Consider the following 144,179-nt stretch of genomic DNA (forward strand, 5'->3'; position numbering starts at 1 on the left):
TGAGATGAGTAATAGCCAGAGTAATGATGCCTACGATGGGAATGGGATCTGCTCCTTGATCGATGTCTGTCTCTTGAACGGTGCTGGCGTGGTGGTGATGATTTCTTTGTAGCCTTCCTTCCTTCTGTTTGTGGAGGGGGTCGTTCTAAAAAAATAATAGTCATATTATGACTAATCTGAATATTTACTCCCCACACAACACTCAAATACTTATGTGAACTGCACCTACCTATCAACAGTATACTGGTCTTTATTGAGCGCAGCAGTGTCCATAGGCATAGAAGATAGATCAGGTAAGGCAGGTAAGGTAGGACTGCAAGAAAGAACATTAGGATAGGAAAGTTTAAATAAAGTAAAAACAGACTAGAGCGAAGGGCAGAGAAAGATACAAAGTGATACAGCTACTCTATTACTTGAATGCTGTCTGACTCCATTCCCTCTGAATAGGGACCATCTGAGGCAGAGAGGCAGCTGCATCTGAGTCAGGAGAGCCTGACATAGCGGCGGAGCAAGAGCATGCTACAGAAGCCTTGAAGCATACCTCGGCACTATGGGCTTTAAAAACCCGCCCCCTCCCTGCTGTCGCCGCAGTGACCAATGGGAAGGCAGCCGGGTGCCGCACCAATGGACGGACGAGGTCCTCCCCCCACCTTGCCCAATAGCGCCTTCCGTTCCGGTGGCCGCCAATCAGCTGCTCCATGCAGCCGAAAGTACGCCTCTTGCGCCGCCTCCTGACGTCATTGCGCTCCACCACCGAGCCAATCCTGGAGCGCACGCCGTGAACGAGGAAGAAGGAAAGAAGAAAACAAGGACACTGTGCAGTAAGAAAGACTCGTTTAGAGTCCAAACAGAGATAGGACATAAAGTTGCATAATTCAGCACACTATTAGTGCGCCCACCGCATACCCCTAAAAAAACCCCAAGACCAGCAGACAGGGTGCCCCTCTTGGACCCAATTTATAGGTCAGACAGGAGGCCTTCACACAAGGGAGTACGTGTGTGGGGACTGTAAGAAGACAGTCAGGTAGGTGCAAAAATGTAAAAAAAAATTCTGAGCTTAAACCCAGAACGCTGATCCTATGAGTTGAGGACAAAAAACAAAGACAGCGAGCACCTCCTCTCAGACTCATTTAAATATCTACTGGTCCTATGAGGTAGTGGGAGCAGAACCACTACCTCATGTGCTGCCATGGTGGCATAAGGAAATCACTTTGCATTTTAAAGTAATGGTCCAAGCATAAAATAAAATCAAAATCCACTTACCTGGAGCTTCCTCCAGCCCCTGGCAGCCATCCTGTGCCCTCGCCCGCAGCTCCGGTGGCTCCCGGTGTCCTTCGCTGCAGAAGCCGACCTCGCTAGGTCGGATTACCGGGTCGACTCCTTGTGCGCTCCACGGCGCAGGTCACGTGGTCCCGCCAACGTCATCAGGTCTGTACTGCACAGACGCAGTAGTTCTGCGCCTGTGCAGTACAGAACTGATGACGTCGGCGGGACCACGTGACTCATGCCGTGGAGCCCACAAGAAGCCGACTCGGAGGCCGACCTGGCAAGGTCAGCTTCTGCAACAAAGGACACCGGGAGACACCAGACCTGGGGCGAGGGTACAGGATGGCTGCCAGGGGCTGGAGGAAGCCCCAGGTAATTTTTTTTTTTTTTTTGCTTTGATGTTTCCTTTAAGGACAATTGAAGTGAGAAAAATGTGGAAGCTGCCATATTTATTTCCTTTTAAACAACATCAGTTGCCTGGCAGCCCTGATGATCTATTTGACTGCAGTAGTGTCTGAATAACAACAGAAACAATCATGCAGCTAATCTTATATGATCTGACAATAATGTCAGAGTCACCTGATCTGCCTATGCTTGTTCAGGGTCTATGGCTAGAAGTATTAAAAGCAGAGGATCAGCAGGACAGCCAGGCAACTGGTATTGCTTAAAGAAGACCTGAACTGAAAATTAAAAGTCAAAATAAACATACACAAGTCATACTTACTTCCCGTGTAGTCTACGCATCAATCTTTTTCCCCTCTCCCGCATCCTGTTTGTCCACTGTGATCGACGGAAATTTTGAAAATGGCCATTACCCATAACAGCTTTCTGGTCAGCACACTGTTAAACTGTAACATCGCCCACTTGTGCCATAGGGAAACATGGACATTACCTGGTACATCAGTTTTCCTCTCAGCTATAACTGACAGCAACTGACATATAACTGACAGCAACTGATATATTTCAGTTCTGACAAAATGTTGTCAGAACTGGAAGGGATTATTGTCAGAAGAAAATGGTGAGCTTCTGAGAGGGACTGATGGCAAGGTAACTATTTAATGTTCATTTGAAGTTACCTCATGTGTTTATTTTAAATAATTTTACTCAGTACAAGTTCTCTTTAAAAGGAAATAAATCTGGCAGCCTCCATATCCCTCTCACTTTAGTTGTCTTACTCTTTTAAGGCTTGATTCACACAAACGGTTAAGTGACAGTTAAACGAGGGCCACGGTGCTCCTCATTTAAATGCTGTCCATTCAGATGAATGAAGAGACAATGGTACGATAGTTTACCGAGGTTTACAGTCATTTGTGCAAATGCTGTGTTTTGATCTAAATTTTTGCCCTCATCTGACTGTCGCTTAGCTGATATGGTAACAACAGCGAGCTGTGCAAATGTGAGAACAGGGTGTATGAAACAAACAACCCATCCTCTGTTGAAGCCTTTATTGTTTTCTACTTTCAGGGCTTGTTCACATCTAGGGCGTTTTCAGCCTTTTTTCAAGTGCAGGCGATTTTCAAAATCGCCCACAAAACGCTTGTGCAATGATTCTCTATGAGAAGGTTCATATTAGTGCGTTTCGTCCGCGGTGCCTGTACCATTTTTGGGGCAATTTTGCTCTAATGGAAGGTATAGAAAGAGCGCTAAATGCTCACAAAATCGCTTTATGCGGCGATTGCTTTCGAGTTTTTAAGAATAAATACATTGGGCTTGATTCACAAAGCGGTGCTAACCTACTTAACACGCCTAAAGACTTTTGGGCTTGATAACCATTGCACTAAGTAGGTTAGCACCGTTTTTAGGAATAAACTCGCGCATGCAAAGTCCAGTGCACGCGGAAAATCGCATAGGGTTTAATGGGCGCATAAAATGCGCACTAAACTTTACGCGCGCAAACTCTTACGCGATTTAGCGCGCGAAGAGGAAGTTTGCACTTGTTAAGCTGCTTTTCACTGGCGTGCTAACACTTAGCACGCTTTTGTGAATCAAGCCCATTGTATTTATTATTTTCCGGGTCAAAGAGTTCACTTCTGACTGAAGTCAGAAATTGACAAAAGGGAATCGTTCTGCAAAAGCGCTTTACACAAAATCATAGCATGCAGTGGCGCGATGGGAGGGGGGAAAAACGGCAGCTATTTCGATTTTAGATGTGAACAAGGCCTGAGAGTGCAGAACATTTTTTGACAATCTTTATACCGTAGTAGCCTTCAGCTTATTTCCCCTAAAAAAAATCTAGCAATAAACACAATGATGGTGACCACCATGCAAAAAGCAACGATTCCTTGGAAAAGTCACCATTATTTAAAGCAAACCTGATGTGAGAAATTCACTTCACTTTTGATACTTACCTAAAAAGTGGGAAGGCTCTGAATAGTATAGGACCTGTCTGTTGTTCATCCGCTGTCAGTTGGGAAAGATGTTCGACCAAATAGCGCTTCAAAACTACTCGTGTCCTAGAGTAATTCCGAAGTCACTGGTGTATCACTGCTGTGCATGCCAAGTCCGGACTCACACATGTGGTATTATTTTAAAAGAAACGTTATTCTTCTAGCAGTCAGGTGACTGACATATTTATAACAGTGACGAGAAGCATAATTGATCTCCACTTTTACAAAGTTTTGCCTGTCACTTCTGATCACCACATAAGCCTGAAACCCACTACAAATCGCTAGCGTTTTTAAGTAGCATTTTGTAAGCGATTTCATGAGCATTTTCCGACGCTTTTGGAAGCGATTTTAAAAAGTGTAAGATTTTTACCAGCGATTGTGTAGCGATTTGCAAATAGCGATTTTAATTCTGATTGGTCCTTTCAATGTATTATAATTTTTTTTTCAGTTTGCATTAATTTAAAATCGCAATCAAATCGCTATGTGTAGCAATTCATGAGTGAATTGCCAGCGCTTATATACTTTACATTGAAGGGCAAACGCTCCCAAAATGCTGCATGTCCTGAGATTGCGATTTCGCTCATTGCAATTGCTACTGTGGAATTTGTTACATTTATTTACATTGGCAGAGCATTTAGGGAAATCGCTAGCGATTTAAAGCACTAGCAATTTTAAACACTAATGAGATAGAGTGGTTAATAAAGCGTTTTGTTTCTAAAATACCCATTTATAAAGGACAACTGCACCAGAAGTGCATTTCTTATAGGACGGAAAACTAACTGAGGGCCAGTGCTGCGTCTGATTGTGCTGCCCAACAGCATAAGCACACGCACAGTACGGACATCTTCTCTCAGGAAGGGAACCATCCCCCGAGCAACTTCTGTACCAAATTGCAAACCACTGGTTCTTAGATATGATATACAAACATGTTATGAATCAGCAAAGTTGGGAGGCTGCAATTTAGCACATGGCTCCAAAATGTTGTGGCTATACGAGGCATGTGTGCAGAGATCCTGTACTTCAAAATTTTATATATTGGGAGTGCATCTATTGAAAGGGGGAAACGAGCAGCACAAGCTAACAAAAATTTCCCTACTGTGCCTGTCTCTGAAGAAGAATCATTCTGAGCACGTGTGATGAAGCACAAGTCAGTAACGTAAAGCAGCGTGATTAAACATAGCACCGGTTTTACATCTGGAATAAGCCCTCCATTTATCCTTGGTGGCCTGATGTGTTCAAGGTTTCGGGGGCATTACAACAAATTCTGCATCCCCTACCCAAATAAAATCTTTGATGGCCCACTTCAAATTTCGCATCCCCTTGGTAACCCCATGACCTGGGGTACCATCTGCCAGGGGTTTTATGTTAAATGTAGCTCCCATGATCTTCCCCAACACCATAACAAAGTAGCACCAGCAACATTTTCTCTGGTGCAAATCAATAAGTGCGCTCTTGACACATAATTCAGGCATCCATCTCGCCCCCCTTCATGAAGTCACTCACCGGATGTTGCGGTCTATGATAGACCTGTCAGCACCTTCGGGGTGTACGGCCCCCGTCGCCTCCTGGGCTCACTGCCTCCTCCTTAATCCGGTGCCGGTCTGGACCCTTAATTCCTCTCAGGCTGGGAAGGTGGTAGCATGAAAAAAAGCACACAGGAAGACCCGCTTCCAATAGTGTGACTCTGCATTTATTTTATTTAAAAAAAAGTAAAAAAATATTAAAATCGCTCAAATGAGCGCTGGTGATACACTGTAGTGTGGGTGGAGTGAACTCCCATGTGGCCACCAGGGACCCGTTATCTCCCCCTGTATAATCACTGCCAAGCGCTCTGCATATGAGAAGCCCGCTAGTTCGCTAAGCCGATCAAGCGGCTAGCATCTATGCGTCAATACGTACTACGTCACTCCGTTGGCTCTGCCCTACGCGTTTCGTTGCGTAGCAACTCATCAGGGGCCATAACGGAGTGATGCGTGTGCCCTCATTTATTGCCTGTCAGGCCGCTATACGGGAAATGACTCCTCCCTTACTTAGTCCATACACAATCAATCGATTCCGGACTCAACCCTTGCACGAATAATCTTCAGAATTTATTGTAATAATGTATGCGGTTATACAGCAGACAAAAAAGCACAACGTTTCGGGCTACATGCCCTTTCTCAAGTGCTTAACCATCTGAAGAAACTTAGACCTTCATATGAACACACACATATTGACACACCCCTCCAAAGCATTAAGGGGCGGGCACAAAACTTTTTCAGAACATTAACCCTTACTCCTGAAAGGACAACCATTTATCATAAGAAGCACTTTAAACTGAAGTCCTCGTTAAGGCCACTGGGGGACTGCGTCCCCAAACTGTCCATCCACCAAGCCTCCCGCCGCAACAGCGCACTCCTAAATTCTCTACCTTCTTGGCGCTGAACCACTTCGAGTACCTGCCATCGAAGCTGGCTCACGCCATGATTGAATTCCGCGAAATGGCGTGCGAGGGGATATTCCCGTTTTTTCTCCTCCTCCTTTTTCTTTTTACATGCTTCGGGGTGGCGAATGTTGCTCTGATGCTCGGTAAGTCTAGTTTTAATGTCCCTTGAGGTCTGGCCAACATAGGACAGACCGCAAGGGCATTTGATTAAGTAAACAACACCCGTCGAATCGCAAGTGGCGAAATCTCTAATAGGAACCGGCTTAACCGATCTAGTACTTTGTACGTTGGGCCCCCTTATGATGCCATTGCAATGCTGGCAATTGAGACATGGCAAGGTCCCTTTCCTAGGGGTACCCAGAAACACCTTACTTAGACATGGGAAATTACATTGCACGATCTACCCCCTACTACAATAATATTATAATAGGCTATTATTTATTAACCCCCTTGGCGGTATGAAAAATACCGCCAGGGGGCAGCGCAGCAGTTTTTAAATTTTTTTTTTTTTTTAAATCATGTAGCGAGCCCAGGGCTCGCTACATGATAGCCTCTGCTCAGCGGCATCCCACCGCCCGCTTCGATCGCCTTCAGCGATCTCCGATCAGGAAGGGCTTCCCCCGTCGCCATGGCGACGGGGCGGGATGACGTCACCGACGTCGGCGACGTCGGGACGTCATTGGGAGACCCGATCCACCCCTTGGCGCTGCCTGGCACTGATTGGCCAGGCAGCGCAGGGGTCTGGGGGGGGGGGGGGCGCGCGCCGCACCGGATAGCGGCGATCGGGCGCGCGGCGGCGGCGATCGGGGTGCTGGCGCAGCTAGCAAAGTGCTAGCTGCGTCCAGCAAAAAAAAAATTATTAAAATCGGCCCAGCAGGGCCTGAGCGGCAACCTCCGGCGGCTTACCCCGTGTCACACACGGGGTTACCTCTAAGGAGGTTAATAAGCCATCTTACCTTATAGCTCTATTTAATATTTTATCATAGCATAAAAATAAAATTAAATAAAAATAAAGAATAAAAATAAAGACCCAATTGCCAATATTCACTTCAGTAAATGAATGCACAATAATAAAAAAAAACCACAACCGTGTGATCAAAGCAAAGCTACTTAGACCATGAGTATGCTAATGTAATACAAAGTCAAGCAATCTTTAAACTCGGATGTCCATTACAATGGAACTGATGTGAATTATTCATATGGGTACCTTATCCGCGATATCCGCACGAATCAACGTTTAAAGGACACATCTACAGCATGCACATCTAAATAATTCTTATGATGTAAAGAATATTGTCCCCCTGGCCTATCAGTGCTATAGATCTATCTGCACGTCATCCAACCAGGTGTAGCTACTCCAGGAGATCACGTACATAGTTGTAAACAGTATATTATCACGAATTATTCAAAAAGCAATTTAAATGTATTTCTACGTTAAGTCCAGCTGGTTCAAGTGTATCCATTTCCTAGATGTTCTTAGTTTCTAGTCTGGAGAGTTCATGAATTTTGTTACTGCCCCGCCAAGAAGGCTGCAATTTTTCTAGGCCTGCCATTCTCATATTCTTCAATTTACAGGAATGTTATAGTAGTGTTCACCCAACCTTTGCTTGAGTTCTCTACTAGTTCTACCTATATACAGTGTTGCCAACTCATCCCTTTAATTACTGACACATCTAAGTTATACAGGTTCTGGGGCTATTTGCACATAATCAGTGCCTTAACTGCATCTACTTAGCCACAAAACCTGTATAATTCATGTGTGTCAGTAATTAAAGGGATGAGTTGGCAACACTGCCTATAAAATAAATAGAGTCACACTATTGGAAGCGGGTCTTCCTGTGTGCTTTTTTTCATGCTACCACCTTTCCAGCCTGAGAGGAATTAAGGGTCCAGACCGGCACCGGATTAAGGAGGAGGCAGTGAGCCCAGGAGGCGACGGGGGGCCATACACCCCGAAGGTGCTGACAGGTCTATCATAGATCGCAACATCCGGTAAGTGACTTCATGAAGGGGGGCGAGATGGATGCCTGAATTATGTGTCAAGAGCGCACTTATTGATTTGCATTATACTGAACTGCTGGCCACAACCCAGAGACTGAGTTGCAGCACTTGACATTTTATGCTTAGTCCATATAAGTGTGGCAACTACTGTGGACATTAATAGATCTTGGTTTATATGAATTGAATTAGTTTAATCACTTGAGGAGCGAGCGCTTATTTCTTATTTTTCAACATTTTCTCTGGTGTAGGGCGCTTTTATGAAAGGAAAATACTGTAGTTTTCACCCTCCAAATTCCTGGGCCCCACCTTAAGTTACACCTCTGGGAAAGATCAGTGAAAGGAGCTGCGGATTGACACTTATAGGTGCCCACTAATAACACAAACTTATTTTGTCCAATCTTGGCACTTCTACGTAATATGAGGGGCTAATTAAAATATACATTCAAAGTATATTAACTCAGTTTACCCTTTTACTATATAGGTTTGTTAAGGCTGGACAAAAAAAATTTGTATCATTGGTGGGCACCTTTATAGTTATTATGGTAGGCAACCAAAGCTCTAGTTCAGTGTTCTGTAAACTTGAAATACATATATCCAGGCACATCACCTCTAGTTAGGACATTAAATAAATTATTAGGGAAAGGGAGGTGCTGAAGGGTGTGTGGCTAGAAAACAGCAAAAATCTATTAACCCTTTGCACACTCACATGCAAATGTTCAAACAAATGCATTCACAGATTCACTCATCCAGGCACAACTGTTATCCCTACAGCTAAATTAAAAGCCAGGGTTTTAGTTCACAGAAGAATGCATTCTTATGCTTAGTCACCTATACTGCGCAGAAGTACCCAGGTAAACATAGGTGTCCTAACTCTGGCCCTGTAACATGCATAGTGCAGACATGCAAACACATTCATTGCATCAAACCTATCAATGGATTAGAAGCACACATCCTAACTTCCTCTCCTGGGAAAGACGGTGCATCTTACCAATCGCACAAGGGAGCTAACGTTATGTGTCCATGTGCACCATGCGCATACACCAGCATAAGCTGTGTGCATGCTGACAAATACATACAGGGGAAGGAGGGAGTGCACTGAATTGGACCCTAGCCACAGGGGTCAGTAGTAAAATGGAAATACATATATCCAGGCACATCACCTCTAGTTAGGACATTAAATAAATTATTAGGGAAAGGGAGGTGCTGAAGGGGGTGTGGCTAGAAAACAGCAAAAATCTATTAACCCTTCGCACACTCACATGCAAATGTTCAAACAAATGCATTCACAGATTCACTCATCCAGGCACAACTGTTACCCCTACAGCTAAATTAAAAGCCAGGGTTTTAGTTCACAGAAGAATGCATTCTTATGCTTAGTCACCTATACTGCGCAGAAGTACCCAGGTAAACATAGGTGTCCTAACTCTGGCCCTGTAACATGCATAGTGCAGACATGCAAACACATTCATTGCATCAAACCTATCAATGGATTAGGAGCACACATCCTAACTTCCTCTCCTGGGAAAGACGGTGCATCTTACCAATCGCACAAGGGAGCTAACGTTATGTGTCCATGTGCACCATGCGCATACACCAGCATAAGCTGTGTGCATGCTGACAAATACATACAGGGGAAGGAGGGAGTGCACTGAATTGGACCCTAGCCACAGGGGTCAGTAGTAAAATGGAAATACATATATCCAGGCACATCACCTCTAGTTAGGACATTAAATAAATTATTAGGGAAAGGGAGGTGCTGAAGGGGGTGTGGCTAGAAAACAGCAAAAATCTATTAACCCTTCGCACACTCACATGCAAATGTTCAAACAAATGCATTCACAGATTCACTCATCCAGGCACAACTGTTATCCCTACAGCTAAATTAAAAGCCAGGGTTTTAGTTCACAGAAGAATGCATTCTTATGCTTAGTCACCTATACTGCACAGAAGTACCCAGGTTCTTCTGTGAACTAAAACCCTGGCTTTTAATTTAGCTGTAGGGATAACAGTTGTGCCTGGATGAGTGAATCTGTGAATGCATTTGTTTGAACATTTGCATGTGAGTGTGCGAAGGGTTAATAGATTTTTGCTGTTTTCTAGCCACACCCCCTTCAGCACCTCCCTTTCCCTAATAATTTATTTAATGTCCTAACTAGAGGTGATGTGCCTGGATATATGTATTTCCATTTTACTACTGACCCCTGTGGCTAGGGTCCAATTCAGTGCACTCCCTCCTTCCCCTGTATGTATTTGTCAGCATGCACACAGCTTATGCTGGTGTATGCGCATGGTGCACATGGACACATAACGTTAGCTCCCTTGTGCGATTGGTAAGATGCACCGTCTTTCCCAGGAGAGGAAGTTAGGATGTGTGCTCCTAATCCATTGATAGGTTTGATGCAATGAATGTGTTTGCATGTCTGCACTATGCATGTTACAGGGCCAGAGTTAGGACACCTATGTTTACCTGGGTACTTCTGCGCAGTATAGGTGACTAAGCATAAGAATGCATTCTTCTGTGAACTAAAACCCTGGCTTTTAATTTAGCTGTAGGGGTAACAGTTGTGCCTGGATGAGTGAATCTGTGAATGCATTTGTTTGAACATTTGCATGTGAGTGTGCGAAGGGTTAATAGATTTTTGCTGTTTTCTAGCCACACCCCCTTCAGCACCTCCCTTTCCCTAATAATTTATTTAATGTCCTAACTAGAGGTGATGTGCCTGGATATATGTATTTCCATTTTACTACTGACCCCTGTGGCTAGGGTCCAATTCAGTGCACTCCCTCCTTCCCCTGTATGTATTTGTCAGCATGCACACAGCTTATGCTGGTGTATGCGCATGGTGCACATGGACACATAACGTTAGCTCCCTTGTGCGATTGGTAAGATGCACCGTCTTTCCCAGGAGAGGAAGTTAGGATGTGTGCTTCTAATCCATTGATAGGTTTGATGCAATGAATGTGTTTGCATGTCTGCACTATGCATGTTACAGGGCCAGAGTTAGGACACCTATGTTTACCTGGGTACTTCTGCGCAGTATAGGTGACTAAGCATAAGAATGCATTCTTCTGTGAACTAAAACCCTGGCTTTTAATTTAGCTGTAGGGATAACAGTTGTGCCTGGATGAGTGAATCTGTGAATGCATTTGTTTGAACATTTGCATGTGAGTGTGCGAAGGGTTAATAGATTTTTGCTGTTTTCTAGCCACACCCCCTTCAGCACCTCCCTTTCCCTAATAATTTATTTAATGTCCTAACTAGAGGTGATGTGCCTGGATATATGTATTTCCATTTTACTACTGACCCCTGTGGCTAGGGTCCAATTCAGTGCACTCCCTCCTTCCCCTGTATGTATTTGTCAGCATGCACACAGCTTATGCTGGTGTATGCGCATGGTGCACATGGACACATAACGTTAGCTCCCTTGTGCGATTGGTAAGATGCACCGTCTTTCCCAGGAGAGGAAGTTAGGATGTGTGCTCCTAATCCATTGATAGGTTTGATGCAATGAATGTGTTTGCATGTCTGCACTATGCATGTTACAGGGCCAGAGTTAGGACACCTATGTTTACCTGGGTACTTCTGCGCAGTATAGGTGACTAAGCATAAGAATGCATTCTTCTGTGAACTAAAACCCTGGCTTTTAATTTAGCTGTAGGGATAACAGTTGTGCCTGGATGAGTGAATCTGTGAATGCATTTGTTTGAACATTTGCATGTGAGTGTGCGAAGGGTTAATAGATTTTTGCTGTTCTGTAAACTTGGCTCTCCAGCTGTTAAGGAACTACAAGTCCCACAATGCATTGCGGAATTTGCAGGAGTCTGACAACCACAGTCATGATTCATAAAGGCAAATGCATTGTGGGACTTGTAGCTGGAGTGCCAATTTTGCAGATCACTGCTCTAGTTAATCAAATTTCCCCCTTATGAATAAGGTAAACAGTTTTTTTTTATTAAAAAGGAAAACAAAAAAAGTAATTAAATCACAACTTCATTATAAATACAGTGTTGTCTTATTGCAAATTCTGGTCTGCCACTGCAGGTCACAAATAGTACTAAGGTACCACTGCATATTTCCATTTCCACTTTTATATTACAAATAGCCTTCACAGCTTGGAGGTGTGTAGCAGCACAGGAAAACCAGCACCGAATAGCATTATTTAACAACTAAACAAACACAGAACATTTATATTGCGCTTTTCTCCAGGCAGACTCAAAGCGCCAGCGCTGCAGCTACTAGGACGCGCTCTATAGGCAGTAGCAGTGCTAGGGAGACTTGCCCAAGGTCTCCTACTGAACAGGCAAAGCCAAGATTTGAACCCAGGTTTCCTATGCCAGAGGCAAAGCCCTTAACCATTACACTATCCAGCCTAGTAGACCTAAGCACATTTAAAAACAGGCTCTTGGTCTCTCTCACTGCCGCCACATGTCAGCGCATGCGGACCCGCCCGCCACCCTCCCCCACTGGCCCCGTCCTCCTGTCCCAATGGCTACACATGCGCAGTAGCCAAAACACACGGGACACAGGGATAGGAGGATGACGCAGGCACAGTAATGGCCCATTTACACTTAATCAGTTGGTATGCGTTAGTACGCGTTGGTACGTGTACTAACCCAAACGCAGCGGATTAAGTGTAAAAGGAGCCTAATAAGTGTGAACCGTGCCATAGGAATACATGGGCATTACTTTGAAAATCAGTTTTCTTTCAGTTATAACTTAGAGCAACATATTAAGTGTAAAAGGGGCCTTATGCCTAATACACACAGTACGATTTTCCGTGCGATAGATGGATCCGATTGATAAAATCCGTCATGTCCGATATTGCTCCCGATCATTTCTGCGCTCAATTTCTCATCGCAGTGAATGGAAAAAGATAAGAAAAATAAATGCAGATAAAATAATCGAGCGCAGAATCGTGCAGAAAAAACGATCTGGTCAGAAAATCGTACTGTGTGTACACAGCATTAGGGTTTTATTACATAGGATAGGATGCTCTCATTCTAAAGTTTAAACGATATGCAATAGGTATATAAGCAAAACGTTTCCAGCGGAAATACAAAACAAAAGCAGCTTATCCAAACATGTCACAGGCTGGATCGGGCACAAAAGGTCTGTAGGTTGCGATCATATTTAGTTGTGGAGACTCCTACCCCCTATTTCAATAGCAAAGTGTGCAACCAGTCAGCTCCAATTAAACGGGTAACCCTGCCTTCCATAGTGCGGCACAATTGTGTACAATATGTATGTGTGCAGTACGGACGGTGTTGTGTCTGATTTACGCTGCCTGCTGATTTGCGCTGCCCCGCATGCGCAGTAGGAGACTGTGCGGCCACATTTCCTATTGAATGATGCTGCTGGTGGTAAAATACTAAATATCCCACACCTCTTAGTGGTCAGGCTGGCTGTCTGTGTCTCTGACCACGGCGGCAGTGGCACTCTGCTGGCTGCGGCTGCCTCTAGGCCTAGTTGCCTCTCAGAGAGAGGCTCTCTGTCTGTCTGGGCAGTGGGCTGGCTGTGTCTGTGTGCGTGGCGGCACTCACTCACTCACACTGTGCTGGCGCGGGCTTCGTAGTAATTGCTGCGGCTGGCGAGACCACGGGTCGGGCAGGCGGGTGAGCTGCGCGGCGGCACTCACAGTCTCACACACTGAGCTGGCTGCGTATTATTGGCTGCACGTCGTTGGCTCCTCCCCCCGCCAAGCGTCAGGTCAGATGGGCTGCCTGGTTGTTTCCCAACGGGGCTGCACGGGCCGTGGCGGTGCGCCGACGTCTACATGTGACGTCAGGCACAGTGGGCTCTATTCATAAAAAAATTGTGCCGAAAAAACTCCTGGAGGGAAAATACTGCAGCGGTATTTTAGACTTCTGGGTGGTCATTCATAAAAATGTTGGCAGCTGCGATGCAAGTGCGGAGATCTGAAAGCTGGCGGTACGCTGTCGGAAGGCGTGCGGAAACACTTACGCCGGCAGAGTCCCTCCGTGCACTGCTCTCTCTGGGAGGTCTGTCCCATTCACTTGTATGTAATCCACAGGCTTCTCGCTACATCCGAGGAAGCGGTATTTCCCGTCCACATACCGCTTCCTCTAATCTTTATGAATGGCCATTTTGTTACTTTTTTCTAGATAAATCTAGAAAAACACTGCAGAAGGCGGAAATTTCTCACTCTGCTGGGGGATTGTAGATTTTCATGGGGGAACAGCTTTTATGAATGCCCACTTTGCTAAATGGTCGGGAAAGTCCGCTGTTTTGAGCGGAAAACTTGCGGTAACGTTTTATGAATAGAGCCCATTGTGTTGCTGTGGAGACGAGATCGGGCCAAAAAGGAGGACATCTGGCTGTTCGTCCTTGCCTTGCGCCGCACAAATGACCAGAGGTCCAAAATCCGGACTGTCCGGCGCAAATCCGGACGGATGGCCACCCTACCTCTTACACTCCCGAAATTTTCAGGGTAGGGAGGGAACCCCCAGAACGACCTCTATGCCAAATTGCAGCCCTCGAGACCCACTGGTTCCCGAGATAGGTTTCTGTAATCTATCTCCTGAACCAGCGGGGCTCGGGGGCTGCAATTTGGTATAGAGGTAGTTCTGGGGGTCCTCTCCCTACCCTGAAAATTTGGGGAGTGTAAGAGGTGTGCAAGTGAAGAAATTTAGTATTTTACCTCCAGCAGCATCCTTAACTTCACACTGAGCATGCGTACTACTCAGTGTGGAAGGGAGCTTCCGGGCAGCGCAATCAGACATTACAACGCCTGACAGCAGGAAGTAGTTCCGTCAGGAAGAGGAGGAGAAATGCTGAGTAAACCTACAGCCAGGGTTGTTAAGGGTGATTCTACTGTCAGGGTCATCGCATTTTAATGGAGAGCGCCGCTAGTCCTGGACAGAAGGTGGAGAGAAAGTATGAAGTGCCCGAGTATGAGCACCTAACAGAGCCAGCGGTGACGCGAGATGACAAGTTACTGCTGATCAAAGGTGCAGTTTTCAGCTAAATCCTATATAGGATTCGCAATGTCAGTATGTAACAGAATACTAGGATAGAGGGTAAACGAGATTCATTGGCACGCAGCGTGTGCTAGATATGTTCTTTTGACTACTGTAGTTAAAGGTGGTGGTTAATAAACTATTATCTGCCCCCTTTCATACACTGTAAAACACAATGCTTTAAAATGTTGAAATAGAAAAACTATGGTTAAAAAACATTATACTGCGTGTCCACATCAGATTTTCCCAAAAGTAAATAATGTATCCACATATACCAGTACACACTGGTGGTCTACTTACAGGTCCACTCTGGTAGGTTGATAATAATTTGTTGGAAGTTGAGTTATACATACGGGAATGCTTGGATAAATGATTTACAACTCTGTACATAATTTTTCGAGGGTAGGGGGGGTGGGGGGGGGGGGGTTAAATTTGCTTTAAACGTTTTACAGCAGTTGCAACAACAAAATGAGAACTTCATATGTATAGGACAGTGATGGCTAACCTTTCAGAGGCCGAGTGCCCACACCGACTTCTTTATCTCCGAGTGCCAATGGGGGGTGGTGGCGCCGCGCCGAAAAATGGGCCTGGCCATGATATTGTATGGCCGGAGCTAGCGTAATGATGTAACAGCGAGGCATAAGAAAGCAGTGTTTCCGCCATGATGTGGTGAAACGAGGATTCGCATCATGGGTGTGCAGAAACTGTATGATGCTATTTATACCTGCCGTAACCCCAAAGCAGCAAATATAGCCAACTATGACCATTAAGGGCTCATTCACACTATGTGCTGCGCTGTCAGTTTTGACGCAACACACATAATGTAAGATTCATATGGTAACATGAAAGTCAATAGACTTCCATGTACCATTCACACTACAGATGTGCGTTCCCATGCGTTACGTTGTAACGCATCTGGGAACATTTTAACGCACAACGCATACGTTTCCCCCGATGGGTACAGCTGCCGACGTCCACGCTTTAGCGCACCACAACGTGCATTCCGTGCGATCCCTGTGCGTTGGCAGCGCATGCATGAAATCGCATTCGTGCATACGTTCTGTAGTGTGAATGAGTCCTTAATAATAAAAGCAGCAACAGTTACTCCAGACACCAGAAAATAAACGCAATGTGCGCAGCAGGCAGCATTTCACCAGAAAACAAACGCAGCGGGCAGCATTTCACCAGAAAATAAACGCAGTGGGCCACATTTCCCCAGAAAACAAACGCAGTGGGCCACATTTCCCCAGAAAACAAACGCAGCGGGCAGCATTTCCCCAGAAAACAAACGCAGCGGGCAGCATTTCCCCAGAAAACAAACGCAGCGGGCAGCATTTCCCCAGAAAACAAACGCAGCGGGCAGCATTTCCCCAGAAAACAAACGCAGCGGGCAGCATTTCCCCAGAAAACAAACGCAGCGGGCAGCATTTCCCCAGAAAACAAACGCAGCGGGCAGCATTTCCCCAGAAAACAAACGCAGCGGGCAGCATTTCCCCAGAAAACAAAGGCAGCGGGCAGCATTTCCCCAGAAAACAAAGGCAGCGGGCAGCATTTCCCCAGAAAACAAAGGCAGCGGGCAGCATTTCCCCAGAAAACAAAGGCAGCGGGCAGCATTTCACCAGAAAACAAAGGCAGCGGGCAGCATTTCACCAGAAAACAAAGGCAGCGGGCAGCATTTCACCAGAAAACAAAGGCAGCGGGCAGCATTTCACCAGAAAACAAAGGCAGCGGGCAGCATTTCACCAGAAAACAGACGCAGTGGGCCACATTTCACCAGAAAACAAACGCAGTGGGCCACATTTCACCAGAAAACAAACGCAGTGGGCCACAATTCACCAGAAAACAAACGCAGTGGGCCACAATTCACCAGAAAACAAACGCAGTGGGCCACAATTCACCAGAAAACAAACGCAGTGGGCCACAATTCACCAGAAAACAAACGCAGTGGGCCACAATTCACCAGAAAACAAACGCAGTGGGCCACAATTCACCAGAAAACAAACGCAGTGGGCCACAATTCACCAGAAAACAAACGCAGTGGGCCACAATTCACCAGAAAACAAACGCAGTGGGCCACAATTCACCAGAAAACAAACGCAGTGGGCCACAATTCACCAGAAAACAAACGCAGTGGGCCACAATTCACCAGAAAACAAACGCAGTGGGCCACAATTCCCCAGAAAACAAACGCAGTGGGCCACAATTCCCCAGAAAACAAACGCAGTGGGCCACAATTCCCCAGAAAACAAACGCAGTGGGCCACAATTCCCCAGAAAACAAACGCAGTGGGCCACAATTCCCCAGAAAACAAACGCAGTGGGCCACAATTCCCCAGAAAACAAACGCAGTGGGCCACAATTCCCCAGAAAACAAACGCAGTGGGCCACAATTCCCCAGAAAACAAACGCAGTGGGCCACAATTCACCAGAAAACAAACCCAGTGGGCCGCATTTCACAGTAAATAAACACAATGTGGGAAACATAGCATTTAGCAGAAAATAACACAGTGGGCCGCATTTCACCTGCAAAAAAAAGTAATGTACTCACCTGACAGAAGTCTTCTCTCTCTGCTGGGCTCTGGCGCGCATCTCCCCCGGACATTCCTTCTGCAGCTGAGTCTCCCGCGCTGCCACTGACAGGCAGAGTGCAGGGCTACGGGAAGATGGCGCCCGAAGCCCTGTACTGGAGACAAATAGTCTCCAGTACAGGGCTTCGGCGGCCATCTTGCCGTAGCCCTGGTCTGCCTCCCGGGAGACTGCGGGGCTGCAGGCTATGAACTGGCACGGCGGCGTCTAGTAGACGCTGCGGCCAGTTCATAAGCAGCGATGGCGTGCAAGCGGATTAGGCTACGCGTGCCGGGCCCGGCACGCGTGCCATAGGTTCGCCACCGCTGGTATAGGACATTTGTAATGTGAGTCAGTTTCTAATTAAGAAACTATATGTACATGACTTAACTTACAAACAACCTCTGAAATGCACCCTGTTTGTAAGTAGTGGACTGTCTGTACCTGACTGTTGTTTACATCAAAAGATGTACAGGGATAAAGAAGGTCAGGAAATTACTGAAAAACTGTACATAAAGGACAACTGAAGTGTGAAGAATATGGAGGCTGCCATATTTATTTCCTTTTAAATAATACTAGTTGCCTGGCTGGCCTGCTGCTCTGTTTGGCTGCAGTAGTGTCTGAATAAAGCATGCAGCTTATAGTGACAGATCTGACAATTTCAGAAATACGGGTTCTGCTGTATGCTTGTTCATGGTCTATAGCAAAAAATATTAGAGGCAGAGGATCCGCAGGACTGCCATGCAATTGGTATTGCTTAAAGAGAACCCGAGGTGGCTTGTAGGAATCATGTTAGCGCACAGAGACTGGGTCTGCATATAATGCCCAGCCTCTGTTGCTATACTGTTTCCCTGCAGGTCCCCACTGTGGTCTGCTGGCCCCATAAATCAAATGCCGTGCAGGCGACATTGCTAGCAGGCTGTTTACATCTGCTCTTTCACTCTCGCTGCTCCCCCGCCTCCTCTGTCGCCGCTCCCCGCCTCCTCTGTCGCCACTCCCCGCCTACGTCTCTTCCCTCTCCGCTGATTGGAGGGAAGGGACGCAGGTGGGGAGCGGCGATTATAGAGGAGGCGGGGGAGCGGCGAGAGTGACAGTGCAGAGGTAAACAGCCTTTTATCGACACGTTGCTTGTCGCTAGCATGGCGTTTAATTTATGGGGGACAGCAGAGCGCAGTGGGGGCCTGAGGGGAAACAGTAGGGGCAACAGAGGCTGGGCATTATATGCAGACCCAGCCTCTGTGTGCTAATAGGATTCTTACAAGCCACCTCGGGTTCTCTTTAAAGGACTCACGAGGTGAAGTACTCAAAGTTAAAGCGGATCCGAGATGAAAAACTAACTATAACAAGTAACTTGTCTATATATCTTATCTAAAGATTAGATAGTTTACACAGCAAATATACTGCAAACAGCTTTAATAGAAAATTATTTCTTCCTGTGATACGACAGCAGCCATGTTGTTTGCAAACATTACACAGAGGCAGGCTTATCTGTATATTGATCACTAAGCCTGTGAAAAAAAAACAATCCCCCCCCCCCCCCCCTCCTCCCCTCTGCCTCTGAAATCAATGGCTAGTAACACCTCCTCCTCCTCCTGCCCAGACTGAGCTCCCATGAGCCCTTGCTACTGCCAAGGCTCTCTGAAAACCTATAGGCGTGGTTTATTTAGTTTATAGGGAATTAGAGTATAAAAACAAAAAAGTATTTGGCTTGAGGAATGCCCTATAAACAATAGGAAACGAACACAATTATGCAATGAGTAAAAGTTCACCGCGGATCCACTTTAAATACCTGCATGAAATTTTAATGCACGGAGGACGCCATCCGCGCCTTCCGTGCCGATCCGCCTGGTCCCCGCTGCTCAATAGCTCCCCGGCCGGCTCCCGAACCCGGGCTCTCCTGCCTCCACTAAAATGGCCGCTTGAGCTGGCCGCGGCTACGCAGTCCGCAGAGACGCAAGTGCGGCTTCGCAGCTATAGGGACCCCCCCCGATCCACGCTACAGGCTGTCTCCTGTAGGGTGGATCGGGGTGACGGAGCAGTGCTTTTCAGCGCTGCTATATTTGGGCACAGCCAGGGCCGCCATAGACTATAATGGGAATCAGTCTATAGCGGCGCTCAGTGAGTAATGTCGGCGCCGTCAGAAGACGGAGCCGAGGTTGCTTAAAAAATCACAATTCGGCCTCCAGCAATAGCTGGAAGCCGAATTATTTCATTCCCTACCATCCATGGTGGCCTGGAGGGGGAATAGTGATTAAAATGGCCCAGACTTGTGCAGAAGCAGTATCAGCCATATACCAGCTGTATCCTGCATCCAAGTCTACCGGCGCCGATTTCAAATGTACTCCGGGGGGAGGCCCTAGAGCTGCTATTGAGCAGCGGGGACCCGGCGGAACGGCGCAGATGGCGTCCTCCGTGCATTAAAATTTCATGCAGGTATTTAACTTTTTTGAGTATTTCACCTCGTGAGTCCTTTTAAAAGGAAAAATATACCTTTCCCTATAGTTGTCCTTTAAAGAAAGTGAGAGAAGGTTGTGGGATCATCCATTAGTATTCAGAAACCAATCACATTTGGACTACCACAGAGCTGCGAGTATCACTGTAGACTAGAGGGTTCCTGTGCAATCTTTTCGGTATAATTAGAGTAAGAAAATATCTTGTTAAAGAGGAGCTTATGGCCATACTATGCCAGGAAAAAAACACATATGTAAGTAGATAGCAGACAGACTCACCTACTCGTGGTTCCAGGCGGTGCCGGTGGTAGTGCAGAGTATAGATGGGAACTCCAGCACCTGGAACCATGAGTAGGTGAGTCTGTGTGTGCTGCCTTTATTCCTCCCCGCTTCGCTCTAATACTGTGAAGAGAAGAGGGGGTGCAGTAAGGGGGCGGACGATGGCACTGTACAGGAGGAGGCTGAGGACAGTGACAGGGGACTCAATTGGCCTCAATTCACTAAGATCATGCTAGAGATAAGGCAAGAGATAACTTGCCACCACACAGTAAAGTTATCTTATCTCTTCATTCTTAAATTACCTCCTCTGTAGTTATTGTCACACGCAGTTAATTAACAGCCTGTCTTTAACTTGAGAATTCTGGCGTTATTTTAAGGATTGAAGAGTTAACTTAAAGACAGAATAATTAACTTTAGTTTTGCCTGAGGTAAAATGTTTCCTGAATACTACATGCCTTAGCACCATGGTGATCAATCTAGAAACGTTATTAAAGACAGGAGATAAGCTTAGTGAATTGAGGCCAATGTCTGTCTAGAGTGTAATCCTCACTGATAAGGAATTAGGCCTAGTGCACACCAGAGCGGTTCTGCTGCGGTTTGCGATCCGCTTGCGGGTGCGGATCCGCTAGGGTAATGTATTTCAATGGGCTGGTGCACACCAGAGCGGGAGGCGTTTTGCAGATACGCATACTCCCGGGGTGAGGCATTTTTTGGATTGTGGATGCGTTTCTGCCTCAATGTTAAGTATAGGAAAAACGCAAACCGCTCTGAAAAACGGCACTTCAGAGCGGTTTGCCAGGCGTTTTTGTTACAGTAGCTGTTCAGTAACAGCTTTACTGTAACAATACATGAAATCTACTACACCAAAAACGCTTCACAAAACCGCAAAATACTAGCTGAAACGCTACAGAAAAAGAAGAAAAAGCGTTTCAAAATCTGCTAGCATTTTGCGTATCTGCTAGCGGTTTTTGGTGTGCACCAGGCCTTAGAGCTATTAAACTCTTGCCTGGCAGAAAACAGCTTCTGAGTGCAGGAGATGGATTAAAAATGGTCATATATTTTAGCTCTGTGATACTCAAACTGTATAATTCATCTGAAACAATACAAATTAATCCTTTTTTTTTTTTTAAATTTATTTTTTTAAGCTTTCCCACAAAATAAAACTGGGATTCTAAAAAGAAAAAAAAATTTAAGAGTAGAAGGATAAATACAATTGTTTATCTCATCAGTTTATTTTCACCTCTGGTTTCTTTTAGGCACCTTTCACAGTGGGGCGTTGCTCTCCCCCACCACTCCCACGTGGCTATTCATTTCTATAAGACTTGCCACAGTACTCACGATGCAACGGAAGTGCTTCAAACAACACGGAGGGGATGCAGACTCTGCAGTGCGTTGCTGAGTGGTACTGCTCAATACACCATTGCATTAGAGTAAATGGCACTGCAATAATCAACCGATTGGTTGGAAACTGCTAATTGGGAGTCCAGTGCTGGAACGCAGGCACCGTGAGGAGAACAGGAATACTCTATAAAATATTTTTAAATTTGCTTCAGACTTGCTATAAACAACCAAGAAATAGGAAAATACAGTCACGTTTAAAATAGAATACAGGCGCAGCTCCAACTCAATAAATCCTCTGTGTGTCTTTCACCAGCTGCTCAGGAGAAAACCATATCCACAATAGGTGTCATAAATTCCAAAATATAGCTCCACGTAGAAGGTGAAGGCTGCCAGGAGATAAAAAATAAGTCATCTGGGCAAACGAAACGAATACCGTGAGATTAATGATTGTGTATTGGTATACACTATATCAGTGTTCTCCCCAGAATTTTTTTTCAGCCGGGTGGCATGAAAAAGTAGCCGGGTGGGGAAGTAAGGGTCCTTTTCCACAAGGAAGCGCGATCGCAACCACAATCGGGATGCGATCACACAACCTACAATTTCCTCTGCGTACATTGCAACGTACAGCTGCCGGGAACGGAGCATGATCGTGTGACGATTGCGATGCTGAAAAAAAATGATGCATGCTAGTGGGAAATGAGCACTGCGATAAGTGTTTCGCTGTCCCCTCCGTAAGATCCCATCTCTAGTCAAGCACGTTGGCACCTCTTAATCATGCTCCAGTGGCTAGGATGATTCTGTGCTTGTGCAGTTCAGAATGCTCCAGACTAGAGGAGCATGAGCAAGAGAGGTGCACAGATGAGTCCTTGCATGCACAGTAGCCTGCAACCGGCTGTGGTTGGGGATCTTTTGGAGGGAAAAGCAGCAGCCTGGAGCGTAGCAACCACAGAAAAATACCAGATAAGACTGCTAGGGGCTGGAAGAAGCCCCAGCTAAGTAAATCTAATCCCTCCCCTCCCCCCAAGCTCAGATGTTTATGAGTATGTCAGTTTTAGAGAACAATTAATATGTAGGAACTTTGACATTCTTGACTCTTTATGCACGGATACACAGTTCTCCACATTCAGGTCCAACATTCCTACAGTGACCTCTCTTTGCATTACTGAGAAGTGATTTATACTGTGCTCCTTGTTTGTTTGCTGGAAGTCAATTACCTGTGTTAATTAGAGGTCCTCTGCAGTACGGGGCGTGCTGGAGTGACTTGTAATTAGTGACTGAGTTGTCACTGTGTAATGTCACGCTGTCGTGCACACTCAGCCCGTGAATTCAGCGTGTGGAGCATGGAAGGATGATCTCTCTCCTCTCTGTTGTGACGGCTGCTGCTGCTATAGGCTGAGGCTGGACGGATTTGTGAGGGGGCGGGGAGCACTCGGCTGCCTCTCTGTTCTGACTGGTTGGAGGGAGGCACCAATGGGTAAACCACACGGACTGGCTGATTGGAGGGAGGGAACGAAAGAGAGCCTTCAGAGTACCGTGCAGGCGCATTACAATAAAATGTCTCTGAACAGACGCCTGGCTAATCATGCCATTCAAGCAGCGCAGTTGTACCCGGGCGGCCGCCGATCTTACCCGGGCGGCGCGCCCTGCTAATATGCTCTGGGGAGAACACTGCTATATGCTTGTTGTTACTAAGGGTCCCTGTCAAAAGGACCCCTAAAGTAAGCTATTGTACATGTGTTACTCTTTTGATTTTTATTAAAATTGTATTGCTTTCAAGGACAGTGAGTGACCTTCTGATGATTTTTCCTTTGGTGATGGTCACTGTCTGAAAAAATACACTGTGGTGCATCTGCAGATATCGTGGTGTTTACCTAGCGCTGTGGAGCTATATTTTGGAAAATAAGAAAATACTCCAAATTATTTTGACAGCAGTTTTTTCAATTACAGAGTGCTGAAGTTATTTTAAACAGAGGGTGAAAAATGATCTAGGAGAAAACTCAGGAGAAAAAAGTTAATTGCATATGGGCCAGTGTGTGAAATTACAGTGATGTGAAAAACTATTTGCCCCCTTCCTGATTTCTTATTCTTTTGCATGTTTGTCACACTTAAATGTTTCTGCTCATCAAAAACCGTTAACTATTAGTCAAAGATAGCATAATTGAACACAAAATGCAGTTTTAAATGATGGTTTTTATTATTTAGTGAGAAAAAAACCTCAATCTACATGGCCCTGTGTGAAAAAGTGATTGCCCCCCTTGTTAAAAAATAACTTAACTGTGGTTTATCACACCTGAGTTCAATTTCTGTAGTCACCCCCAGGCCTGATTACTTCCACACCTGTTTCAATCAAGAAATCACTTAAATAGGAGCTATCTGACACAGAGAAGTAGACCAAAAGCACCTCAAAAGCTAGACATCATGCCAAGGTCCAAAGAAATTTAGGAACAAATGAGAACAAAAGTAATTGAGATCTATCAGTCTGGTAAAGGTTATAAAGCCATTTCTAAAGCTTTGGGACTCCAGCGAACCACAGTGAGAGCCATTATCCACAAATGGCAAAAACATGGAACAGTGATGAACCTTCCCAGGAGTGGCCGGCCGACCAAAATTACCCCAAGAGCGCAGAGAAAACTCATCCGAGAGGCTACAGAAGACCCGAGGACAACATCTAAAGAACTGCAGGCCTCACTTGCCTCAATTAAGGTCATTGTTCACGACTCCACCATAAGAAAGAGACTGGGCAAAAACGGGCTGCATGGCAGATATCCAAGGCGCAAACCACTTTTAAGCAAAAAGAACATTAAGGCTTGTCTCAATTTTGCTAAAAAAAATCTCAATGATTGCCAAGACTTTTGGGAAATTACCTTGTGACCGACGAGACAAAAGTTGAACTTTTTGAAAGGTGCGTGTCCCGTTACATCTGGCGTAGAAGTAACGCAGCATTTCAGCAAAAGAACATCATACCAACAGTAAAATATGGTGGTGGTAGTGTGATGGTCTGGGGTTGTTTTGCTGCTTCAGGACCTGGAAGGCTTGCTGTCATAGATGGAACCATGAATTCTACTGTCTACCAATAAATCCTGAAGGAGAATGTCCGGCCATCTGTTTGTCAACTCAAGCTGAAGCAATCTTGGGTGCTGTAGCAGGACAATGACCCAAAACACCAGCAAATCCACCTCTGAATGGCTGAAGAAAAACAAAATGAAGACTTTGGAGTGGCCTAGTCAAAGTCCTGACCCGAATCCTATTGAGATGTTGTGGCATGACCTTAAAAAGGCGGTTCATGCTAGAAAACACTCAAGGCTGAATTACAACAATTCTGCAAAGATGAGTGGGCCAAAATTCCTCCAGAGCGCTGTAAAAGACTCGTTGCAAGTTATCGCAAATGCTTGATTGCAGTTATTGCTGCTAAGGGTGGCCCAACCAGTTATTACTGTAGGTTCAGGGGGCAATTTCTTTTTCACACAGGGCCATGTAGGTTTTGAGTTTTTTCTCACTAAATAATAAAAACCATCATTTAAAACTGCATTTTGTGTTCAATTATGTTATCTTTGACTAATAGTTATGTTTTTTGATGAGCAGAAACATTTAAGTGTGACAAACATGCAAAAGAATAAAAAATCAGGAAGGGGGCAAATAGTTTTTCACATCACTGTAGCCTGAAATAAGCTGAGGGTGGTGGTAAAGGGATGTGATCAAGTCAAGCAGCATGTATGTGTATTGCCAATGGAACACTCAAATTTGTACATACAACTTTAAAGTAAACCAGAGCTGGATTAAATTAAAGCGGTATTGTCACCATAAAAATCAAATTTCAACAGCAACTGGTCTGAGTGTATTAAGGGCCCTTTTCCACTTAGCGTTCACGCTGAACGCTAGCGATTGCTGAATCGAAAAAGCTAAAAAATTACCGGCGATTTCCCGACGTTTGCGGCCGCGATTTTGCTATGCTATGCACTGCATAGCAAAATCGCGGCAAATATCGCTCCGCTGCGCGTTCGCGTTCCTGTAAAACAGGAATCGCGTTAGTGGAAATGACCTACCGCGATTCCTATGTTAAAAAGCAAACCGTAGCGATTGTAAAACCGCTAGCGGTTTGCGACTTTCCGATTCAGCCAGCGCAAACGCGCTAGTGGAAAAGGGCCCTAAGTGATACAGATGCTAATCCTGCATTCAAAACTTGCAAAACTTTTTCTGCTGTTATGGTTTGTAGTTATCACATACTTTAGGAGCACTGGCCCTAGTGCCAAACAGTGCCAAGGAGTTGAATTCGGGGAGTTCTTTTTATCTATAAAATATTCCTCTTTCATTTATTTCCCTGCCTAGCTGCTTATCAGAAACACCCTCTGATTACTTGTGTTTACAAGCAAGGCTGAGGTGACTCAGTGATTGGATGTGTAAATAAAAGACAGTGCAGTTGTTAGTATACACCTCAGTGAAGACTCTGGGTGGAGGGCAGCTATTGAATACACAATGAGCAAGAGAAGGGAGGGGGGAAAACAAAACTCGGAGGATATGATGTCAGCATTAGCTTGGCAAGATGGCCACTGCCTAGAATAGGCTTTTCTGCTTTTCCTTTATAAAATTCACAGGAATCATTACGTGGATAGCGCAATACATCTGTTATGTAAGTAGAAGTAGTATTATCTACTTATATATGTGTTTTTTATTTCTAGGTTAGCATGGGTGTTGCTTGTTCTTTAAGTTTTATACATACTTGAGGCTCTCTCCAGCCCCATCCGAACGGATCGCTCTCACGCCACCGTCCTCAGTCTTCTCCCTCTTCGGTACCGCGTCCCGTCATTTCTGTCAGTTGCGGCCAGTCTGATGTAAGAGAAGTGCACTCTTTGCGTATCTCTCCAGCAGCTGCTGGAGAGATATGTAGAGGGTGCACTTCTCCTGCGTAAACTGGCTCCGACTGGAGGAAGTAACAGGACCCGGTACAGAAGACTGGGGACAGCAGAGTGGAATCGATCCATGCGGATGGGGCTGGAGGAAGCCGCAGGTATGTATAAAAACCTTTACTTTATTACAGCTCTGGTGCACTTTAACAGTAAATAAAGTGCTGCTAGCATTTTTTTTCTATTAGAGATATTAAGTACAGAAAAGACTGCAGGAAACGTCCTACTTTTGCATTACAACTGATCAACCCTGCTCTAAACATGCTCATTAACTGTACAATTTTTTTCATCAGATACGATCTTTTGACCCGATTTGAACGATCGTAAAGAAGGCAATTATCAATTGTTCACAATTACTGAACGATTCTTTCTTCAAATTCGGTCATAAAATCCTACTTTCGAATCCATTATATCCTATTTACCAATTGACCAAAAATCGTTCCTTAGCGGTTGCATTCATAAACGGCAAATTTTCTATACAATTTGATCATTAAAATCGCACTGAAAGATCGCATTTGGTGAAAAAATTGTACCATTAATGGGCACCTTCAGGTGCCTTAGTAGATAAGACCATTATGTGTGACTACTTTTTTGCTGTAGTATTTTCAATACAGAAACTTTTTTTTTTTTTTTTGTTAACAGGAGGAATTTTTCTTGGGACAGTTGCAACAGCGGGAATGCTTGCAGGCTTCGGTACAACACTGTCTCTTGCAAAGAAAAAAAGCCCTCATTGGTTCTCTAAGGTATGGTATGTTTTGGTTTTACAAATTCTAACATTTTAGGGAATATTATCTTTTTATTTCTCGCAGTAGAGCTCACAATGTCTCTGCCACAATCTGGGAATATTTTCTGGGAGAAGTCAATTGACCTGCTAGATTTTTTAGTGGGGCGGGGGAATTATAATATATGGAAGAACCCTACACCATATTAATTTAGTATTTGTATATAGTATCTCACAAAAGGGAGTACCACATCTTTGTTACTATTTGATTATATGTGGAGGAGTACAAGGCATCCACCAGCTTTGTGATTTTTTTTTTTTGTCATGGAGGAGTGGAAGAGAATTCCAGTGGCTGCATGAAGTGAACTGCATGCCCAAGAGAGAGCTAAAGGGTACCTTGGTGTTAAAAATATTTCAAAAATAACACTGTGTGCTCTATTCATAAAACATTTGTGGTAAAAAAAAATCTTGGAGGGAAAACACCGCATTGGTATTTTACACTTTTGTGTGCTAATTCATATCAATGTTTACACTTGCGATAATAGGTCGGGGAATTCCCGCACTAAACTGGCCGTGCTGCTGAGTTGTTACATTTGCTGGCTGAGTTGATACATTTTCTCTTGCAGAGACAGCCATAGTATAAGGGCCCGTTTCCACTATCACGAATTCGCATAGCCAGTGCAAGTGGATGGGACTGTTTCCACTTGTGCGTTTTCCTGCACGTTTTTCTGTGCAGAAAAAATCTGCAGGGTAGGGCCCTCAGAATTCGCCTGCGTGTGGAATGCAGGCGAATCGCACGCAATGTATTTAATAGGGAAAACGCATGCGTTTTCCCCATGCGTTTTTGCTGCGATTTCGCATGCGATTTCGCATAGGTACCCATGTTAATTCACACAGGCAGTGACATGGTTAAAATCGCATCACCCTTACCTATGCGAAATCGTGGCAAAAAACGCATGCGGAATCGCACCCGCATGCGATTTTCCTGCGGTGATTCGCCGGCGATTCCGCAACGCTATAGTGGAAACGGGCCCTAAAGGAGGCAGCCCCAGCATCCATTTACATGTGCATTTTCTGCCTCTCCTTCTCCTGAATCTGCACTGAATCTGTCTATTAGTCTTCCTAAACAATCTATTTAATTGCTGCAGCTTAGAAGAACTTCAAGAAATGTTACACATGCAGGCTTTCTGATGTGAAATTTATCTAAAAACAGGTACCCAAGGGGTTAAAAAAAACACAGCCTTGGTATTCCAGAATGCCTTGTCTGCTCTCCTCTCACTGCAGCTGCCTGGGAGGTCTTTCTCATTCACTTGCTGTTATCTTGACTGTTCCCCTGGCTTATCGCCTTATCTAAACAGCCGGGTTTCTCCGCACACATTCTGCCTGCTCTAATCTTTATGAATTATCCTTCAGTGACATGGGTTGTGATAATCTCCGCACAAGGCGGTAATTTCCCCGCACTGCACAGGAATGTCAGATTTTCATGCGGAAACAGCCTTATGAATGCCCACTTCGCTAAATGGTCGGAAAAGTCAGCTGTTTTGAGCGGAAAACTTGCGGTAAAGCTTTATGAATAGAGCCCTGTGTGTAGCAGCAGCAGCAGAGCTTACCGCACCTCCCTTGCCTGTCAGCCTCCGTTTTGCTGCAAAGCGGCCCATTCCTAAGTCCTGGTCAGTGCCCTCTGACCTGGACATACTACACTGTACATGCGCAGTATGTCTGCTTAGGCAATTTGCTATCGAGCTCTTCACCGGCCTTAAGTCCAGTCCAAGCGTGCCGGGTATGTCTCCCTGTGGGAGTGCGTGCTTACTTCCGGGGACATACTGCGCATGCGCCGACTGACCAGGACTTCAAAACCGAGGCGGACACTGGGGCAAGGGAGGTGCGGTAAGCTTTTGCACCACTCCCCACACACACAGAGTGGGCATCATTTTTGCAATATTTTTAGCAATAAGGTATCGGCTAAGGCAGTGCTGGAAAATAACGGTGGGCACACAAAATATTGACAATTTGGCATAACTTCACTTAGGGGAGTATTCAGTTTTACTACCTGCAGTTTAGACATTAATGGCTGTGTTAATTTGGTGGGACAGCAAATTTACACTTAGACTGTAAAAGCTGCACACTGACTACTTTGCTGTTTCAACGTTTCCTATGTTCAACATTTATTTGTTCACTTTTGTGAGCTACTGTAATTCCGACATCTTTCACAGTGCTTTATGGAATCTATAGTCATGTTTATTTGTGCATCAGAAAGGCTCATAATCTACTCCCCCATGATAATCATCTGTCCATTTCCTCCATCTTTTGTTTTTTGCGCGGGTGATTTTACCGCTACTGCAGTAAAATTACTGTACAAATCAACGTTTGAGCGATTGCGATTAGCGCTTTTATAGCATGCTAATTGCGATAGCTCTCTAATTGCCAGAAAAAGCGATATGTAACGCGTTTGCCGCTAGCACTTTGTCGATTAGCGGTAAATGTGTGAATGGGCCCTCAGGGCTGGGTTTCAATTTGAACCAGGGACTCAAACTGCAAGGAGAAAGTTCTATCTGCTATGCCACCTGGTGAGGAAAGGTGCCTATTTTATATTCTATAGATTTTAAAATAGCAACGCAGTGCAGCCATGCTCTTTTACAGACAGTGGCACGGCCTGCAAACTTAGAGGGTTCTGGCAAGAAGCAGTGGTCTAACAGAGGCTTCCCTCTGCCAAGGTAAGTATCTGAATAGTCAGATTTTCCTTAAAGGGGCACTATTGCTAAATTCTTCTTTTTTTGATCCTTAAGTGTACATATGAGTTGTTGTAGGATTGATTTTTTACATTACTTAGTCTTTTACCAATGTATTTGGTTACTGGCAATAAAACTGTTAAGCTTGGGGGTGTAATCTCCACAGTCAGCATACAACACATAAGCTGACGTGAAGGAGGTACACACACCAGCACAAGGGATCAGGATATCCCCAGTTTAGTGGAGGAGAGGACTGACTCCAATAGGAGATTGTGGTGCACAGAGCCGGTGCAGATCTGAACAGCCACAAACACTTTCGTAATAACGTCTCAGCGCAAGGTAGCGCTGAGCGCATAAACCAGGACTGAGGAGACCAGGACAGGTAGATAGAATGAACGCTTGCTAGCTAGCGATTACTTAGCGACAGCAAGCGTCCAAAACCAGACAGACTGGAATGAGGCAGCCAATGCGTTGCGGCGATGGCGTGCCTCACAAAGACAGGACAGGAGAGACAGGAAATAGCAGGATCGAGATAGATGAACGTAACACAGATAAATATACAATGAGTATGTTTTCCTAGCGTATTACAATTACAGCTATCAATGAAACTATTCGTAACGTCTGACTAACATATGTATATATTGGCAATGAACCGATATATGACATAAGCAGGAACTCTGACTAAGACTGAAGTAATACAGGGAACAGGACTCAGAAGGATTCGCTATCTCTTCGCAGAGATGAACGCAATCCACAAACAGGACCAGGAACAGGATTCAGAAGGATTCGTTATCTCTTCGCAGAGATGAACGCAATCCACAAACAGGACCAGGAACAGGATAACTAGCTCAGCACGGGTGTTCACGATACGCGCAAACTACCAAAACGTGCTGGAAAACTGACTAACTGAACACAGGAAATAAACAGTTCGTGTACGTATATATCAGCGACACTGATATATTAACGTAACACGAATACAAGGAAAATAACAAAATGCGCAAGTATGCGTATATATTGGCGATGAACCAATATATGACACAAGACAAGCAAGTAGCAACTTCTAGAACAAGAGCAGAACTAGGAGGACTCGCTGACCCCTTCGCAGGAGTCAGCGCAGTCCACACGGACCAGGAACGAGGTGGGGCACGAGCAGAGTAACAGATAGAGTCTGAAACTATGATAGCCCATGAGGCATTGCAGGAAGCAGTTCTTTATACTGAGGTCATCCAATGGGAGCAGACCTGCAGATTCCCACACAAGTGAATGGTAATTAATCACAGGCTGATAGCAGGAAAAGGCAGACAATGATATGCAGCCTGCAGGAAAGGGACCGCCCCTCCACTGCAGCAGACAATGTTTGTTTACACAAAAGCATATTAAACTGTCATAAACTTCAGAGCGACTGCAGATGGAATCAGCAACTAGTTTAAGTGCAAACCAAACTATGCAAGCAAATGCATGTAATGACATTAGAACTGCTTGGTTTGCAATACCAGTGCAGTCAGCAGTAAACGCTGCAGAAGCGATCATAACAGTACCCCCTCCCTTAAACGCGGCCTCTGGACGCCTATGAAAACTGACATATTTCTCCTGAACCACCCAAACCAAAAAATCAGAAGTGGGAAATCCAGCAAACTGATCTGACTGAAAATTCATGAAGGTCGGATCCGTCCGACAAAACCAAATTCCCGAATCAGTCTCACCAAAACTAGACCAATTGGAACCAGAACCTACCGAACCATGCCCGTCAGCACTACAAGCCTCAGTGTGACACCCATCAGAACCACGACTTCCAGAAAACAACCCCAAGAAACTCTCTGCGCGATACCCACCGCCTTCCAAGGACTGTCCAAAAACGCCAAAGCCTTTGCAATGCCCACCGGAACTGTCCCTACCAACACAAAACCCACCGTTGAACCAGTCCAAGGTACCAGGACAAGTTTCCTCAGAGATCTCCCAGAACACTTGGAAGCTCCAAAGAGATCCCCACAGCTCAGAACGCCCCTTAGGCTCACATGGAGAACTATCAAGAACCCCTATGGAACCCAGGGCAACTCCAGAGTCAGGGTCACAAGGACAAACATCAAGATCAGGGCTTTTAGGGACCAGAACCATCTCCGGGCATGCAGGCCAACCGGCAACATCAGAACATGTCTCCACTAGGGAAGCACGTGAGCACGCTAACACAGACACATCTGGGCAGTCTGGCATACGAAGCACATCTGGGCACACCGGCACAAGAGAAACCTCTGGGCATGTCAAGGAACTGCGAACCTCAAAGTCAGTCAAGACAGGACCGAAACCAGAACTGGGCAAAAAAAATTCATCATGACTAGACTTCATAGTTACTGGATTCTCACTAAAAACTGCAGGATCAGACTTAGATGTCGCTGATTCCAGCAGGGTTATTAACAAATCATGTTCAGGGGCATTTACAAGACAGGGCAAATCTTCTGATGTATGCACTGAACTAGACAGGGTTCCCATAGCTTCTTCTGGACTAGACAGAGACTCATCAAATACACTGGACTGGAGCTCATGAAGGGCAGCAAAACAAGTCAATATTGCAGCAATCCCCACTGAACTAGGCAAAACTGAGTAACTCACTGGACAGGAAGGGGGCTCTGGAACTTCTGCCACACCGGCCAGAGAACCAGAATTTTCCAGGATACAGGGCTGGGTTTCAGAAACACTCATTAACCCGGACTGAAATTCTGAGATTTCTATTATTTTTTCCAGCGAGTCAGAATTATCCATGTTACAGGGCAAGACTTTTGAAACATTCAGAGGACAGGGCTGGAGTTCCTCGGCTGTTACAACACTGGAGAGGGACTCAACAACATTGGTTAAATCAGACTGTGTACAGGGCAAGGTATCTAACACACTTGCTGACAAGGACAATATTTCAATGACCTCTGCTTCGCTGGGCAGAAATTCATCAAGTTTTATTAGAGCAGACTGTAATTCCAAAACAGCTGCTAGACAAGTGAATATTACTGCAACACCAACTGAGGTAAGCAGTGCCTCAGACTGTTCTGCTAGAGGGTTTGAAGTATCCAAAGTACTGGGTGAAGCATAAGACTCTGTGACCACAGCTTCACTGGACAGGATCACCGAACAGTCCACACTGCAGGGCAAAACCATGGAAGCACCTGCTGGACAGCATAATGATTCTGTGACCTGAGTTTCATTGGAGAGATCTACTGCACAATTCATGGTACAGGGCAAGTTCACTGGAACATTTTCTGAACACGGTAATAATTCTGCGATTTCGGACTCACATAGCAGACGCTCTGAGTTATTCATGAAACTAGAGTGAGGTGTAGAAACAGGAAGATCAAAACACAATGTTTGCGCATCTAAATCACCATTCAATTGTGAAATTGGAAAATTCAGATGCTGGGGTTCTGAGATTTCTGGACAGGATTGTTGGGACTCAGAAACTGATGTAGTGCATCTATTGGCATCTGCTGGATCAGACAGGAGTTGAACTTTATCAACACAGGTAATTTCTGCAGAAGTGTTTGCAGAGACAGGTAAGATTTTTCTGGTGTCTGTTTCACTGAACAAAGATTCATGAGTACTGGCTAGGCTGGACTCAGAAGTCAGCAGGACCTCTGGGTCCTCTGCTGAGAAATTTGTGCAGGGCAAGATTAAGGAAGTATTAGTAATTTCTGTTTTACTGGGAAGTAACACTGAGTTATCCATGGTACAGGGTGGAATTACAGGAACTTCGATTTCACACAAAAGGAGCTCTGAATCACTCGCTGAGTCAGCCAAAGGTGCTGAAGCAGGCGAGTCCTCAGGAACTGAGGAAGTGGAACAATCTCCACTTGACAGTGTGTCTTCCCTGGTATCAACTGATTGAATCGCATAAAAATCGTCCAGAATCATTCTCCACACATCGATCAATGGAGCCACAAAGTCATACCCACACACACCAGTTTTTATTAGGTTATAGGCAGACTTAATGCATGCATTCAATACTAATTCACTTTTTGCACTGTAAAACTGACAAAATGAACTTGCATCTTTCTTCCATTCATAGACCAGAGCTTCCATCTCTCCTTTCTCAAATGGAGGATCCCATGCATATTTAACAGCTGAGCATTCCGGCTGATCATAGTTTGCAAATGTGTTAGTGGCAGAAACATACATTGGGTTATTTAGCAGGTGATTGGCCGATTTCTTATTCCTAAGGATCTCCAATACCTGTAGCAAGTATTGAACTGTAGTGTATGCAAATTTCCCTTGCTGCACGAATAAATTGATCTGTTCAATACTCTGTAATATATCTTCATAATCATATTCAGATAATTCATTTAAACAAGAACTTTTATTTTCCCTGGCTAGCAATGAAAGTTCATTAGTAGTTTCATAGGTCCATTTGACTCCCCTGAATGGTGACTGAATTTCATTATCTACTACTGGCGGAGTCTCATTACAGATCTGATGCGCAGTCGCCAAGGGCAACGACTCCGCTGATTGTAACGCTTTTCTTTTGGAGCGTTTACGTTTGGCTTTAGACCCTGCTGCCTTAGCAGAAGAAAAGTTATCAGAACAATTATCTGCTTGCTGATTATTTTTGTAGGCAGTAGAAGGAGCAGCTGATTGACAAGCTGCCAGGAGCTTATCAAAAGGGCTAGGCAAATCGGTTTTGCGCAGCCAGTTATGGATCACAAACGCTAGAAATTCCAGTGGTCTTCCTTTTAAATTGGTATGATCCAAGACATCGTAGGCCCACTGAAACAATCTTCCCTTAAATAAAACATAAACTAGCTGGGGGGCCCACGTTGAAACAGGAGTAGCCTGGAGCTCAGGATTGGCCAGGAACCTGGCACATTCAGAAAAAAACTCATTTTCTGTTTCAGAATTGAGCTTCTCAAATTTCTTAAAGGAACAGGAACCATAACAAACAGTGTCATTTTTGCTGGGAACCCCCCCCACAATGGGGATTGGTAATGGGGCTATCATAATGTTAAGCTTGGGGGTGTAATCTCCACAGTCAGCATACAACACATAAGCTGACGTGAAGGAGGTACACACACCAGCACAAGGGATCAGGATATCCCCAGTTTAGTGGAGGAGAGGACTGACTCCAATAGGAGATTGTGGTGCACAGAGCCGGTGCAGATCTGAACAGCCACAAACACTTTCGTAATAACGTCTCAGCGCAAGGTAGCGCTGAGCGCATAAACCAGGACTGAGGAGACCAGGACAGGTAGATAGAATGAACGCTTGCTAGCTAGCGATTACTTAGCGACAGCAAGCGTCCAAAACCAGACAGACTGGAATGAGGCAGCCAATGCGTTGCGGCGATGGCGTGCCTCACAAAGACAGGACAGGAGAGACAGGAAATAGCAGGATCGAGATAGATGAACGTAACACAGATAAATATACAATGAGTATGTTTTCCTAGCGTATTACAATTACAGCTATCAATGAAACTATTCGTAACGTCTGACTAACATATGTATATATTGGCAATGAACCGATATATGACATAAGCAGGAACTCTGACTAAGACTGAAGTAATACAGGGAACAGGACTCAGAAGGATTCGCTATCTCTTCGCAGAGATGAACGCAATCCACAAACAGGACCAGGAACAGGATTCAGAAGGATTCGTTATCTCTTCGCAGAGATGAACGCAATCCACAAACAGGACCAGGAACAGGATAACTAGCTCAGCACGGGTGTTCACGATACGCGCAAACTACCAAAACGTGCTGGAAAACTGACTAACTGAACACAGGAAATAAACAGTTCGTGTACGTATATATCAGCGACACTGATATATTAACGTAACACGAATACAAGGAAAATAACAAAATGCGCAAGTATGCGTATATATTGGCGATGAACCAATATATGACACAAGACAAGCAAGTAGCAACTTCTAGAACAAGAGCAGAACTAGGAGGACTCGCTGACCCCTTCGCAGGAGTCAGCGCAGTCCACACGGACCAGGAACGAGGTGGGGCACGAGCAGAGTAACAGATAGAGTCTGAAACTATGATAGCCCATGAGGCATTGCAGGAAGCAGTTCTTTATACTGAGGTCATCCAATGGGAGCAGACCTGCAGATTCCCACACAAGTGAATGGTAATTAATCACAGGCTGATAGCAGGAAAAGGCAGACAATGATATGCAGCCTGCAGGAAAGGGACCGCCCCTCCACTGCAGCAGACAATGTTTGTTTACACAAAAGCATATTAAACTGTCATAAACTTCAGAGCGACTGCAGATGGAATCAGCAACTAGTTTAAGTGCAAACCAAACTATGCAAGCAAATGCATGTAATGACATTAGAACTGCTTGGTTTGCAATACCAGTGCAGTCAGCAGTAAACGCTGCAGAAGCGATCATAACAAAAACATATTGAGGCATGCATTGACGTCAGTACTTTTACCTTTCCGACGCCAATGCAGCCTAAACCATTCTGTAGTAGGGAGGCATCTTTTACTGGCAAGTGTGAATTCCTTATCTTACACCCCTCTGGCCATTTCAGTTATTATTCCCCACCTTGTAACTGTACTAACGAACAGTTACTGTACTCACAGCAGCCACCGTAAAGTGAAGAACGCTGCCTCTCCTCCGTGCAGCGTAAGTTGTTGCTGTGTGCGGATGCGTGGGAAAACATAGGCTGCCCGGGCCCCCAAGGACCCCCTTTCCCTAAGCTGGCAGTGGAACGGACACCTATTGTTGTCCGTTTCCACGGTAACCTGACCGGCTTTCCGATCTGCGCAATGTAGCGGCGGCATCAAACAGCACTGCACCGAACAGAGCAACACACAGCTGCAGCGCTTTTGTGTGTGCTCTTTGATGCCGCCGCTACATTGCGCAGATCGGAAAGCCGGTCAGGTTACCGTGGAAACGGACAACAATAGGTGTCCGTTCCACTGCCAGCTTAGGGAAAGGGGGTCCTTGGCGGCCCGGGCAGCCTATGTTTTCCCACGCATCCGCACACAGCAACAACTTACGCTGCACGGAGGAGAGGCAGCGTTCTTCACTTTACGGTGGCTGCTGTGAGTACAGTAACTGTTCGTTAGTACAGTTACAAGGTGGGGAATAATAACTGAAATGGCCAGAGGGGTGTAAGATAAGGAATTCACACTTGCCAGTAAAAGATGCCTCCCTACTACAGAATGGTTTAGGCTGCATTGGCGTCGGAAAGGTAAAAGTACTGACGTCAATGCATGCCTCAATATGTTTTATTGCCAGTAACCAAATACATTGGTAAAAGACTAAGTAATGTAAAAAATCATTCCTACAACAACTCATATGTACACTTAAGGATCAAAAAAAGAAGAATTTAGCATTAGTGCCCCTTTAATAAAATTCCATGACAAATCTGTGCTTTTATGACTGGATGCTAGATGTACTCCCGATTCGCATCTGGGCTAGTTTACCCCACTACTTCATGCGAATGTGCCGTAGGATAACAGTGCTTCCAAGGAAGAGATGCACACCTCTTGAAACCTGTCGGCTTTGATTTGCCAGAATAACAAGTGATGTCACTCCATCTACTGGGCAGAAGTGTCCCCCTAAAATGACAATGTACAATCGATATGTAAGTAGCTGTGTAAACATTTTCCTACTTTTCATGTTAAATATCAGAGGCAAAAGCATTCATTGGGTGTAGATTTTAGCTACGTTTGGAATGTCTCATTTGCAAAGGTATGAATTTCTGCAGTCTGAATTGCTAAGAACAGTGTAATATTGAAGCAGAGTTATATTAAAAGCCTGTCAGATTTCACACACACAATTACAAATGTTTATGTTGCACATAAGATGCATTCCGTCTGCTCTCTATGAGAGAAAGCTCTGCCTGTCTCGAGGTGGCCACACACCATACAATTTTTAAAATATCTTTTCAGTTCAAGAATTGCAATACATTTTTTGGACTGATTGTAACATTTAAAAAATCTGACCAATGTACCACACACATGTTAAATTTTTACCCAATTATGAAAAAAATGATTGAAAACTATGAGAAAATTGCTTGGAAGTATATATAAACTGACAATCAACCCTACACCATTCAATTCTCATAAAAATTGATCAGAAAAATTCAGTACTCCTGATAGACTTTTATCGAATAAAAACAGGAAATCCGATTGGATTTTTTGCTCAAATAATTTAATAAAAAAAAAAAAAAAAAAAAAAAAAGCTTTACATTTTATTTATTTTGTCAGAAAATATGATCGTTTTTATCAAATTGCCTTAAAATCGGATCATTTTATTGCAATGTGTGTGTGTGTGTGGCCACATTCAGACTGAGCTCTCTGCACACATAGTTAACAGAAGCACTGTGAGGAGATTCCCCCTCCCCTCATGGCTCACTCTGGCGTCAGATTAGAGAAGACTACCATCAGAAAGGAATAAGATAACCGTAACCAAAGAGATAAGGATTCAAATGTATACACCAGTGTGTAGCAGCACTTCCCAAACATTTACTATCTCAATTGAAAAACATGTGAATCGGTGTCCCTTTAATTATATTTAACATTGTTAGCACCGTGGATTATATGAAATAGATTTTTTTCTTCATCCTGTTAATTCCTCATCACCTGCAACATTTGAGGGAAAAAATTCAACACCAAGTGTGTGTGTCTGTTTTTTCGTGTAGGGATCTGTTGCTACAGCTTCCCTGCCAGAAAGTGGATCCTCTCTTGCCCTGAGAGCTTTAGGATGGGGATCTCTTTATGCCTGGTGTGGTGTGGGACTAATTAGTTTTGCTGTATGGAAAGCTCTTGGAGTACACACAGTGAGTATTTCAATTTTGCAAATATCGTGACATCTCACAGATACTGGTTATGCAGCTTTTTCTTTGTTATTGAGTTGTATATCTGACAGTTCAAGTTAGACCAGGCATGAGCAAACTTGGCCCTCCAGCTGTTAAGGAACTACCAGTCCCACAATGCATTGCAGGAGTCTGACAGCCACAGTCATGACTTATAAAGGCAAATGCATCGTGGGACTTGTATTTCCATTACAGCTGGAGGGCCGAGTTTGCCCATGCCTGAGTTAGACAAACATATTTACGTACACTGACAGTTCCCAAATCTATTGCAGCACAAGAAAAACTGTAGCTTTCAACAAAAATGACGAGATATTACGGGATATTGTATTATACAATTATTTGGTCCTGGGGCCCCCCTTACATTAAATAATATGCCCCCACCCCCCACCCCAGTAGTATGTGGCCGCAGCATAGGTAGCCAGGGATAGGTGTAGCCAGTAGTAGGTGGCCGCAGCATAGGTAGCCAAGGATAGGTGTAGCCAGAATTAGGTAGCCAGGGATAGGTGTAGCCAGTAGTAGGTGGCCGCAGTTTAGGTAGACAGGGATAGGTGTAGCCAGTAGTAGGTGGCTGCAGCATAGGTAACCAAGGATAGGTGTAGCCAGTAGTAGGTGGCCGCAGTATAGATAGCCGGGGATAGGTGTAGCCAGAATTAGGTGGCTGCAGCATAGGTAGCCAGGATAGGAGCCTGTAGCATATGTAGCCAGGGATAGGTGTAGCCAGAATTAGGTGGCCGCAGCATAGGTAGCCAAGGATAGGTGTAGCCAGAATTAGGTAGCCAGGGATAGGTGTAGCCAGTAGTAGGTGGCCGCAGTTTAGGTAGACAGGGATAGGTGTAGCCAGTAGTAGGTGGCTGCAGCATAGGTAACCAAGGATAGGTGTAGCCAGTAGTAGGTGGCCGCAGTATAGATAGCCGGGGATAGGTGTAGCCAGAATTAGGTGGCTGCAGCATAGGTAGCCAGGATAGGAGCCTGTAGCATATGTAGCCAGGGATAGGTGTAGCCAGAATTAGGTGGCCGCAGCATAGGTAGCCAGGGATAGGTGTAGCCAGAATTAGGTGGCCGCAGCATAGGTAGCTAGGGATAGGTGTAGCCAGGATTGGTGCCCATAGTATAGAGAGCCAGGAAGTACGCAGCAGCAGGGGGTACAAATACTCACTTGCCGGCAGCCAGGTCCTCTAGTCTACGCTCTACTCGCTTCATTCTACTTCCTGTTCTTGCATCATCTCCTTGTAATAGCGCCCAGGGAGCGCTGTTTCAGGGAAATAGGACAAGAACAGGAAGTAGAATGAAGATAGTACAGTGCGGAGGACCCGGCTGCCGGCAACTGAGTATTTTCTTATCCTCGCCGCTGTTCGATCACCTGCCGCTACTTCGCTCCGCCCCTCGGTAGCCCTGCCCCGGAAAACCGGTAAAACGAGATTGTGCATGGTATAAACTGGGCAACTTGAAGATGGGCAGGAGCCGAAACAGTGGACTGTCTTGCAATACAGTTCTTTTTAACTTTGTATGTTATGTTATTTATTAAATAAATGAAGATACATCTCTGAAGGTGGTGTGGATCATTACATCCTTTTCTGGTATGATTATCATGCACAAACAGCGGTATACCGTCATACCAGTATACCGCGGCAACCCTAATGTGTATATTGGTGTGTGTGCGTGCATGCGTGCGCGCTTGTGTATATCTTATTTTTGGATGTATGTACATTAGCTATGCAATGTGTGTTGGTATTGTGTGGAGAGGTGTACATCAAAAACGGGTGCCTGGTAATTGTGGATGCCCAGGAAACACCAATAGTAGAATATTGAAACCCAATAGTAGAATATCGGTAAAGTATATCGATATAGTAGAATTTCGGTAAATTTACAAATAGTCTACTATTAACCTCCTTAGCAGTATGCCCGACACTGGGGGGGTTCGGGGTTGGGGCACAGATAATGCAAAACCTCCTGAGCATCGTAGCAGTGTAAAAAAAATCATATAATACCGGTATTAAAGGGGTTCTGTGGGCCTTTTAAAAAACAAAAATAACCTCTTTAATCCTCCGTTCCCCGCTGACGGTTACCGTCCAATTATTCATCTAACTAGACGAATGCAACTGCGCATGTGCGTCCTAGCTCCTGCCTCCGGGAGCTTACTGCGCAGGCGCAGTACGAGAAAATTTCGTACTGCGCCTGCGTGTAAGGCTCCCGGAGACTGGAGTGAGGCACAGTTGCATTCGTCCAGTTAGACAAATAATTGGACGGTAACCGATGGCGAGGAGTGGAGGATTGTAGAGGATGGCGCGAGACAGGACAGCTGCAAGGGGATGGTAGAAGCCCAAGGTGTCAATTTTTCAATTAAAAGAACCTCTTTAAGTACCGATATTTTACTGTAGCTAAGTTTACTCCTACGCTGAACCCTCCCACTACCGATATTAAACCTAAACTACTCCTCATGCCTAACTTTAATTGTCCTCACTGGCGCAAACCCCCCCCCCCCCCCCCAGCTTACCTTTACCCTACCTACCCCAGGCCTAACATTAAGGCGTCTTTCCCACCAGGATGTTGCGTTTTAGGGGACGTTATAGGTCGCATAACGTGCCCCTAACGCAACGCCTGGTGGTGCTGGAGGAGGATACTACCAAGAGCTGCGCCTTTTTTGTGCTGTGCGATGCGGAGACCACGTGATCTGCATCACATGGTCCCGCCAGCCAATCGCCGTACACAGCGGCCGCTCCAGGAAGTAAACACTGCACGTCACAGTATATAAGAGAAAAAACCGAGAGCTCAATATGGTGCAGTATGTTAAGATAATTGGTCAAATAGTTAAGTGAGAGAAATTATACTCACAAACATGGGTTACCATTCAGGCAACCACTAAAAAAGGCAGGTGAGGAGATTAGGCCTGTCCTCACTCAGGGCTAAGAAGTCGCTGTCTGTAGAAAAGAACCAAGATGGGTAACACTCCCCTCCACCAGGAGTGGACACAGTGTATTTGAATATGGAACAGAGGCGCCAGCAGGATAAAAATTCATAAAACCTTTAAAAGTGCTTGAGAATTATCACATTTATTATTATACGGTACCCCAAACAAAATGCACCGCGTTTCGCAGGATAAGCCCGCTTCATCAGGCAAAAATGGGGACAACTGTAGACCAAGACAAAAACAATAAGCAATAATGACCATAATTCCATGTTCATGCAAATGAGGCTGCCAAATGCGGTAGCAGCAACTCTCCTCCAAAGTGTGTGTGTATATGTATGTATATATGTGTATGTGTATATATGTACTATTATCTAGCTGTGCAATTAATTATGAAAAAGAAACAAAATTTTGGGCACAAAGTGTGTGTTTTAGGGATTTGCTTATCTGCAAGACACGCACGCACACGCTTCTAAGAATACCATTTTGGATAAAGTGCATTATTCTTTTTTTGAGGTAGGGTTCAAAATCTGTGACTTGGCAGACGTCAGTATTTTGTTCCTGAGGTAAAATAAAGCTTTCAGTCTGAAGAAATGTGTTTTAAAGTCCCAAGGTGATTAATCCAGCCTTAACAGACATAAAATGTCTAGAAAACGCCATGAAAACCTAGAAGATATATTTTTATTTTCTCTATTGCTGGAGGCCAGGAAGTTTTGTTACTCTGCAGTACAGATCTTTCTCTGACTTGAACAGTAGGATTGCACCGTTACTGTGTCCTATTTAGCCTGGGTCTGTTATACTGCAGCTGAAAATATCTCATTACAGAATACTTGAGGCATGAAAACAAATGTCCCAAGAGAACTATGTTTATCAAAGGCTCTAGGCAGAAGTGTTTATCTTAGTGCCATGGTTACTACTAGGAACAAAATGTGACATTTTATTTTGTTGTTTTTTTATATATACCAAACACCATTTATTCTGGTTCTAGTCATCAGCTGTCAACGTAACTTGGTTGGTGGATACAGACAGACTGTACCTTCAAAGGAACACAGAAACAACGGGAGCCCAGATGGTGTAGTATTATAAGAGTATAATTGAATAGAAGAGCTTTGAGAATGATGCTCACAAGAGGTTCCAGTTCTGGGCAACCAACCAATTAGGCAGGTGGAGAATATAACTGTCTCCACTTGGGTATCCGGCTCTTTCTATGTGTGGTTGTATTCTTGCAAAAAATGAGAAAAACCCTATATATGGCACTGAAGTGTCCAATGGAGGTGAGACACAGCAGGGGGAAAGATGCACCCAAGGATGAAAAAAATAATTTAAAAACAATGAAAATAACAAGTAGGAGGTGGCTTACATCAGTGGTGCTCAACCTTTTTTGGCCCGAGGGCCGAACTTCAAATCAAGAAAAATCTCGAGGGCCGGAACACATGCATACAAAATTTCGATGTAAAACTTTTAACGTTTTTCTAGTAACAGTTAACATGGTGTTGGAAATGGAAAGAAAACGACAATATAAGAATTGTTGTACTCACCATTTGATGAACATTTTCTTAAGAAGTTTGCGGCAGATTAATGCAGCAGTGGTATCAGAGTCCAGTATGGTACCTGGGTGTATGCACAGGGCAGATTAATGCAGCAATGGTATCAGAGTGGCCTTTAGTGTGCTGGCTGAGGAGGCTGTCAGCTCTGCTGAGGAGGAACAGAGGCCTAATTACCCACATGTGGCCTGTAGTGTGCTGGCTGAGGAGGCTGTCAGCTCTGTGTGGGGCTGAGGAGCCTGTCGGCTCTGTGTGGGGCTGAGGAGCCTGTCGGCTCTGTGTGGGGCTGAGGAGCCTGTCGGCTCTGTGTGGGGCTGAGGAGCCTGTCGGCTCTGTGTGGGGCTGAGGAGGCTGTCGGCTCTGTGTGGGGCTGAGGAGGCTGTCGGCTCTGTGTGGGGCTGAGGAGGCTGTCGGCTCTGTGTGGGGCTGAGGGGGCTGTCGGCTCTGTGTGGGGCTGAGGGGGCTGTCGGCTCTGTGTGGGGCTGAGGGGGCTGTCGGCTCTGTGTGGGGCTGACACAGCGTGTGTCCCGTTGTCTGCCCACGGTGTCTGCCTGCGGAGGAGAGGATCGGGTGGTATTGCATAGTATGGCACTCGGCGGGACGCGCATACACCAGCGTGCACTCGTATTCAGCCCTGGGTAGCGCTGGGATAGTTAGAAAGCCTCGCTCATTGGTTACTGCAGGAACCTTCCTCCAATAGGAATTAGGCTGATTCCTATTGGAGGAAGGTTCCTGCAGTAACCAATGAGCGAGGCTTTCTGACTATCCCAGCGGTACCCGGGGCTGAATACGAGTGCACGCTGGTGTATGCGCAATACCACCCGATCCTCTCCCCTTCCGCAGGCAGACACCGCGCGGGCCACAGAAACTGGCTTCGCGGGCCACAGGTTGGGCACGGCTGGCTTACATCAAAGATTAAATAACTGACACAATAAGGTGAGGACCCCTCTGATTAATATATCAATAGAGAGCAAGAAAATGAGGTTTTTCAGGTCCACAATGAGCAAATACAGGGATTATAAAGCATAACTTTTAATTGCAGTCACGGAGTAATAAATATGACAAAATTGTTAAAAATCCATGTTACATCGATATGCAGCGATTGGCCTGATGCAAATTTTGCAGGCTATACAAGATTCTTACATAGTTATTTGGGTTGAAAAAAGACATACGTCCATCAAATTCAACCAGAGAACAACAAAAATAAAAAACAAAAATTTGCTTTCCTGAAACAGAAAGAATTTGCGATAATTCAGGTTGGAGTGAGCTCGAGATGTCTCCCAGGCACCACTGCTGAATATATGCAAATTAACCATTGTACCCTTAGAAGCTAAACACACCTCCAGAACCGCTGGAATGCAATGATGTGTCAGCTTGTTAAATTGTACAGAGCCATAATAATCCAACATGCATACAGACTGTTTCGGATTGTTTGATCCTCATCAGTGCATGGCATGGATTAATTTGGCTCTATGGAGTAGGGCTTGTAAACCGAGAGGTACAGACTAACCAGCAAGCTCATGGTGACCCAGAACTCATTGGAGTGTGTAAGGGACTACAATGGTCCTAAAAGCCCCCTTACTAAGATGTTAAGAAAAACAAAAATTTGCTTTCCTAAAACAGAATTTGCGATAATTCAGGTTGGAGTGAGCTCGAGATGTCTCCCAGGCACCACTGCTGAATATATGCAAATTAACCATTGTACCCTTAGAAGCTAAACACACCTCCAGAACCACTGGAATGCAATGATGTGTCAGCTTGCAATGATGTGTCAGAGAACAAAGTACAACACCAACCTGCTCCCTCACATATCCCTGTTGATCCAGAGGAAGGCAAAAAACCCTTACAATGCATGGTCCAATTAGCCCCAGAAGGGAAAAAAATTCCTTCCCGACTCCAGATGGCAATCAGATAAAATCCCTAGATCAACATCATTAGGCATTACCTAGTAATTGTAGCCATGGATGTCTTTCAACACAAGGAAAGCATCTAAGCCCCCTTTAAATGCAGGTATAGAGTTTGCTGTAACTACTCCCTGTGGCAATGCATTCCACATCTTAATCACTCTTACTGTAAAGAACCCTTTCCTAAATAAATGGCTGAAACATGTTTCCTCCATGCGCAGATCATGTCCTCTAGTCCTTTGAGAAGGCCTATGGACAAAAAGCTCATCCGCCAAGCTATTATATTGCCCTCTGTTGTATTTATACATGTTAAATTAGATCCCCTCTAAGGCGATCGGCGGTGTTATATGTGCTTGCATCACAACCAGGCGTCGCTATGGCAAGGATCGGGACTGCACATGACGTCGATGGCGTCGTCCAATCGTCGCCATAGCGACGACCGAAGCTGAAAGAAGTTGCGGCTCTCGCAGGATCCCGGAGCGGTAAATATAGCCAGCAGAGATCGGAGGCGGGACACAGCACTGGGGCGATCGGGGGATACATGTAGCTAGCCTAGTGCTAGCTACATGATATAAAACAAGTTTTCCAAATTACACATCTATCTTTGAGGCAAGCCACCGCACACTTGTTATTTTTATTGTTTTAAATATATTTTATCATCCTTGGGTGCCTCTTTCCCTTGTTAGCTGTTAAAGTAAGTCTATTATAAGTAAAACCTAAACCATAAACTCTGGTGGTGCAAATAAAGGAGTGGGTGTTAGCTACAGGCATGCATAAGTCAACAACTCTGGAATGAAAAGCGGCAGATTTTCACAAGAGAGCTTGTAATTTCAGCTTGGTTTGTGGCTGGCCAAACCTTTAAGAAAACCTGAACTGAAAATTTAAAAGTCAAAATAAACATACACTCCTTAATCTTTTTCTCCTTTCCTGCATCCTGTTTGTACACTGTGATCTAAATCTCCGTACTCCATTTTGAAAATGGCCATTACCCCATAACATCTTCCTGGTCAGCACACTGTTAAACTGTAATATTGCCCACTTGAGCCATAGGGAAACATGGACATTACCTGGCACGTCAGCTATAACTGATAGCAACTGATATATAACTGACAGCAACTGATATATTTCAGTTCTGACAAAATGTTTTCAGAACTGGAAAGGACCGTTGTCAGGAGAAAAATGGTGAGCTTATGGGAGGAACTGATGGCAAGGCAACTATGTAATGTTCATTTGAAGTTACCTCATGTGTTTGTTGTAAATAATTTTACTCAGTTCAGGTTCCCTTTAAGATACTATAGAATAAGTCTAAGGCCCCATTCACACTTAGAAGCACAAAACACAGGCGATTTTTGCTGACGTTTTGTGGGAGTGATTTTTCCACGATTTCAAGTGGAAAAATCACTGGACAGTGCAGCGATTTCTCCGCGATCGCGTTTAGCGCTTCTATAGCACTGAAACTTGATCGCCAGGAAATCTCCTGAAAATGGTGCAGGCTACGCGTTTGCATTTCACGGTTTTGGGTGATTTGCGGCTATTACCGCAAATCACCCAAGTAAGAACGGGCCCATAGGGTTTTATTACACTAGCGCTTTCAAAAGCGCTAGTGTTTGAGCGTTTTGCCGAAAATTTGCGTTTTGGCAAAACGCTCAAGTGTGAATGGGCCCTTCTTAGTAGAGTTGGTCTGAATTTTCCAACATGTCGAATCTCAGAAATCAAGAAAATAAGAAATTCAATCATATTTCTCGATCGAAAACAAAAAAAGTAACGTGTGTTGCCACTTTTACTGTATATGTTTTCAGAAAGCAACCACTAATATAAATAAAACAAAAAAAGGTTTTACCTTAATAAATGGAACCACAATAAAAGTAAAGCTTGTTGGAGATGGGGATACAGGTTGATGTAAAATACCTTCTGTCGTCCTCTCCGTTTGGGTAAAAGTTGCAGATTCTATAAGGGTCTTTAGCAAACAAAATGTGTATTCAAAGCTGAAGAGGCATTACCAAAGAAGGTATTTTACCCAGCCTCTATAATTCCTACATAGATGAAAAAAAAACAATAGGATAATATATGTACAGTACTATAGTTATTGGCATATTAATAATCGATTGCTTGAGTAAATTGGAAATGCCCTTCCCGGACATGGAATGTTGATCAGGTGCAGGGATCTTGCCTATAAGAAGCTTAATAGAAGTGCAATCTAGGTGGAAAGAAATTGACATAGCAATAGATCTCTAGGTCAATATACTGTATGTGGTCCATTAAAAAAAAAAGTTTTACTTTTTGAAGTGTTATTTTCCCTCTTGGTATTAGACCAATGGTTATCATTTGTCATGTCTACCTTGGAGGGGACGGTTCATATCAAATGTACGTGTGTCACAACATTTGGATAATCACTTTACAAACCAGATAAAGAAAATGTTGTGTATTTATTTCTAGAGCTATTTTTGTCCCAGTGAGCCTTCAGAGATGGAGAAGAAAAACAGGAAAATGCCTGTTTCTGTTCGACTCCCTCCACAGCTAATCCGTGTAATTCATTACCAGCGAGTCGGTATCCTATTCCCTGCAGTCATACATGAAAGACATGGCCAAGATAGAAATTAATCCCCAATGGCCCTCATGACGCTGATGCCACTCAGTGTTCTACTTCAAAGAGATAATCACCAGTTCCCACATGAGCAGCGTGAAAGCATTTCCACCAGTTACAAGACTAAAATAGCAATCTAATGGAATCTAGGTCTGGAATCTTTCCTTCCCAACCCCCCTCCCAGTTCTATAAAAAAATAAATAAATCTGGAAGCAGACTAATTTTGTCTCTTTTGTGTATGCCAATTGTTTTCATTGCAAGCTAGCTGTGTGTATGTGAGTGTTTTTAAATAATTTCTGTCATCATGTGAAAGTGTGCATACTAAAGCCTGCATACACTACTAGACTTTCTCCAGACGTGTCCAAAAGATAGACCCTTCTCTGATCAAGATCTGATCAGAGAGGGATCTATTCCGGCCACACACTGCAAATTGATTTTTAATAATTTTAACATAAAATCTGTTCAGTAGTACTGCTGCTCCTCGTGTCCACCCTATTAATACTGCTCCCCAGGGCCCCGGCACAATATTGGCACATCACTTCCATGTGCTTCCCTCATCTCCTGATGCTGTGACCTGGTGGCATGTACATATTCCACCTGGTCACATTTCCACAACAGAATTAGCCAGCATTTCCCTTGCAAAATTAGGGCTTGTCTACGCTTATGCGTTGCTGATTCAGCATCACAACACATGTGCAATATACATAGACATCAGACAGTGCATGGATGGTGCTGTCTGATGTATCTAATCATGCACAGCACTGCATCCCAGCGATGCACTGCTGTGCGTTGGGTAGAGCGATCCCATTCAGTGTAAGTGAATGTGGTCAGCACTACAATAGCCCTCTGCACTGCTAGCAAGCGCACAAGCCTTAAAAGCCTGTCTACACTACTGTGTTGGCTACCAATGCAGGGCGTCCATATTGTCCTGGCGTCCATCTGGGTGTGGGCAGAAGCTGAGAGATGACTCTCCCTGTGCGCAACAATGTAGGGTATAACAAATATATTCGCATACTGATTACCTAGCTTCCCCCCACCCCACCCCCCAGTGGCGTAATTTGGGGTCCCTCTATTGCCGGCATCAGAATTACATGTACTTGGAAACTATAGCATTATCGTTGTAGTGGTGCACATATCTGGTGCTGTGTGGCCAACAAGCACTGAATAAAAACTGCTTCGCAATGCAGGGGGCTGTACTGCTCCTCCATCGTTAGCGGCACTGTTGCAATATGCATATATTATACATATATATATATATATATTCTAGTGGGCCCTAAGCCCATTTAAAAACGGGCTAGGTCTGTCACTGCGCATGCGCCCGATGCGCAAGCACATTTCTGCCGCGGACGCCCGTCTGCCCCTTCGCCCGTCATCCCTAGCCACACGTCACTCTCCCTCAGTGTCTCTGCATCCCTGCACATGCGCAGAGCGCAAATGGGACACACACAGGGACATGGGACGCAGAGACATTAGGGTTTTATATAGAGGATGAGACACACACTCACAGCGAATACCATGAGACATAAACACACACGCGCACACACAGTATTTTAGATACCATGAGACGCACACATTGATACCATGAGCCACAGCCACACACGCACTGCATACCATGAGACACGGACACGCTGTGGATACTATGAGACACGCTAGATACCAGGGCCCATATGCAATTCACTTTTTCTGACTTTTCTCCTAGAAAATCATTTTTTATCTCCTATTTAAAATGACTTTCAAGCACTTGTACTGAAAAGTATGTGTAAAAGTACTATCACAATTATTTTTAGTATTTTCTTGCTTTCTGGTGGCTTAAAAGGCACTTTGTTGACAAGTTTAAAAATATCACGTAGGAAGAAAGTTAATTGCACATGTCACACACACACACACACACACACACACACACACACACACACACACACACACACACACACACACACACACACACACACACACACACACACACACACACACACACACACACACACACACACACACACACACACACACACACACACACACACACACACACACACACACACACACACACACACACTAGTTGCCATGACACAGACACGCACAGTGGATACCCTCCCCCTCCCCCTAAGCATTTTTAATCCCTCATCCACACACAGTATGTTATTGGGCAGAAAGATTGGGCTGAAGAGTGTTTGGCTCCCCGAGCAAGAATGTTGCTGAGTAGCATTGAATATGGTTGCTTAGGTTATAATCTATTTGGACTTCATGTCCTCAAATTTCAATATTCCTATTGGAATCCCATTTTGTTTATATGGCTCTAGGTCATTGTTGATTATGCCACAAGATAAGTATGATCTTGTGATAAGCATGATGCAATAAGTACCCCTTCTTTATCTTGGTATTCTCAAATCGTCCATTTATTTTGTTATTCTGACCGCAGTAACCATAATTTTGTACAAATACTGGTTGTCACGGACGGTTGCGGGGCCGCAGGCGCGTCCTGTAACCGCCCGTGAAGAAAATCGATCGCACTCGATTCTCTGCATCGATTGCGCTTCAAATCGATACAATCTGGGTTGAGTGTAGGGGCAGCTGAAGTTTTTTTTTCCTCAGAGAGATAGCACCAGCCCATCTGCTGGATGGCTCTTTTGATATGCTAATGAGCCTGGGCCCAGAGAGTCCCTGGCTTCAAGCTGTGCTGATGGCCCATCCATCAGGTATAGACCATGACAGAAGCAATCTAGTTGGGAGAAAAGCCAGACCCTCTGGCTCCCTCCCAGCAGGGGAGCTGACACCTAGCTAGCTGCCCCAAACTTCAAAGAGCCTTTGCCTGGGAATGACCTGCTATCAATCCCAGGGGTATCTCATATTCCATAAACTGCTATATGTATCATATTTTCTGTGTTGCCAGGCTGGCAGACCCTCCAAACTAACAGAGCATGCTTGGCCCTATCTGGCGCTGGTTCTGAAGAAACTTCAGACCATTCTGAGGGAAAGACTGCCAGTTAGGCAGTTCGAAAGTGCCCTGTCCCACCCCTCATGTTTGGTATCAGGCTGCTGGGTACATCGAGGCAGACCTGAAAATATTAGTAAATCTGCCCTGACCTGTACGGTTCTGTGAGATAGAGCCCATATATGGTTAAGGTATGATTTCTGGTTCCCAGGACAAGGGGAGGACTCATCTCATGTCCTAAGGGGGTGTGTGGACCCGCCCTCACTCCCTCCTACTGAATCAGGGGCATAAGAATGGCAGAGGAGCCAAACTCAGTGTCCTCCACCCTGAAACATCTTGAACTCATCTGTGCCAGCTTGAAGATATGCTGGCATCCACTTGGTCTGAACTTTGATTGAAATCAAGAACTTTACAAGTTTTCCCACTAAAGGACATCTTTCCAGGAACTAAGTATTTTTCTCCCTCCTTTTATTTTTTTATACTGGCTATTACTGTTTTAATAATTGTTGATTTTAATAATTGTCTGTATATATTAATTATTTATATTGCTGTGAATAAAAGACTTCCTCCAAATCATTCACTGTTCCGCTACCCTGCTTATCAGCACACACAGAACTGATCCCGGGTCTCTGAAGATACGCTACTGTTTGTTTGTTGTTGGCTAGACAGAATACCGTGTTTTTAACCGTTTTATTCGCAGGACTAGTCAGTCAGTAAATCGGGTCCACTGGCCCATACCAGTGGTGGTGGCAGATACCGTGGAATCGTGTGTACGTTGTAATTACCCGTGTCTCACAGGCTCCCTTCTGGGCTGTCTGCGGCTAATTCTTAACGGTTCCTGCGCATTGACTGCGACCAGAGTTCGCACGATCTGTGCGCTGGCACCGTTTAGAAGGCTAAGTGCGGTCAGACCACTAGGGCTCCTGTGACACTGGTCAACGTTGATCTTATTGTTCTGAAATCTTACTAGCAAAGTAGACCGGCACTGTCCGATTTCTTCAAAGCTATTTTTATTTTTCAAATGCCATATACAGCCATATCCGCAATGTTTCAAACCGTATAGACCTAAAGCTAGGCTGTATAGGTTCTTATACAGCCTAGCTTGAGGAAGGAGCTATACGCTTTGAAATGTTGCTGACATGGCTGTATATGGCATTTGAAAAATAAAAAGGCTTTGAATATATCTGACAGTGCCGGTCTACTTTGCTACTTCTGATTTGTCTTGAGTGCTGACAGACACACCGTGGCATGTCACAGATAACGGAGGTATGCGTCCACTACATCTACAATTTGTACAGAGATCTTAAAAAAATGTTTGCATAAAATCTTGATGTGAAAGGGGCACAAACTGTATTGGTGTCTGCGTACCTTTAATGTGTACATATGGTCATGAAGAGTAAGGGTCAACTAAACGAATGAGGAGATACCTTTGACCTGTTGTTTTAACCACTTGCCGACCGCCTTAAGCCGATGGGCGGCGGCAAGGGCTGGGCCCAAACGACCGCAATACGCCCATCGGCGGCGGCGGGCATGGTTATGCGTCGATCGCGTCATTCGTGACGCGATCAGCCGCTGGCGACTGGCTCCGTCCCCCCCCGCTGTAACCCGCCGGCCGTTCGGAAGCGCCGGCGGGTTACTAGCACCCGGATCGCCGCACGGATAATGTATAATAGGCTTTGTAATGTATACAAAGCCTATTATACTGGCTGCCTCCTGCCCTGGTGGTCCCAGTGTCCGAGGGACCACCAGGGCAGGCTCCCTGTCACTATCTAAAAACGCTATTTTTTTTAACCCTAAACTGCCCCCTGCTCCCTCCTGATCACCCTCCACCCCTCAGATTCTCCCCAGACCCCCCCCCCCCCCCCTGTGTACTGTATGCATCTATCCCCCCTGATCACCTGCCAATCACCTGTCAATCACCCATCAATCACCCCCTGTCACTGCCACCCATCAATCAGCCCCTAACCTGCCCCTTGCGGGCAATCTGATCACCCACCCACACCAATAGATCGCCCACAGATCCAACATCAGATCACCTCCCAAGTGCAGTGTTTACATCTGTTCTCTCCTCTAAACACCCACTAATTACCCATCAATCACCCCCTATCACCACCTGTCACTGTTACCCATCAGATCAGACCCTAATCTGCTCCTGGCGGGCACCCAATCACCCGCCTACATGCTCAGATTGCCCTCAGACCCCCCCCCCCCCCCTTATCAATTCGCCAGTGCAATATTTACATCTGTTCTTCCCTGTAATAACCCACTGATCACCTGTCAATCACCCATCAATCACCCCGTCACTGCCACTCATCAATCACCCCCTGTCACTGCCACCCATCAATCAGCCCCTAACCTGCCCCTTGCGGGCAATCTGATCACCCACCCACACCAATAGATCGCCCGCAGATCCGATGTCAGATCACCTCCCAAGTGCAGTGTTTACATCTGTTCTCTACCCTAAACACCCACTAATTACCCATCAATCACCCCCTGTCACTGATACCCATCAGATTACACCCTAATCTGCCCCTAGGGCACCCAATCACCCGCCCACTCCCTCAGAACGCACTTAGACCCCAGCCCTGATCACCTCGCCAGGGCATTGCTTGCATCTATTCCCCCCCCTCTAATCACACCTTGAGACACCCATCAATCACCTCCTGTCACCACCTGTCACCCCGTAGCACACCTACCCATCAGATCAGGCCCTAATTTTCCCCGTGTGGGCTCTTGATCACTCGGCCAAACCCTCAGACCCCCTTCCGATCACCTCCCCAGTGCATTGATTGTATCTATTTTCCCCTCTAACCACCCCCTGAGACACCCATCAATCACCTCCTGTCACCCCCCCCCCCCCCCCCCCCAGCACTCCAGATCAGGCCCAATACAACCTGTCATCTAAGAGGCCACCCTGCTTATGACCGGTTCCACAAAATTTGCCCCTTAATAGACCACCTGTCATCAAAATTTGCAGATGCTTATACCCCTGAACAGACATTTTGAGAAATTTGGTTTCCCGACTACTCACGGTTTTGGGCCCATAAAATGCCAGGGCGGTATAGGAACCCCACAAGTGACCCCATTTTAGAAAAAAAGACACCCCAAGGTATTCTGGTAGGTGTATGACTAGTTCATAGAAGATTTTATTTTTTGTCAACAGTTAGCGGAAATTGATTTTTATTGTTTTTTTCACAAAGTTCATTTTTCACTAACTTGTGACAAAAAATAAAATCTTCTATGAACTCACCATACACCTAACGAATTACCTTGGGGTGTCTTATTTCCAAAATGGGGTCACTTGTGGGGTTCCTATACTGCCCTGGCATTTTAGGGGCCCTAAACCGTGAGGAGTAGTCTAGAAAACAAATGCCTCAAAATGACCTGTGAATAGGACGTTGGGCCCCTTAGCGCACCTAGGCTGCAAAAAAGTGTCACACATGTGGTATCGCCGTACTCAGAAGTAGTATAATGTGTTTTGTGGTGTATTTTTACACATACCCATGCTGGGTGGGAGAAATCTCTCTGTAAATGGACAATTGTGTTTAAAAAAAAAATCAAAAATGTGTCATTTACAGAGATATTTCTCCCACCCAGCATGGTTATATGTAAAAATACACCACAAAACACATTATACTACTTCTCCTGAGTACGGCGATACCACATGTGTGACACCTTTTTTTTTGCACCCTAACTGCGCTAAGGGGCCCAAAGTCCAATGAGTACCTTTAGGATTTCATGGGTCATTTTGCGGCATTTGGTTTCCAGACTACTCCTCATGGTTTAGGGCCCCTAAAATGCCAGGGCAGTTTGGGAACCCCACAAGTGACCCCATTTTAGAAAGAAGACACCCCAAGGTATTCTGTTAGGTGTATGATGAGTTCATAGAAGATTTTATTTTTTGTCACAAGTTAGCGGAAATTGATTTGTATTTTTTTTTTCACAAAGTGTCATTTCCCGCTAACTTGTGACAAAAAAAAAAATCTTCTATGAACTCACCATACTCCTAACAGAATACCTTGGGGTGTCTTCTTTCTAAAATGGGGTCACTTGTAGGGTTCCTATACTGCCCTGGCATTTTAGAGGCCCTAAACCGTGAGGAGTAGTCTAGAATCCAAATGCCTCAAAATGACCTGTGAATAGGACGTTAGGCCCCTTAGCGCACCTAGGTTGCAAAAAAAGTGTCATGTGGTATCGTCGTACTCAGAAGAAGTAGTAGTGCGCTAAGGGGCCCAAAGTCCAATAAGTACCTTTAGGATTTCACAGGTCATTGTGCGACATTTGGTTTCAAGACTACTCTTCACGGTTTAGGGCCCCTAAAATGCCAGGGCAGTATAGGAACCCCACAAATGACCCCATTTTATTTTTTTTCACAAGTTAGCGGAAATTGATTTTAATTGTGTTTTTTCACAAACTTGTGACAAAAAATAAAATCTTCTATGAACTCACCATACTCCTAACGGGATACCTTGGGGTGTCTTCTTTCTAAAATGGGGTCATTTGTGGGGTTCCTATACTGCCCTGGCATTTTAGGGGCCCTAAACCATGAGGAGTAGTCTTGAAACCAAATGTCGCAAAATGACCTGTGAAATCCTAAAGGTACTTATTGGACTTTGGGCCCCTTAGCGCAGTTAGGGTGCAAAAAAGTGCCACACATGTGGTATCGCCGTACTCAGGAGAAGTAGTATAATGTGTTTTGGGGTGTATTTTTACACATACCCATGCTGAGTGGGAGAAATATCTCTGTAAATAGACAATTGTGTGTAAAAAAAAAAAAAAAAAAAAAATCAAAGAATTGTCATTTACGGAGATATTTCTCCCACCCAGCATGGGTATGTGTAAAAATACACCCCAAAACACATAATACTACTTCTCCGAGTACGGCAATACCACGTGTGGCACTTTTTTGCAGCCTAACTGCGCTAAGGGGCCCAAAGTCCAATGAGCATCTTTAGGCTTTACAGGGGTGCTTACAATTAGGCACCCCCCAAAATGCCAGGACAGTGAACACACCCCACAAATGACCCCATTTTGGAAAGTAGACACTTCAAGGTATTCAGAGAGGAGCATAGTGAGTCAGTGGCAGATTTCATTTTTTTTTTGTCGCAAGTTAGAAGAAATGGAAACTTTTTTTTTTTTTGGCACAAAGTGTCATTTTCCGCTAACTTGTGACAAAAAATAAAATCTTCTATGAACTCACCATGCCTCTCACTGAATACTTTGGGATGTCCTCTTTCTAAAATGGGGTCATTTGGGGGGTATTTATACTATCCTGGAATTTTAGCACCTCATGAAACCTGACAGGTGGTCAGAATAGTCAGAGATGCTTGAAAATAGGAAAATTCACTTTTGGCACTATAGTTTGTAAACGCTATAACTTTTACCCAATCCAATAAATATACACTGAATGGTTGTTTTTTTTTTTTTAATCAGACATGTAGCAGAATAACTTTCGCGCTCAAATGTATAGGAAATTTTACTTTATTTGAAAAATGTCAGCACAGAAAGCTAAAAAAGTCATTTTTTTGTCAAAATTCATGTCTTTTTTGATGAATATAATAAAAACTAAAACTCGCAGCAGCAATCAAATAGCACTAAAAGAAAGTTGTATTAGTGACAAGAAAAGGAGGTAAAATTTATTTAGGTGGTAGGTTGTATGGCCAGCAATAAACCGTGAAAGCTGCAGTGGTCTGAATGGAAAAAAAGACTCTGGTCCTTCAGGGGCGAAAAGACTGTGGTCCTCAAGTGGTTAAACAGTTTATAACATACTTCTGTTTTCTGCAGCTTAAAGAATTTAAGGAAAAAATGCAGTCCTTATTTCCTGCTGTGCCTAAGAGCAAAAACCAGTCATCTGAACCTTTTAGCTTCGAAGACCTTCTGAAACCTAAGTGATGTAAAGGTCCGTGTTTGAAATATCTTCACATATCTCACTGGCTGAGCATCTTCAAGAATGATGTGGCTCCATTCAACAATAGATAAATGTCTTTGCACGTGGTGAGCCAGTGAAAATATTCATGTGCATAAACTATATGCAAGAAGATTGCTGGACATTAATGCATATCTAATACATACTTTAATTCCATAATGGAAATTCACTACTACTTCTTTTAGAAGGTTATTTTATAAATAGACAAATGTATTTTTTCCTCTGGGTTATTGTACACTGTTCTTGTAAAATACATCTCTGAACAGGACATATAGTAATCAACAAAAGCATTGATCTCTATAAATGTACCGGTAATCTGTTTTTCATTGCATATATCTGTTTGTTAGTATTCTGTATTGTTGTAAGAAAACTTTCAGTGCCTTACATGTACAGACACAAACTGGATAATAAATTGTCTTATGGTTTTATTTATTGCCGGTAATTTGCTGGTAAAAGTGCAAAATATTTTTTATACATTAATAACAAGAAACCACTGACATGTTTTAATGTGGCACATTAGACTTGTTCATAATCAAGTTAACATGAGTAAGATCATTAAATGTGAACAGCTTTTTCTACGTTTACTGAATTCTACCCTTAGCAAAAGGTGTAAAACATGCAAGTACTGTGTCATAGTTGTCGTCATTTATCTGCTTATTCTACTCTGTAACTGTCAATTGAAGCAAGATTTTGCCTAATAAATGAAGTTGTCTTTAAAATATATACAGGTCGTGTGTGTGTATATTAAAATGTGTATATAGATAGATAGATAGCAATTAAAGAGATGGCACAGTTGCATAGATACCGTTGACTGATGCAGGTTGCTGGACCTCAGTGAGAATCAATTGGGAAACCTCACAAGTGACAGTCAGGGTTTCTGTGCCCACAATTAATATTCATAAAGCCTGAAACTTCATCTCTTTGAAGTTCAAGACATGCCTTATGAGTGATTAATAGAGTAACTTTTTAGACACAGTTACAACTGTAGACTAAGGCCTGGTTTCCATTAGTGTTCGCTGTCCGGATTCGCCTGATCGGATCCGGACCGTATACTGTACAAACGGAACGTACGTTCCGCATAGCAATGCAAAGTCTATGCGGACGTTCACATGCGTCCGTTCCGTACAGAACGGAGCCGGATCGGATCCGGACTCTGGACAATTTTCCAACATGCGCTATTTTTCGGGTCCAGATCATCCGGCCCACGCACCCGGACCGTAGCCTGACTGCACCATCAGGAAATAGAAACCAATAGGAAACGGAAAGCACAGAACACGGGCTACAAACACCTGATGTTCTACCCCACTTCCTATTCGTATTCTAGCGGCCATTTTGGATGGAGACACATGGGCCAAGCATTTCTGGAGTGGAGCAGCAGTAACTAACGTGCTGGAGCTGTTTGGCAGTATGTCGGAGGTGGAGTTGAGGCCTAAACAGCGGAGGACCTGATTCTACAGGTGCACCTTCTGCTGACCTCCCAGACCCCAACAATTATATAGTTTTATTTATAACTTTTACCAAACGGATCCGGATCGCAGCCGTATACATACCTGATGCAACCGGATCCGATCCGGTCCGTTTGGCACAGAAACGCAAGTGTGAACGGGGCCTAAAGGAGGCCACTACTGATCCAATCTTTTTCATCCAATCTTACCATTTCTATGTAATATAAGGTAACTGCCTGAAGTATCCATTTAGTATATTCACTCAATTTACCCTTATACTACATAGATTTGGTAAGATTGGATGAAAAATATTGGATCATTAGTGGCCACTGTGACGCCGTCGATATGACATATCGAATGCGTCATGGAGTTACCAACGCTAGTTCTTCGCAAACCACCCAAACTGACAGTTTTTGGTTTAAATACACTTTTTTTTTCCCTTCGCCAAAGGGCTGGAGAAATCTTTTCATGGTCAGTTAATTAGCCTCCTGTTGAAAAGATTCTCTGCCAGCACAGGGGACCCCCTGAGGTGTTTATGACCTCATCCATCAGGTGAAGGGTAGATATCAGTTGACAGAAGCTCATAAATTGTAGCTTTCTCCAGCCTGATCGGCACCGACCCACCAGGAGTCCGACACCTAGCTGCCTTGTGGCCTGAGTTGAAAGGAGACAGGAATGATCCTTATCACGCCATCTGGGCACCCAAAGATTCAACCAAACTGTAGAAACTGTATTTAATAAATAGGCACAATTTGGTAATATTTCTGGTGTTCCCAAGATCGCAGTTCCCTCAAATTCACGGAGTTTATTAGATTCCACATGACACTGGTCCTGAGAGATTTTCAGCCCTCTGGATCTTTCGGAACCAGTGCCAGTAAGGTGAAAGTGAGGGACGGTGCTATTAGCGATCCAGACTCCTCGTGTTTGGTATTAGCAGATTCCCCCACTTGTGCTGATTATGAATATTTATTTGGGTTCCTGATATTACCCACGGGCATGCCGAGAGCGGGCAAAATATGAATTGGCCCAAAACCTCTCCCTGCCTAAGGGGGCATTGCCTTATTCAAATTGCAAGGCTGGACTTGTATGTGTCATAACTCCTCCCACCTACAGTGAGGAACAAAACTGACATGACCCAAAAGTCCAGCGTCCTTTACCTTCAATCTGATGCCTAGTAACATCCTGGCAGCCCGCAGGGACACGGGCCAACCTCCATCTTTGAACTTTCTAACAAAAGGCCTGTTGGCCGCATGGAAACCGCCATTTTGGGACTTTCGCCAAAGACTTGCGATTGCCGCATGGACTACCAATAACGGTATTTGAACTGTATATAATCAGACATTCTGTTCTCTTTTCCTCTCTTCTCTCTGTCATTCAATCTGTTCTAAAATAAGCTGTGTGTATGTAGTTTAGAAATAAACTAACGATTTTATCGTTCAGTCTTGTGCCTTTTCTGGTCATCTGATTGCTGCTATAACGAATCTGCCCTCTGAAGAGTCAGTCATACTACCGCATTGTTTTATGATTTGCTTATAAATTGTTGATTTGCTAGCTAGGTTGTAAATAACCGTTTCTTCCTTCTAGGATTAGCTAGTACCAGATTTTCTGTGCGAAATCGATAACTTCGTTTCTCGATTATAAATACAATTCGAGATTGCATCATATAGGGACCCAGTAACCTTTCTTTAACGTCGCATTGCTCACAGTCTTTAAGCCGTCGGAAGTGATTATTCCCCGAACGGTGACTTGAGCGTGTTGAACGTGATTGGGCTGGCTACCGTATTATGATAGCGGGAGTCTCTTTCCTCCCTGAACTTAAGAGAGTGGTGGCAGTTTACTTTATTTACCCGATTTCCAGCGCGAAATCGATATTTTTAGTTTACCGATTGTATATACAATCAAAATTATACATGTATGGGCACCTCCAACCAATCTTAACCGTTTACTACGCACACAGTGAATTTGCCTCCAGCAGTCTCTAGTGCATGAGACCTGCATGGCAACAGTGGCCTAGTAATACGGGATTGGTGGATGTTTGTCCCATTACATATTGTCGGCAGCTGTGCGACCAATCTTTGTCAGTCTTTTCCCTGTACTTCCTGCGTATGCTAACGGGAGCAGATTAGACGGGATTGGCACGCTCTGTCGCCCTCCTTTATCTTCCCTCTGACGATCCAGCAACCGGTCTCGTTGTCCGTCTGCGCCCGTACTTCCTGCGTACGCTAACGGGAGCAGATCTCGACGGGATCGCGGGGCTGGATTGTCACAGCCACCATTAGAATAAACATCACCATTTACTGCAGTCATGTATATAATATACCATGATCAACTTTGTTATTGTTAAAAATAACCAGTGTAATTACGATACCCGATTTTGTCTGACATCAGCTTGTTATTCTTAGTAATAACACCCAGAACTAAACTGAATATTCATGAGGTACAGATCTTTTAAATGTAGGAAGCTGCACACATCACTATTGGAGACTTAAGGTACCCATACACTGCAACGAGTTCCCGTTGAAATACAGCAGATTTGATTACTGTGATGGAATCTGCTGTGAAATCGTTAATGCACATGTTGACCGATCGATTTCCACCTGAAATCGATTGATTCAGTCAACCTGCCCAGGCAGAAAATGTAACTCTATCCCCGGCGGGTCGGGAGAGTGTCGTTCGGTACGGCGATGACCGACGCAGCAATACATAACCTTTCCGGCCTGCACAATCCCCGGGTCCCCGCTGTCTCTTACTTCTTCTGACATCTTCTCCATCTTCTCTTCGCTTCCTGTTCTATCCTGGGAGAAAACGAAGTTCAAACAGTAGAGGGTGCACTACTGTTTGAACTTTCTGCTTGTCACAGGACATAACAGAAAGTGAAGATGGAGGCGTATGCTGGAAGAAATGACTGCAAGGACCAGGGGGCTTGCGCCGGTGGACAGGTAATGTGTTGCGGCTGGCCAGGGGAGCAGCGGCACGAAGCAGCGGCAGTTCCACAGGGTGTGAATAGATTTCATGCTGAAATCGATTCAAAATCTGTGTGCAGTGTATGGGCAGCGATTAGATTGGTCGATCTGGTGGCAATCGAACAGTGGATGGCAGCCCTTAGGCATCCGAAGGAATATGTACTAGCCTAGAGCGGGATTAAGACCATACCGGGCTGCAGGCAGGGCATTGAATTCGGGTCTCCCAGTTGATCAGGCAGGTTGCAAGACACCACAATTCATTATACTGCCGCAGAGGCAACCTGGCTTTTACAGTATGCAGATCACACTACTGTTAAGATGCCCATACATCAGGTGATTTTTGCGGGTCCATCAACCTTCCGCTTCAATCATTGTATCATATCTGCAATGTATGGGCAGGCAACAGATCCCTCTCTGATCAGATTCAGATAAAATAATGTAGTCACATGCATCCAAAGTTAAGTTTAAAAAAAAAAAGAAAAAGATAAATAGTTAATCAACCCCAAACTGGTGCTGCAAAGAAATTGACAGCTCCTAGGCTAAGACCTGTCTGACTGTACATAGAATCAAACACCAGCAGAACTCCACTGTAGTATTTCGTTGTACAATCACATCAGTGCATTAATCTCCCTGGCACTCGCACATCTTCCAGATGAAGTCCGCATGTGTTACTGGCCTGTCACTGCGCTGCTTGTGGAAGATGTAGGCATTCCACAAGCTTTGCTCCAGGAGATGGCAAAATATCTTTTTAAAGCGGTATTGTCACCATAAAAATCAAATTTCAACAGCAACTGGTCTGAGTGTATTAAGTGATAAAGATGCTAATCCTGCACTCAAAACTTTTTCTGCTGTTATGGTTTGGAGTTATCACATACTTTAGGAGCACTGGCCCTAGTGCCAAAAAGTGCCAAAACGTTGAATGCTGGGAGTTCTTTTTATCTATAATATATTCCTTCTCTTCCATTTATTTCCCAGCCTAGCTGATCACTTGTGTTTACAAGCAAGGCTGAGGTGACTCAGTGATTGGATGTGTAAATAAATAAATAAAAAGACTCTGGGAGGAGGGCAGCTAATGAATACACAATGAGCAAGAAAAGGGAGGGGGGAAAACAAGAGTCAGGGAGGATATGATGTCAGCATTAGCTTGGCAAAATGGCCACTGCCTGCAATAGGATTTTCTGCTTTTCCTTTATAAAATTCACAGGAATCATTACGTGGATAGCACAATACATCTGTTTATATAAGTAGAAGTAGTATTTATCTACTTATATATGTGTTTTTTTTATTACTAGGTTAGCATGGTTGTCGCTTGTTCTTTAGAGTATTTCTTTTGCTGCTTCCTTAATGCAGGGTAAAAAGTAACCGCCTGGTCTGCTCTGTCCACACCACCCATTGAGCAATTGTAGTTCACCACAACCTGGGGCTTTGGAATGGCTTTACCTCCTTTTGTCCTGGTGGTGACAGTTGAGGTGTCATGGACTGTGCTCAGGAGACAGACATCCTTTTTGTCATGCCAGCAGAGAGCCAGCATTTTCCCCTTTTGCCAAGCCACAATGTCCCCAGTTTTCAGCTTCTGTTTGGCAAGCGCCGATGGCATTTCCCGCCTGTTAGGCCTAACGGTGCCGTAGGCATCAGTCTTATTTTTTAGGAGAAACTCAAAGTTCAGGGGAACTGTAAAAGTTGTCGCTGGTAACACAATAGCCTTTGTTCAGTAAAGGCTCAACCAGTGAAAGTACAGAGGATTAGAGATGGGCCCGAACGGTTCCCGGCGAACTTCCAGGGTTCACGATCGTGGAGAACCGCGAACTTTTCCGGAAGTTCGATTCGCTCCCATAGTGCATCATGAGGGTCAACTTTGACCCTCTACATCACAGTCAGCAGGCACATTGTGGCCAATCAGGCTACACTCCCTCCTGGAGCCACTACCCACCCTTATAAAAGACAGGCAGCGTCAGGCATTGGACTCACTCGTGTGCCTGCAGTAATTAGAGAAGGGAGAGCTGCTGTGCAGAGCCTTATAGGGAAAGCTTAGTTAGGCTCTTGTAGGCTTCTTAGCTTGCTCCTTGCTGATTCTTATTGCTAAAAAAAGCACCCCTCAACAGCTCTTTTGAGAGCTAATCTTGTGATGTATTTTTTTTAATTTTGTGTGTGTGTATACCACAGACACTTGTGTTGCATAGACAGCCTTGATAATTCCTACTGTGTGTGCTACTGCCAGGCCCAGCACATTCAGTGACTGTGTGTGTGACAGGTGCACATTGTAATACCCATCACTGCATATACCTGCTACCTGTTGTTCACTTCAGTGCACCCACTTACCTACGTGAGGGCACGCAGTGTCACTGTGCCTGTCCGGTACCTGTCCGTGTGTGACAGGTGCACATTGTAATACTTGTCACTGCAAATACCTACCTGTTGTTCACAGTGCACCCACCTACCTACGCGAGTGCACGCAGTGTGATATACCACTCCGTGCATACCTGTAAACTGTACCTGTGTAACTGCACATTGTATTAGTCAAGTCAGTGCATACCTTTCACTTCATCCCCCCCGAAATGGACAAAACAGGTAGAGGCAGAACCAGAGGAAGGCCACCCGGCAGATTTGTGCGAGGTCGTGCTGATGTAATTTCATGCTGCCCTGGACCAAAGTACAGTGCTCACAAGAAGGAAACTCCCAAGATTGTCAGGACGTGGTTGACTATTTAGCACAGAACACCTCATCTTCTGCAGCCACCAGTGCTACTACAAGCACCACATCCGTATTTGGTGGGGAAATCACTGATGCACAGCCATTATTGTTACAACCAGATGGAGGCGCTAAGCAAGTTACACCACCACCTCATATGTCTGAGTTAGACGACACTATGGACGTAACGTGTGAGGAGGAGGATGATGAAGTAACTGCTGTTGGTGCAGTTTTGGAGGTGTCTGAGATAAGCGAAGCTGGGCAGGATGATTATGATGATGACGATGATACAGATGCCACGTATGTTCCGAGATGAACAGGGGGACAGTTCAGAGGGGGAGTCAGAGAGGAGTAGGAGGAGACGAGTTCCTGAAAGAAGCAGGGGGAGCTTGTCGTCAGAAACAGCTAGTGGCAGTGTCCGGCGCCATGTATCGCCACCTATGGACAGCCAGCCAACATGCCCTTCAACGTCAGCTGCTGATGCCACCATAGTGCCATCACCTCAGGGGGGCTCAGCGGTTTGGAAATTTTTTAAAGTGTCTGCCGTAGATCAGAGCAATGCCATCTGTTCTCTCTGCCTCCAAAAATTGAGCCGTGGAAAGGCCAACACCCAAATAGGGACAACTGCCTTATGAAGGCACATGGAGAAAAGGCACAAACTGCAATGGGAAGAGCACCAGAGGAAAAACGGCACACAAAAGAAAAGCCACCCTCCTTCTCCTCTTCCTCCTTCAGGTGCAGCATCTTCAGCCGCTTTCTCCCTTGCACCTTCACAGCCACCCTCCTCCACTCCGCCTCTGACCTTGAGCGGTTCCTGCTCCTCTGCCCACAGCAGCCAGGTGTCTGTGAAGGAAATCTTTAAACGGAAGAAGCCAATTTCTGCCAGTCACCCCCTTGCCCGGCGTCTGACAGCTGGCTTGGCGGAACTGTTAGCTCGGCAGCTGTTACCATACCAGCTGGTGGACTCTGAGGCCTTCCGTAAATTTTTGGCCATTGGGACACCGCAGTGGAAGATACCAGGCTGCAATTATTTCTCTAAAAAGGCGATACCCAAACTACCGTGAATTTGAAAGGCAAGTGGTGTCATCTCTGGCACACAGCGTTGAGTCAAGGGTCCACCTGACAATGGATGCCTGGTCTGCCAAGCACGGTCAGGGCAGGTACATTACTTACACAGCCCATTGGGTCAACCTGGTGACCGCTGGCAAGCCTTGAGTACGTGGCTGTGCAGCGGACCAACTTGTGACACCTCCACGGCTTGCAGGCAGGCCTGCTGCCACCTCCTCTCCTCCTGCTACATCCTCTTCACTGTCGTCATCCTCCTCCTCCTTGGCTGAGTGGCAGTTCAACTCTACTGGTGCTGCAATCTCCTCTCCAGCTACACAGCCCCAACTCCCCAGGGCCTATGCGGCATGCCAGGTACGACGGTGTCACGCCATCTTAGACATGTCTTGCCTCAAAGCGGAGAGACACACTGGAGCAGCTCTCCTGGCTGCTCTGAACAAAACATATGGATCAGTGGCTGACCCCGCACCAGCTGGAGATCAGCAACGTGGTTTGTGACAACGGCAGCAATCCCATTTCCGCTTTGAAGTTGGGAAAGCTGACACATGTACCCTGCATGGCACATGTGCTGAATCTAGTCATTCAAAGATTTGTGTCTAAGTACCCAGGCTTAGAGGACATCCTGAAGCAGACCAGAAAGTTTTGTGGGCATTTCAGGCGATCTTACACGGCCATGGCACACTTTGCCAATATTCAGCGGAGAAACAAGTTGCCGGTGAGACGCCTGATTTGCGATAGCCCGACTCGCTGGAATTCGACCCTCCTTATGTTCTCTCGCCTGCTAGAACAGGAGAAAGCTGTCACCCAGTACCTCTACAACTACAGTAGAAGGACACCGTCTGGGGAGATGGGGATGTTCTGGCCCAACAACTGTACACTCATGCGAAATGCATGCAGGCTCATGCGGCCGTTTGAGGAGGTGACCAACCTGGTGAGTCACAGTGAAGGCACCATCAGCGACTTGATCCTGTACGCTTACTTCCTGGAGCGTGCCGTGCGTAGTGGTGGATCAAGCTGTGGAGGAGCGTGAACAGGAACAGTTACGGGAGGAAGCGTTGTGAGATCAATTCTCATTAGAACCAGATGTTTCCTCAACACCTGCGGCAGCACAGAGGGGGGAGGAGGAAGAGTCATGTGGGGAAGAGGAGTTACTCGGATGATGAGGAAGGTGTTTCTTTGGAGGAGGAGGAGGCAGCGGCAGAAGAACAACCACAGCAGGCGTCGCAGGGGGCTTGTGCTGCTCAACGTTCCCGTGGTATTGTTCGTGGCTGTGGGGAGGAGGACTTACCTGACGCCACTGAGGAAAGAGCAAGAGGAGATTGATAGTACGTCTGGATCCAACTTTGTGCAGATGGCGTCTTTCATGCTTTCCAGCCTGTTGAGGGACCCCCGTATAATTTTTTTTTTTAAGGGGAATGACAATTACTGGGTGGCCACGCTACTAGACCCTCGGTATAGGCACAAAGTGGCGGACATGTTACCAACTCACCTAAAGGCAGAAAGGATGCAGCACTTGCAGAACAAGCTGGCAACTATGCTTTACAATGCGTTTAAGGGTGATGTGACAGCACAACGCAATAAAGGTACCACTGCCAGTAATCCTTCTCCCATGTCCACGCAGGCAAGGACAGGATGCTCCAGCGATCTCATGGTGATCTTGGACATGCGGACATTCTTTAGTCAAACGCCTCACCTTAGCCCTTCCGGATCCACCCTCCACCAATGCCTGGACCGGCAGGTAGTCGACTATCTGGCCTTAAGTGTGGATGTAGAAACCGTGAGCAGCGATGAACCCTTGGACTACTGGGTGTGCAGGCTTGACCTGTGGCCAGAGCTGTCCCAATTTGCCATCTAACTTCTGTCTTGCCCTGCCTCAAGCGTCCTGTCAGAAAGGACCTTCAGCGCAGCTGGAGGCATTGTCACTGAGAAGAGAAGTCGCCTAAGTCACAAGTGTTCAGTACCTCACCTTTATCAAAATGAATGAGGCATGCATCCTGGAGGGTTACTGCCCGCCCCAAGACTAATGGCCCGTACTCACGGGCTGCAAAACTCGCCTGTCGCCAGCACACGTGAGCGTGTGGGCGACAGGCCGGCGACAGCTTCTCGCCAGGTCCCTCCGCGTACACATGCGGAAGAGGGACCAGCGGCAAGGCGGAAGCTGTCGCTGACGTTCCTCCTCCCCCCGCCGGAAGGTCTGTGAACCTCAATGGAGGTTGCTGTCGCTAGTCCGCGTACTCACGCGGACTAGCGACAGTTGTGGCGGGGGGGCAGCGGCGACTGTCGCCATGCGATTGAAAGTTTCAATCGCATGGCGACATAGCGACGGGCGACAGTTCGGGGGCGCGCGGGCGTGCGACGGCCCATACTCACGGGCGACCTGTCGCCGCAACACGCGCGCGCCGCGTGTTGAGGCGACAAAAGTCCCTCGTGAGTATGGGCCATAAGTCAGTCCCCACACGCAGCATCTCTGCCTGCACGCCGTGTAACTGCCTGCCCCGAGACTAAGTCGCTCCCCACACAGCACCTCTGCCCGCAGACCGCTTGACTGCCTTCTCCACCACCACCAACAGGGTCCAGGACTCCAGGTGGATTCCTGAATTTTTAAGGCCGCTGCATGCACTCTCGCCATGGTGCGCATCAGTCCAGCATGGCCGTCACAACACAAACAGCTGTTTGCGCTGCGTTACACAGTGAGTTTGGTGTGTCAGTGTGAAGCAGTACTCTAATTGCACTCCCTGATTGATGTATACACACGCTAGATGTTTTAAAGCACTTTAGGCCTGCAATTTAGCATTCAGTGTGGATTTGACGCAAAGCAGCGTTTTAAGGGCAGAAATCAGATTTTTCCCTGGGACTTTTTGGCGTGTATCCCACTCCTTCATGCAAAAACTCAGATGTTAGACCCCTTGAAACATCATTTCCATCACTTTTGTGGCCAGCATAAGTGTTTCTAGTTTTCAAAGTTCGCCTCCCCATTGAAGTCTATTGCGTTTCATGGAAGTTTGCGCGAACCGAACTTTTGCGGAAGTTGCGAACCCGGTTCGCAAACCGAAAATTGGAGGTTCGGGCCATCTCTACAGGGGATGTTGCTACTCCGTAGTTGCTGAACCTGGGGTTGAACTTAGTGCCTTTGCCGATGTACAGTATAGTGTTCCAGATGTAACCGGTTGCCAACTCACATAGCATGTATGATTTTATGCCAAAGCGGGCCCGCTTGGATGCTATATACTGTATCCAACTCAGCCTCCCCTTATAAGCCTTCAGACTCATCTATGCTTTTGGCTCTCTGTGGTACGTAAGTGCTCCAGAAGTTGTCAACCACCATCTGATACACGTCCCAGTTTTGGCGCAGGGTGTGTGAACTCCTCAAAGGTGTCATTGTTGAAGAAATGCAAAAACTTCATAAACTGAAGCAATATTCGGACATCACTGTTCCAAAAAAAAAGGGATCGATTTATTGATAGACCAATACCATTTCTGCAGGGGCTTCCCCACCACCCCCTGCAGAATAATTAGGCCGAAAAAAAGCCAAATGTCCTGTTTGGTGACCGGCTCTCATGTCCTGCTCCTGGAAAAGTGGAGCAGCCAGTTTGGGGCATAGCGGTTTGTCTCTTCCACTATTTTGTCAATGACCGTGTCAGTAAAAAAGAGCTGCTGGTAGGCCAGATTGTGTTCGCGGTTTACTTTCAGGCCAGGCTCCCCAGTAAAAGGGAAACATGGGGACGGTGGCAGAGCCTGACTAGTGTCAATGGCGCACCAAATGTGGACATCACTGACCTCGGTGGTGATGGAATCCGAGTCGCTCTCGCTACCTGGGTCAGATGACAGATCAGCTGGTATGTTGCTGTCACTCAAGCCCGCCAGTGACTGACAATCGCTGTCCTCAAACTCCACCAGCGCTTCCGGTGTGAGATGCCTTCTGGAGGCTGACACCATAGCAGATGACAGGCAGGCATAGGTCAGTGCAGACGGCAGGCAGAGAGTAGTCAAATCCAGGCAGAGGTCGGTACAGGCAGCTGGCAGAGAGTAGTCAAAATCCAGACAAAAATCGGCTACAGTAAAGCAAGCAAAGTCCAGGCAAAAATAAGTGTAGGCAGAAGGCAGAGAGAATAGTCAAAATCCAGGCATAAATCGGTAACAGGTAAGCAAAAAAGTAATCAGGTTAGCAGATCACATAGATCACACAAGCACTTAGTTGAGACGCAGCTGGGACCCAAATGGCTACATTGCATTGTATACAAATCCCCTTGTATCCAATACAATGGATTTTCGTGGGCCAATCAGCGGTTAATAATTCCTTTCCTCACCTCCCCATAACTTCACGCTGCCCCCCGATGTCATACCACACACCAATGATCAGCCATCCCGATTGGCCGCCGGGATTCCAGAGCAAGAGCGAGGTAAAGCTCCTCTGACTCAGCCAGTGCTTAACTCGGGAATACCGCTAGGGGGGTTAAAGGGAATCTAAAATGAAAATAAACTTATGATATACTAAATTGTATGTGTAGTACAGCAAAGAAATAGAACATTTGTAGCAAAAATATGAGTCTCAAATTGTTTCTAGTACATGAAGAGTTAAGAAACTTCACTAGTTATCTATGCAAAAGAGCTTCTCGGAGCTCGCCGACTAATTTCAGTCAGAGAGCAATGCTATTCCTTGAAGCACTTATACATCAAAGAAACAATGAAAGGCAACTTCAGATAAGATTTTACTGCAGAGAAGTTCAAAGGGTCATTAGCTCTGCTCTTTTTTATAGTTTAAAATGCAGAGTGTAGTTTGTAAACTGCAAAAACTAGAGAATGATGCAATGTTCTAAAAAAAAAAAAACGCTGTATAACTGAAAATAAAAATATTAGACTCTTTTCTTTGCTAATTAGGTATGTTCTATCAATTACCCGTACTACACATACAATTCATTATATCATAAGTGTTTTTTTTGCTTCAGTGTCACTTTAACAAAATAGGTGACCCACACCAGAAATGAAGGGAGGCTAAGGAAGATAAGAAGACTGAAGGCCATCAATCGTCTTTTTCTCTTCACGATGGGTACCACTCTGCAGAGTAGTGTATCAAATAAATAGAAAGGATCTAAATGCAGAATGTGTTTTTTCAGGCTTCTTTCATATTACGTTTGTTGCATTGGTGCTCAACGCACAATATAATCACTTCTAAACGTGGTGCAATTATAGTTCAATGGGGGGTTTTACACTTTAATTTTTGTGGTGCAACAATTTCTGACGGGACAGCGGACAGCATGCGGTGCGTTACCTGGCGACGTGTGTGGTACAAGCATTAAGCCTGGACTGTATGCTGCATTGTACGGGCTGCATCGCAACAGTAGGCTGCTATGAAACTTTACATCATTGCATTGCAATCCTATTTTTCAGGATCTAGCGCAACTTTACTCAGGGCCCATTTCCACTATCGCGAATTCGCATGCGTTTTTCGCATGCAAATTCGCATAGCAATACAAGTGAATGGGACTGTTTCCACTTGTCAGGATTCCTTTGCGTTTTTCTGTGCAGAAAAAATTCGCATGGCAGAGCCATCAGAATTCGCATACCGCTATGCGAATCGCATACAATGTATTTAATACGAAATTCGCATGAGGTTTGGGTATGCGAATTCGCATGAAAATTCGCATAGAAACAATGGAAAAAGCACACCAGCACTGCCATGGTTAAATTCGCATACATCGTCATCCATGCGAATTTTCAATTCGCATGAAAATTCGCATAGGCTCGCGAATTTTTACCGCGGCGATTCGCATCACACAAGTGGAAATGCAGCCTAAGAGTCGCTGGCCCCAATGCAATTTACACTGGCCAGACCAGGGGACAGAGAGCTTTACTTCACGGGCAGTGAGTGAGTATAACCAAGTATTCGTGGGTAGGCTTAAATGCATAACCACGTGCTGTGCTCAGGGTCCCTTTAAAGCAGAGTTCCCCAACCCTGTCCTCAAGGCCCACCAGCAGTACATGTTTTGCAGGAAACCACAAACTTGCACAGGTGCGGTAATTAGTGTTTCAGCAGATATGATTAACTACCTGTGTGGATATCCACAAAACATGCACTGATGGTGGGCCTTGAGGACAGGTTTGGGGAACTCTGCTCTAAAGCATCCAAACACCTCCCCCCATAGTAGATTGAACCTCAAGTCCCCACACACACCAATTATAGATGACTCAAGGTACCCAATTAATTAATTTCAAGCATTAGCCTCTGTCGGCTCTACTATTCACTTGCCGCTGAGTTACCAAAAAAAAGTCAATAGAGTTTGCGTTATCCACTGTACTGCTCCACAATGTACACTTTTCAAATCCTTACCGTACTGTACTTGTAGGCTTCCAGTTCAGCAGTATGTCACAATCTCACCAATCCTAAAGAGAAACTGTAGTGAAAATAACATTTTTCGGAATATTGGGGGGGTAAAAGGTCCATAAGGCACCATGGAGGAGGCTCCATGGTGCCTTATGGACCTTTTACCCCCCAAAACTGTCTCTAAGCTACTCTATCTACTCAACACTGCCCAGCTACACTAAACTTATCCTTGTCGCCAGGGGAGTTGCTAGGATCCGGGGCACTTTTGGACACTCCAGCTAAACAATAGGTGGGGCCATGCACCAGAATGTGGGTGTGGTCATGGGTGGAGCCACATTTACATTAACTTAACAGCAGACTAAGTAGGCCTGCCCAGCAAAATTTTGGATGAAGCCCCCTCTCCATTAATACAAAAAATAAATAAATGCAGCATATCACATAAATAAGCAGTGCCACTTAAACATAACTAGGTTAAGTTACCTGGCTCCTGTGCTGGCTTTCATCTGAGCTAGCCTGCTGCCAGTTCCCTTATAGCATTCTCTGACCTTCTAGTTGACCCCCTCACATGCATCCAAGGGCTTCCCATTGAGGCACAACTACTCCCAGCATGCCACCATAGAGTAACTACAGCTCCCTACATACCCCCATAAAGGCACCACAGCACCCAACATGGTACCAAAGCAACTGCACGTGCGCCGGGGACATGTGATGATGAAAGTAAACAAAGCAGTACTGAAGCCGATGTGGACTCTGCCGCTATAGCGGCTGAAGATGTGCTATGTCAGCTTGGATCGCGCTGCTGCGGGGCTGCTGGGCAACATCAAAGAGTATTAATTGTGGAGGATTACGGCTGCTTTTCTTAATCCACTTACAGACATTGTGGATCGCGCTGCAGGGAACGTTGAGGCAGACTGAAGATGTGGATCGCGCTGCGGGGAACATTGAGGCACACTGAAGATCAAAGGACAGGCATTGTGAGGATTACAGCGGCTGCTCCAATGCCGCTTAGAAACAATGGGGATCGCACTGCCAGACACTCTGGGTGAGATTACAGATCAAAGGCAGCTCCTATGCTGTTTAGGAACGCTGTGAATCGCGCTGCTGCTGATGCCACCACCTCATTAGGACAGCATGGACACCCAGACCGGACCCAGCAACTGCCACCCAGGCTGGTGAGATCTCATTTAATGCTATTGTATTGGTTGGTTATTGTAGCTGGGGTGGGGGTTGTGTAGTGTAGGTAGTGTAGTGTTGTGTAGTGCAGTGTAGCTGGGCGGGTGGAGGTAAGCAGGGGTTTGTGTAGTGTAGTGCAGTGTACCTGGGGGGGGGCAGCAAGGGTTAGTGCAGTGTAGTTTAGTATAGTTTGTGGGGGCAGCAGGAGTTGTTAGTGTAGCCTAGCAGTGTAACTTAGACATCTTGGGGGGACGAAAGGTCCATAAGACACTCCTGGACCATGGATGCACCCAGGTTTAGTATTTTTTTTCCCCCTGGTTTTTGCCCTTTAAACCTAGGTGTGTCTTATAGTCCGGAGCGTCTTATAGTCCGAAAAATACGGTAGTTTAATTATCACCTTGCTGAAAGAATCTTAGGGCCCGTTTCCACTTGTGCGGTGCGAAATCGCCGCATAATCACAGCTGTCGAAATTGCATGCGGGTGCGATTACGCATGCGGTTTTTGGCGCGATTTCACATGCGATTTCACATAGGTTAGGGTAAATGCGATTTTAACCATGTCACTGCCTGTGTGAATTTACATTAGTTTATATGCGAAATCGCGGGAAAAAACGCATGTCAGAACCGCATGTGATTTCCCTATTAAATACATTGCGTGCGATTCGCATGCATTACACACGCAAGCAATTTCTGCTGGCTCTGCCGTGCAGAAAAATCCTGCACAGAAAAACGCTCAGGAAAACTGACAAGTGGAAACAGTCTTATCCACTTGTATTGTCTATGCGAATCTGCATGCAGGAAACGCATGCAGATTTGCTCTAGTGGAAACGGGCCCTTATTGATATAGTGGTAAGGGGTTAAAGATTCTAGCAATGTGTGTTTATTATCTTTGCTTCTCTTGACTGATAAAGATACTAATAATGCTAATTGTAAACAGTGGTCTGCCCCTCTCAGCAGCTTGTAAAGTGGATGCAGCCTGGAGTGAATCATCATCACAAGCAGGGGCGTAGCAATGGGTATAGCAACCATAGCGTTGCTATGGGGCCCGCGGCAGCCCTACGTCACAGGGGGCCCGCAGCTGAGAGGACTTTTTTTTTTTTTTAATTATGCCGGCTCGGGCCCCCCTCCCTCACCTCGGCGGGCCCCCCTCCTTTTATCAGCTGCGGGAGAGCGTCATACACAGCAGGCTCCGGCGGGTTAATCAGACGCTAGAGGGTCAGCTGCCTCCGGGCTACGCTGTCTCCTCTGTATTGCTGCTCGCACCGCTTCCTGGTTTATTGCGAGCAGCAATACAGAGGAGACACCATAGCCCGGGAGGCAGCTGAACCTCTAGCGTCCGCCGGAGCCTGCTGTATATGCCACTCTCCCGCCGCTGATAAAAGGAGGGGGGACCCCAGGTGAGCCAGGGGGGATAGGAGTTGGGCCCCTACCCCACTAAACTACTCGGCTACCTACCCTCCTACCGGGCTACCTAACTGCCTACCCTACCACCCAGGTACCTAACTGCTTACCCTCCCAGCCGGCTACCTAACTGCCTACCCGGCTACCTAACTGCCTACCCTCCCACCCAGCTACCTAACTGCCTACCCGGCTACCTAACTGCCTACCCTCCCACCCAGCTACCTAACTGCCTACCCGACTACCTAACTGCCCACCTCCCACCCGGCTACCTAACTGCCCACCCAGCTACCTAACTGCCTACCCTGCCACCTAGCTACCTATCTGTCTACCCTGCCACCCAGCCACCTAACTGCCTACTCTGCCACCCAGCTACCTAACTGCCTACCCTGCCACCCAGCTACCTATCTGCCTACCCTGCCACCCAGCTACCTATCTGCCTACCCTGCCACCCAGCTACCTATCTGCCTACCCTGCCACCCAGCTACCTATCTGCCTACCCTGCCACCCAGCTACCTATCTGCCTACCCTGCCACCCAGCTACCTATCTGCCTACCCTGCCACCCATCTACTTATCTGCCTACCCTGCTACCTAACTGCCTACCCGTCTACCTATCTGCCTACCCTGCCACCCAGCTACCTATCTGCCTACCCTGCTACCTAACTGCCTACCCTCCCACCCGTATACCCATCTGCCTACCCTACCACCAAGCTACCTAACTGCCCACCTGGCTACCTATCTGCCTACCCTCCCACCCATCTACCTATCTGCCTACCCTGCCACCCAGCTACCTAACTGCCCACCTGGCTACCTATCTGCCTACCCTCCCACCCGGCTACCTAACTGCCTACCCAGTGCAGTGCCTGCACCGCAAATAGTGTGCCAGCCTGCCCAACCACCCTCCCTTCAGGTAATTAATGTTATCCCACTATAGACCTGGCCACATATACTTCATTTTGTGGGGAAATCTGGCGACAATCTGATTGCATTTTGTGGGGAAATTTGGCGACAATCTGATTGCAATTTGTGGGGAAATCTGCCAACAATCTGGTTGCATTTTGTGGGGAAATTTGGCGACGATCTGATTGCAATTTGTGGGGAAATCTGCCGACAATCTGGTTGCAGTTTGTGGGTAAATCTGCCGACAATCTGGTTGCATATTGTAGGGAAATCTGCCGACAATCTGGTTGCAATTTGGGGGGAAATCAGATTTCCCCACAAAATGTTTGGGTGGGAGGTCTGAGGTCCGTGGGGTTGGAAGGTCGTAGGGGGGGGGGGGGGCATAATTTTTTTTTGCTATGGGGCTATAGACCTGGCCACATATACTGCATTTTGTGGGGAAATCTGGCGACAATATGATTGCATTTTGTGGGAAAATTTAGCGACAATCTGATTGCAATTTGTAAGGAAAACTGCCAACAATCTGGTTGCATTTTGTGGGGAAATCTGCCGACAATCTGGTTGCAATTTGTGGGGAAATCTGCCGACAATCTGGTTGCATGTTGTAGGGAAATCTGCTGACAATCTGGTTGCAATTTGGGGGGAAATCAGATTTCCCCACAAAATGTTTGGGTGGAAGGTCCGAGGTCCGTGGGGTTGGAAGGTCGTGGGGGGGTCATAATTTTTTTTGCTATGGGGCCCAGTCATTTCTAGCTACGCCCCTGATCACAAGTAGGCAGCCAGGCAACCAGTCTGCGTGTAAACACAGACTAGTGTTATAGCTAGTTATATTCCAGCAATATTACAGCTCATTTAGTTACCTGTTACCACCTCAGAGCAGCCTATTTCTCCTCATGTCTCCTGCATGCTGTGAGTGACACAGTGATATATATTTGTGAGCTGTATGAGAAATACATTTTTAAGCAGGGATAGAGGGAGAGAGACCTGGGTGAATAAATAAAGTGCCCCTAGCACTAGTGGTAATGTGTACACTAATATAGAGTATTTAAAAAAAAAAAGTTGTTTCAATCGATAGTATTCCTTTAAGTGTGAAAGGTGCCATAGGAAAACATGGGCATTACTTTGAAAATCAGTTTTCTTTCAGTTATAACTGAGAGCAGATTTCCCCACAAAATGCAACCAGATTGGCGGCAGATTTCCACACAATATGCAACCAGATTGTCGGCAGATTTCTTCACAAAATGCAACCAGATTGTCGGCAGATTTCCCCACAAAATGCAACCAGATTGTCGGCATATTTAAGCGTAAAATGGGCCTTAGTGTGTTCCTCTTCTCCAGCCTCCGTGACCCTCCCCCTGGCTCCGGGTCTTGGCAGGGCATTGCACTTCTGTTAGAGTTATTTATATCCAGGGTCACCAGCCACCTACCGCTATACAGTTAAATATGCTTATTATATAGTGCCGACATTTTCCACAGGGCTGTACAGAGTATATAGTCTTGTCACTTACTGTCCCTCACAGGTGCTTACAATCAAGTCCCTGCCATAGTCATAAGTGCATTGTAGTCTAGGGCCAATTCTAGGGTGAAGCCAATTAACATATCTGTATGTTTTTGGGATGTGGGAGGTAATTTATTTAGCTAGATTTTAAAAATTGTAGTATTTATTCCCCTGCTTAACCTCCTTGCCGGTTATCCCGAACACAGTTCGGGGTAACCTGCGCAGGAGGATTTCTCAGGCCCCGCTGGGCCGATTTGCATAATTTTTTTTTTGTTACAAGCAGCTAGCACTTTGCTAGCTGCTTGTAACTTGCGATCGCCGCCGCTCGCCGCCGATTCGCCGCTACCCGCCGCGCCGAGCCGCCCCCCCCCCCGCCCCAGACCCCTGCGCAGCCTGGCCAATCAGTGCCAGGCAGCGCTAAGGGGCGGATCGGGGTTCCCTCTGACGTCACGACGTCGGTGACGTCATCCCGCCCGGTCGCCATGGCGACCGGGGAAGCCCTGCAAGAAATCCCGTTCTCAACGGTATTTCTTGCATACTCTGATCGCCGAAGGCGATCGGAGTAGGTAGGGGGATGCCGCCGCTCAGCGGCTATCATGTAGCGAGCCCTTGGCTCGCTACATGATTTAAAAAAAAAAAAAAAGTGCGGCGCTGCCTCCTTGCCGGATTTTTTAGACCGGCAAGGAGGTTAAATTGTGTAGGAGCTGGGTACAACATTGCCTATTGCTTATAAATAAAAGTTCATGGATGATGCTAGGCTAGTGGAATACGGTCTAAAAAACCCTTTCTTTAGTCTTAGGAAAATGTTTATGGAAGATTATTGTACGTTCCTTGAACTTCAGAAGATGATAACCTGACATTGAAAAGAAGTGTACTATAACTAATTTTTATATATGTCCACTTCCTAAGGATTAGGAATTAATTCTTTGTAGCAAGCAGTAGAGCAAAATTCTGTTCCACTCTAGTGTGTAATAAAGCATTTAACTCTTCCGACACCCTTTCCAGTTTTATAAAATCCACATGTACATCTGTCCTGCCAGAAATAAGAAACCATTTCTCCCTGATCTTATTTAAAAGATAACTGAGGTGATAGGAATATAGGGCTGCCATATTTATTTTCTTTTAAAGAGAATCTGTATTGTTAGAATCGCTCAAAAGTAAACATACCAGTGCGTTAGGGGACATCTCCTATTACCCTCTGTCACAATTTCGCTGCTCCCCGCCGCATTAAAAGTGGTTAAAAACAGCTTTAAAAAGTTTGTTTGTAAACAAACAAAATGGCCACCAAAACAGGAAGTAGGTTGATGTACAGTATGTCCACACATAGAAAAATACATCTATACACAAGCAGGCTGTATACAGCATTCCTTTTGAATCTCAAGAGATCATTTGTGTGTTTCTTTCCCCCATGCACTGAAGTTTCAGGCTGCTCTTTTCTTCCTGCAAACAGCTTTGCCTTTGTCTGTAATTCCTCAGTATGTGAAAGCCCAGCCAGCTCAGAGGACGATTTATCCAGCTTGTAAAAGATAAGAGAGAAGAGAGAAGCTGCTCTAATCTAAATAACACACAGGCAGTGTGCAGAGAGGGGCCTGGAAGGGTGAGTTCATAGCAGAACCACAACACTGAAGAACTTGGCAGCCTTCCAGACACAGGCCGACAAGTCTGACAGGGGAGAGATACATTGATTTATTACAGAGACAGTGATAGTATAAAGTGCTGCAGTTAGCCAGAACACATTAGAATAGCTTTTGGAACTTGTAGGATGATAAAAAACAGGATGCAATTTTTGTTACGGAGTCTCTTTAAGCAATACTAGTTGCCTGCTGTGCTGCACCTGACACAAGCATGTAGCAAATACAGTCAAACTTCAATCAAATATCTGATCTGCATGCGCGTTCAGGGACTCTGGCTAAAAGTACTAGCAAGACAACTAGGCAATGTGAATTGCTTAAAACAAAAGCCACTTACTTCAGGTGTCCTTTATCCTTCTTATAACAACACAGAGGAGAGTGTGGGTAGTGTAAATTATTTATTACATGCAGAGCTGTGAGAGATTGATGTTGTGCTTCTGCATTTGACTGATCCATTTCTAAGCTCCATACTTAAGTTAGGGTGAAACTTGCATTATTAGCATGTCATTGACCATCCATAATGGTAAATTCAGGTATGTTGGTTCCTGGGTGTCTGATCAACTGAGAAGAGGAATGCAACACGTACCGGGTACATGTGGTAGAGTAACAGCATTTTAAGTAAGAATATTACAGAGCAGATGAAAAAAAAATAGATTTTTGGAACAAAGGTTGAATATCAAGTCTTTAACAAGATGCAGCAAAGGGCATATTCAAGTTGCTTATTCAATTTACATTTATAACAGTTTGTCATACATGAGTGCATACTGAACAATCACATTGAATGGAAAGGAGGTCGCCAGTGCAGAGAGGTCAACAGCTGTTTCACCTTACAAGAGGGTTTGTCAGGAGAAATAGCCCCTCTCAACAGATATTAAATAGGATATAAGGCACACAATTATCTGTCAGGAGAAGTGTCCAAAGCACCTCCCATTCCTCTATGCACCAGCATGGTGATTGAACAGGGAATACGGCAGATGCTTGAGGCAGCCTAATAGGCCCACTACATTACAGTACACAGCCATGGGCGGCTAATGCACCCCCAAAAATTGTCAAAGCACCCCCTGAGCACCCACAGTGGTAACCACTCACCGCCCCGCTCTCTCTCCCTTTTCCGTCTGTAGTGCTACAAGAAAATGTCCCCCGAAATCCACAAATGCGGACATCGGTGGCCATTTTCTTGTTGCACTACAGAGGAAGAGGAGGCAGGGAGAAGCACAGAAGACTCCTGACGCAGGAGAGGAGGCACCAGGAACAGGCATAAAGGTAGCGCCCCCCAGCTCTGAAGGATGCACGAGCGGCAGCTGCGGGAACGGAGGGGGGAGCAGGCTGGGGCAGCTGTACTACCTATATTGGGACAGCTCTACTACCCATACTGGGGCGTCTATACTACCCATACTGTGGCAGCTACTTTACCTACACTGGGCCATCTATACTACCTATGCTGGGGCAGCTATACTACCTATGCTGGGGCAGCTATAATACCTATGCTGGGGCAGCTGTACTACCTACGCTGGGGCAGCTGTAGTACCTACGCTGTGGCAGCTGTACTACCTATGCTGAGGCAACTGTACTACCTACGTTGGGGAAGCTGTACTACCTACCTGGGGCAGCTGTACTACCTACGCTGGGGCAGCTATAATACGCTGGGGCAGCTGTACTACCTATGCTGAGGCAGCTGTACTACCTACGCTGGGGCAGCTATACTACCTACGCTGGGGCAGCTATACTACCTATACTGGGGCAGCTATACTACTTATACTGGAGAACTACAGGGCGGGCCATTTATATGGATACACCTTAATAAAATGGGAATGGTTGGTGATATTCACGTCCTGTTTGTGGCACATTAGTATATGTGAGGGGGAAAACTTTTCAAGATGGGTGGTGACCATGGTGGCCATTTTGAAGTCGGCCATTTTGAGTCCAACTTTTGTTTTTTCAAAAGGAAGAGGGTCATGTGACAAATCAAACTTATTGGGAATTTCACAAGAAAAACAATGGTGTGCTTGGTTTTAACGTAACTTTATTCTTTCATGAGTTATTTACAAGTTTCTGACCACTTATAAAATGTGTTCAATGTGCTTCCCATTGTGTTGGATTGTCAATGCAACCCTCTTCTCCCACACATTGATAGCAACACCGTAGGAGAAATGCTAGCACAGGCTTCCAGTATCCGCAGTTTCAGGTGCTGCACAGCTCGTATCTTCACAGCATAGACAATTACCTTCAGATGACCCCAAAGATAAAAGTCTAAGGGGGTCAGATCGGGAGACCTTGAGGGCCATTCAACTGGCCCACGACAACCAATCCACTTTCCAGGAAACTGTTCATCTAGGAATGCTCAGACCTGACACCCATAATGTAGTGGTGCGCCATCTTGCTGGAAAAGCTCAGGGAACGTGCCAGCTTCAGTGCATAAAGAGGGAAATGCATCATCATGTAGCAATTTTGCATATACAGTGGCCTTGATGTTTCCATTGATGAAGAATGACCCCACTATTTTTGTACCCCATATACCAAACCATACAATCAATTTCTTTGTTCCAACAGTCTTGGAGGGGTCTATCCAATGCGCGTTAGTGTCAGACCAATAGCGGTGGTTTTGTTTGTTAACTTTACCATTCACTTAAAAGTTTGCCTCATCACTCAACAAAATCTTCTGGGGGTCCTGTTCCAATTTTTGTTTTGCCCATTCTGCAAATTCAGTGCGCCGATCTGGGTCATCCTCGTTGAGATGCTGCAGTAGCTGGAGTTTGTAAGGGTGCCACTTGTGAGTACCTAATATCCACCGAAAGGATGTTCGATTAATGCCACTCTCCAGTGACATGCGGTGAGTGCTACGCTGTGGGCTCTTGCTGAATGAAGCTAGGACAGCCACTGATGTTTCTTTATTAGTGACTGATTTCATGCGTCCACATTTTGGCAAATCCAACACTGAACAACTTTCACGAAACCACTTTTGCTAACTGTAGCATGGGAGATGGGTGGTCTCGTAGGGTGTCTTGCATTGAAATCTGCTGCAATGACCCGGTTACTACGTTCACACAATTTCTATCCGCTCCTCACGTGTTAACCACGGTGACATTTCAATGGCTGTAAACAAAGAGAAACTTGTAAATAACTCATTAAAGAATAAAGTTACATTAAAACCAAGCACACCATTGTTTTTCTTGTGAAATTCCCAATAAGTTTGATGTGTCACATGACCCTCTTCCTATTCAAAAAACAAAAGTTGGATTCAAAATGGCCGACTTCAAAATGGCCGCCATGGTCACCACCCATCTTGATAAGTTTTTCCCCTCACATATACTAATGTGCCACAAATAGGAAGTTAATATCACCAACCATTCCCATTTTATTAAGGTGTATCCATATAAATGGCTCACCCTGTATACTACCTATACTGAGGGAACTATACTACCTATACTGGGGCAACATTATTACCTATACATGCCCACTTTCCAGTGCATAGAGACACCCCTTTTTGACTACACCCCTTGTCAGGAACCGGCCCGCGGCACGCCTGCGTATACGGTTCCCGACTGCGGGTTTGACCAGATTAAGCGGGGAACAGCCTTATTTAAGCTACAAACAAGGCTGGAACCCCTAAAAACACCTCTCACTGCCACCACTAGCGTTGCTAGACACTTCCACTCTGCTGTCAAGTCCTCAGCGCGCACTCCGCGTTTTCGTATTTGGGTCAGCTTTGCGCTTAGGCCAAATACGGGAACGCCACGCACCCACACACACACACAGTTGCAATCTTACACTGTCGTGAAGCAAAGACCCACTAACAGTCGTTCCGAACGATACTGTTAGCCACTCTGCTGTCGCTACTCGCACTGGCGTTGTTCGTACGTTGGGTCAGCTGCGCGCTTAGGCCAACGTATGACAAACGCCCCCACACACAATGCAATTACAATTTCATACGGTAGTGTTGCTCAAGCGTACAATTAGGCATGAACTTATACACGGTTACACTTCAGTCTCTTCTAGGCTATGAGTGTTAGTTTAGTACGGCAGAAGTCAAACTTATTAAATAATAATTTAATATTCTAGAAAAACATAGAACAATGCAGAACTTAATATATACAACAAGATTACAAAAAAAACAAAGTAAAAATAGCTACAAGATAAAAGTTACAAAGATAACACACACGGATATTTGCGTAAAATAAAAATGGGGATTAAAAAAAACGTTACCAACTTGAAGGTCTCAAAGTTGTCGGCAGGAGCATGCCGCTTGTTCGACCGGAAGTCGAGATCGACTCTAGCTATGCGCTAACTCCCAGAGCAGATGGTCACTAGGCATTTGCCTCTGCTTTTTATACTCTGAGCTACGCCTGGAGGCTGCAACTTACTTGGGGAGGGGAGGAACTAGGTTTTAATTAAATCTCAGACATATTCCATTTCCAGGTAAAAGTCTACTATACATCAAAGATTGTGAAGTTAGGCTTTCAACTCCAGGTGAAAACTTGATTAAGGCGTTTTCCTGTCTCCGTTCTCAGACATAAATGGGATTTCCAGAGATCCACATACATGAAAAGGGTACTATAGCACACACACAAAACAAAAGACTTCCTTCACTTCCAATCTCCCCAGGTTACAGGTGACAATTGATTAAGGCTTTCACATTGCAGCAGGATGTCCTGTGTGATAGGTGACTGGTCGTATTCACTGAAGACCTCTTTAGATGCAAATGTAGGTCTAGTGACCCACCCACACAAATACAGGAACAGTCAATGAATCTAGCCTGCATCTCTACACCTTTGACATACCACAGCAGATATAAAAATGGGAAAATGAAAATATATTACTGTATTATCCTTAACAGCATCAGCACCCCAATATATCTCCACACCTCCGCCGTTAACTTGGTGCAAGGCAGACGATCTTCCCAGATCATCCTGCCAGCACCTACACTGTTGATTCTGCTTGACGGGACAGCCCGTCCGCATTCCCATGATTGCTCCCCTTCCAGATGGCGCTGGCAGGTGAATCTAACGCATCATCCTGCCAAAGCCTACATTGACGGCCTGGCCGGGTGGGGAAACCCTTTAGCATCCTCAGGAGGGTTCCCCACCTGTCAGTTAGCTCCAAGCTACACGACTGGAAAGCTAGGTCAGGTTGCTGCAATGTGTTGTTGCCCTTGGCAACCGGACGTAACCACCCAGGGGAATGTGGGTCAGTGACGACCGTGAATTCGCGACCATAAAGACAGTGCTGCAGCTGGGGAAGGGTTCCCACAGTCGCTACACGCACTCTCTCTATAGTGGCAGGACCTATCTCTCGGTCCCTTTGGGGAACGATTATCCGCCGGTCTGCCTCCTCCACTTCGGACAGCTCAGAGGGAATAACTTCCCAGGACCCTCTCAGCCCGCCCCTCCCAGCTGGTGACCTGCTGGCCAGACCCCTGAGCTGTTCCAGGCTGCTGTCAAATCGAACAGCCCCAGAGAGCTCAGTGCTGCCTGTCACGCATTCCAGGAAGGCTGCAGACGGAGAGGCTCCTGGACCCTCAGGGCCAGGTTCCGAATTGGATGTGGCTGACCCAGCAACATTTGCCACTTCGGTGGACAATCCCTGTGCTGTAGACTCGCTAGCGCTGCGGGTTACCACGGCAGCTGAGGGAGCGCCCACCTTACCCATATCGTAAACCACATCACCTTTGGTCTTGAAACCATCTGAAGGGGAAAGATCTGGCCTGGTGCCATCTGCCCCTTCAGTGGACAGTCCACCTGCTGCAGCCCAGCGACCATTGCTGGTTACTCCTGCAGCCGACGGAGTGTTCACAGGACAAGCATCATTATGTAGCACAACACATATGATATCAACATTATCCGTCTTATACATATTGACATTTAGAACATCACAGAAAACATCCACATTATCGGTATCATTACACACATTGCTACTCAGCACTTCACAAGTATCATCAACAGTTCTTGCATCGATCGCCTCGATAGTCCGTGTGTCATAAATGACCTCATCAGTTTCTGCATTCTTTGTATCAACAGGTTCCACTCCAGTCCTAGGCACTGGAGACTCACTAGGGCTGGCTCCTAGTATACAGTCCATAGCCCCTGGGGCCTCACCAGCACTCCCCACTTGCACAGCATTATCAAACAGTACCTTGCAAGAGTCCTGAACTTCTGCTGGGGATGCAGGCTCCACGGGGGTTGGATTAGGCTCATACCGGGCTACTAACCGTCCCAGGTCAGTACCCAGCAAAACATTGGTGGGGATTTGGTCAGTTACCCCAACTTCTTTCAATCCGCTGCCGGCCCCCCAATTCAGGTGGACCAAGGCGGTGGGTATGGCTGGGGTAACACCCCCAATTCCTCTGACAGCAATCATTTTCCCAGGTATGTACTGCTCCGGGTTCACAAGCTGGGGATGGATGAGAGTCACTTCTGCTCCAGTGTCTCTCAGCCCAGTGGCAACTGTACCCCCAACCGTGACACGCTGCAGATTCTCTGCATAGCCAGTGGCATTCCTGGTAGCACACAGAGCAGTTGGGACTTCACGGGGGTTTGAGGCCTCACTGGATTTTGGGGCCTCCCTTTTCCTCTCTGGGCAAGTCGTGCTGATATGACCCACCCTGTCACATACAAAGCATTTCCGAGTGTCAGGTTGCTGGAATCCAGGAGACAGCGGTGCTTGCCTCCTCTGGGTGCTGGGTGAAACAGGTTTAGCCATCTGTTCTCCTCTCCAGCTGGGCGTAGTAGTCCTCCGGGACTCAGGTGCTCTATGGGCGGTGTAGGCATCGGCCATTTCCGCAGCCTCATCCACTGTCTTTGGTTCTCGATCCAGCACAAACAGCCGGACCTCAACAGGACAGGTGTGTAGGAACTGGTCTTTTATCATCAGCTCCTGCAGGGCATCCAAGGTTTTAACTGACAGTCCTTTTAGCCACTGCTGGAAGGCAGTGCGCAGGTTGCAAGCATAATCCAGGTAGCTGTCATTAGGACCTCGCTGCACTGTCCTGAAACGTTTTCGATACACCTCTGGCGTGAGGTGGTATCGTGCAATGATGGCTTTCTTAATTGCCTCAAAGTCTGTTTCTTCCTCCTGGGGGAGACTCACAAACGCCTCCAGGGCCTTGCCTCTCAGCCCTGGTGTGAGGTATCTTGCCCACTGCTCACGGGGCACCCCATACTGCCGACAAGTCCTTTCAAACCCCTGTAGGAAAGTGTCTATGTCAGAGTCCTTGTCCATAGCGGGGAACTTATCCAGGGGGATTCTGTGGACTCGCTCACCTTCGCGTTCTGCGGGTCCAGCAGACCGGTTCTGCTGCTGAAGTTTAGCCAGCTCCAGCTGGTGTTGCCGTTCAGCACTTTCCCTCTCGGCCTGGTGTCGCTGTGCAGCTTGTTCCCTCTCGGCCTGGAGTCTGTCCCTCTCGGCCTGGAGTCGCTGTGCAGCTTGTTCCCTCTCGGCCTGGAGTCGCTGTGCCGCTTGTTCCTTCTCTGCCTGTCGGTGCAGTAGGATCAGCTTTAGGCGCAGTTCAGGATCAGCCGAGTTCAGTAGCTGTAGATCAGCTTCCAGAGATGTCATCTCAGTGTTCGGTGGATCATCCAGGACATCGTCTCCACTCGCATCCTGTAGCGGGAGCGATTCCTCCTCTGGCGTGTCGTGAGCTGCATCCACTGACGTTGAAGCACGGGCTTGCTCTGCCTCATCATACTCCTCGAGCGCACGAACTAACTGCTCCTTAGTCTGGCCGCTCACCGTCTCGATGCCTTTGTGCTCACACAGGTTGAGTAGTATCTCTTTGCTTTGCCTTGCATAGCTGGATGCTTTCTGAGCCATCGTGTTGCAAAAAAAACAAAAAGAAAAAAAGGGGGGAGGGAAAGCAAACACCAAGTGTGTATCTTTGAACCAAAAAAAAAAAAAAACGTATATAGATTCTGCACTGAGTAGACTTCTGTAGGCTAGTTGCTTCTAGCAAGCTTCCAGCCTTTAGTACTCAGAATAGCGAGCTAAACTGCGTACTAATGTACTAAACGATGCCACCACTGCCAGCCAATTATGTCAGGAACCGGCCCGCGGCACGCCTGCGTATACGGTTCCCGACTGCGGGTTTGACCAGATTAAGCGGGGAACAGCCTTATTTAAGCTACAAACAAGGCTGGAACCCCTCAAAACACCTCTCACTGCCACCACTAGCGTTGCTAGACACTTCCACTCTGCTGTCGAGTCCTTAGCGCGCACTCCGCGTTTTCGTATTTGGGTCAGCTTTGCGCTTAGGCCAAATACGGGAACGCCACGCACCCACACACACACACAGTTGCAATCTTACACTGTCGTGAAGCAAAGACCCACTAACAGTCGTTCCGAACGATACTGTTAGCCACTCTGCTGTCGCTACTCGCACTGGCGTTGTTCGTACGTTGGGTCAGCTGCGCGCTTAGGCCAACGTATGACAAACGCCCCCACACACAATGCAATTACAATTTCATACGGTAGTGTTGCTCAAGCGTACAATTAGGCATGAACTTATACACGGTTACACTTCAGTCTCTTCTAGGCTATGAGTGTTAGTTTAGTACGGCAGAAGTCAAACTTATTAAATAATAATTTAATATTCTAGAAAAACATAGAACAATGCAGAACTTAATATATACAACAAGATTACAAAAAAAACAAAGTAAAAATAGCTACAAGATAAAAGTTACAAAGATAACACACACGGATATTTGCGTAAAATAAAAATGGGGATTAAAAAAAACGTTACCAACTTGAAGGTCTCAAAGTTGTCGGCAGGAGCATGCCGCTTGTTCGACCGGAAGTCGAGATCGACTCTAGCTATGCGCTAACTCCCAGAGCAGATGGTCACTAGGCATTTGCCTCTGCTTTTTATACTCTGAGCTACGCCTGGAGGCTGCAACTTACTTGGGGAGGGGAGGAACTAGGTTTTAATTAAATCTCAGACATATTCCATTTCCAGGTAAAAGTCTACTATACATCAAAGATTGTGAAGTTAGGCTTTCAACTCCAGGTGAAAACTTGATTAAGGCGTTTTCCTGTCTCCGTTCTCAGACATAAATGGGATTTCCAGAGATCCACATACATGAAAAGGGTACTATAGCACACACACAAAACAAAAGACTTCCTTCACTTCCAATCTCCCCAGGTTACAGGTGACAATTGATTAAGGCTTTCACATTGCAGCAGGATGTCCTGTGTGATAGGTGACTGGTCGTATTCACTGAAGACCTCTTTAGATGCAAATGTAGGTCTAGTGACCCACCCACACAAATACAGGAACAGTCAATGAATCTAGCCTGCATCTCTACACCTTTGACATACCACAGCAGATATAAAAATGGGAAAATGAAAATATATTACTGTATTATCCTTAACAGCATCAGCACCCCAATATATCTCCACACCCCTGTTTTTTGGCCACAAATTGGGGGTCAGAATACTGAGCACATTAATAAAAAAATAGAATTTGCAATAAAGGGCACTGTAATAGGAGTAGTGGCATAAACAGCCACATCAGCTTTTAAAGACCATGCATGGGGTTCCTTGAGATCCAAAAAGTACTTGCAGGGGTTCCTTGAGATCCAAAAAGTATTTGCAGGGTTCCTCCAGGGTAAAAAGGTTGAGAAAAGCTGTGCTAGAGTATACAAAAAGAGAGAGAGTGCAACATGTTAGAGGGATGAAATAAGGGAAGCACAGCTGGCAGGCTATACAGTTACATACAATCCTAAAAAATGAGGCAGCATTTTAGTGCAGAAAAACAAAGGGAAATAAGAACTACATTATACATAAAAGCAAAGTATAAATACCAAATTTCTGATAAACCCAGATAACTTATTTCTCTCATTAAGGCCTAACAGGCCTGTGCCATTAAAATACATTATACAATAACTTTTACACTGGAAAAAAATGATAAAATTACAACAGGAAAAACTCCCACATCAGTAATTACCATACAAAGGAGAGATAGTTCCCCAATTTCTCACCAGTTCCCTTTTAAACTCACTTTTTTACCAGCAAGTGTTTTAAATTCCTTACTCTCTTAACCCTCCTGGCGGTATGAAAAATTCAATTATGTAGCGAGCCCAGGGCATCCCCCCGCCCGCTTCGATCGCCTTCGGCGATCTCCGATCAGGAAATCCCGTTCAAAGAACGGGATTTCCTGGAGGGCTTCCCCCGCCATGGCGACGGGGCGGGATGACGTCACCGACGTCAGCGACGTCGTGACATCATTGGGAGTCCCGATCCACCCCTCGGCGCTTTCTGGCACTGATTGGCCAGGCAGCGCACAGGGTCTGGGGGGAGGGGCGCGCGTCGCAACGGATAGCGGCGATCGGGCGCGGGGCGGCGGCGATCGATGTGCTGGCGCAGCTAGCAAAGTCCTAGCTGCGTCCAGAAAAAAAAATTATGTAAATCGGCCCAGCAGGGCCTGAGCGGCACCCTCCGGCGGCTTACCCCGTGTCACACACGGGGTTACCGCTAAGGAGGTTAAAGGAAATCATAAAGACCCTGCAAAGTGCATTGCTGAGGTACTATATAAAGAGTTTCAGTGCACAAATTGACATTCAAAGTCCTCCAAGAAAAAAATATCATTTGGGGCCATCTTACTGCTCATGGCAGTCCCTTGTACCCGATAGTGAGATAATAAGCCCCCTCAAAGCAGAAGTAATTCTTGGTGAGTACTAGGCTCAATAAGGTAAGCAAAAAGCATGAGAGATCAGAAGGGAGAGACATCTCATCAAACTATTGCTCAATTACAGACACCCCTGCATTATGTGGGATTGAGGTGTGAAATTTGGCTGAATGTAGAGTACACGGTATACATCCTGAGGGGAACATCCCCAAATTAAACACCTTCTTCAGAAAATCACTTGTATCAATTGCTTATGATTGCATGTCTGTGACCCTCAACCATAGTACTTGGTCTAGCAAGATGGACAGTGGTTTCAGAACCGTTATGTCCTAACTACAAGGGGTCTCCTAGGACTAGTTTTGTGTATTTTTGGGAGTACAAAAAAAAAATAAAAATAAGATGTTCCATCACCCGCTAACTGGATCCCGGATATTCCAAAAAGATTTTGCCAATTGTTTCACCTAGAATTCGATCTGTATACTTTACCTGCCCTTGTTGGCTGATCCATGGAGGTCAGACAAGCATCAGTGAGCATAGGAGTGACACCACCAAAACCCATTTGGGAGTCACATGCGGCCCAGCATTTTTCTAGTGTGGAACATGGAGTCTCACAATTTAGGATTAAAGTTATAGAGCTGGTGAGTTGTCCTTGGTGAGGTGGTGACCTGGTTGAAAGAAACTATTGCAAAGTGAGCTATTTTGGATTTATAAATTACAGTCATATTATCCAGTCATATTATATTAGTCTGTGAAGTCTAAGTCTAAGTCAGGTATTTAACTATTTAAGGACAGAGGTGATTGAAATCTATGCCCTGTTTTGGTGGTTACCTGTCTGGCAGGGCGTTGATTTCAATTACCACCGCAGCTCGCACCAACCATTTTCGTCGCTCCCACCGATCTCGCCGCTGAATCCCCGCAGTGTCCCGTCGCAGCTCACTTGCTCTGCCTGTCTCTATGACAGCAGAGCACTGTGAGCCGGTCAGGAGCCGATTTCATTGGCTCCTGGCCGTGTCTATCAATGTAAGCAACTCCCATAGGCTTACATTGATGGACACGGTCAGGAGCCAATGAAATCGGCTCCTGAACGGCTCACATGACTCTGCCATCATAGAGACGGCAGAGTGGATGTCCTGAGGATCCCGGCGTGGGGCGGTATTCCGTCGTTATTGTACCAGCGTTCTCTGGTCCTTAAGGTGGCAGAGACCGCTGGTACTTAAAGAGGAACTCCAGCGAAAATAATGTAGTAAAAAAAAAGTGCTTCATTTTTTACCATAATTATGTGTAAATGATTTAGTCAGTGTTTGCTCATTGTAAAATCTTTCCTCTCCCCGATTTACATTCTGACATTTATTACATGCTGACATTTTTACTGTGGGCCGGTTATGTAGCTGCTCCTAGCAGTTTTGGCTGTTAGAGACAGCTGTAAACAGCTTATTCCTGTCTGTGAACCTTGTTACATTGTGGCAGTTTGCCCAGAGTACCTTGGTCCCAGAGCTTCTTGTGGGAGGGGTTTCAGCACAAAATCAGTCATACAGCGCCCCCTGATGGTCTGTTTGTGAAAAGCATTATATTTCTCATGTAAAAGAGGGGATCAGCTACTGATTGGGATAAAGTTCAATTCTAGGTTGGAGTTTCTCTTTAAGTGGTTAAAGTAATTTGTGATAAGGGACACTCTGCAGCTGCACCTTTAACCCTCCTGGCGGTTTATTAAAATCCGCCAGGGGGCAGCACAGCAATTTTTTTTCTTTTTTTTTTTTTTTATATCATGTAGCGAGACAAGGTCATCCCCCCAGCCCCTCCGATCGTCTCCGGCGATCGGAGATCAGGAGATCCTGTTCAAAGAACGGGATCTCCTGGAGGGCTTCCCCCGCCGCCATGGCGACAGGCGGGATGACGTCACCGACGTCCTCGACGTCGTGACGTCAAAGGGGACTCGGATCCACCCCTGAGCGCTGCCTGGCACTGATTGGCCAGGCAGCGCACGGGGTCTGGGGGGGGGGGGAGGGCGTCAGCAGCGCGACGGATAGCGGCAGATCGGTGGCGATCGGATTGCACACACAGCTAGCAAAGTGCTAGCTGCGTGTAGCAAAAAAGAATTAAAAACAATCGGCCCAGCGGGGCCTGAGCAGTGCCTTCCGGCGGCATAGCCCGAGCTCAGCTCTGGCTTACCGCCAGGAAGGTTAATGTGAACAACGGGTCCTTTCCTGAAGCGCTGCTAGTAATAAGGGTGCTTTTTAAAGTAGGCTATCTGCCTGTCTAGCCTTTGTCTCTTTCATATCCATTGTTGATTTCTCTTTGTACTATGTAAAAACAAATTTTTCGATACATATATGCTTTTTTTGCCCTCTGTTAATTGTTGCTACAATTGCTGGATATGATTTTTTTTTAAAAACACTGTTATAATTTAAGTAGGCCTCAGTTACTTGGCCTGAGTTTTATGTAAAAGGCTTGTCCGCAGTGTATGCCTTTAAAATAAATAGAGTTCTTGTGATGCAGGCAGAGGCCTCTCAGGGTCTGCGTGTAGCAGAGGATACACGCAGATACTGAGAACATGTTCCTAAGAGAAGGCCACAGGCCTACTTTGACCTCAACACGTACACCACAGGAACAGTAAACATAGGCCATGTTTTCTAAATACCAAATTCTTGTAAGTATGTCAAAAGTCTCATTAAATATTAATCGAGTAGGTGGGTATTATGACCCCACGAGGGGGCTCAACCAATAGTCTGGTCTAGGGGATGGCGAAGATGATGTCATATTTAACTCTTTCCTAGGCGGTATTAAAGAAGCAGACGAGCTGGAAGACGTCTCTGATTCCTGCTCTGCTTCTTACTTTCACACTAGCTCTAAACGCTGACTGGAACCTCTAAGTATTTTCATTCTGTATGTAATCTGATATAATGTATGCTGTACATAGGTAGTCTAGTGTAACGTAGTTTAGAAAGAAGGTACCTGATTGACTTCAGCAGGAAGTTTAATCAAGAAGCTTGTAACGCAACATGAAGATTGGCGTGGCTAGGATATGATGAACTGTATCTATCTGTATTTCTGTTTCCTGAATAAATAACGTGAATATTGAATAAGCCTGAGAAAGTCTATCTCCTGCTTGCTGTGATGAGTCGTGTGTGCAACCCTTGCTGATGAGTTGCTGGTGCCGGAAAAAGGTGATTAGAACAGTTTATAACAAACACGTTTATTATAAACATATGCCAGAATTGTTGGCCAAACATAGCCGATTCAGAGTAAAAATATAAATGCAGAGAGATTTAAAATATGTTAACTATCACAGTCTCACAGTAAAATATAAATCAACATTATACATATGACAGCTATATTATTAACACATTGGCCCAGTACAATATAGAATACGCATAGAAAGAGCCAACTCTATAATTAGCAAATAAAAAACTGGTCAAACGTAATAAACTACTGCAAACAAAAACAACACCAGTAACACAATGCTGGTCTCTTTCGCACCCTGAGGACCTTTGTCTTAGTGGTTGAACGTGATATTATGCGCCTTTCAGAGAGATCTTCTGTCTCCAAGAACTTATCATCTGAAGAAATGGAGGCATTAGAGGAGTTGAGGAACCAGACCAAATGGGAGATTAAGCCCTCCGACAAGGGGGGCAATGTTGTTGTGATGGGGGTGCTGGAGATGTGCATGGATATTCTTGGACAGTGGGAGTGCTATGTTTGTTCCCGCATCCAGGGTCACCAGGTGTCAAAAACAACTGTTTGCTATAATTGAGGATGCTTTGAGACGTAGCGTTATGAACGAGGATGTTGCTTGTTTTTTGAAGGTATTGCATTCTATAACCCCTACCTTCTATGCATTACCGAAGATTCACAAATGGAGGGACCGCCCACCAGGATGTCCCATCGTTTCCGGACGTGGGTCCCTGACTGAGCGAGTGAGCGTGTACATTGATAGGCATCTTCAGCCTCATGTGCAGGCTCTCCCCTCTTATGTCAGGGACACCATGCACCTTTTGAGAATTTTGGAGGGGGTGCAGGTTCCCCCTATGACGCTTCTGGTGGCCCTGGATGTGGAGGTGCTATACTCCAGCATTTCACACGAGCTTGGTTTATCTGCTATAGGTACTTTCCTAGGTGAACTCGATATTTGGTGGACGGCCCACAATATCTTTCTGTTGGACCTATTACGTTTTCTGTTGTTAAACAACATTTTTGTTTTCGACAGGTCACACTACCTCCAGGTGCAAGGGGCTGCGATGGGCATGATTTGTGCTCCATCGTATGCCAACCTGTACCTGGGGGAGTTGGAACGTACGATCTTCAACGATGGTCTCGCGATGTACCTGTGCCACGTGTTGATGTGGCATAGGTACAAGACATTTTCATCGTCTGGACGGTTACGGCAGGTGAACTTCGATCGTTTGTTGAGATTTTGAACTGTAACACAAGAAATTTGCGGTTTACGATGTCTTTTGATTCCAGCAGAATTTCCTTTTTGGATATATGGATCATGATTGATGATCGGGCCGCCTGTAGACGGGTCTATATAGGAAAGAAACGGCAACAAATGTCCTTTTATGGGCTGACAACTTCCATCCGGAGCACACAACCCGGGGTATCCCTGTGGGTCAGTACCTCCGGGTTAGACGCAACTGGTCCTCATTAAATACCTTTGAGGAGGAGGCTACTAACTTAAGATCACGGTTTAGAGATCATGGTTATCCTGACCATCTACTACGTAAAGCGTATCAAAGAGCTAGTGCCGTTGACCGCGCTGCTCTGGTCTCGGGGACTGAGCCACGGAGGGAGGATGCTGTTAATATGCGCCTGTGTCTGTGCTATTCTACACAGCACAAGGAGATTGGTACATCATCGGTACGTCATTGGTACATCTTGACTAATGACCCTACAATTGAGACAATGGTGACGCCTGTACCTAGGGCCACATGTAGACGCACACCATCCTGCCGTGACCTAGTGGTTAAAGAGACACTGAAGCAAACTATTTTTGCCAATTTTACCTTATGATTCGCTTCAGTGCTCTTATCACAAGTAATCCGCCGTGTCCCCAACGCTAAACGAGGGCTGCAGAGCCCCAAAATCCCCGGGGGGCAATCCGGCAGGCATTTCCTGGAAGAGGCAGAGCTTTCAGCTTCAGCTCTGACGTCAATCGCGGCGCATCACCGCAGACAAAAAAATAAAATCTTCTATGAACTCACCATACTCCTAACAGAATACCTTGGGGTGTCTTCTTTCTAAAATGGGGTCACTTGGGGTTCCTATACTGCCCTGGCATTTTAGGGGCCCAAAACCGTGAGGAGTAGTCTTGAAACCAAATGCCTCAAAATGACTGTTCAGGGGTATAAGCATCTGCACATTTTGATGACAGGTGGTCTATGAGGGGCCGAATTTTTTGGAACCAGTCATAAGCAGGGTGGCCTCTTAGATGACAGGTTGTATTGGCACTGAAGTGCAGGAAGCGCAGGGTGTTCTCAAATCGTGACCTGGACATGGCAGCAGAGAACTCGGGCATGTGATGTATTGGGTGCGTAGACCAATAAGACCGCAATACATTCTTTTTGACTAGACCCATATTGGGAGAAGGCTCCAAAAAATGTTATGTTCGGAAACTTGGAGTGGTTTCCACTGAAAAGGCTGGGCATGGTAGCTTCTTGGATTGGCGGTTGCGTATTGTGTGGCATAACGGTTGGTCTCAGCCACAATTAAGTCGTAGAGACCAGCAGTGATCAGAAAAAAACAATTCTGTCACTGCGGTGGGGCGGGTGAGGGTTTGGCCGGGTGATCAGAAGCCCGCAGGGGGCGGATTAGGGCCTGATCTGATGGATAGGAGTGCTAGGGGGTGACAGGAGGTGATTGATGGGTGTCACAGGGGGTGATTAGAGGGGAGAACAGATGTCAATAATGCACTGGAAAGTGTAACGATTGTGGAATTCTCTCCGTGATCAGCGCACAAGACGTGTGCTGACACTGCGGAAATCCTCCACAAGCGTATAATTTGAGGGAACCCAGCAAAAGGTGCAATGCACCTGTAGAGGGAAATTCCTGTCGGCAGGTGGAGCTGTGGAGTACAGAGGAACAGGTCCTCTGCCCTGCCACAGACGCCAGACAGGAATTGCACGAAGGGAAAAAACGCAGGGCAAGATAGCCCTGAAAGAGAGAGACCAAAGCGACAGAGGGTATGCGTGTCCACCAATCTAGCCGCCAACCTGCGACAGTGGACACACAACAGAAGAAACCAAGTGAGAACGCAATCGCAAGAAAAGCGATTGCGAAAGAGAATGAGCACAGGGATAGAATGTATGTATGTGCCCCAATCTAGTCGCCAACCCGCGACGGTGCACACACAACAGCAGATATGAAGTAGGAACGCAATCACGAGAGAGGCGATTGCCAGAGGTGACACAAGGCTACAGCAAGGCAGAGCACGAGAGTAGCAAAGGCACAGCAAATCATACCATGAGAATATAAGGAAAACAACAAACGCTAACTAAACACGAACACCGCACTCATTCACAACAGCGAACGCGTTTTCTGCGCGGTCTCCGCATGATAAGCACAACAGAGACGAGCACGCCTAACTAACCACCGACAGACAAACATGAAACAGAGGACGCGAGCGCTTGCTTAACGGTTACCTCACCGAGCCTCCAGCAAGCGTTCGTAGCAGACAAGACAGATACACGAAAACAGGAATAAGTGAGAGATACGATCCACTGCTCTTTCCTCCAGAGCGAGTGCGATCCAAGTATAGAAAAAGAGCGAGCTGGATCCACTGCTCTTTCCGCCAGAGCAAGTGCGATCCAAGTACAGCAAGAGAGATGGAGATCAGACGGATCCACAGCACTAGCGCAAGGCGAGTGCGATCCAGGCAAGACAGATCAGATGAGATAGCTGGTAGCAACCGCTGATCCAGCTTTACTCCAAGAACAAAGATCAGAACGACTTCCTGTCGACCACCGCTGGGACAGGACAATCGCAACAGACAAACAAAACAGATATGCAATCCTAACTGCACTAGGGAACCTGCCTAGTGCAGTCCCAGGAATTACTCTAGGCTAATCTTCAAACAATAAGCAAGGCTGACACTCCAGGAGTGTTTCACAGGACAAACCCTTATGACCAGCCCAGGTCTGTGATATCACATGGTATTTATAGTACAAACCTCCAGAGGATGTGGCTAGGCAATTTGCATGACAAACGTATGCAAATTCCTCAGCAGCAGCAAGCTGCAAAACTGACAAAAGGTCTCTCTTCCAGAGACCTGCAGAATGCAGACCTGAACAGTGGTCAAAACACTGCCTGCCTGCGCAGGCAGCTGAGCGGATCATTACAGTACCCCCCCCCCCCTCTAGGGTCGAATTCCAGACGAGCCTCTTAACTGATATTTGCAAAAGACTCTAACTGAAGACTCATGAAGGTCGGGACAGCCCGACAAGGCCCAATTCCAGAGTCAGCCCACCCGAAACCGACCTCGTCGGAAGGAGTAGCCACCGAAACATGCCCATCAGTACCACAAGTCTCAGTGTAACACCCATCAGGACTGTAAATGCCAGAGAAGAAGCCATCGACACCCACCGAGCCATGCCCACCAACTTCCAGGGACCGTCCAAAAATACCAAACCTGCCACAATACCCATTCGAATTGTCCCTTTCCACAAAGCACCCACTGCTGATCTCATCCAAGGTACCAGGAAATATTTCTCCCAGGATCTCCCAGAACACTTTGAAGCTCCGCAGAGATCCCAGGAGGGCAGAACGATCACCAGGCTCACACGGAGAACTATCAAGAACCCCTATGGAACCAATGACAATTCCGGATTCAGAATTACCAGGACAAGCATCAAGACCAGGGCCTTCAGGGACCACCTCTGGGCATGCAGGCAGGCAGGCAACATCAGAACAGGTTCCCACCGAGGAAGCATCTGAGCAGGCTGGCAACCGAGACACACTTGGGCTTTCTGGGTCACAGAACACATCGGGGTACACTAGCCCAAGGGGAACCTTAGGACACGTCGAGGAACTGCCAACCTCAGAGTCCGTTACGACAAGACCAAAACCAGAACCGGGCAGAGAATCATCACGAGCTGTGGTCTCAAGCACTGGACTTTCAAAAGAAGGCTTGGACTCAAACCTAGAAATCTCTGTGACAATAATATCATCATTGACTACATATGAGTGAAGCTCCACCAGAGCTGCAAAGGTAGTCAGCACAACAGCAATGCCTACTGAAGTGGGCAACACCTCAGAAGGACTTGGGGGGCAGGAGACATCTCCTACAAGTTCTGCACCCTTTGGGAGGAATTCGGAGGTCTCCAGGACATCAGACAAGACCTCAGAAACATCATTTTCCAAGTTTTCTAAGAAGGATTCTGAACTATCCATGTTACAGGGCAAAACTGGAACTTTATTTTGTGGACAGGGCAGATGTCCCAGGGAAGGTTCCACCATAAACTGAGACTGAATTTCATCATCATGAGCAGAATGTACAGGAATATTTACTGGAACACACACTGACTCTCTAACTTTAATCTCACTGCACCCAGAATTCTGCGTAGCAGTGAAACTAGCTTGCAACTCCAAAACTGCAGAAAAACAGGTGAGTATAGTAGCAATACCTAGACGAGCCTCTAGGGACACTGCAGGAGACTCTAAACAAGGCCATATTAACTCATCCAGAGTACAGGGTGCAGATTCAGCATTTTCCTCAGAACAAGAAAGGGACTCACAAATGTCAGTGCGAGTGGAGATCATGTTTTCATTCATGGTACAGGGCAGATTCAGAGAAAGCTTCTCTGGGCAAAGCAAAGAAGCTTCAGCATCAGATTTGCAAAACCGAAGCGCTATCTCACTCTTAGATTCGGCTAACAATGTCAAATCCGAGGAGTCAGAACGCAAACCTTGCGAATCAAAAATCGCTTTAGGTTGTGAAACTGATGCTTCCATAGCGCAAACCTCCGCGATCTGCGGGGCAGACTGTAAGGCGTTCAGGACAGAAACACTGGAGCAACTGTCACCAGGCAACGGGCCCTTACAGGTGTGAACAGGGTGAGACAAAGACGCATTTGCAGTAGAAATAGCGACAACATCAAGAAAAACTTTATTAGACATATTAATTTTACTTTTGATGCTGCATAATTTAGGAATTTTCCCCATAGCAGGATCACAGATGGAAGATCTTAAAGATCTGTCTCTAAATGACAAGGGGTCCCACACATCCTTGAGAAAACTGGCACATTCATGCTGATCACAATCTGCAGGAACATCCGAGAAACAGGCATTAGATCGCATAGATTCAAACTGCACACAGTCAGGAGAGAATCTTTCAGGATTCGCACAGGAATCAACCACAGTGGTACACCCATTCATTTCAGATCGCCCAATGTCAAAACTCACATGCTTTACCCCAGAAAGGCAGGAACAATCATCCGACAACGATGTCTCTTTATTGGAATCAATTGATTGGTGTGTGTGCAACTCATCCAAAATCGTCTGCCATACATAAATCACCAGATCCACATCACCCTCGTCACATTCATCGGAATCAATCAAAAGGTACATAGAATCGAGACAATCATTCAAGACATCTTCTCTCTTTGCGATGTAAAAATCGCAAAAGGCTTTCCAATCAAAATCAAATTCCTCCATCAAGGCCCCAATGTCCCATGAGGCAAATGGAGGTTCAAACAAGCCAGTATCAAGATAATCTCCATATGGGTGGAGATCAGGAACAAGAACAGATTTTTTAACTACTTTAATATAGTGTGCGATCCTACCTATAATAGGATCCACATAAGCTTTGGATTGGGGCAAAAAACCCGGAGACTGAGCAACATCATTGTAAACATCATTAGGGAGTGTTTTATTCAGATGCTTGTGATTTTTAATTTTTCCCTTTTTAGCCACTTTGCATGTCTGTTTAAATGCTAGAAACGTATCCAGGCAGTTCTCTTGCATCTGCTTAGAAGCTAAAGTGGCAAGAGAAACATTGAACTGATTATCATACTGAATGGTTTTGCACATTTCAGACTTGACAGAAATAACCTCTTTATTTGTGGTTGCTATGGGCAACGAATCTTTTGGCTGACAAGCCGAATCAGCAGATTGGCCTGCAAGCATCAACTCATTAACATATGGTAATGACAGAGAAATGTTGCATAACCTAATCTGATCAGCATCATGCACTGCAGGAAAAAACTCATCTCTGGTTTCAGAGTCCAGTAGCTTAAACCTCTTAAAGACACAGGACCCATATTTGACCAAATCGTACAAATCGGAAATTCCCTCTACACTGGGAATTTCGGTTTGGCTGGTCATACTGTAACGATTGTGGAATTCTCTCTGTGATCAGCGCACGTCTTGTGCTGCGGAAATCCTCCACAAGCGTATAATTTGAGGGAACCCAGCAAAAGGTGCAATGCACCTGTAGAGGGAAATTCCTGTCGGCAGGTGGAGCTGTGGAGTACAGAGGAACAGGTCCTCTGCCCTGCCACAGACGCCAGACAGGAATTGCACGAAGGGAAGAAACGCAGGGCAAGATAGCCCTGAAAGAGAGAGACCAAAGCGACAAAGGGTATGTGTGTCCACCAATCTAGTCGCCACCCTGCGACGGCGGACACACAACCAGGAAGATAAAGTGAGAAGGCATTCGCCAGAGATGGTGGTTGCTAACAGCGACACAAGACCGAATAAGCACAGATGAGGAATGTATGTATGTCCACCAATCTAGCCGCCAACCTGCGACGGCGGACACACAACAGAGGAAACCAAGTGAGAACGCAATCGCAAGAGAAGCGATTGTGAAAGAGAATGAGCACAGGGATAGAATGTATGTATGTGCCCCAATCTAGTCGCCAACCCGCGACGGTGCACACACAACAGCAGATATGAAGTAGGAACGCAATCACGAGAGAGGCGATTGCCAGAGGTGACACAAGGCTACAGCAAGGCAGAGCACGAGAGTAGCAAAGGCACAGCAAATCATACCATAAGAAGATAAGGAAAATAACAAACGCTAACTAAACGCGAACACCGCACTCATTCGCAACAGCGAACGCGTTTTCTGAGCGGTCTCCGTGTGATAAGCACAATAGAGACAAGCACGCCTAACTAACCACCGACAGACAAACATGAAACAGAGGACGCGAGCGCTTGCTTAACGGTTACCTCACCGAGCCTCCAGCAAGCGTTCGTAGCAGACAAGACAGATACACGAAAACAGGAATAAGTGAGAGATACAATCCACTGCTCTTTCTGCCAGAGCGAGTGCGATCCAAGTATAGAAACAGAGCGAGCTGGATCCACTACTCTTTCCACCAGAGCAAGTGCGATCCAATTACAGCAAGAGAGATGGAGATCAGACGGATCCACAGCACTAGCGCAAGGCGAGTGCGATCCAGGCAAGACAGATCAGATGAGATAGCTGGTAGCAACCGCTGCTCCAGCTATACTCCAAGAACAAAGATCAGAACGACTTCCTGTCGACCACCGCTGGGACAGGACAATCGCAACAGACAAACAAAACAGATATGCAATCCTAACTGCACTAGGGAACCTGCCTAGTGCAGTCCCAGGAATTACTCTAGGCTAATCTTCAAACAATAAGCAAGGCTGACACTCCAGGAGTGTTTCACAGGACAAACCCTTATGACCAGCCCAGGTCTGTGATATCACATGGTATTTATAGTACAAACCTCCAGAGGATGTGCCTAGGCAATTTGCATGACAAACGTATGCAAATTCATCAGCAGCAGCAAGCTGCAAAACTGACAAAAGGTCTCTCTTCCAGAGACCTGCAGAATGCAGACCTGAACAGTGGTCAAAAAACTGCCTGCCTGCACAGGCAGCTGAGCGGATCATTACAGAGAGGTGTTCAGGCGGGGTCTGAGGGTGATCTGAGGGTGTGGGTGGGTGTTTGGGTGCCCACAGGGGGCAGTTTAGGGTCTTATCTGATGGGTAGCAGTGACAGGTGGGGACATGGGTGACGGGGTGATTGATAGGTGATCAGGGTGTGATTAGAGGGGAGAATAGATGCAAGCAATGCACTGGCGAGATAATCAGGGCTGGGGTCTGAGGGCATTCTGAGGATGTGGGTAGGTGATTGGGTGCCCAAGGGGCGGATAGGGGTCTGATCTGATAGGTAGCAGTGACAGGGGGTGATTGATGGGTGATCACTGGGGGTTTTGAGGAAAGAACAGATGTAAACAATGCACTTAGGAGGTGATCTGAGGGTGGGTCTGCGGGCGATCTGAGCATGTGGGTCTGTGATCAGATGCCCGCAAGGGGCAGGTTAGGGTCTGATCTGATGGGTGGCAGTGACAGGTGGTGACAGGGGGTGATTGATGGGTGATTGACGGGTGATCAGTGGGTGAGTACAGGGGAGGATAGATGTATACAGTACACAGGGAGGGGGTCTTGGGGGGGTCTGGGGAGGATCTGATGGTGTGGGGGGTGATCAGGAGCCCCCAGAGAACAGTTTAGGACCTGATCTGAAAAACAGCGTTGACAGATAGTGACAGGGAGTGATTGATGGGTGATTAGGGGGGTGATTGGGTGCAAACAGGGGTCTGGGGGGTGGGCAGGGGGGTCTGAGGGGTGCTGTGGGCGATCAGGGGGCAGGATCAGTGTGCTTGGGTGCATACTAGGGTGGCTGCAGCCTGCCCTGGTGGTCCCTCGATCACTGGGACCACAGGGCAGGAGGCAGCCTGTATAATATGCTTAGTATACATTACAAAGCGTATTATACACTTCCTATGCAGCGATCAAGGGGTTAATAACCCGCCAGCGCTCCCGTACGGCCGGCGGGTTATCGTGCCAGGTGGGCGGAGCCTATTGGTGGCGGCAGATCGCGTCACCAGTGATGCGATCGCCGCATAGCCACGTTCTTTCGCAGGTCAGCCTATGGACTGACAGCGGTCCTTTAGGCCCAGGCATTGCGTCAGCCGATCGGCTGACAGCAGTCCTTAAGTGGTTAAATCGTGCTTGGATGCCTAGCACTGACAAAAAGACAGATGTCCAGTCACAAAATCTCCTGCTTTCAAGCCAAGCTGCATTGATATATCAAAAATGCTCAAAGAAGGATAATGTTCATAGCAATTTGTTATCCAAGGATTGCATAATTGAAAGCAAAAGGCAAAAGACAGTGGGTATAGCTACCACATCTTCGATAAGAACCTGCAGGCGAAGTCCTTAGGCCAAAGCCATATGTGTGATGAGGCGCCCGCTGACCATCCAGAGTATCTCCAGAGAATGTGCAATGATGGCTGGTACATATGGGGCTGTGCTGGATAGTATGTCGACCGGTTTTGCCGGATTATCCGGCTCCTCAGGACCCCAGACTGTGTAAGGCCTGCCATGTAGGGTAGCGGTTATCCCCGATGCCATAAATAGAACCCTTGCAGAAGTGCGTCAGTCTCGCTCTACTATGGGGGCGGTCTGTGCGTTCCACGCAGCCTGGACTGGAACTGATGTAGGCGGCGCATGCCCAAGGTGCAGCCGTCACCTCCAGACTCAGTAAGTCCTGACAATATGAAGTGGGGGCAGGCCGCAAGGCGATGAGTACGCCCAAAAGGCCATCCCCTTTGTCGGCGCGCATATAGAAACCACACCCCGCTGGCAATCCCATAAAAAAGGGAAAGGTAAAAGGGGAGGGGAATGAGAGGGACAAGGAATGGGAGAGGAGAGTGGGGATTCATGATTAAGCCGAGCGGGAGGCGGTAACATAAACAGGCTCTAAGGGGAACTCTGCATTTGTTATACAACATCATAATACGTATTTAAATTACAACTAACATTGTTAAAGGACCACTATCGCGAAAAAAGTAGGCAGTTAAAATGTGACAGATGACAGGTTTTGGGCCAGTCCATCTTTTTAAGGGGGATTCTTAGGGCTTTCTTTGTTTTCAACAGCATTTCCTGAACAACAGTTCTAACTGACATAATAGTGTGCAAATGATTAAGGAGACCAGCTGGTATCTTGCTATTTTGGCAGTTAAACTGCAGTTCAGGAAATGCTGTAGAAAACAAAGCAACCCCTTGAAATACCCTATGAGGAGATGGACTGTCCCAAAACCTGTCGGTTCTGTTAGATTTTAAATGCCTACTTTTTTTCGCGATAGTGGTACTTTAAGCATCAAATCAAAAAATAATATATATGCATATGATACATACTCTATATAAGTTCCAAAGAGGACCATATTGGATTATAGCAAAGGTTAGTATTATGTATCCACTGGACATAAATAAAATGTGTCACTTGGATTGGCGTTCCTAAAAAAGTCACAGGTAGTGGGACCAGGTCAACCCAGTAGGGCTCACTTCACCCGACACAAAAACCCACAGGGGGCAGAAGCAGCCACGTCTCACAAGGGAAGGACTAGCTCAACCCCGGATACTCACAAAAATAAAGGTATTAAAATTTACAGAGACAGTGAATATTTGAGTTCATCATTTAATCCTGGGGGAGCCGTTGCCTTAAAGAGAAACTCTAACCTAGAATTGAACTTTATCCCAATCAGTAGCTGAAACCCCCTTTTACATGAGAAATATAATGCTTTTCACAAACAGACCATCAGGCGGCGCTGTATGACTGATTTTGTGCTGAAACCCCTCCCACAAGAAGCTCGGAGGACCGCGGTACTATGGACAAACTGCCACAATGTAACAATGTTCACAGACAGGAAATAGCTGTTTACAGCTGTCTCTAACAGCCAAAACAGCTAGCAGCAGCTACATGACCTGCCCACAGTAAAAATGTCACCATGTAATAAATGTCAGAATGTAAATCGGGGAGAGGAAAGATTTTACAATGAGCAAACACTGACTAAATCATTTATACATAATTATGGTAAAAAATGAAGCACTTTTTTACTACATTATTTTCACTGGAGTTCCTCTTTAAGTTCATAAAACCAACGGCATTCACGCTGCAGCAGCAGTCTATCTAGATCCCCACCCCTTGGGTTTGGATGTATGCAATCCACTGCACTAAAGGTAATAATATTATGTGGATTGGACTGACAGAAAACAATGTTTGTCTTGCTACTGGAGAGAGAAGGTTGTGACCAGTGTGTGCTTATAAATTCATTTTATACAAAGAAGAAAATAACCGTAGACAAAATTTGATGCAAGACAAAAAATGAGTAGTCTGTGAAAAAGTTTATTGAGCCAACTACACATAATTAAAAACATTGGACGGGCACAGGAGTGCTCTGGCAGCCGTCACCTAGCCCCATACCGCTATTATTTAGGTAAGCACCATCTTCTTTCCCTCTTTGAATCTCTGTACGCTCATCAACACAATTATCAATGCTCACTTGTCTTTTTCATCTTCTCCGTTTACACTCCCATTTCTTTGCTTTATTTCATGTTATATATCATTGTATTTTCAACTAGGCATGTTAGAGGAGGGCGGAGCTAGCCATGGCGGCGTGAAGACATGCCTGATCAGAGCTCCTCACTCGGATGCACTTAACCACTCTCATGCCTGCTCGAAAACCAGCTTTCTCCCCACCAAACTATGTCCAGGGAATCCAGGAGGCGAAACACATCTTCTAAAACACAATTGAAAGAGGTTTCCTCCCAGCAATCAGTGACAAAGTTCCTGACACGCTCCTCGGTAGACCAGACTAAGATGGCGGACACCTCACGCAGCAACAAGGGCAAAGATGCGCCTAATGAAGCCACGACCCGCTCCCTGAATGAGATTTGGGATTACCTCCACAGTCTACCTACTAAAAACGATCTCACAGAGCTGGCAGACCGGATCACGGCCAGCACTCGAGAGGAACTCCAAACACTGAACGCCACGGTTGCCGACAACAGCGCCCGCATTTCAACAGTTGAAGTCGACTTGGCTGCGGTCAAAGCCGATCTTGCCTCTCTCCAGAAAACCCACAAATCCCAAACCACGCTTAATACGACACTACGAGTTGGGATGGAAGATTTACAAAATCGAAGCCGCAGAAATAACATTCGACTGAGAGGTCTCCCAGAATCGGTGAACACGGAGCATCTCTGTGAGACGGTTACCGCCATTTTCAACGGCCTATTAAGAAACCCAGATGACGCCACTATTAAGATGGATCGTATTCACCGCGCCCTAAGAGCTAAACCCGCAGATAATGAACCGCCGAGGGACGTGATATGCAGGATCCACCACTTTTACTTAAAAGAGAACATCATGAAAGCGGCGAGACAAAGAGCAGAAATACTGTATGAAGGTAACCAAATAGGCCTCTACCAGGACTTAGCCCCAAGTACCTTAGCCCAACGTAGGGCCTTGCAACCCCTGCTTAAGGAGCTCCAAGAGAATGGCGCAGTATACAAGTGGGGATTCCCCTTCCAGATGAACATTACCCTGAAAGGCAAGTCGTTCATCCTCCGCACACCAGCGGATCTTCCTGACCTATTCAAATCTCTGGGTATCCCTGAAGTGGAGGTGCCGGAGTGGCAACCTGAACAACTGTTCATAGGCCTACCTCAGCGCAACAAGCGACAACGTCAATCTAAATCCCAACAGGATGATCACCGCTGATCGCACCATCATTACTACTTCAACAGATAAGTACTTTTCTCGAGTTATATAATCGGGGGTCTGGGGCCTATCAGCAAAATTGGGGCGAAAGGTCGAAATATAGAAGACAGGATGGCTTCTTTATTTTCCTATGGTTCTCTCTAATACGGGTAATATATGAGCAATTACACCTGAATGGGAAACCTCTGCATTTGCAACATAGACTAATAAGACACTTTATCCGTTAAGAAACCGCGAAAGGACATTGCTAGTTCGCGGTATACAGGCGGTCAGCAAACATTCTGTCAGACTGGGCCTGCCTAAGAAATGAGGCACTCACATACGCTTTCCTGGCGGCGGCGACCCTTAACAATAGCTGTTTCAAACTAATGCAGCAAGGTTTGAAGTGTCATAAACAATAGCTATCTACTACACGGAGGGGGGGCTCCTAGACAGGTGGGGTGGGGTACGGGACAACTGAGTTTGGCAGGATTCCTACGTTCATGGCCTCGTTCTGCTTTATGAAGATATCTCAAGACCAACTTAAGCTACCAAAAGTTTATATGTTGCTTCTCTACTTTTAGATGTATTTCTATGCTAGGCTGTTTGGGAACCGGTGCATATAGAAACTATTAGAGATACATTACTCATCTGGTTCTCTCAAATGCCTGTTACTGTATTTCCACTTGTTATTCGCTTAACATAAACTTCGGTAAAAAATGTGATCCGGGATATTCACATAGTTCCATGTTTCTAGTTGTTCCCTACAGACTTGTGCACTCTGCTTTATTTGCCCTCTCTCAGTGTTAAAAGGGTTTCATATTTTTAGTCATACTATAAAGCTAACCCCTGCTTCTGCTGAAAGTAGACGCATTAGTTTTAATAGACACTAGAGTGCAATGTGCCTTCCCCATCTGGGTGTCACAAAGCTAGACTCACTCACTGTCTTTGCGGTCTGACCTGGACACTGGCACCCCGCTCCTCCCCTTTCTATTGCGTAGTGGTGTGACAGTGTTCAGGAGAGTCTCCACACATTGCATCGCGGATTTCCGTGATGCTATCCTCCATGTGCCCCCATAGACTGCGAAAAGCCCTTCGCGATCGACAATTGATAGATGTCTGGAGATTACTGAATCCCTCTACTAAAGATTACACATTTTATTTTACTTTACACTTGGTCTATACGAGAATAGACTATATACTGATTTCTCACAACCTCCTCTCAGAGGTAGTTAAAGCACATATAGGCATAATAACCTATTCAGACCATGCCCCAACCTCAATTGAACTTTTTTGCAGGCATAAAAGGAGCTGTCCTTTCAATTGGAAATTGAATGCTTCCCTGCTAGCTAACCTGGAAATCAAAGAATCTATTTCCAGAGAATTGGAAGACTACTTTCAAACCAATACAACACCGGGGATGCCAGTCTCGACAATATGGGAGGCACACAAGTGTGTTATTAGAGGCAGACTAATCCAGATAGGGGCTAGAAAGAAAAAACAACAAGAGAAGGAGCTTAGTGACCTTACATCCAGGATCTATGAGTTGGAACGGTGTTTCAGACGCCACAAGATTACATTAAGCTTAAAGAAGCCAGAGATGCAGTTCAAAGAATAATGCACCAGAAATCCTTAAAGGCCATTCACAGGTGTCAAAATGCATTTTATATGGGAGGAAATAAATCAGGTAAAATTCTTGCTAGAGCCTTACGCTCCCAACAACAAAGGAACTATATTCCCCAAATCATTGATAACAGATCACGTAAACATATACGAAATGAATCCATCGCCAAGGCCTTTGGAGAGTTCTACCATAAACTGTATAATCTGTTGGGGGAGTCTGGAACGGGCAGGGACTCACAGGTGAGGCATAATATGAAACAATATCTGATAGAGGCCAAGATCCCACTGTTAACGGATGACATGAGAGGGGACTTGGAGGCTCCAATATTGGAGGACGAAATAGCGCAAGTGATTTCCTAGACTAAAACGGGGAAGGCTCCAGGGCCAGACGGCTTTTCCATAGAACACTACAAAACATTCAAAAATATCCTGGTTCCACAATTGTGTAAAGTGTATAACAAAATAGCAGACCCCGACGCCCCAGAGTCCTTCCCCCCCCCCCCCCCAAAGCCCTAGAGTCACATATATCAGTTTTTCTCAAACCTAAGAAAGACCAGACTTCATGCACTAGCTATAGACCCATTTCATTGATCAATTTGGACCTTAAGATTTTTTCAAAAATTTTAGTTAATCGCTTAGCGGTCCATATGCAACACTTGATCCACTGGGACCAAGTGGGGTTTATCCCAGAGAGAGAGGGAAGAGACAAAACCATCAACACAATTAATGCCGTCCAGTCTGCTCGGTCGGACGATACCCCTATAATGCTCTTATCCACCGACGCCGAGAAGGCGTTCGACCGAGTGGACTGGACCTGGATGATGTCTGTTTTGAAGCACATTAATATGGGACCCAGAATGCTAAGCTGCGTGAAAGCTTTATACTCCAACCCCTCAGCAAGAATCAGAACGAATGGAACCCTTTCACCCCCTCTGCAGATATCTAACGGGACACGACAGGGATGCCCATTCTCTCCCCTCATCTTTGCCGTGGCCCTGGAGCCTTTCCTATGTCATGTCCGTAAGAACCCTGATATAGAGGGCCTCAGACAACATGATCATCACCTAAAAATAGCTGCCTACGTAGATGATCTTCTCTTTTATATCTCCAACCCTCTAATCTCCCTGCCTAACCTTTTGCAATGCTTTAAGACTTTCGGCGAGCTCTCCCTATTTAAAATTAATCTTGAATGGAACCCTTTCACCCCCTCTGCAGATATCTAACGGGACACGACAGGGATGCCCATTCTCTCCCCTCATCTTTGCCGTGGCCCTGGAGCCTTTCCTATGTCATGTCCGTAAGAACCCTGATATAGAGGGCCTCAGACAACATGATCATCACCTAAAAATAGCTGCCTACGCAGATGATCTTCTCTTTTATATCTCCAACCCTCTAATCTCCCTGCCTAACCTTTTGCAATGCTTTAAGACTTTCGGCGAGCTCTCCCTATTTAAAATTAATCTTGATAAATGTGAAGCCCTTAACATAAACCTGCCTAAAGATCAGCAGGAGCTTATTGCAGCTAATTTCCCATTTAAATGGAACGAACATTATATAACCTACCTGGGTACCAAAATTACACCAGATACTAAAAACTTATTCCTTAAAAACTTTCCACCTCTCCTGGACACTTTAACGGCGGACTTTAAAAAATGGGACAAACCACAATTCTCGTGGTTTGGTAGGATAGCTATTGTGAAAATGAACTTAATGCCAAGATTGTTGTACCTGTTCCTGGCTCTCCCAATACAGATTCCTAACTCCTTCATCAGAAAGACTCAGATGATCTTTAACAGATACATCTGGAAGGGTAAGCCCCTACGTATACAAAAACGGATCCTCTTCAAGCCTAAACAAGCGGGTGGAGTGGCCCTCCCAGACGTTCAATGCTACTATAATGCAGCAGTCCTTACCAGAATGATAGACTGGCACAGACATGCAAACACTAAACGATGGGTCTCCATTGAACAGTTTATGACACCGTTCCCGTTATCCAACTTGCCGTGGTCCTCAAATACTTTACAAAAACATTGGTCGAGATCAGACCTTGTGTGGAACACTCTTAGAATATTTTCAAAAATACGAGCAATTAAAACAATGTCCCCTTGGCCTTCACCGTTGCTACCTATCTGGAATAATCCAGCTTTTCCTCCTGGTTGTGACACAGGGTTTTTGAGACACTGGAAAAAGAAAGGGCCCAATAAACCTCAAGATTTGTTCCTCATGAACAACTGGGCCCCTTTAACTGAACTAAAAAATAGCTATCAAAACCCGGATCTAGACTGCTGGGGATTGCTGCAAATCCAACACTTTCTCCAATCTCTCGCTGTATCTCCTTCTTCCTTATGTAATCAAACAGAGTTTGAGAGGATGTGCCTAGCCACAGGACCAATTAAGAAGTCCCTCTCCTTGATATATGGTTTATTATCTGATATGGAGGTGGATTCACTCCCCTTCTTCTCAGCTTGGGAGTCAGACCTGGGAGTCAACTTTTCTTCTGCCCAAAAAACTACAATGTGCATTTTTGCTCACAAGGCATCCTCTGCAGCACGTACTCAGGAAATTAATTATAAGGTTTTGACACGCTGGCATTATACGCCCCTAAGACTATCCAAAATGTTTGCAGATAGAGACCCCAGCTGCTGGAGATGTAACTCTGCAGAGGGCTCTATACTTCACATTTTATGGGAATGCCCTTGCGTTAAGGCCCTGTGGAAAAATATTAAAAAGATCCTAAAAGAAATGTCGGGAAGAGATATACCGTTCACTCCCCAGTTTTACCTTCTCCATCTTAATAACTGGCGCATAAGGTCTTACAAGGGCTCTGTGGTACGGCACATCTTAAACGCTGTCAAAACTCTATTGCTTAGGAATTGGGGATCCTCATGGACACCATCTATCATTGACACGGTTAAGGAACTTGACTCGATTTACGACCTAGAACAGAATGTCTTCTCTATACAAGGTAGATCTGAAAAATTCTCCTCTATGTGGAGGCTATGGCTGACCTATAGATACTCCTCCGAATTTAAACAGATTCTGGAAGAAGAAAGTTAAAGATATACCCTTTCCACTACTCCGATCTTCCACCATGTGCATCTTTGTTTCAGAACAGACCACCTAGCGTTGATTGCAACTCTGTAGTACTTAACAGGCAATTCTTACTCACCCCGCAAACACCCTTGAGACTTCCCCAGTTATACGAGTTGGCTCAAAGACTTAATCTTGGACTTCCGGTTCCGGCGCCGGCATGGAAGGCTGAGCATCAGGAGAGCTCCGCTTAGCTTCATCTAACCAGCGACTAACCGTCGCTATCATACATCCACCGGCTGGCCGAGTGGGTGGCCCACAGCATAGAGAACGCATCACCAAAGTCAGATGGATAAATACGTTACCGGATCGGCGCGGAAAAGCCTCCGTCCCGAGGGACCTAAAAACAAGATGGCGCAGGTGGAAAAACGCCAGACCAGAGCCTCACATCAAGATACTGAAGTTAGAGGCTGGGAGACAGACCCTGAGGAGTACGAAGAGAGGCCTCGGATGCACTTAACAACGGCAGACTACCGGGAAATAGCAAAAGAGGTAGCCACATACATTGCTCCCGACCTCAAGGAGATCGTGGAAGCGGCAGTCACGAGCTCGCTGGCCGCCATCACACAAGCCCTACAGTCACACACTGCCCGCCTGGATGAAGTAGAAGCACGCATCAAAACCTGCGAGACAGATACAAGCCAAAACAGTGGCAAACTAGACACGGTCCTGCAGGAAAACAAAGAGCTGAAAGAGAAGCTAGACGATATTGAAAATCGTACCAGGCGTAACAACCTTCGGATTGTAGGCCTTCCTGAGTCCCATAAGCCTGAGCACCTGCAAGAACTTTGCGAATCCACCATCCCAAATCTCCTAGGCCTCCCGGGCTCGTGCAGAGTTGAACGCGCACATAGAGTAGGCCCGCCTAAAACCAATACGTCTTTACCGAGAGTGGTCATGACAAGATACCTAGATTATAATGATAAGTTTAAAATTATCAATGCCTTCAAGGCACGAAAAGAACCACTACTGCTACAAGATACTGAAATTAGAGTTTTCAACGATTACTCCGCGGAAGTCACAAAGAAACGCAAGCTATTTAGCGTAGTTTGTTCCGAACTTTACCACAGAAACATAAAGTTTGCACTCCTATATCCAGCAACCCTCCGGGTAACATCGGATGAAAACGAGGTACTTCTCTTCAAAGAACCCTCAGAAGCCAAAAAGCATTTTGATATTCCTGGCTCAAGATCAAATAAGTCTCCAAGAAGCTGAAACCTGCTAGGCTCCGGCGCCTTATTTTTCATCATTTAGTCTACACCAACCATATACCTTGAATATGGTGATGCGACTCTCGATTGCTCCAATTCACTCAAAAAGAAGCTATGGAGGGGGGAGTGAAGAACGCTTCCTACCGGGAAGAAGTGGAGTCAATGCCGAGGAAAGGCTCACGTTATCAGGATAGTGAGTATGCCCCTAGTTTCACTAGTAGACATCACAACGTACAACTTTCTTTAAGTTCTTGTTTAAATTGTAAACTGTTTATTTTCAGGGGATGTTTTGATAGATTAAGGGGGTATAATTTTCTGGGATCTCTCTTTGCTCTCTCTCAGGGGTATGACGCAGGCTCACCATATTATCATTATTGTCTGATGTTATCTATGCCTTTTACCACACATTGACCTAAATCATCATGGCAATAAAAATAATATCTTGGAATGTCAAGGGCCTTCGATCACCTATCAAAAGGGGACAGGTACTTAGACATCTTAAAAAGCTGAATGCGGATATAGCATTATTGCAAGAAACGCATTTAGGCCAAAACGAAATCAATTACATGAGGAAAAAATGGGTAGCACATAGTGTGGGGTCCCCCGCAAAAGGGAAGAAAGCGGGCACCATGATATTAATAAGTAAAACAGTGGGAGCCGAGATATTGGATATTGCACATGATGATGAAGGTCGGTGGACATATGTAATGCTGCAACTTCCGGGGGAAACCCTGGGTATTTTGAATGTCTATGGCCCAAACATAGAAAATCGCTCTTTCTTAAAAACACTACAATGGAAAATCTCTAGTCTGCCAGGGGGAAACTTGGTATTAGGTGGTGACTGGAATGAGGTAATGTCACATGTAGAAGACAGATCCACACGTGGGGCACGGCCTCTGCAGCCTTCCCAGGGAATAACTTCTCTCTCGGAAATGATTGAATCACTATCCTTTATAGATGCGTGGCGCTATCTTCACCCATATGATAGAGAATACTCTTTTTATTCCAACGTACATCAATCACGATCTCGTATAGACTATTTCTACCTCCTTCCATGACTACTAGATTACAGGACGCCGAGATACATGATCTCGTTATTTCGGATCATGCTCCCGTCTCCATAACTCTAAATGAAGTGATACCACGCGGCACCGACATAATTTGGCGCTTTCCTCAATTCTTATACGGAGATGAAGGCTTTCATCAACTCTTGTCTAATTGGTGGGGAGAATATATGTATGATAACAGAGCACATATATCTAACTCTGTTCTACTATGGGAAACTGCAAAGGCTGTCCTCAGGGGGAAAATAATATCTTACGTCAAAGGGAAAAAAAACAAGACCGAGGCACAATATAGACAAGCATTGATCACAGTAAGAACCGCATATACACTATATACTCTAACCCCTACAGAGGAAAATAGAAAAGAGTGTCTAGAAGCAAAAAAATCCTTAGATACGTGGGCAAAAGCAAGGGAACAACATGCAAAATCATACAAAGACCTATACATGCACAAATTTGGAAGTAAATCAGGCAGACTTCTAGCGAGACTTGCTGGGGGGGATTCACTATCCTCACGCATTTATAGGCTCAAGGACAAAAACAATGTCATTGTACATCACCCTAAAGACATTAATGAAATATTTGCAGACTACTATAGTACATTCTACAAAAATCCAATAACCCCTGACCCCTCATCCACACACTCCATACTTTCCAGTGTATGCTTACCAAAACTAACAGAAACACAATTAGATCTGCTAAACGCCCCGATAACAATAGAAGAAGTAAGAGCCACGATAACTAATCTCCACAACGGCAAAGCCCCAGGGCCTGATGGCCTGACAGCAGAATTCTTTAAAATTCTAAAACAAGACATAGCTCCGTCACTGACCAAAATCTATAATCAAATTCCCCTGACTCTGCAAATGAAGCACACATTAAATTAATAGGCAAGAAGGGAAAAGACCCTCTTCTCCCCGATTCCTATCGCCCAATCTCCCTCATAAACCAAGATTTAAAGATCCTCACCAAATTAATGGCAGATAGACTCTCACAAGTCATCCCATCCCTAATCCATCCAAACCAAGTGGGGTTCATACGAGGGAGAGCAGCGGTGACAAATGTAAGACGCCTTCTGGCGGTCCTAGAACATGTCAAAGCCTATCCCATATCAAACAAGAACGCAGCAATTTTAACCCTAGACGCAGAAAAAGCGTTTGACACTGTACAATGGAGCTGGCTTGAACAAGTCCTCCTCAAAATGGGCTTTAAGGACTCATTCATGAATTTTTTTCATCTTCTATACGCAAACCCTAGAGCCAGAATTGCTACACCAGGTTTCCTATCTAAGCCATTCCCTCTCTGTCGAGGTACAAGACAGGGGTGCCCCCTGTCACCGCTGCTCTTCAATATAGCCTTAGAACCGCTGGCCAGACTTCTAGATAGCAACATAAGTGGTATCAAGATAGGTGAACAGAGGGTGTCCTCGGCACTTTTTGCAGATGATATACTCCTCTTTCTAGACAATCCCCACCAGCAAGTCTCCCATGTGCTAGACATAATACAAAGGGTAGGTAGGGAATCAGGATTCAGGATAAATGCTCACAAAAGTGAGCTTCTCTTTCTCTCCCATAAAGCAGACCTAACTCACACCCACACTTTAGGAGTGAAAATAGCCCACAACCATATCACATATCTAGGCCTCACAATAAATAAAAACACTTTCCAGATATATGCAGACAATATTACTCCAATCATAGCCAAGGTAATAACTCAACTAGAGGGCTGGGCAAACATCCCCCTGGGACTGGTGGGGAGGGCTGCATTGATAAAAATGATAAGCTTCGGCAAATTATTGTATCCAATGCAGGTCCTTCCACTACTCCTCAAGCACAAAGACCTGAACAAGCTAAATAAAGCCTTCTCGTCTTTTTTATGGGCGGGCAAAAAAGTCAGAATAAAACTCAATAGACTGCAATTACCTAAAGAATCAGGGGGATTAAATCTTCCAGATGTCAGAAAATACAACTTAGCTTGCATAACGAGGCATGTTCGAGATTGGGTATCGGAGACCAATTCCTTTTCAAACTATAATTTAGAAAGTAGCATAGCTGAGCCCTGGCACCTCAGAGGCCTGCTTCATTCCCCATGGCCGAACTTGCCAACCAGAATTAAGCAAAGCCAGCTACTACGAGACACTATAATCGCGTGGAAAGAAATTCGCAAGCTTTTTGGTCTCCCCTGGACAATCTCAAAGTATATGCCCCTCTGGGGACACCCAGGTTTCACACCAGGTATGATGCACGAAACTTATAGCACATGGGAAGACAAGGGCCTAACAAAGTTGGGAGCCTTCTTTAACCTTGCAGAACACAGATGACTCACTTTCAAAGAACTCCAACGAGAACATAACCTCCCCAACCATCATTATTTCATGTACACACAAATCAGATCATATGCCAAAGCACACTTACGCGATATCTCTACCATTGCCAAACTCACTCATTTTGATTCATTCCTCAAGCCGGGAAACATAAAGCTATCATTATCAGAATTACAAAAGGCACTGGCATTGCTGAAGATTGAGTCCAAAATAAAGCAGAATTTTAAAAGTTGGGTACCACATATAGAAGACGAGCAAATTGAAAATAAGATAGTGGAGGGAAACAACAAAATTAGAAGTATTATAACAAGTGAGAGATGGAGGGAATCACACCTATTATTTATTTTTAGAGCAAAGTATGCCTTTGATATTAAATATGCTACACCCCCAGCCCACTATAAAAACCAGTGCCCCAAGTGTTCAGAGCAAAATGCTGGCCTATTCCACTGCATATGGTCCTGCCCAAAAATTCGTAAATTCTGGTTGGAAGTGAGCACTTTACTGAGATCTATATGTAAAAAAACAATTCCACAGCAACTGACACTCCTCCTCTTCAACTATGTGGACCCCTCACAGCAAGGACAATCCAACACATCAATACCAGACATTGCGCATCTCATCATATTGGCTGCCAGAAAGGCCATATTCAACCGCTGGATCTACCCAACTCCCCCCTCCGCACAAGATGTCCACGATGAACTCTCCTATCTGATGAAACTGGAAGGACTGGACGCCACCTTGAACATATCCAAAGGTACTAAACGGTTTTTCAAAATGTGGAAACCCTATATCCTACACACAATTCCTCCAAAAGATATCAAAGACTTTATGGAACATTTCAAATACTCAGAGTGGTACGCCTACAACCAGCTCTCAGGAACGCTTGGAGCCCTGGAGATAATGCCTGAATCCACCCATTGCTGATTTAGCAGTCCTCATACCTCTGTACCGTAAAGTATTCACCGACTTTGATAAATCCCTGGCACGTCACAACCGTAACCAAATTGCAGAAAATGACCTTGATACCTTTAGACTCCCCTTTTATGGGCTGCTGGTGTCAATTCAAGCCTGAGAGCGAGCAAAGAGATGAAAAGGAGGGTGGGGGGGGGGGGGGTTCTTTTGTGGGTGTTTTAAAGGGGGGGAGGGAATGGGGTAAGAAAGTACAAAGAAAATCCCCAGAGCAACACTCAAAGAACCTAGCCCAACTGAGGATTCACGAACTTTTAAACGAGACTTTCTTCTTCTTTGTACTCCTTTAAAGTTGCTTCAGATGTATCTTACACACTTACCTTGTTTTCTTGTTTAATATATGAAAAATCAATAAAAAACTTTTCAAAAAAAAAGTGGCCTCTCTCTTTATCTTTATGTTCCCCTTAGTTAGTAATATCTAGACAAAATAGAGTCCAAAATGCTGGAAATATTTTCCACCCTGGTTTCCATTTAGTTCCTAAACAATTTGGGCTCTGAAATGTTTTATATACTTGTTCATGACCATACTTAAGCTCTGTCTTTTATGCTCTAAATATGCATGCTCTGTTTATACAAGTTCTTCTGCATTATCAATGTAGACGTCATGCAGTTAATGTTTTGTGATGGTGTAATGTATTGCTATTGATTCATAAATAAAAGAATTTAAAAAAAAAACAAAAACGTTAGCCAGTTCACTTGTTGATATAGGGCACTTATTTGTGTTACTATAATGTAGGCTGTTGTTGTTATTGTGTCCCTATCTTTTCCCTTCCCTGTAATATCTACCTCTTATTGAGGTTAGATTCATATTCACTAATAATTAATTACACCATGAACTAAGCACTTTACAGAGATCCTCTGTATTTGGGTCAGGTTTAATATTTTTTTTTTCATTGGATTTGTGTGTCCTCTCATTCATCTGCAATACAGTGTCCTTTCTCTATGTACCTTTATTATTAAAAACATTTTTTATAAATTTTTGTAGTGACACTGGTATGGCAACTATAATATTTTATTGCGGCTGTTGGAGGATACACAATACTCTTGACCTCATAGGTCAATTATTATATGATTGGTGCTACTTTATTTATATAATATTATTTGGGGCCTTTTGTGGCTAAGTTGATGGCTAGCCTTGTTTTTTAAATGTTTTTAATTATGTGTAGTTGGCTCAATAAACTTTTTCACAGACTACTCATTTTTTGTCTTGCATCAAATTTTGTCTGCGGTTGTTGAGATAATATATGGTTATATAGGGGTTGTCTTTTCTTCTTTGTATAAAAAGTTCAATTCTAGGTCTAACGACCTACTTCCCCCCCACATATACATATATATTTTTCTTGATAGCAATACTTGATTGCTTTACTATGCATGCTTGTTTTTCTCCTATGTCTTGATCATGCTTATAAATTCATTTCCATTCAAAAATTTTGAGTGGTTTTACCAATGTAGAAGGCGTTACATGTGCATTTAAGCACATAAATGACGCCCTCCGTATCACAATTTACAAAGTGTATAATTCAGACTCTTCTGTTCACATGTGGGAAGGTCACAGACCGACCAACTGTTACAAATGGGCACTGGTTACACACCTGTACACACCTGTACACACCCCTCATTCTGCACGGATCTGCATGATTGTTTCCTGACTTCTAACTATTGTGTTAGCAATGGTGGGAGCTTTACAAAATATAACATTTGGCTTTTCTGGAACACACTGGCAGATCTTTACATCATCAGTCAACAGATGCCAGTGTTTGGAAAGAATTTTATTAAATTGTTTCTGTTGTTTATTGTACATTGTAACAATGGGGACTGATTCCAAAACTTTATTTAACTTTTTCATTTTTCGAGTTTGTATAAGCATGTTGCGATCAGATGTCAAGGCTCTATTGTAAGCTTTCTGAATATTGGATTTGGTATATCTTCTAGCGTGAAATCGATTTTGTAATACGTTCGCTTCCTCCTTTAAATCATCCAGGGAGGAGCAATTTCATCTCTTTCTCAAATACTTTCCTGTCCTTTTAATTAAATGCTGTGGGTGGAAACTATTAACATGTAGGACAATATTTGAGGCGGTGGGCTTTCTGTACAGCCTTGTATTCAGATCCCCATTGGCATCTATCTCTATTAAGAGATCCAAAAATGGTAAGGATCTCTTGCCATAGTTACAAGTCAGTTTCAAATTCAACAACAAAACATTGTCAATATATCTGTGCCACAGACATTCTACCCAATCATCATTAGAAAAAAATGTCTGCCTCCCACGCCCCCAGGTACAGGTTAGCATACGAGGGGGCACACATGGTCCCCATAGCAGTCCCCTGCAACTGAAGGTAGTGGGAGGAGCCAAACAAAAAAATATTATGTGTCAACAAAAACTCAAGTCATTCCAGCAGAAAAATGTAATGATCTAAATCAGAAATTGGTAGGGTATCCAAATGTTTAGCCACTGCACGAATCCCCCCAGCATGTGGTATACTAGAGTACAGGGTCTCAACGTCCAGCGCCACCAAAAGGGTACCAGGGCGCACATGAAGGCCATCCAGAATGCGCAACATGTGCATGGTGTCTTCTTCATATGAGGGTAAGGACTGTACATGTTTCTGCAAATGAAATTCAATATATTTGCTAACATTCTCAGTTAGCGAGCCAAACGTCAATACAATTGGTCTACCTGGAGGATTGGATAAGGATTTGTGTATTTTTGGCAATGCGTAAAATGTTGGCACTTGGAGATATGGTACCTTCAGAAAAGATGAAATTTCCATTGAAATGACACCATTAGCAGTTGCCCAATCTATTATGCCAAACAGTACACCCTGATCCCTCAGGACACTGGACACAGAAGCCCTAGAATACCACTCTCTGTTGTTCAAAATTCTGAGGCACATGGCCTCATATTGGTCGTTGTGCGTGAGCACAATGTTGCCCCCTTATCAGAGGGCTTCACCGTGAGCATGGACATTTCTGTTAGTTGGGATAATGCCTGTTTTTGAGCAGATGTAAGTTGTCTGCCATATATCCAACATGAATATCATCCAAATCCTTCAAAACCATTTCTACAAAGACTTCCACACCCGCACTTCTAATTCCGCACCCTGAACCACATTTAGATAACGTATCAAGTGAACCCCTGCAACATAACTAGTTGCTTTCCTGTCAGAAATCTACCCATTCTGCAATTGTACAGATGTCTGTGGCGAATACAGCCATCTATTCTAAACTGCTAGATATTTTGCAGCACAGCCTCTATGCATATACACCAATTTATGGAATGGAAAGGTGCTGTTAATAAGTTTCAGCTATTGAGGTACACTGGGAAGAGTAGTAGCCATCCAGTGCAACACAATAGTCTTAAGTCCCTGAGTTCTGAGAACCCAAATAAAGGACGATCAGAAAACTGCAGAGATATGTTTGAGAACTGGGCCCGTACAATTGCCAATACCCATAGAAAAAATGTTGTGGCAGGTCAAATAGCTGCTGGAGTCTATTGAAGTCCTTAAAACTACCACTCTCAAAAATATGGCTCAATTTCGTTACTCTTTTATCCCTCCAGACATCTACATCCGGCAATGAATTAAGGTGCTCAAATAACTTATTACACCAGAGAATACAAGACTCCAACAGCCCCTCGAGGCCCATATTAGAAATATTCCATACCTTGATTGCATGTGTATGTAGAACGTAAGGTGAGCTTGAGATTGCAACCTTGAAACTTGTGGGAAAGAGTGTAATTTATGAGCTCGCACATATTGGGCTAATAATCTTTTGTATATAGGAGTTTCAAGTTGACTAGTTACCCAGGCCGGAACAAATCTCAGTTGCCCAGCTAAGTAATACAGCTTGAAGTTGGGAAGAGCCAATCCTCCGAGTAATTTAGGACATTGGAGTTTTTTCATTCCCACTCGTGCTGTCAGAATTCTAGCGGTTTATTTATGCAGGAAAAGCTGTCATATGTGTATGTTTTAAGTTTTAATGTTCAATGCAAAATTTCATTGTAAACTGTAAAGTTAGAGTACTTTTTTAAAATATTTCTCTGAAGCATCTCAGCATATTCCAGGCTGTGAAGCTTATAAGATTATTCTAGCTACAAAAAGCTAAAACATTTTTGTTTATGTTACAACGCATCTTTCAAATGTCAAGGTTATAGATAAGCGTACTGTGTGAAGACTGAAAAGAAGACGGTTAAAATTCACATTACTGCAGCAGTCATATATACATTTTCTCAATTTTTACATATAAATATTATTAATCTAAATGTTAATAATCAATACAGTCCTTCCAAAGAAAGAAATAATTATTGTTAAAACCTATAATACAATGTATTACTTTGAAATACATTTAAATGCTGGATTTTGCCAGTAAAAGTTTCAAAACACTTTAGATGTGTTCTAAATGGATGTTTGGGTTAGGAGGTGTTATCAAAAATTCTGGAATGTCAAAAGAACTTTACAAGGTTTTTTTCTATTGTCCTGTATTTAGGACAATTATGCCACCTGACGATTTCATAGTCTTATAAAATTAATATTAGTAACCACTTCACATCCAGACCTTGTTTCCCACTTATTGACCAGAGCAGTTTTGACAGTTTAGCTATGTCCTTATTTAATCAGAAATAACTTTATCCCTACTTGTGACACAGAAGTGAAATATATATTGTTTTTTTCAAGACAAACTAGGCTTTCATTGTATGCCATGTTTTCCCTCAAACAATTTTGTTTTCTATTAATTTTAATGGGAAAACAAAGAAAAAAATAGAAAAAAACATTTATTTCTCAGTTTTACCAATTCCAGTTTAAAAATAAAAACTGCTACTGTAGATAAAAAACACACAGTTTTTGTGTTATTTAGCAGGCTATTCTTACTGCTTATCACAAAACTTAGATTATGTTCCGGTCATAATATATGGTGAAGATATTTGATTCTGAAATAATGCTACAGTGTGTATTTTTGACTATGAAATGAGAAAATAAAAGTATTTTTAATAGTAAAAATCAATCTCATTAGCTCAGGAAACATATATTCCCATTCACCAATTAGTGCTGCATCAGATAGTACCAGAAATGTGCACAGGAGCAAGCCCAATCTTGCACAGCACTGCTTCTGCTACAAGACGTATATCTACTGACCTGTGGCTTAGATGAAGTCACAGAGGCTGTATATCTACTGACCTGCGGATGAAGTGGTTAATACAGCTTGATATTTACATGATTAAATGCTGACATCTGCCGGGGGAAATTATTATATTTATTTTTTTATCAGAAAGACAAATATATAGAACATGATTTTATATGATTAAGTTTTAATATGCAATTATATCTTATATGATTAATTGTTTGAAGAAGAATTATATAATAAGCTTTATATTTAAATATGTATATTAGAAGCCCTGTATGTTTCAATAAGCCTTAAATTGCTGAAGATTCTTTACAGTGTTACAGTGTCAACCTGATCAATCTTATGTCTGGGAAAGTACAGACACATTCCAAACTAATTAGCAGAAGGACACATTATTAGAAATGCGTCATGAATGACATTGTTTAATGTTTGAAAGTCTCAATGTCTGGGACAAATAAGTCAACCAGCAGACAAGATGGCTGGTGACGTCCATTTTTAATTAACTGTGTCAGAAATGACCTAATCAGATGTCAATATGTATAAACAAAAATCTGTTGTGGTTATTTTAAATGTCAGCTATTTACAGTATTCAAAACAAAGATAACGTTTGACGCACGGAAGTTTCAGCCAATGAGAACCTGGGATTTCGGGAAATTCCAGATTAGGCAGCCATATTGCATCCAATCACTATACAAGTAGGAGCTGAAAGCTCATAGTTTTCACAAGCCTACCAATCTCCTGAGAAGACACACGGGGCAGACGCTACCTTCCCACACTTGGTTGTAGATGCTGAAGAGATGACTGAGAAGGGGTAATATGCTTAATATTCTGGTGATTTACTTTATTAATTTTTCAGCATTAAGTTCTGTTTAGATGTTAGCAAGAAGTTTTTTTTAGAAGTTATTTTTTAAGCCATTTCTTCAAGAAGATTACTACAAGTTTTACACAGCTACTAGATACACAGATATTGATACAGATGAAACTACTGTTGATCTTATTCTACATAACACAACTGTTATATACTTTTTTGAATGTGCTTAGAAGATTGATGATTGCTTGGCTCTAAAGCCTTGATGAGATGGAATACTGTTAGAAGGAAACACTACTTGGAACTGTTCATATTTTGTATATATGCTGTATGATAAGCAAATACAATTTCTTATATAAAATCATATACTGAGTGCTCTGATTCATTTCAAGGTATACAGTCAATCTATAATTACTGTTATAGAGGGTTCAGACCCACTATGCCGGATTTATATGATAGCAACGCCTTAAAGGCTGGTCCTTTACTGAGTTAGCAATCATGAAAAAGGCAAGAACCGCTCAGGTTTTTGACAGTGCTCTAGAGCCATTTCATACAAAGGAGGAGAGAAAAATGTCTATCTTATTGTAATACCATTTGGGAATATACATCACAGAATGCTCAATACTATTCAGCAGTTTGGGGAGGATAATAATCTTAATCAAATTGATTCTGCCAGTTACGTTAAAGTGAACCTAAAGCCGATCAAAAAAAATGAGATTAACTCACCTGGGGCTTCCCTCAGCCCCCTGCAGCCGATCGGTGCCCTCGCAGCCCCGCTCTGACGCTCCAGGACCCGCCGGCGAGCACTTCCGGTTTCGCCGTCACTGGCCGACAGGCATGGGAACGCGAGTGATTGTTCGCGTTCCCAGCCTGTATATCGCCCCCTATGCTGCTATTGCGACGCATAGGGGGTGATATACAGGCTGGGAACGCGAACAATCACTCGCGTTCCCATGCCTGTCGGCCAGCGACGGCGAAACCGGAAGTGCTCGCCGGCGGGTCCTGGAGCATCAGAGCGGGGCTGCGAGGGCACCGATCGGCTGCAGGGGGCTGAGGGAAGCCCCAGGTGAGTTAATCTCATTTTTTTTGATTGGCTTTAGGTTCACTTTAAGAGGGAGCTGTTTTCCAAATTTTAATCATGGAAGTATATTGAGCTCAAGGAACGTGGATGGTGATCTAACCATATAGATACCGAGGTATTTAAAGGAATCAACCCTAACAAGCCTATTCAAGACCAGTGAAATACTAGCCTCTTGACAATCTAGGTAATATATAACTGATTCTGCTAATTTATTTTCAACCTAGAATCGCCTGAAAATTCTTTAATTGTCGTAAATACTGTGGTAAGTGAAGTTCCTGTATCATTGAGATATATAATCATTAGCGGTGGCCCGAACCTCCAATTTTCGGTTCGGAACCCGCGAACTTCTGCAAAAGTTCGGTTCGCGCGAACTTCCGTGAACCGCAATAGACTGCAATGGGGAGGCGAACTTTGAAAACTAGAAACACTTATGCTGGCCACAAAAGTGATGGAAAAGATGTTTCAAGGGGTCTAACATCTAAATTTTTGCATGAATGAGTGGGATAGACGCCAAAAGTCGTGGGGAAAATTACGGATTTGACGCAAAGCAGCGTTTTAAGGGCAGAAATCACATTGCATGCTAAATTGCAGGCCTAAAGTGCTTTAAAACATCTTGCATGTGTAAACATCAATCAGGGAGTGTAATTAGAGTACTACTTCACACTGACACACCAAACTCACTGTGAAACGCACCGCACACAGCTGTTTGTGTTGTGACGGCTGTGCTGGACTGGTGCGCACCATGGCGAGATTGCTCTTCCTCAGTGATATCAGGTAATGTCTGACTGCCTTATCAACTTTCGATGGTTCTTCCTCTACCATTGTTAAAGCTTACATCTATTTTTTGTAACCACTTAGCAACTTCTGCCACGCTTTTCTACGTCCTTGTTTAAAAACACCTATAAACACATGTAAATATTTGGTTCTGTTTTCTATATTTAGAAAACTGAGTACATATAGCACCATCTTGTGGCCAAAAAGTAAAACTACTTTCATATACATTCACTTACCATTGGAACATTAAATACATTATTTTTTAAGCTCCTTCACCCCTAACCCAAAATAAAATATTATCGCCATACTTTGTACTAGGGACACAATTTAAACATTGTAATAACTGGGACAAATGGGCAAATAAAATGTCTGTTTTATCTACAATAGCAAATTTTATTTTTAAACTACAACGGCTGAAGCTGAGAAATGGTGATTTTATTTCATTTTTCTCTTCTTATTCCCTGTCAAATGCATATAAAATAATATAATTCTTAGCATAAAGTACTCCCCAAAGAAAGCCTAGTTTTTCCCACAAAAAATAATGTATAGATCATTTCAGTGTGATAATTAGTGATAAAGTTATTATTGAATGAATGGGAAGAGCTTTTGAAGGGGAAAAAACCTGTGGTAGAGAAGTGGTTAAATTACATTTTCTGCTGGCTGTTCAGTACCTGTAACGAGAATCTGTTATGGAGGGCAAGTCTGCCATTGTGACCACGGGTAATGGCCGGGGAATCAGGGTTCGATTCCGGTCCGGAGTGGGAGCCTGAGAACCGGCTACCACCACCACACGTCCAAGTAAGGACCATTTTCTGTATAAGTAATGTACCTGCCCTGACCGTGCTTTGCAGACCAGACATCTGTGGTCAGATGGACCCTTGACCCAGCGCAAGATGAACCAAATCGTAAGCATTTGCCAAGAATGTGTTATGGAGGGCAAGTCTGCCATTCATTCAACTGTGTGAAACTTTTGATGGTCCTTTCTCAGTAGCATGGTGACCAAGGGTAATGGCCGGGGAATCCTGGTTCAATTCCGGCCCAGGGTGGGAGCCTAAGAAACAGCTACCACCACCACACATCCAAGGAAGGCAGCAGGCATTGCATGCAAGTCCCGAGGTAGTAACAAAAAATAAGAATACACTTTCGAGGCCCTGCTGTATATGAGACTAATCAACTTAAAAACCTTTAACGAGAATCTGTTATGGAGGGCAAGTCTGCTATCCATTCAAGTGAAAGGTATGCACTGACTGCCAGGTATAATGCAATGCGCAGTCACAGATGCAGTGAAAGGTATGCAGTGACTGCAAACAGCTGTTTGTGTAGTGCTAGACTGGTGCACACCATGACGAGAGTGCAGGTGATAGCGGCTTTCCAGCCCATATGGTCGCCGGGCTGAATTACAGAACAGTGACTGTCCAGCTGATCAAATTTGGTCTATCCACAATGAAGCAACAACCTTATTATCGTGGGTGTGCCCCCCCCCCCCCCCAGGCATGTACACGCACCAGCGGCCTTAAAAATTCAGGAATCCACCTGGAGTCCTGGACCCTGTTGGTGGTTGCGGAGAAGGCAGTCAACCGGCCTGCAGGCAGAGATGCTGTGTGGGGAGTGAGTTAGTCTTGGGGCAGGCAGTCACACGGCATGCAGGCAGAGATGTTGTGTGTGGGCACTGACTTAGTCTTCGGGCAGGCCTGAGTGTGCTTTGCAGACCAGGCATCCGTGGACAGATGGACCCTTGACCCAATGCTGTGTGCCAGACATGTCACCATTTGCCTTTCAACATCACAATACAGTTTAGGTATCACCTTTTTTGAGAAAAAATTTCGGCCTGGCATCTTCCACTGCGGTGTGTGGCTTTGCTTTTTGTGTGCAGCTTTTCCTCAGGTGGTCATCCCATTGCAGTTTGTGCTTTGTAATCATGTGCCTTCGTAAGGTAGTTGTCCCTACGCGGGTCTTGGTCTTTCCATGGCTCAATTTTTGGTGGCAGAGAGTACAGATGGCATTGCTCTCATCTGAGGCAGACACACACAAACATTTCCACACCTCTGAGCCCTGGGTTGATGGCACTTTGGTGGTGGTGGCAGTGCGAAAGCTGAGAAAGATGAGGTCGAGGGCCGCATGAAATCACGACAGTGCGACCTCGAACAGACCTGCCGGGTGGCCTACCTATGCCTTTTGTTTTGTCCATATTGGGGGGGATGAAGTGAAAGGTATGCACTGACTTGACTAATACAATGTGCAGTCACACAGGTGCAGTTAACAGGTATGCACGGAGTGGTATATCACACTGCGTGCACTCACGTAGGTAGGTGGGTGCACTGAACACAACAGGTAGGTATATGCAGTGATGGGTATTACAAATGTGCACCTGTCACACACATGTACCGTGAACAGGTACAGTGACTGGTGGTATTAAATATCACACTGCGTGTACTCACGTAGGTAGGTGGGTGCACTGAAGTGAACAACAGGTAGGTATATGCAGTGATGGGTATTATAATGTGCACCTGTCACACACAGACAGGTACCGGACAGGCACAGTGACACTGCATGCGCTCACGAAGGTAGGTGGGAGCACTGTGAACAACAGGTAGGTATATGCAGTGATGGGTATTACAATGTGCACCTGTCACACACAAACAGGTACAGGACAGGCACAGTGACACTGCGTGAGCTCATGTAGGTAGGTGGGTGCACTGTGAACAACAGGTAGATATATGCAGTGATGGGTATTACAATGTGCACCTGTCACACACACAGGTAGTCACTGAATGTGCTGGACCTGGCAGTGGCACACACAGTAGGAATTACCAAGGCTGTCTATGCAACACAAGTGTCTGTGGGACACACACACACACACACACACACACACAAAAGATCACAAGAACAAGATTAGCTCTCAAAAGAGCTGTTGAGGGGTGCTTTTTTTAGCAATAAGAATCAGCAAGGAGCAAGCTAAGAAGCCTACAAGAGCCTAACTAAGCTTTCCCTATAGGACTCTGCACAGCAGCTCTCCCTTCTCTAATTACTGCAGGCACACGAGTTAGTCCAATGCCTGACGCTGCCTGCCTTTTGTAAGGGGGTGGGGTTCCAGGAGAGAGTGTACCCTGATTGGCTACAATGTGCCTGCTGACTGTGATGTAGAGGGTCAAAGTTGACCCTCATGACGCACTATGGGGGCGAACCGAACTTCCGGTAAAAGTTTGTGGTTCTTCGCGAACCCTTTGGGCCATCTCTAATAATCATATCATCCACATATAAGGCAAGCTTATCAAACCACACACCTTATACCTAACCCACAGATGGACTAAGCACTTCGCTGTCACGCCTCCAGCAGTTCTATTGTAAGCACAAAAAGATAAGAGGCGGGGGACATCCCTGTCTCATTCCACGATACAAGTTGGAAGGTTGACTCAGACATTCATTCACCAACAGAGCCTGAATCCATTTAATAAATGTAGCACTAAAACTGTACTTGCCCAGGGCTGCCCAAAAGCAAAGGCCATTTGACTGTGTCAAAAACACGAGCTGTATCTAGTGATAAAATAGCCCTTATATATTAGATAACTTTCTGAATTCTATTGGCTATCACCTTAGAAGCACATTAAAGTTTCTCTTTGCCAGGTTTAGCTAATAGGATGATAGTCGCTTCATAAAAGGAGGCTGGCAAACTCCTGGGACCATATGCAATTCACTTTTTCTCATGAGTTTTCTCCTAGGAGATAATTTTTCATCTTCAATTTAAATTAAGTTTTTAGCATTTGCAATGGAAAAAAATACCAAAAAGTAGGTGAAAACGTACAGTCAAAATTATTTTGAGCACTTGATTGCTTGCTGGGAGTGTACTGTAAAAGGCATTTTATTTACAAATTATGAAAATATCACCTACGAAGAAAATTCAGGTGAAAAAGGGAATTGCATATGAGCCCTAGTCTCAGCTACAGACTTGCAATAGAACAGGGGCCAACAACTCAGTGTATCACTTAAAAACCTCGATAGGAAATTAGATAGATTATTGCAGTTTGAACCTCATCCAGTGTGAAGTCCTTATCCAACTCTGTGAACTGCTCTTCAGAGAGAGTTGGTAGGTCAACTTGAGAGATATATCATGAATCTGGGTAGGGGACATAACAAACTAAGACTTGTATAAATCAGTATAATAGTCTAAAAAGTACCTAGCTATATCTGGCTAGAGTTGTAGAGTTGAAGTTCGCGAACCAAAATTGTAGGTTCGCGAACTTCAAACTCGAACATGCGGAAAAAGTTCGTAAACATGCAAACTTTTCGAACCGCCATAGACTTCAATGGGCAGGCAAACTTTCAAAACTACAAACATTTATTGTGGCCACTAAAGTGATGGAGAAGATGTTTCAATGGGTCTAACACCTGTAGGGGGGCATGGCGGAGTGGGATACACACCAAAAGTCGCGGGGAAAAAATCCGGATTTGACGCACAGCAAAGTTTAAAGAGAACCCGAGGTGGCATTGTATTACGTAAGTGGGGCACAGAGGCTGGTTGGTCACACTAACACCAGCCTCTGTTGCCCCATCGTGTGTCTCAAAGACCCCCCTGCTCGCCGCTATACTCCCCGCAGTGCTGGCGACACGCAGCGTGTCGCCAGCACAATGTTTACTCTAGCGCTGTCTGTCAGCGCCGCTCCGCCGCCTCCTCCACATCGCCGCTACCCGCCCTCGTCCCTTCCCTCCCGCTGATTGGAGGGAAGGGACGAGGGCGGGTAGCGGCGATGCGGAGGAGGCGTGGGAGCGGCGCTGACAGACAGCGCTAGAGTAAACATTGTGCTGGCGACGCGCTGCGTGTCGCCAGCACTGCGGGGAGTATAGCGGCGAGCAGGGGGGTCTTTGAGACACACGATGGGGCAACAGAGGCTGGTGTTAGTGTGCCCAACCAGCCTCTGTGCCCCACTAACGTAATACAATGCCACCTCGGGTTCTCTTTAAGGGCAGAAATAACATTTTATTGCTAAATTGGAGGCCTAAAGTGCTTTAAAACATCTTGCATGTGTATACATCAATCAGGTAGTGTAATTAGTGTACTGCTTCACACTGACAGACTAAACTCACTGTTACATAGTTACATAGTTATTTGGGTTGAAAAAAGACATACGTCCATCGAGTTTAACCAGAGAACAAAGTACACCAGCCTGCTCCCTCACATATCCCTGTTGATCCAGAGGAAGGCGAAAAACTGTTACAAGGCATGGTCCAATTAGCCCCAAAAGGGAAAAAATTCCAGATGGCAATCAGATAAAATCCCTGGAACAACATCATTGGGCATTTAGGAAAACAGTTGGAAATACCGCTCAACCGCACTATGGTAGACAGTGCAGGAACACAGGCAGCCGTGCCTAATGTAGACAGATCAAGGAAGGAAGGTCCGCACAATTGTCTCCAGTATCAAAAATATATCAATGGTTTATTCAGGACGTATCCATACAATCAGAAAGCATTCCACTAACATGTTTCGGACACCAGGTCCTTAATCATAGTTAACTGACAGGTGTCCGAAACATGTTAGTGGAATGCTTTCTGATTGTATGGATACGTCCTGAATAAACCATTGATATATTTTTGATACTGGAGACAATTGTGCGGACCTTCCTTCCTTGATCTATCATTGGGCATTACCGAGTAATTGAAGCCATGGATGTCTTTCAATACAAGGAAAGCATCTAAACCCCCTTTAAATGCAGGTATAGAATTTGCCATAACTACTTCCTGTGGCAATGCATTCCACATCTTAATCACTCTTACTGTAAAAAACCCTTTCCTAAATAAATGGCTAAAATGTTTTTCCCCCACGCACAGATCATGTCCTCTAGTCATTTGAGAAGGACGAGGGACAAAAAGCTCATCCGCCAAGCTTTTATATTGCCCTCTGATGTATTAATACGTGTTAATTAGATCCCCTCTAAGGAGTCTTTTCTCTAACACACCACAAACAGCTGTTTGTGTAGTGACGGCCATGCTGGACTGGTGCGCACCATGGCGAGAGTGCAGGCGATGGCGGTTTTCAAGCCCATATGGTCGGGCTGAGGTAGCTCAATGACAAAACAACAGTGACTGAGTGTCCAGCTGATCGAATTTGGTCTGTCCACAATGAAGCAATGACCTTATTATCTTCTTGGGTTAGGTGTGCCCCCCAACCCCAACACACTCATTTAGCCGGTCAGTTATTGCTTCATTGTGATACGCAAGCTCCTTCACCGTGGCAAGGTAACGATCACGAAGGGGAATTGACACATGTACATGCCTTTTGTTTTGTTGTTGCAGCCGCAGTGCAGCCAGAAAAATTAGGCAGGCATGTACACGCACCAGAAAACTGCTGCTAGCAGTGCCTTAAAAATTCAGGAATCCACCTAGAGTCCTGGACCCTGTTGGTGGTGGCGGAGAAGGCAGTCACACGGCGTGCAGGCAGAGATGCTGTGTGTGGGGACTGACTTAGTCTTCGGGCAGGCAGTAGCCCTCCGGGATCCATGCCTCATTCATTTTGATAAAGGTGAGGTACTGAACACTTTTGTGACCTAGGCGACTTCTCTTCTCAGTGACAATGCCTCCAGCTGCGCTGAAGGTCCTTTCTGACAGGACACTTGAGGCAGGGCAAGACAAAGTTGGATGGCAAATTGTGACAGCTCTGGCCACAGGTCAAGCCTGCGTACCCAGTAGTCCAGGGGTTCAACGCTGCTCAGAGTGTCTACATCCACACTTAAGGCCAAGTAGTCGGCTACCTACCGGTCGAGGCATTGGTGGAGGGTGGGTACAAAATGGCTAAGGCGAGGCGTTGGAGTAAAGAATGTCTGCATGTCTGACATCACCATGAGATCGCTAGAGCGTCCTGTCCTGTCCTTGCCTGCGTGGACATGGGAGGAGGAGGAAGATTACTGGCAAGTGCCACCTTTATTCCGTTGTGCTGTGACATCACCCTTAAACGCACTGTAAAGAATAGTTGCCAGCTTGACAGCAAGCAATGGGCAGCGCTCACAGGCTGCAAGTGAAGTGAAAGCTCCAGAGATATGCCCAGCCCCTTGAGGCTAAATACACACCTTGAATACAAATCAAATGCAAATTATGTGCTAACACTAATCTAAATTCTAAAATTTGAATGCAAGCTGACACCCATGGAGGTAGCTAGCCTGAAGTATACTTAAGTTTTGTACAGCAGAAGGAAATGGCAGCGCTTCCAAACAGACGCTGCACCTGAATTGACTACCTGCACCAGTATGCAGAGCTCAAACAACGGGCAGATTACACACCTTGCATTCAAAACAGGTACAGTAAAGGAGGGCGTTAGCTTCAGCATAAGTTGTGCACAAAATATCCCTACTAGACTCTCCCACGGCAGTGACGGGCCCCAACGGGAGAGAACCTAACCACTAGTCTAACAGTGAAGTATATCAAATAGTGATGCATGTTCAAACAGTGAAAAATATCCAATCAAAGGGTTAAAACCTCAAACTAATGAAACAGTGAAGAATATTCAACAGTGAAGCATATCCAACAGTGAACCCTAGCCAGTCTAAAATTAAAAACATAATCCTTACCTGGTGCAGCTAGCCGTAAATGGTATACACATTTGTTCAAAAGACAGCAAGCAATGGGCATAGTTGCCAGCTTGTTCTGCAAGTGCTGCATCCTTTCTGCCTTCTGGTGATTTGGAAATATCTCCGCCACTTTGTGCCTATACCAAGGGTCTAGTAGTGTGGCCACCCAGTAAAGGTCATTCCCCTTAAGATTTTTTATACGGAGGTCCCTCAACAGGCTGGACAGCATGAAAGACGCCATCTGCACAAAGTCAGATGCCCCCGTACTAGCCATCTCATCTTGCTCTTCCTCAGTGGCATCAGGTAAGTTCTCCTCCTCCGTCCAGCCACGAACAATACCACGGGAAAGGCGAGCAGCACAAGCCCCCTGCGACGCCTGCTGTGGTTGTTCTTCCACCTCCTCCTAAAAAAAAACACCTTCCTCATCTGACTCCTCTTCCTCAGACGACTCCTCCTCCCCCCTCCTCTGTGACGCCGCAGGTGTTGATAGTGCCGCAGGTGATGTTTCCAAAAACTCTTCCCCCTCTTCCTGTTCCTGGTCACACTCCTCTACAGCTTGATTCACCACTCTACGCATGGCACGCTCCAGGAAGAAAGCATATGGGATCAAGTCGCTGATGGCGCCTTCACTGCGACTCACCAGGTTTGTCACCTCCTCAAACCAACGCATGAGCCTGCAGGCATTACGCATGAGTGTCCAGTACTTCGGCCATAACATCCCCAGCTCCCCAGAGCATGTCCTTTCACTGTAGTTGTACAGATACTGTTTGACGGCTTTCTCCTGTTGTAGCAGGTGGTCAAACATCAGGAGCATTGAATTCCTTCGAGTTGGGCTATTGCAAATCAAACGCCTCACCGGCAAGTTGTTTCTCCGCTGAATATCGGCCAAGCGCGCCATGACCGTGTAGGACCGCCTGAAATGCCCACACACCTTCCTGGACTGCTTCAGGATCTCCTGTAAGCCTGGGTACTTGCACACTGTCACGGTCAGTTACCTGTCCAGGTGAGGCAGCTGGCACATACTGATGCTGGCGGTCGTCCTGGGGGGTCTCGGCAGGCTTCTTCTTGGGTTGGTCTGTCGGTGCTCACCAGTGCGCATTGCGTTGCACGACAGGAGTGTTGGCGCTGCAAGGCGTTGATGTGAATGCTGGGCACGCGCGCGCACAAGGACATCTGCTTTATGCATGTCTTCTTGTTTCGCGTGTGTGCGCGTGTGTGTTTGCGCATGAGCGGGCTCGCATTTTCGTATGCATGCGGGCGTGACACGTTGTGCCGTGCGCACGTGACGCGCTACGCTGTGTGCGCGTTGCGCGCCAGAAGGCCTATTTAAGTCTGACGAAGTCACGTGTGTCGTGACGAAACGCGTAACGTGATACGCCTACACAACCCGGAAGTGGACGACGTCTAGCTCACCCGTGCCTCCGCATCTCTTCCTCCCCCCTTCATCCACAATGTTGCATACAACGCAAACAGAGGTGATGTACGATTCCGCCATGACGGCTGTGAAGTGGTGAGAAAGCTATATCCTTATCTGCATTCACCTGGTCGCCGCCATATAAACGCACGAACCAAATGAACAGTTAAAACGGGGGTTGAGGTTTGACACTATGGGCTTGATTCACAAAGCGGTGATAACTCAGTTATCACGCCTAAAAGACTTTAGGCGTGATAAGCGGTGCAAAGCTGAGTTATCACCGATTTGTGCTGCTCTTCGCGCGAAGCTCCCGCGCGCAAAGTTTTGCGCGCGTAGTGCATCGCGCTGCGCGCGCAAAGTCCCATAGGGCTCAATGGACGCTGCGCGCGAAGCACGGCACACTGCGCGCGCAGCGCGGTGCGCTACGCGCGCAAAACTTTGTGCGCGGGAGATCGCGCGAGTTTCTTCTTATCACGCCTAAACTGAGTTTAGGCGTGATAAAGGGCTTTTCACAGGCGTGCAAACACTTTGCACCGCTTTGTGAATCAAGCCCTATATGTGTGTCAGTAATGAGAAGCGTACATATATTTATATAGAGGCGTGTATTTGCAAATATACACACGGGTTGATGCCATTAGATCTGTTTACTCCTGCCTGGTTGCGGTTGGTTGTCATTCTGGAAATAAGCTTACTGTGGGCCTGAAGATTCAGAATTGCATGCATGCTAGGACTCAATAGGAGTGCACTCCAGGTTCTATGCTGTTGCCGGCAGTCAGCTATTCCAGTTGGTTTTATGGGAGGGTATATGTTGTTTGTTTGTTGTCTGTCCATGAGCTACTTTGAACCTTTGAATTATTATCTAGAATTTTGATACCATTAAATTTCATATATTCATACACCAGCTCTGTGCTCCCTATACTTTCAATATTTTGATATCCTTGTCCTTATGGGTGAGACGAGCCTATGAGGGTTGATATCCCGTACCTCTTGTTAATTTGATGATTCCAAAAACTCTTCCCCCTCTTCCTGTTCCTGGTCACACTCCTCTACAGCTTGATTCACCACTCTACGCATGGCACGCTCCAGGAAGAAAGCATATGGGATCAAGTCGCTGATGGCGCCTTCACTACGACTCACCAGGTTTGTCACCTCCTCAAACCAACGCATGAGCCTGCAGGCATTACGCATGAGTGTGCAGTACTTCGGCCATAACATCCCCAGCTCCCCAGAGCATGTCCTTTCACTGTAGTTGTACAGATACTGTTTGACGGCTTTCTCCTGTTGTAGCAGGTGGTCAAACATCAGGAGCATTGAATTCCTTCGAGTTGGGCTATTGCAAATCAAACGCCTCACCGGCAAGTTGTTTCTCCGCTGAATATCGGCCAAGCGCGCCATGGCCGTGTAGGACCGCCTGAAATGCCCACACACCTTCCTGGACTGCTTCAGGATCTCCTGTAAGCCTGGGTACTTGCACACTGTCACGGTCAGTTACCTGTCCAGGTGAGGCAGCTGGCACATACTGATGCTGGCGGTCGTCCTGGGGGGTCTCGGCAGGCTTCTTCTTGGGGTGGTCTGTCGGTGCTCACCAGTGCGCATTGCGTTGCACGACAGGAGTGTTGGCGCTGCAAGGCGTTGATATGAATGCTGGGCACGCGCGCGCACAAGGACATCTGCTTTATGCATGTCTTCTTGTTTCGCGTGTGTGCGCGTGTGTGTTTGCGCATGAGCGGGCTCGCATTTTCGCATGCGGGCGTGACACGTTGCGCCGTGCGCACGTGACGCGCTACGCTGTGTGCGCGTTGCGCGCCAGAAGGCCTATTTAAGTCTGGAGAGCCCAAGCTGCCTTGCTGTGGTATTGCAGCTAGTTTGGTTCCCGTGACCTGACATTCTGTATGCCTGTTTCTGATATTGCTCCATGCTGACCTTGGCTCGTTTGACTACCCGCTCTGGCTTTGACCCCGGTTCTGTACAACTACCCGCTCTGTTGCTGAACTTTGCTTGTCTGAGAACCCACTCCGTTGCCAAACCCTGCCTGTCTGATTACCCACTCTGTTACCGACCCCGGCCTGTCCAAGGATCTGCTTCTGTGTATCGTCCTTACAGGACCTGCGTGTCAAGATCATCTGCAGTACTACTGGTGGACGGGTTATTGCACTACCAGACCCGTCCTGCGGAAGTCCCCAGTTCCTGTTTACTCCAACTACTGATTCTGTGAGCACTCCTGCCCCGTGTTAACGGGAGGACACTGTTCCCAACCCAGGGCCTCTGGTTGATAAGTTGCAGGGGTTGCTGCCCTCAGCAAATCGGTCTCCTCAGCTACAGGTACGTGACACACACAAATCTTTGTATTATGAGGTTGAGCACATGTGCCATGCAGGGTACATGTGTCAATTTTCCCAAACTCAAAGCCGAAATGAGATTGCTGCCATTGTCACACACCACGTTGCCGATCTTCAGTTGGTGCGGGGTCAGCCACTGATCCACCTGTTTGTTCAGAGCAGCCAGGAGAGCTGCTCCTTCGTGACTCTGGGTTTTGACGCAAGATATGTCCAAGATGGCGTGACACCCTCGTACCTGGCATGCAGCATAGGCCCTGGGAACTGGGATTGTATAGTTGAAGAGAATGTAGCAGGAGGAGTAAGAGGAGAAGGAGAGGAGGTGGCAGCAGGCATGCCTGCAAGCCGCGGAGGTGTCACAACTAGTTCCGCTACATAGCCACGTACTCCCTGCTTGCCAGCGGTCACCACGTTGACCCAATATGCTGTATAAGTAATGTACCTGCCCTGACCGTGCTTGGCAGACTAGGCATCTGTGATCAGATGGACCCTTGACCCAACGCTGTGTGCCAGAGATGACACCACTTGCCTTTCTACATCACGGTACAGTTTGGGTATCGCCTTTTGAGAAAAGTAATTGAGGCCTGGTATTTTCCACTGCGGTGTCCCAATCGCCACAAATTTTCGGAAGGCCTCAGAGTCCACCAGCTGGTATGGTAACAGCTGTCAAGATAACAGTTCCGCCAAGCCAGCTATCAGACACCGGGAAAGGGGGTGACTGGCACACATTGGCTTCTTTCGCTCAAAGATTTCCTTCACAGACACCTGGCTGTTGCTGAGTGCAGAGGAGCAGGAAGCGCTCAAGGTGAGAGGCGGAGTGGAGGAGGGTGGCTGTGAAGGTGCAAGGGATAAAGCGGCTGAAGAAGATGCTGCACCTGAAGGAGGAAGAGGAGGCGGAGAGTGGCTTTCCCTTTGTTTGCTCCTTTTCCTCAGGTGGTCTTCCCATTGCCATTTGTGCTTTTTTACCATGTGCCTTCGTAAGGCAGTTGTCCCTACGCTGGTCTTGGTCTTTCCACGACTCAATCTTTGAACGCAGATAGTACAGAAGGCATTGCTCTCATTTGAGGCAGAAACACACAAAAAAACTCCTCACCACTGAGCCCTGGAATGATGGCACTTTGGTGGTGGCGTCAGCAGCTAGACCTTGAAGAGCATGTTGGCTGGCTGTCCATAGGTGGCCATACATGCTGCCGGACACTGCCACCAGCTGTTTGTGATGATGACGAGCTCCCCTGCTTCTTTCAGCAACTTGTCTCCTCCTACTCCTCTTTGACTTCCCCTCTGAACTGTCCCCCTTTTCATCTTGTCTATTATGATCCCATGTGACATCCATGGCAGTATCATCATCATCATTATCCTCCACAGCTTCGCTTGTATCAGACACCTCCAAAACTGCACCAACAACAGGTACTTCATCATCCTCACACCTTAGGTCCATACTGGCACAGACATATGAGGTGGTGGTGTAACATGCTTAGCGCCGTCATCTTGTAATAAGAATGGCTGTGAATCAGTTAATGCTCCACCAAATAACTCCAGCAAAGTGTCAAATGGGGCGGATTTTGTGCTAGTAGTAGAAGTGGTGGTTGCGGAGGAAGCTGTCACGGTTCCGTGCGGAAGCTGAGGAAGATGAGGTGTTCTGTGTTAAATAGTCAACTACGTCCTGGCAATCTTGGGAGTTAATGGCACGTGCCTTCTGAACACTGTACTTTGGTCCAGGGCCGCATGAAATCACGCCACCTCTACCTCGAACAGACCTGCTGTATGGCCTGCCTCTGCCTCTGCTTGCTTTTTTGTCCATATTGGGGGGGATGAAGTGAAAGGTATGCACTGACTTGACTAATACAATGTGATGTTACATAGGTGCAGTGAAAAGGTGACTGCTGGTACAACAATGTGCGGTTACACAGGTGCAGTGAAAAGCTTGCAGTGACTGCTGGTACAACAATGTGTGGTTACACAGGTGCAGTGAAAAGGTTGCAGTGACTGCTGGTACAACAATGTGAGGTTACACAAGTGCAGTGAACAGGTATGCAGGGGCTGGTATATAAAACTGCATGCTGTTACACAGGTGCAGTGAAAGGAATGCACGGAGTGGTGTTACAAATGTGCAGCTGTCACACACACAGGTACAGTGAACAGGTATGCAGTGACTGGTGTATGTATTTTGATTGTATCCTCCCATGGACAGAGCACTGATCCTGTCTGGTGACAGTCTGTTTCAGGGTAAACCAATTAGGTGTCATTGCCCTTTATTCATATTGGGGTTGTGCTCCTTTCTCTTCCCTTTTGGGGTATTTTGAATCTTTTTGCTTCAGCGTTGTTCTTTTTTCCTTCCCTTTCTCTTTGTACCTTATTTTAATCTGTATATTATGCATTTTAGCATTGTATTTGTACCTGTTTTTAGACAATTGATTGTACAGGTGGAGGAGGGGTGTCTTATATTGTGTCGCCCTCTATGTGACCACTCCTATGGGTAGATTTGGGGCGGACACTCTACATTAACACCCCTATTTATATGTCTAATCTGCCATTAACTCACCAACTATGGTTAAAGGGACACTTAAGTCAAACAAAAAAAATGAGTTTTACTCACCTAGGGCTTCCAATAGCCCCCTGAAGCTCTCCACTGCCCTCGCCGTCTCCCTCCGATCCTCCTGGCCCCGCCGGCAGCCACTTCCTGTTTCGGTGACAGGAGCTGACAGGCTGGGGACGCGAGTGATTCTTCGCGTTCCCAGACACATTAGCACCCTCTATGCTGCTATATGGTATATGATATATGCTACGGCAGCATAGATAACGCTATTGTGGCCAGGAACGCGAAGGATCACTCGCGTCCCCAGCCTGTCAGCTCCTGTCACCGAAACAGGAAGTGGCTGCCGGCGGGGCCAGGAGGATCGGAGGGAGACAGTGAGGGCACTGGACAGCTGCAGGGGGCTATTGGAAGCCCCAGGTGAGTAAAACTCTTTTTTTTTTTTTACTTAAGTGTCCCTTTAAGGACTAACAGTCCAAAACATGTCAGCTATCTGATGCCTGCCTGGTTGTTTTGGATACGTCCACAATAAAAGTTTACGTCCTACCGACAAATGCAGACCCTTTCTCCCTTTGTTCCTTTGATTGTGGTCTTGCTGCCCAGGTCGAGCACTGTGGTGAGGAATTGGTGAGGTAGAGCGGTGTTCACCCTGCTACGCTCCTGACTGTTATATAACACTGCTCGCTGTGACGCAGGTGCAGTGAACAGGTATGCAGTGACTGGTATTACAAATGTGCAGCTGTCACACACATAGGTGCAGTGAACAGTTATGCAGTGACTGCTGGTATATAACACTGTGTGCTGTCACGCAGGTGCTGTGAACGTGAACAGGTATGCCCGGTCAGACTGGTATTACAATTGTGCAGCTGTCACACACACAGGTGCAGTGAACAGTTATGCAGTGACTGCTGGTATATAACACTGCGTGCTGTCACGCAGGTGCTGTGAACATGAACAGGTATGCACGGTTGGACTGGTATTACAAATGTGCAGCTGTCACACACACAGGTGCAGTGAACAGTTATGCAGTGACTGCTGGTATATAACACTGCATGCTGTCACGCAGGTGCTGTGAACATGAACAGTTATGCACGGTCAGACTGGTATTACAAATGTGCAGCTGTCACACACAGGTGCAGTGAAAAGGTAGGCACTGAATGTGCTGGGCCTTGCACAGTATAGCAATTAGCAAGGGCCAGCTGCGACACACAGGGCTGTATAATGCAGTGTCAGTGGCACACACACACAAAAAAAAACTTCACAAGAACATTAGCTCTGAAAAGAGCTCTTTTTGTGGTGCTTTTCAACAACAAATATCAGCTAGGAGCAAGCTACAAGAGCCTAACTAAGCTTTCCCTATCTCTGCAGCAGGTTCCTCATCCTTTTCTCACTACTGCAGCAACACCGAGTGAGATAATGGCCGACGCAGCTGCCTTATATAGGGGGGGGGGGAGGGGGGGCTTCGGGAGGGAGTGCAGCCTGATAGGCTGTCATGTGTCTGCTGACTGTGATGTAGAGGGTCAAAGTTTAGACCAATGATGTAGTATAGGGGTGGGTCGAACTCGCCATAAACTTCGCCTTTCGACACAAACGCGAACCACCGATGTTCGCACGAATAAGTTTGTGGCCAAAACGTTCAGGACAACTTTATATCTGGCATGTGAATCCGAATAAATCCACTGAAGTCTCAAAAAACAATCACTATTTATTATAAACTGCATAAAAACCCCCAATAAACCCACTAAAAGAGCAGCCTTGATGTAAATGCACCAAATACACAGCCGGCATGTGTCACACTGACCGCACACAACACACACATCCATGCAAACCGTCCTTTTAACTCCCGGGAGTGATGAAAAACACCATCATAAATCCTTTGATATTCGACATTCGTACGACATTCGGACGTTTATCAATTGTGAAAGCAAATTTGTTGTATACTCGATTGAGTGCCCGTGCGGTTTAAAGTATATTGGTAAAACTACACGTATGATCAAACAGCGTATACAGCAACATGTTAGAAACATAAAGGCAGGTGATGAGACAAGTCCTCTAGGCCTACACTTCAAGTTGCATCATGATAAGAATCTGGACTGCTTGAGGTTCAAAGGCATTGTCAAGATGCAGATTGCAACCATGGGTGGGGACCTGGATAGAAGGTTGCGTCAAATGGAATCTAGTTGGATTTTTAGACTGGGTACTGTCATTCCTGAGGGGTTAAATACTGATTTACCATTAGCACCTTTTTTACCAATGTAAATGTGTGCCTGGTATGACTGACATGTTATGTTGCTTTCATCCCTATGTAACCCAGTTAAAATTAGGTTGGGTCTTTCATATGATTACATTTGATCCATCTCTCAAAATTATGAACTAAGAACTTTTTGGGAGATGGTGCTTTAAAGAATGAGTGTGACTATGCAAGTCATCTCTATTAGATTAGCTAGTTAGCCAATACTGCCAGTTATAGCCTGAGGTCTATAACTATGCTTGGACTTAAGTTTACTGGACTACGTAAGTTCCCTGCATGGGGACAGTGTCTCCGTGACGTCTCACTATGAAACACCAATCGGCACAACCGTGGGAGTGGCCATGTGTGAAGAAGGAGGAGTAGAGAGACTCTATAAGGAACTAGACGGTGCCGCTCACATGACCGTCTGACGAAGCCCGGATAGGCGGGCGATACTAGTCACGGCTAGCGAGCAGCATGATGATGTCACGGCTGCACCAACTTGGAGACAGCGTGGAACTGGACGCCAACAGCGGCGGCTGCGGCGGCCGTGGGCAAGTGGGGACAGTCTCCTTCAGCTCAGGTCTGGCAGTGAGGATGCCGATCGAGTGATTACCATCGCGGTGGTTGCCCTGTAGAGTGGGTGAGAGCCCTCCAGGGTACCGTGGAGCACTTACTGGAGGTGGTGAGAGCCCTCTGATATACGCTGCTGTTATGTGTCTGCCTGCTTGCTTCGCTTATGCTTCAAGCCCTGTTTGGCCGCTTGCTGTGCTGATATGAACTGTATCTCAGTTAGGTGCTTATTCTTGAGCATTTGGATGCAGGACTTTGAGCTTTATTTGAGTGTCCAGTATATCCAATTAGGAGCTGTCTCTGAACTACACTTCCCAGCAGACCCCTTGTTCAAAGGATTTATGATGGTGTTTTCCATCACTCCCAGGAGTTAAAAGGACGGTTTGCATGGATGTGTGTGTTGTGTGCGGTCAGTGTGACACATGCCGACTGTGTATTTGGTGCATTTACATCAAGGCTGCTCTTTTAGTGGGTTTATGGGGGTTTTGTATGCAGTTTATAATAAATAAATAGTGATTGTTTTTTGAGACTTCAGTGGATTTATTGGGATTCGTGTGTGTTAGTTACCACTGGGAGGCTCCCCTGAATTGGGGTATTTACAGTCCATATATATTGCCTAGCGCTTGGTACTATTTGGTTGGGTTTATATCTGGCATGGATACCTGTATAGATAGATCCTCTAGCTCCGTGGGCTTAATGTGCAAGTAATTTAGCTGACTGATTACCAAGTTCGAAGAACCTTTGCTTCTAAAAAAAACTGGGCTCGCCTAACATGTGAATTCAAGTGAATATCATAACAATGCCATGCCGATTGTTAGAATGTATGTATACTTGAATTCTAGCCTCAGGTACTAAAGTCTAGTAAAGACTTGAGATGCAGGGTCTCTTTAAGCATAGTTTCTCGGAGAGAAATTATGCGGTCATTTACAAGAAGCATGTCCCTTTAGAAGGACACATAATATGTTTTCAGTTCTAAATGTCCCGACTGTTAGACTACGAAATGGTAAACAGAGCCGATATTTGGAAAACATTGCATTCCTTGCATCTAGGTCATAAAGCACCGGTGTATTAGATGATGATGTGGGTCACATGCCCTTGCCCGCCAATTGTAGGCTTGGGGGTATGGCTCGGGTGATTTCAGAATGTAACTCTTTGATGATCATATAAATTAGGGAGACAGGATGGCAGAGTTTTACTTCTACTTCGTCTTCTGCGTGCTATCCTGCTCTCTACGCTTGCTATTTAGAATAATAGCTTTATGTCTGTATGCTGTAAATATATGTGATGTACATAGGACATAGGATAGAATGTTTATACTCTGAAGAAATCAACATGTAACAAAAGATGCCTGATTGCTGAATAAACCCCTGCTGTCTCCGCTCTATTTCCTGTATGCTGTCGCTGTGAGTTGCAGCTCTAATGAGTTGCTGGTGCCGGAGTAGAAGGTGTGTTGTGCTGTTGGCAATAGCAACCAACGTATCGATTCTTACAGTTGGTGCCTAAAATCCTAGGCCGATCCCAGATCGATGATTGGTGATCCAGGTGTGCACAAGAGTCAGTCTAATTAAGACTTCTTGAAGCAGCGACTTACATCTCTGTGAAGCAAACACAATAGAACAGGAGAAGCTCAGAGCTGAGCTGTAAGAGTTAAGAGCGGGCTACGGAGGCCAGAGACGAGAAGTGCAAAGCTTATCAAGAGGAGATAAGCACAGTGTGGAGTGCCGATGTGTGCGGCCTGTGACTGTGTGCACACAGGTGAAGGTGTCCAAGGCAATGGGTTTGGCCAGATCCCATTAGGAACTTCAGCGCATTGGACGCCTGTGAGAAAACTGCCAAGAATGCTGGGAAGAAGACTCGGAGCTCGTCTCTGGTACAGAGACCACGCGATGCAAGACGTCTTGACAAGGCGAGTACATGTTTCCTTTCATTTTCCTTCTCTCTTAGGCCTCTTGCACACTGCACGCGATGCCGATTCAGATTCTGCTTTTTAATCAGTTTTTACATCTGATTCAGATTCCGATTTGCAGTGTGCAGGGAGCAAACTGCAAATCAGAAACTGAATCAGATGTAAAAACTGATTAAAAAGCGGAATCTGAATCGGAATCGCTTGCAGTGTGCAAGAGGCCTTAGACAGCGCAGCGTCTCCCCACAGCGGAGCAGGGAGGGAGGAGGGAGGCTGTGGCTGAAGTCAGTATAATGTGTATTGTGTTTTGTATTTTGTTTTTTCTCTCTCCTTCGCTCTCTCTCTCTCTCTCTCGCCCTCTATGGGCAGCATTAGATGTCGGTGGAGGGGGAGAGAGAGAGAAACCAACAGTGGTTTGGGTTTTTCTTTAACATTCTGCAAAGTTTCAATGCTACGTGTCAGTTTAAGTGGTAAAGGTTTGATTTTTTTTTCTAGTTTAGTTAGGCAGCACACAGCAACGAGATTTTTTTTTTCTTTTCCGTGAGTTATCTGTTTTGTGAGCTCCCCTGCTTTGCTCAGTAGAGATGGGCCAAACGGTTCGCCGGCGAAGGGTTCCAGGCGAACTTCGGGTGGTTCGCCTTCGCCGGCGAAGGCGAACTTTCCCGGAAGTTAGATTCACCCCATAATGCTCCATTAGGGTCAACTTTGACTCTTTACATCACAGTCAGCAGGCACATTGTAGCCAATCAGGCTACACTCAGCCCTGGAGCTACTCCCCCCCTTATATAAGGCAGGCTCCGCCGGCCATTACACTCACTCGTGTGCCTGCAATAGTCAGAGTAGGGCGAGCTGCTGCAGATTGTTTCTCCTAGGGAAAGATTAGTTAGGCTCTTGGCTTGTTAGCTTGCTCCTGGCTGAATCTTATTGCTGTAATAGCACCCCACAACAGCTCTTTTCAGAGCTAATCCTGTTCTTGTGATCTATTTTTTTTTTCTTCTGTGTGTCCCACTGACACTTGTGTTGCATAGACAGCCTTGATAATTCATACTGTGTGTGTGCCACTGCCAGCGGCCCAGCACATTCAGTGACTACCTATGTGACACAGGTGCACATTTAATACCCAGTACTGCATATACCTAGTACCTGTTGTGTTTAATTAACCCACCTCATCACTGCATATACCTACCTTTGTGTTAAGTGAACCCACCTCACTGCATCTACCTACCTTTTGTGTTCAGTGAACCCACCTCACTGCATATACCTAGCTGTTGTGTTGAGTGAACCCACCTAACTGCATCTACCTACCTTTTGTGTTGAGTGAACCCATCTCACTGCATCTACCTACCTTTTGTGTTGAGTGAACCCACCTCACTGCATATAACTACCTTTTGTGCTCAGTGAACCCACCTCACTGCATCTACCTAGCTGTTGTGTTGAGTGAACCCACCTCACTGCATACACCTAGCATCCCCCCAAGATGGACAAAATGGACAAATCAGGTAGAGGAAGAGGTAGAGGCAGACCCAGAGGAAGGCCACCTGGCACCGGCAGGTCTGTGCGAGGTTGTGTTGATGTGACTTCGTGCGGCCCTGGCCCAAAGTACAGTGCTCAGAAGAAGGCACGTGCCATCACTTCCCAAGATTGCCAGGGCGTGCTTGACTATTTAACACAGAACTCCTCATCTCCCGCAGCCACCAGCACTACTACAAGCACCACATCCGCTGCATTTGACACTTTGCAGGAGTTATTTGGTGTGGAAATCACTGATTCACAGCCAATGAAGGCGCTAAGCAAGTTACACCACCTCATACGTCTGAGTTAGGTGGCGATACTATGGACGTAACGTGTGAGGAGAGGGAAGCTGGGCAGGATGTTGGTGCAGTTTTGGAGGTGTCTGAGGAAAGCGAAGCTGGGCAGGATAATTATGATGACGATTATATGGATGCCACGTATGTTCCCAATAGAGGAGATGACCAGGGGGACAGTTCAGAGGGGGAGTCAGAGGGGAGTAGGAGGAGACGAGTCCATGATAGAAGCATAGGGAGCTCGTCCTCAGAAACAGCTGGGGGCAGTGTCCGGTGCCATGTATCGCCAGCTATGGACAGCCAGCCAGCATGCCCTACAACGTCAGCTGCTGATGCCACCATAGTGCCATCACCCCAGGGGGTCTCAGCGGTTTGGAATGTTTTTAACGTGTGTGCCTCAGATCGGAGCAAAGCCATCTGTTGTCTCTGCCTCCAAAAATTGTGCCTTGGAAAGGCCAACACTCACGTAGGGACAAGTGCCTTACGAAGGCACCTGGAGAAAAGGCACAAACAGCTATGGCAAGAACACCCGAGGAAAAGCAGCACCCAAAAGACAAGCCACCCTCTGCCTCCTCTCCCTCCTTCAGGTGAAGCATCTTCAGCCGCTTTCTCACTTGCACCTTCACAGCCACCCTCCTCCACACCGCCTCTGCCCTTGAGCGGTTCCTGCTCCTCTGCCCACAGCAGCCAGGTGTCCGTGAAGGAAGTCTTTGAGCAGAAGAAGCCAATTTCTGCCAGTCACCCTCTTGCTTGGCGTCTGCCAGCTGGCGTGGCGGAACTATTAGCTCGCCAGCTATTACCATACAAACTGGTGGAGTCAGAGGCTTTCCGTAAATTTGGGGCCATTGGGACACCGCAGTGGAAGATACCAGGCCGCAATTATTTTTCTAAAAAGGCCATACCCAAACTGTACC

At 45.6% G+C, this 144,179-nt stretch overlaps 1 protein-coding gene across 4 annotated transcripts; it reads left to right on the top strand.

Annotated features, from left to right (window-relative positions):
* The first annotated feature begins 14,829 nt into the window (after positions 1–14,829).
* TMEM242 (transmembrane protein 242) lies at positions 14,830–57,359 on the top strand. 4 transcript variants are annotated; one of them, XM_068231869.1, is made up of 5 exons: positions 14,830–15,048; positions 27,235–27,335; positions 38,675–38,812; positions 42,742–42,825; positions 56,499–57,359. In XM_068231869.1, the coding sequence occupies exons 1-5, from the start codon at positions 14,934–14,936 to the stop codon at positions 56,604–56,606; spliced, it is 546 nt and encodes a 181-aa protein (XP_068087970.1). In that variant the 5' UTR covers positions 14,830–14,933; the 3' UTR covers positions 56,607–57,359. The 4 variants fall into 4 exon arrangements, with proteins under 4 accessions (XP_068087970.1, XP_068087969.1, XP_068087972.1 ...); XM_068231868.1 differs by lacking the exon at positions 56,499–57,359 and adding an exon at positions 47,638–48,002; XM_068231871.1 differs by lacking the exon at positions 42,742–42,825.
* Positions 57,360–144,179: the final 86,820 nt, after the last annotated feature.

The sequence above is a fragment of the Hyperolius riggenbachi genome, chromosome 4, assembly GCF_040937935.1.
Source record: "Hyperolius riggenbachi isolate aHypRig1 chromosome 4, aHypRig1.pri, whole genome shotgun sequence".
Lineage (NCBI taxonomy): Eukaryota > Metazoa > Chordata > Amphibia > Anura > Hyperoliidae > Hyperolius > Hyperolius riggenbachi.

Coding starts and splice junctions, on each gene's coding strand:
- TMEM242 (XM_068231868.1), top strand. CDS start 14,934: ATGGAGAGCGCCGCTAGTCCTGGACAGAAGGTGGAGAGAAAGTATGAA. Junction 15,049..27,234: donor CAAGTTACTGCTGATCAAAG/GTGCAGTTTTCA, acceptor TTTTGTTAACAG/GAGGAATTTTTCTTGGGACA. Junction 38,813..42,741: donor AAGCTCTTGGAGTACACACA/GTGAGTATTTCA, acceptor TTCTGGTTCTAG/TCATCAGCTGTCAACGTAAC.